We start from the raw sequence: 121,896 nt of genomic DNA on the forward strand, positions 1-121,896 counted from the left end.
ACAGACTAATCTACGTAAATTTTTCACATTTGTTGGAATGCTTGCAATCACTTTGCTCTCCTCTAATAATCCCCTAATCGTTAAATCTTTCATTTTTTTTGTTTTTGTCCATTGAAGTGTAGCCTTGTATTCTCCTAAATCTAGACCGAGTTCTCTCCCTTGCACTGCATTTGTTTTGAGAGAAGGCGAAGTTAAATCGGGAACATCTGGGATGGTTCTGAATTCATTTAGTTTGGATTTGTAGAAATTAACTTTGGACACTTCGTTAGACTTCAGGATATCTTTGTTTTCTTGAACAGTCTGGATCATACGAAAACTCTGACCTCTAAGCTTAGACTGGTATGAGTTTAGAGTGGCAATGTCCTCATCCCGGTTTGACTGGATCAGAGATTCTAGAGCGTCAAAGATGTGGTCTACTTGCAGGTGCCATTGCTTTCTTTCATTCTTAGCTTGTTGGTCTAAATCAGAAGTACAGGATACAGATTTGTTGATTTTCTTTTCAGCAACTTCATCATATGCCTTGCTCTGAAGAATAATGTCTTCAATTTCTTTCGTTTCTCTTTTAATGGTTTCTTTCTTTTGGACAATACTGTCTGCCATGTCCACGATATCGTGACCTTTGTGATTAGGACCCATGACACATTTCATGCAGACCGGGACATCACACTGCTGACAGTGACCCTCGCATCTCTGGTGAAAATGAGATGTACACTGAGGGAACACCGGCTGTACTGTGCGCTTTGTGAAAGGAGCGATATCATGTTTCAGGGACTTCAGATTTTTTACGTGTTTGTTAATGCAGTCTTCACAAAGACTGACTTGACAACTGTTACAGAATTGTTGAACGGCCTTGACACAAAGGTCACAAGTGATTAGCTCCTGTGCCTGGATTAAAGTTGTAGCGCTAGCCATTTCTTTTTCTACATTTTGGACTTGACTGTGAAAAGAAGAATTCATATGTTTACAGTCTTGAAAATTAAGTTTATGAAATTATTAGTCCCATACCGTCGAAGTGTACTTTAGGTTTGCATTCCATCCGTCCGTCAGTCCGGTAAATCAGGTGTTTTTGTTTTTGTTTTTTGTTTGTTTGTTTTTTTGCATTTTTCTCTGTTCTTGTAGATACTTGTTTCATATTTGGTACATTACTTTGTCTTTTAAAACAGGTTATAGATCAAGTTCTAATTTCATCTCGATCTGTTGATTTTTCACAAAGTTGTGTCCCTTTATGGAGCGCCAAATTAACATAAACTCAAATAATTGACGATATCTTCAATTATTTGAAGATATCATCAATTCATTTGATGCGCGCAACAATTGAATTAAAGATCTCTTCAAATAATTAATGATATCTTCAATTCTGAATTATTGCGCGCATTAATTGAATTGATGATAGCATTAATTCTTCAACTGAATTGATGCGCACTTCAACTGAATTAATGATCTCTTCAAATGAATTAATGATATCAACAATTGAATTGATGCGCGCTACAATTCAATTGAAGAGAGCAATAATTGATATAATGCGCGCATTAAATCAATTGATGAGAGCAATAATTGAATTGATGCGTGCATTAATTCATTTGATGAGAGCAATAATTGATTTAATGCGCGCATTAATTCAATTATTGCTCTCTTCAATTGAATGAATGATATCTTTAATTCATTTGAAGAGAGCAATAATTCTTTTAGAGAGAGCAACTATATAATTAAAGATATCTTCAATTCAACATATCCATAATTGAATTAATGATATCTTTAATTGAATTGTTGCTCTCTTTAAAAGAATTAAAATGAATTGAAGAGAGCAATAATTGAATTAATGCGCGCATCAAATCTATTATTGCTCTCATTAATTGAATTAATGCGCGCATCAATTGAATTGAAGAGAGCAATAATTGAATTAATGCGCGCATTAAATCAATTATTGCTCTCATTAATTCAATTGATGTGCGCATTAATTCAATTGATGAGAGCAATAATTGAATTGAAGCACGCATTAATTCATTTGATGAGAGCAATAATTGATTTAATGCGCGCATTAATTCAATTAAAGAGAGCAACAATTGAATTGATGATATCTTCAAATAATTAAAGATATCTTCAATTATTTGAGTTTATGTTAATTTGGCGCTCCATATCCCTTAAGCTTAGAAAATTAGCATGCATTATCAATTTTCCAGATTTTTTGTGCTTGCAGATACTTATTTACAGATCAAGTTTGAATTTTGTTTCGATCCGTTGATTATTATTATTGATATTCAGTTGATTTTTCACTAAGTTATTGCCCTTGGACTTAGAAAAATAGCGTGATTTCCGGACTTTTTTTTGGTTGTGCTTACAGGTATTCACTTGCTTGTCGTAAAAGACGACTGAATGAGGAGGTCCTTCGGATGACACAAAAAAAAAAAAAAAAAAAAAAACAACAAAAATCCCCCAACAAAAACCCACACAACGAGGTCCCGTGTCACAGCAGGTGTGGCACTATAAAGATCCCTCCCTGCTCAATGATCATAGGCGCCGAGCATAGGCCTAAACATTGCAGCCCTTCACCAGCAGTGGTGATGTCTTCATATGAGTGAAATATTCTTGAGAGGGACGTTAAACAATATACAATCAATCAATCAATCATTTGATATTTGGTATATTGCTTTGCCATACATGTAACAAGTTACTGATTAAATTTGAATTTTTTTGTTTTCGGTTCTAGAAAGATATTGAGAATTGTCAGATTTTAAAAATTAATGGAATATGTTTAACTTCTTGATAACTTCTATTCCGATTCTTTCAAAGTATGAAGCATCATTGGGACAAAGGGAACATAAATTGTAAATTTCAGGACTCCTGAGGGGCGGAGCAAAAACTGTCAATTATGGACCAGTTTTCAAAAAATTCATGTCTACAACCACACCTGGTTATTGATTGATTGATGTTTTCTGCCACACTCAACAATTTTTCAGTTATCTGGTGGCGCCCAGTTTTTATTGGTGGAAGAGAGAACCCAGATACAATGTACCTGGGATGAGACCACCAACCTTCCGAAAGTAAACTGGGAAACTTTCTCACTTACCGGCGCTAGCGGGATTCGAACCCACGCCGACAGAGGTGAGATACCGTGTGATTTTGAGCGCGATCGGCCACGGAGGCCCCGCTACACCTGTGTAAGAAAAAAAAAAAAGAATAGTAATGTAGACCAGGAAGACTTCTACCAAAGTTATAAATTTCATGATCCCCGGGGGTAGAGCTTCTGACTCCAGGAAGGGGCCAAACTTGGTATTTACAGTGTATATGTGTATAACATCTAGATGATACATTTTTAATGCCAGTGATACTAAACTGATATTGGATATTTAGAAGGAGAAGGTCAACCTTTACCAAAATTGTAAATTTCATGATCCCAGGGGGAAAGGGTTGAGCAAAAATTATTTTAATGATTATATTTTCTTTATCATTTGAAATTCTTCTCGAAGTTTGCTGATATGGTATTATAGAAACTAAATGCATATTTAGGAAAAGCAGAACAGATGTACCAAAGATGTGTATTTTGCAACCCCAGGGTATTGATTCAAGCATGGGTCCAACTTAGTCAAATTGCGTTAATATATATAATATTATATAAAGCATTCCATCATTATTGGCACTTTCGAAGGCATTTAAGGTGGGTCCTTAGTCCTGGATTTTGGGGGTTTAGGTAGCATTTTTTGTTTGGAATCAATAAATTAACATTCAGTGTAATGAAAAAATACAAATTAGTTAAGAATTTCCATATTAATTTTCATTACAGACACTATATTCACGTCAGGAAATGTTTTTCTAGATTTCTTGTGACTAGTGATATTTATAACTAATACTCAGGTGACCGATAAGGCCTGTGGGACTAGTGATATTTATAACTAATACTCAGGTGACCGATAAGACCTGTGGGACTAGTGATACTTATAACTAATACTCAGGTGACCGATAAGACCTGTGGGACTAGTGATACTTATAACTAATACTCAGGTGACCGATAAGGCCTGTGGGACTAGTGATATTTATAACTAATACTCAGGTGACCGATAAGACCTGTGGGACTAGTGATACTTATAACTAATACTCAGGTGACCGATAAGGCCTGTCGCCCTGTTGTCTTGTGTTTACAAATGTTCATTTCATATTTGGTACATTGCTCTGCCATACATGTATATATAACATGTTGCAAACTGTAGTTGATTTCCGACCATTCCAATTCTGGTTCCCCAATTCCCCCCTTTACCACAACCTACATAATGAACTTTGAATATTGTTGCGGTCCAATAATTTTGCGACCGGTAGGAGACTATGTATTGCTTACGGAATGCGTTTTAGAATTACACTTGGATGTATTTATATATAATTTCTTTCTCTCTGCTTGCAAGTGATGTATACAGTTTGATACACTAGACACTCGGGTTCGTAATTTCCATTGACATTGCTTACAACTGACAGTGTAACCTGATGTTGTCCAAGGTTATGTGGACAAATTGTCAGTGGCACGGTCGTCGTTGAGACGGTAAAGAACCATTACTACTACTGCCTTGACCGTACATTTAGTATCAATCGTGCTTTGAAAAAAGTCATTATAAAATCACTTACCATCAACATACAAAACTGTACATATGTATTCTGCATTTTTGATTGTCTTCTGTATTCCATAGAATCTCCTCCCTCGTCACATAATGCACATGAAAAATTTCCAGATGATGTTTATTCGTAATGGATGTCCATTGTGATGAAGCGCTCAGGTGTTTGAATTTTTAAAATTCAGCTGTGTACCCATGGTATGCCCTAAAATGGTGTATGATATTTCACACTTCAATGAAAGCCAGCAATGTGATATCGTATTGTAGAAAGCTGTCATTAAACTTGCAACTTAGTACGAGTAGCTGTCGTAGAGTGAATTTAAAATAAATTTTATTACAATACCAACTCAAATAAAAAATGTAATGTTAATCAACAAATACCTTTATCAAAAGTTATTTCAAAGCTGACACTGTTACGTCGACTCAGCCTAGAAGAGCTAGTGTATATCATTACTGACATCCACACGACTTCAGCACTTCGTTTGAAAACTGAGAAATTAAGTTGTTTTAATGTAGCAAACGTATTTCCTATTTTCCTATTGCAATTGGTTGTCGTTCGTCGTGCGTTAACAATTGAACAATTTTAACTTCTTGATAACTCAAATTCTTTTTAAATTTGGTATGAAACATCTTTGGGACAAGGGGGACATAAACTGTAATTTGAGGACTCCTGCACCCCTGGGGCATTGGGGCGGGGCAAAAACTACCTAATATTGACTAATTTTTAAAAATCCTCTCATTAACCACACATATGTAAGAAAAACTAAATGCATAGTATGAAGAGCAGGAAGGCCTCTACCAAAATTGTAACTTTCATGATCCCCGGGGTAGAGGTTCTGAGCCCAGGACGGGGCTAAACTTGGTATATAGTGTTTATGTGTAAAACATTTAAATAACGTCTTCTTTAGTGCTATTGATACTAACTTGAAACTAAATGGATATTTAGAAAGAGCAGGTAGTCCCTTACCAAAATTGTAAATTTGATGATCCCGGGGATAGTGGTTTTGGTATCAGGATAGGGCTAAAATGGTCAGTTATGAAATGTGTGAACAATAGAATTTTTAACTTCTTGATAACTACCAAGTAAATTTCAGGATTCCTACACCTTTGGTACGATTGTATACATGAAAAGGCCCAAAAAAATTCTCTCTATAAAATGTCTCTGGAATTAACCTTAATCAGCGTTTTAAGAAAGTAAAATATATGCCAGGTATACTATGTCAACAAAATCATTATGGTATTCCTAATTGGATGGCATTATGACATCATGAATAAGACATTTCCCGCCTTTTTTTTCAAAATAAGCCTGAAAACTGCCAAATATCATACATATTATTGCTCAGGAAAAGATGTGCGCATTTGTCGAGCAAAATGAAAATGATATATATTGTGTATTATTTTAAGATTAAAAACATACTTGAATATGAATTTGCTCGACGCATGCGCTGTATGTTTTCTGAAAGGAAAACCCCCTGAATTTGTGGCTATTTTCATTGAAAATGGCATTTCTGCAATTTTATGCCAACTTCTAGCTCTCGTCATATGACACAGATCATTTTGCTGATCAAACTGAGCGGATTTTGGGTTTGCTAATCTATTCCTTATTTCAATGTCAGGTTTTAAGCTCCAAGTGAAATCATCGATATTTTGGGCCAAATGACTTTAGAAACTGTACCTACTCCTTTATGAAAATCTTTTCTACATCAGTCTGACTATTTTATAAAGCCAGCCCCTACTAATTCACGAAGTTCTCTACACCTGCATGTCCTTAAAAAATCTAAATACATAGTGATATAGAGCAGGAAGGCCTCTACCAAAATTGTAACTTTCAGGATCTTCGAGGTAGAGGTTCTAACTCCAGAGTGTGACCAAACTTGGTATATACAGTGTATATGTGCAAAAATACAAATGATATATGCTCTAATGCTACTGATATTAAATTGAAACTAAATGGATAGTTAGATGGAGTAGATTATCCTTTACCAAACTTGTAAATTTCATGATTCTAGGATGTAAAGGTTTGTTTTAAATTAATGCCAAAGTTATCTTAATGACTGTTGTCCTGATGAATTGAAGGGACTTCTTTAAGTTTGCTTATACAGTATAAAACCTAAATGCATATTTAGGAATAGCAGAAAAGGAATCGCAACTCCAGGGATATGACTCTAGGATGGGTCCAAATTAGTCATATCGTTTAATGTTTATGTATATTATATTATGTAAAGCAGTATCTGCACTTTTGAGGGCATTGAAGTTTTAAGAACACATTTTGTTTTATATTGTTGCTGAATATTAGAATTTAGCTTAGATATTCAGAACAGGAAATTGTTTCTGGATGTCATAGCCCTTGAGACTAGTGATACTTTTAATTAGTACTCAGGTGACCGATAAGCCCTGTGGACCTCTTGTTAAATAATTCGAAATTTCTCAAAAATAAATTGACGTTTAAAATAATGGAAGCTTGCCGCAATAATAGAAATGAAATATCACATAGTGGAGACGATTGTTAAAATGACGAATGGGGATCCGACTTTGCTCTCGAAAGAAGATCGACCGGCAGAGCGAGAAAATACCCAGGCAAACACTCTACCATGGAGTAATTTTCATGAATAAGTTCGATAGAAGTACAAATTGAAGGAATGAATGAGTTACAGTACAGTGATTCCAAAACTTTAAAAAAAAAACTGTTACGAAATGAGATACATTGCTGGGTTCAATCAAGCCCTATCTTTGCTCCTTGGAAAATATCAACTGCTTCGAAGGAGAGACTTCTGACGTATTGTAACATAACATATAGGAGAGGGGATGTAAAGTATTCTGAAACTTGGTCGGCGCGGGTTCGAATCCCACTCGCGCTGGTAAGTGATAAAGTTTCCCAGTTTACTTTCGGAAGGTCGGTGGTCTCTTCCCAGGTACATTGTATCCGTGTTCTCTCTTCTATGAATAAAAACTGGGCGCCACCAGGAAACAGTAAAATTGTTGTGTGTGGCGGAAAACAGCAAAACAATAAATCAATCTGACACTTTCAAATAACTTGAAATTCGAAAACACGAAACTTTTTCCAAATTAACATAACACTTCACACATACTTTCCTCACGATGATTAAGATTATGGTTAGTGACATCAAAGACGGCTGCTTTTTCAATAAAGAGGGTTTTTTCTTAGGCGCCACAAGTAGTGACTTCGATTCTGACTGTAATGGTCGACTTGGCTTGTATTCATTTAAAAGACTTGCGATGTTTGATGGCGCAGATCCATGGAAGGAACAATATGTATAGGTCGAAATCTTGAATTGGGGATCGGTAATGGATGGGAAGCCAGCGGAGTTCCGCCAAAATCGGAAATATGAGTTCCCGTTTCGGCGACCTCGTAACTAGAGGAGCAGCAATATTTTGCATCCGTTGCAGCTGGTCCAATGTTTTGTTTGTTTGTTTTTTGGGGGGAAACTAGCTGCAATAATGTAGCCCTCTCTGATTTTTTTTTTTTAGGGAGAGGGCTACAACTCCTTAGGATCTCCGTAATGGTGCAAATGCGGGAGTGATTCACTCCCGCAACATTTGCGCTCATTCTAAACATTTCCTGACTTTCTTTACGTAAATAAAATGATATTCTATGTTTCTTAGTCAATATATAAATTTACAACCTGCAACTTAAGATTTGTGAGGCTCTATTCTACCGTTTTCAACAATTTCGATAAATTTCAATTTCTCGATTCATACTTGTGTGCCATGTTTGATGTACTGAAGTTTCAACTTCCGATTGTCAAGTCATTTGCATATGCCATATAAGGTAGTATTTACATCAATGGACAAGTATGGAGGCGAAAGCTATTTCGTCGGTATTGAAAAGGTTTGAATTTAATATCAAGTTAAAAACCGAACAGCAGAGTGTAAATTCTTTCTGCAACAATATGATTTTCCTTTCTTTGTCGAAATGGCTCGAGTAACTACATTTTCGCGCTGATTGTCAATGTTTAGGTTTTTCATTAGATCCACCTACGAGATCTCGTGATAACAAGCATGGCGGAGCAGACGAAGAATTTTGCATGCTGTACATTGTATTTAATGAAAAACACCTTTATTAGACATACCCGAGCACAAAGTTGGTACTCCTTTTGGTGTTAACAACATTTGGGACTAATACACAGAGTTTATTATCGGTTATTCATAAAATTATTTTCCACCATTACGGAGATCCTATGGAATTGTAGCCCTATCCCGAAAATGTCAGAATTAAAAAAAAATTGGATAGGGCTACATTATTGCAGCTAGGAAAAACTAACTCCAAAAAGTAGAGATTTAGATGTTCCAAAGGCGTTTACCAAGAGTCTTATAAGCTTCATTGTTAAGTAGTATTTTATCCGGTGGATGTTAAAAATCTGATAGTGACATGATTTGTTATTCTTTGTTTTTCTATTGTAAGATGTTGATCGAAAAATACGTTTAACTTTTTCTCGCATGCTGTACTCTTGATAACATGGCCCCCGCCTTGTATCGTCCGCGTAGCAATGATACGTCATGCCATATTGTTTCTATGGGTGTTGCGAAAGACAGTATGTGTATAATCTGGGTCCCAAAACAGATCCCTAGTGAACACCAAAAGGTAACTGACGGGTATCTGACCTAATAGGTCCAATGGTAACACACTGGTGTCTATCTTGTAAACAGGATCTGATCCATTCTAGGGCATCATCATTAACTCTACAGGATACAGAAGGTATTGTATGTCATGGTCGATGACATCGAAGGCTTCTAACAAGTCAAGAAGGACAAGGACTGTCGTTGAGTGTTGATCAAGCGCCGACATGATGCCGCTATGTACTTTAACTAGGGGTCTTTCCGTAGAATGTCGAGCACGGTAGGCTGATTGGAGTGGACCTCGTAAAGACTATGAGTCAAGGTGACTGTCCATTCTACTAGCCACAACTTTCTCCAGAATTTTGGAAATAAAAGAAATATCTTGCTGTGGGCTTCAATTCGACATTTAGATATATTGACGACGTATTATCCATTAACAATAATAATGTTCATTCATATGTCGATTCGATATATCCCAGTGAACTCGAAATAAAAGACACCAAAGAATCGTCCACTTCTGCTTCACACTTAGATATTTTATTGAAAGTAGATATTAACGGCAAACTAACGGCTCAACTTTATGACAAACGGGATGATTTCAGCTTCTCCGTCGTCAACTTCCCATATTTATGTAGCAATATTCCATTATCACCTGCATATGGTGTTTCTAAATATCTCTCGACTGATTCGATACGCAAGAGCTTGTTCTGTGTATGGTCAGTTTATATATCGAAGCAGGCTACTGACAATCAAGCTGATGGTGCAGAGGTTCCTACAGTCTCGTTTAAAATCAGCATTTTGCAAATTCTAAGATCGCTTTAATGATCTAGTTTGTGAATACAACCTATCATTGGGTCAAATACTGTCTGACATGTTTCATACCGATTGTTAGGCCGTTCTTGGCACACTGAATTTGACTACGAATAACTCCGTTTACCTGATCAAGATATAAGGCTCACGGCGGGTGTGACCGGTCGATAGGGGATGGCATTCCTTCTCGGCACCTGAACCCACCTCTGGTATAGCCAGGGGTCTGTGTTTGCCCAACTCTCTGTTTTGTATTGCTTATAGGAGATATGAGATTGATCACTGCTTGTTATCTTCAGCTTTCATTGGAGACTGGACGATAATTTTTCGAACCCCTTTGTCAATTCCATGTTTCTTTCGAAGAGGTCGAAGAAGCGCCTCCTTAAATGAAGAAGGAAATACTTTCTGGTCGATAGAGGAGTTGATTATCCTGGTGATCAAGGGAAGCAATGGTTCAATAAACTTCTTGAGAAGAGACGTGGGAATATGGGAATAGAACTCAAATCTATCAGTATGACAACTCCCAGTAAATCACGTGAACTCGACCCTATTCCCACGTCTCTTCTCAAGAAGACATCGCCGTTACGAATCTTTAAGTTTTGTATTTTGTTTTTATTTATCTATTTTTTTTTTCTGGGTGAAATCATTAGGGCGGCGACCGCGGCCCCTGCATTTGAACCGGTTGCGGAGTGCGTAGTGTTATATTTTGCTATTTATATCATAGGTGGTGATCACAGAATCATCATTTTAAATTGCGTAAGAAAATGAAAAAATCATTAACAATTCTTGAAAATAAACCTTGTTTCTGCTGTGAATTTTTAAGTTAAGATGAAACAAAGGAAATTCATAAAATACTGTACATATAGAGCTTAAACAACCGTTCAAAGAATAAAAAAACCGAAGTAACAGAAAAAGATGTAGTCCTCTTCCCATGCAGGAGCTTAAAAATGCCATGATAATGTCTAACGAAAAAAGAAAACTGACAATAATTAAGGAATCTATTCAAATTATGCACGTCCAGACTTTTTATTGGCTTTCGGGGGGGGTGGGTAATTTTGGACTTTTGAGGCTGGTTTCTTTCTTCTGATGAGTTTGGCATGAGCTTTTTATACTATGGACTGTTTTTAATAACTGACAAATGTGTTGATGCCACAGGGGTTTCAACAGTCTCGTTTAAAGTCAGCATTTCGCAAATTCTATGGTCGTTATAACGAACTAGTTATAGTAAGTACTATATTATAGTTAAGGTAAGTTACATGTACGATGAAGCACCTTTGCTCCCCTGACATAGAGAATGTACGCTATATTATTACTTTTATTTTTGGAAAACACATAGTGGTTTACAGAGTACCAGTATAAAGTAAAACAAGCAAATTGCAAATTAGATCACATTTGATTCACTTTTGCCTTACGTCAGCAGACTATTAGGTCCACATCATATTCGTACAAAACTTTACTCTGTTCCGTTGAGAGTTTTACACACGTTATTTGAAGAAGTTGCAGCTAGTCTATACTTGGATTTTTCAACACCTGAATATAGACTGAACTCTATGATTATGGATGTTGCCCATCACAGGCTCTTTAAACCAGCACGGGTCATGGATGATATTCCTTCCAAATCACGCCGCCGGTTCCTTAAGCCCCAATTTACAAACAAAGGAATCGATGCCGTCAACATTAGCAACATTCTTCGTCAAAAAAGGGTTCAGTCGTGTATTCCAACTTATTTCAAGTTTCAAGTCTACACCCTGTTTTTCCTACAGCTATACTTCTACTATTGCATCCAAACTTTTTAATTATAAACAAACTTTGCAGTGCCTAGATATAGACCATCTTATACGTAATCCACCAACGTATTCTTGTTCTTCATCTTCTTTCAACTGTAGTCCAGCTGTACATGTCATTACTGGTATAGTTGGTATAGTTGAAAATGAGGATCTCACATCACTTAACCTCGGTCTTTTAATTGGCAACAGAACTTCATCTCTATTATGAATTGTGTCGAAGATTATGCCAGACGATGGGCTAAATATGAAAAAGAACTTGATACATTGTCAGAATGGGTTAAAAACATAAGAGGAATATTAAAATCCCGCATTAGACATATGAAAACAAAAGTACGTACCATCTATCCTTCTGTGTTTAGTAAACCAGAAGTGATAAAAAAAATAATAGATAGGTTATATGAGGAATATGCTTTGGTTCCAGCTGACAAAGCTAGTAACAACATTGTCGTTGTTTGTAAGGCTCATTATTACAACAGTATTTTCAACGAACTTGGCATTAATTCCACTTTTGGTAATCGTACTTATACTCCAACTGCCCTTTCAAAACAGAAAATCCTTCAAAACCTTGCTTCAGTTTTAGACACACTTAATATCTCAGTGAATGGGTCGAATGAATATGAGTTACCGTACCTATACTGGATTCCTAAACTACATAAGAAAGTTCAAACCTACTGTGCGACTACATATGCCAGAAGTGGTGCTAATCAAATGACAAAGTCGTAAGTCTTAAATTCTATTACACAGTTATTACTTTGAATGAATGAAGTAAAACTTTTCTAAGGCTTAATTTTCAACATTTTTGTTTTAAAAAAATTGCATTTGAAGTGAATGATCTTACAATAAACTGGTATATTCCAGTATGTAAAGTTGGTCGTAAGTCGTAAGTTCTTTTGTAAAACGCGGTTTGGTGAACTAGAATTGTATTTGAATCGGGATCGGAGTTCGGGAAAGGTATGTCAATAAACACATCTGCCGAGAACCATAATAATAATTTATGCAATGAGCTGAGAGGATTGTTTGTGGAATGTAGTTAATCATCCCTGTTGTGCGTTGCTTGTTATTTTATTCATTGATTGATTGATACAATTTAGGAAACTCAACGGAGGTAATTCAATATATCGTCAAAATACGGAATGTGAAAATGTCAATGTGCATCCTTGGGTATCGTATTTATAAACACATGGTAATTTTTCTACTGTAGGGTATTTATTGTTTACACACCATGCATCCAGGAGCTCATGCATTGAAAATAACACTATATTATACAGCAAAACATTTCTTTCTGTGTTCGTTAAAAAATTAGCGTCTTGTTTTTTCGACCCAGAATATCGGACACGAAATAAGAGGTAGTCCAACCTGTGATTTGTGTATTGAAATCATTCATCATTACAAACTGATTATGTGTTATACAAACAACTTGTGAATATTTTCTAAAACTTCAAAACTGTACCAATATTCATGCAAATGCATATATTTCCTATAGACCTGTACCAATATATATGGAAAATGCGAAAACAAAAATTCGTGTAAACACAGAATCAAACATGAAATGATAACAAAATACCTATAAAATAAATATCTTAAATTTTGTAAATATACCAATATTTTATGATAATAGATTCCTTTAAGTGTTAAACAATCAACGATTTGATATTCAATTAACATAGCCCTTATAAAATATCAAACCCAGGGGAAAACAGAGTAAAACCTCTTGGGGAAAATTTCTGAAACTGGGCGAGATAATTTATATATGCAAAATATAAATTATATTTTGAAGTTTCAACATGTGTTCGTCTTGGATGACGGCTAGAGAATGACCACGTTCGATACTACCCATCGAATTATTCATGCATAATGATTAATGAACTGATTGGCTCGTTCATTCCAGCTTGACAAACATATAGAAAATATTGACACGGTTCTGTTAATACAATATTTTTCCGCTTTACTATCGAACCGCAGAAAAAAAAATTATTTGAAGATATCATCAATTCATGTGATGCGCGCAACAATTTAATTTTTTTTTTTTTTTTTACAACACTACCAATTTTCCGCTCGCATTGCTTGAGGAAATCTTTCATAATATGTCTTGTTATGGACTAGTTGTAAATGGAGATCATACAATTAAAGCAATATGACTTCTCTCGCTAAGCCATGGTAATTGTTAGGTCACTTAAGCCATTGAGATGTACAGGAACAAAAGTAATATTTAATAAAGGATTTAAATTTGTGAAAACAATATGTAATCATCGTCACATTGTGTAAATTCAAGTTTGCTTACATCAGGACCCTATGGTCAGGATGGAGCCACAGTAAGGAAGTTTACACTGAATCTATTTTGGTCTTGGACCAGCCATGTGGCACACGAGTCTTCTGTTATATATCACGTGAAAAGCCAGTACTAACTTATTTTGCCAAAACGTTTACCTAACGTATATTATATAATCACTCGAGTTTGTATCGATAAAGGGGCCATATCACTAAGATACACGGCTCATTTTGTTTGACATTACGTTGATAAAGTATAATGAGTCAAAAAATGCCTAACAAAATCAAATGACATACATTTAACATGTACCTGATGCTACAAAGTACAATAAAAGGCGAAGATAACGAACAGTGATCAATCTCATAACTCCTATAAGCAGTGCAAAATTAAGTTGGGCAAACACGGACCCCTGGATATAAGCCTTTTAACACCCAGGTCTCTGATAGATATTCCCTCTATCAAACCGTTTCCTGTATCACTGTGAACACCATTTAAATATTCCTTATTCAAAGATCGGAATTGTTTCATCCTTTTGTTAACTTCTAAATGTTCTTTTTTTTCAGATGGCAGGTGTGAGTGAAAGTGTTTGCTCTATTCACAAGATGCGTCTCGATCGAGAATGCGCGACACACAAGATGCAAATTTGTTCAGGGTGCGATATTGTGGATCACAAGAATTGTCAGATACTAGGGCCCCAGATTCCACTTCAGAGTTTCCTTCTGTCTATTTCCACAGTGAGTGAGTTGATAGAATGTCAATTGTACATGTTAGGAAAAGATAAAGAGAAAGCTAGCGACACTGTGAAAGAGAGATGTCGTCTCTACAAAGACTTCATAGAAAAACTGGAACGGCGTTCTTTACAAGATATCGAAAACGGTTTCCACAAGCAGGCAACTCAGTTGTGCGAGTTGAAAAGTAAGTTTGCAAGTTCTTTGAAAATGAAATCAGATGTAGAAGAGACTAAAAATACCACAAACGATGTTTTAAAATCGTGTTTGATATCGAAGTTGACCGCCATAGAAAAAGAACCACAGATAGCATTGCTCAGTGAAATGGCAGCCAATTTTCTGAAGAGAGAGACGCCATCTTACCTCCTGAAATTTGAAGTTTCCGAAACCTTTGAAAAGGCCATCTCCGAGAACGAAAGTCTTGGAGAGGTCTCATTACCTGATTTGATTGGAAATACTCACGTATCAGAGAAACGACTCTTGCGGGACAGCGATTATAAAGGTAATCTACCCATGAACCCCACAGCGCCACTGAATTTCGATCTGCCTTCATACGAGGAAATAATTGAAGGTCAAGACACAAAGGAAGAAATTGGAGTAAATCCCCATTATAATGTCTCTACCCACGTCTTGCATGACACTGTCAATCCAACAACTGTAGCCACTGGATACAGTGTGCCCCAGCCTTCCGTGCCAGCTCCGTATCAGAGCATCGGTGTATCTGGCAAATACATGGCATTTCATCCACAGACACACAACCAACCATATACAGATCTTCCCATGGGTTGTCAAGAATATGTTCATCCATTTCATGAAAGTGCTGCAAAACAAAGCACAACCCCAAACGTCTTATCATCCTTTGAATCGGCTCCAAGTACGCCACCAAAGCAACTCAAATTTCTCTCAAACATTCATCCTAGATATATTGACGAAAGCGAAGGAGCTGAAATATCTGGAGTAACTTTTCTGGCCAATGAGCATATTGTTATTTCTGATAAAGCGAACCAATCAATAAAAATGTATGACGATATGAATATTCTGCTCGTACACAGAAAACTTGAACATAAACCTTATGACGTCACACAAAGCCCAAGGGGCGATATAGCTGTTGCAGTCCCAAAAGATCACAGGGTGATATTTTTGAGATCACATGACCTGTCAACGGTTCCAAATCAGTGGATCAATAATCCGAAAGCCAAATGCTACGGGTTGGCATCAAGTGATTGCTACATTTTTGTCATTTGGAAAGAAAATGACGCATCGGACAGTATACGCATTTACAATGAAAATCACTCCGAGATAAGAAAAATCGGATTATCAGTGGAACGATATTTGGTGGTAAACCCAACAACTCAAGATCTTTTCTATCGGGTTCTCAATTTTGGTAACGACCAAATCAAGTGTACCAATGCCTTCAGCGACAAAAAGACGAAATGGAAAGTTAAAGTCCCAGCACCAACAATAGAAGGGCTTGCACTTCTAAAATCAGGCATAATTGTGTCGTCACAAGTTTGGGTACAGTTCGTAGATTGGAGTGATCAACATTTCACGCCTCTTTTGGATCTGAGAAATGGAAAACATATAACGGTTAACAGAAGCAGGTCCAAAATAGCACTGGTTGTTAACGAGGCGAATCCATTTGATGATAAGGACGATGTCGTTCAAATTTATGATATCATTTACTGACTGGGAAGAATAGTATTTGCATTTTTGTGTATTACCCTTGGGGGGGGGGGGGGCACTATTGTATATTTCTCTTCATACTGTAAGGCTTTGTCATAATATATCCATATCAACATCGCGTTGAGTATTCTAAAGGACATCATTTTCACAGACGATTACAGTTGTGGGTGATATGTTCGTTGTTTTTTTTGGGGGGGGTGTTGTTTTTTTCATGCTTTATTTTTAGACATTTACGTAGATGATCTCACACACAAAATCACACACATGCATACAATATCTTCCATAGTCTGGCGCATGCCTGACCCAATTTCCGCTACGCTAATGTAGCGTAGCGGAAATTGGGTCAGGCATGCGCCAGACTATATCTTCCACACAAAAACTTATGTTAGTAATATATATATATATATATATATATATATATATATATATATATATATATATATATATATAATTCATTATTGTTGATCTGTGTATATTTCAATTACTGAAGATTTTCGAGTGTTCACACATCAAGGAAATCACCAAAATAAGCTTCTAAATGTTATACTCATTCTTCGAATAGAACACACACACTAACAGTATGGTTTCCAAGATTGCATAATTATGCAAAATCATCAGGTTAATACGTGAACATCTTATAAATTCCACAGTGACATCTCTTTGCTTGTGATTCTGACGAACAGCTCATGAAGTTTCGGTTTGTGGAGACTATATCACCAGTAGTGCCCCGCACTAAACTTCTCAAAACCTGAAAATAAGGCAAAGTTAGATTAACGAGCAGATAATCCCCAACAGTAATCCGCACTAGAATTATCAAAATCTAGAAATAAGGCAAGGTTAGATTAACGAGCAGATAATCCCCAACAGTAATCCGCACTAGAATTATCAAAATCTAGAAATAAGGCAAGGTTAGATTAACGAGCAGATAATCCCCAACAATAACCCGCACTAGAATTATCAAAATCTAGAAATAAGGCAAGGTTAGATTAACGAGCAGATAATCCCCAACAATAATCCGCACTAGAATTATCAAAATTAGAAATAAGGCAAGTTAGATTTAATAAACAGATAATCTCCAATAGTACCCAGGGGGCGCAAGTTTATGAGGCTGGGGGCCACCTTGAGGTGGGGGTTCAGTTATCTGGGCTGTTTTTCATTACGGGTACAGATATTGTCCTGCTATTTAGTCGAAGGCTTCCTCTTGGAGGAAGACAAGTGTAGTTAACATTTCAGGAGGATTGTCGCACTATGACCTACAGCACTTTAGGGGTTGAAGTAGGTCAAACAAGGTTGTATGGAGCATTAGTGAATGTTATTTTAATTACATGTTATTTGCCAAGTTTGTTCCTGCCTTCTCTTCCCAGGGGATTATGAAAGTGACAATTTTGGTAGATACCTTCCTGCTCTATATGACTATGCATTTAGTTTTTCTTGCATTTGCACGGCTGTACATAAGAATTTTGAAAATTTGTTAATTTTTGGCACTTCTAACCCCATGCACCCTTAAGGTCTAGGGGTGCAGGAATCTTGAAAATAAAGTTTGTCCACCTTGTCTCAAAGATGCTTCATACCAAGTTTGAAAAGTATTAATGGAAGGGTAGTTATGAAGAAATGTAAAAAAAAAAAAAAAAAAAAAAATGTAATTGTAGGAATAGAGATAACATGTTGTACAGCATGTGCCAGGAAATCCCTACTATTAATAGTTTAATACAAATAAACGAAGTGTTTTACACTGGGTATGTGTTACGCGAGAAAGAAATTTCATATTTGTAAATACATGAGAGTATCAACTGCAATGCTTCACACTGCCATACTACCATGAAGCACGTTTTATTCATATATTTACATTCTACGTTAAATTATTACTGTTTGAATTCCCAGCCGTTAAAATAGATATATTTATCAATTAAAATTCTTATGTACATTGTTTATAACTGCAATTTGTAAACAGCAACATGTCAGGTTGGCATACTTTTCATGAAGTGGGATCAAGTGCCTAGGGGGAGTAAGCATCCCCTGTCGACCGGTCACACCCGCTGTGAGCCTTATATCTTGATAAATAGTTTTCCGTAGTCAAAATATGTGTGCCAAGAACGGCCTAATAATCGACATGAAACACGTCAAACAACATTTGACTCAATGATAGATTGTATTGGCAAACTAGATTGTTAAAACGACCGTTGAATTTGCGAGATGCTGACGTATCGTTCAATGTCTGATTACTTACTGTATCAGTAAGTGATCAGAAATTTTTCCAAAAAGTTGAATTTTATCATTTTTAAGCATGTTTTGAAGTGCCTATTTTTGTAATAAACAACAGTTATTTTACATCATTCATAACCTGTACCGCTGTTATGGAAGCAATGAAGATGTGGAAGTGATCGGACATTCTTTGAAAAATTTACATCTATATGATATACATGTAGTTGAATTTAGTCATTTTTAAGCATGGTACCTATTTTGTATAACCAACTCCTCTCACAGCTTTTACTTGACATTTTTCAGACCTTATACATTATAGATGTTATAAAAACATTGAAGATATACATGAGAAATTTCAGAAATGCTTTTAAAAAAATATTCTAATTTGATGTCTTTTTTCCAGTATGTTCTGTAGTGCAGTGTCTCTGTGATAAATAACATAGTTTAAAGCAACTCGGTCATTTCCGTTCTTCAACCGATTTTTTATGTAAATACAGGTTACCAAAATTGCTTTTTAAAAACTCAATATTTCTGGCTCACCAACTTAATTATAAATGCTGTAGCCTTGATCATGATGGTGTGGATTATTTGAATATTATTCCACTGATGTTTCATTGAAGGATTGTCGTTTAGAATTGTATTAATTAAATGTGTGGTTTCAATCAAGTACACTACTAATATATGCATGTACATAACAACTGTTATTCAGGTTCATAAAACTTCAGGCGTCTTGCAATATAAATGTACTCAGTATAGAGAAAACTAACCACAGTCTCCCAAATAGGGTATTTTCATATACATAATGTACATGTATCCAGATTGTGCAATGATATAGACATCCCATTGGACAATAGTAAATAATTGAGCCCAACCTGTTTAACTGTTTAACACAACACACGCGAGAGGAATTGTAAATAAAATGTGGATTGTAAAACATTTCAAAGAACTTTAGTAAATTTGAAATCACTAACCTTTTCCCAAATTAACATCAAAACGTAAAGCCCCGTGTACACGCTCTGCTTTTGCAGCTGCTTTGAAGCAGAGCTGCAAAAGCAGACCGTGTAAACTAGGGATATGCACTGCAGGCCTGCAAGCAGACGGAATAGAACTTGCTCTATTTCAGTCTGCTTTGCAGACGTAACTTACCAATCACTGACCAATAAGCACCATTGATAAATTAGATATGAGGTAAGGTGTATATACACATGGTAAACAAAAACAAAGAAAATGGTGGGTAAAAAGAGAATAGAAGAATTAAAATTAACATCAGTTCAACAAGAAGCCATGGTCTTGTCCAGCATGTCCTTCTTTTACTTCTATTTCTTAAATGTTGTCTATATACAGCAGCCATAATGATAATTAGAAGAGGAGGCAAAATATCAAAATCTTCCATTGTGTATACACGTGTTTATGTGACTAATGGCGGGAAATGACATGCTAATAAACTGAAAGCAGACATGGTAAAGCAGAACGTGTAAACTCTCTGTCTGCTTTGCAGAGTAAAATACAGACCTAAAAGCAGAGCGTGTAAACGGGGCTTAACACTTCACACGACCATTCCTCACGATAATTGAGGTTGTGCTTTTTGATATCAAAGACAGCTACATCTTCCATATAAATGGAACACGGAGACGTTGGTATCATCTGCTCAGTTATTCAAAAATTATTTTGTTAAATACCACTCTAATTCTACGCACAAATACTCTAAAGTTGATATTAAAGGGACTGATTCACGACCCCCCCCCCCCCCACCACCAATTTTGTTTTTCACTTTAAATGGTCAAAATCTACAGTCTAATATGTTTAGAAGGTTTCACCAAAAAAATTAAGGTTATTCATCATGACAGAAGCTCATTTTAGAAAGTTTATTATTTGTTTTGAAAACAAAGATTGAGGTGTGTTATTGTTTACGAAGTTTTCAAAATAAATGGATATTGATCCAAGTTTATTATATATATCACATCTCAAGTATACTTTAGGTAAATGTGTCATTTAAAAGTTAGAATTTGTGATTGTACAAAATGAAGATGCTTTAAATTACAAAATTAACGTTTCACTGGTTTGCTTGTTTACATAAAAAGACTCGAGTCTTTGTTTACATAACACAGAATAACAGTTAAAATATTGCTTCTACCCTTGCATTCAGAAGGTCCAAATTTTGGCTGTCAACATTAAATGAGTAATATTTTTAATTTTAGCATAAAAAATGAAAAATATTCTTTCGAAAAACCTCATTGACAATATGTACGTGGTCTTTAGTGATCACATTTTTCAACAGTCTGTTGGAATTTCCACGGACACGATTTTGTTCTTTTATTAGTCGACCTGTTTATATACTCTTGTGAGGCGGAATTTATTCAAAAGCTTCTACATGAGAAGACACGATTTCTTGCTATGCAATGTAGCTCTCAACACAACATTAAAATGAAAAGGCAAAGATAACGAACAGTGATTAATCGCATAAATCCTACAAGGAAAACAAAGTGAAGAGTTTGGTAAACACGGACCCCTGGATATACCAGAGGTAGGATCATATGCCTAGGAGTAGTAAGCATTCCCTTTCGATCAGTCACACCCGCTGTGACCCCTATATCTTGATCAGGTAAACAGAGTAATCCGTACTCAAAATCAGTGTAACAATTGGTATGAAACACGTCGGACATCATCTATCGACGACGTTTTATCTGTAAACAATACTCATTTTCATTCACATGTCGATTCGATATATCCCTGTGAACTCGAAATAAAAGACACCACCGAATCTTCAGCATCTGCTTCATATTTGTATATTTTATTTGACATAGATGTTAACGACAAACTGACAACTCAACATTATAACAAAGGAGATGATTTCATACTGTTTTCATTGATTGATAAGAATAAAAAGTGAACATAACATAGATTAATCTCATGATTCCTATAAAGAGAACGCATTGACATAACATATATTAATCAATTGTATGCAAATTTTGAGTGTTTATAGGGGACTACAATCTATTGCGGAAGGATTGTTTAATGCATGTAATATCGAGGTCGATCTATCTGTGGTTGTGTTAGAAATTAAGTGCGCATGGAGAAATGAGAAATAATTTTTTTTTTTTTATCTTTTCGTTAAAATAATTATGAAATTATGTAGACGAATTTCTTGATTACTGTAATCAATACGTTTCATTTTTATTCATCATTACATAAATGTTATGAATCTACGATTCTATACGAAGTTTTTACAATAAGTACTCCCCTGAATGGCAGTGTATAAAATATAGAAAGTTCTAGAAGTACGAAGATGGAAGTACCTTTTGAAAAAAAAAAAATTTGCACAACCTATAACAATTTCTTTATATTCAGATTGCTTTAAACACACACACATACAACTGATTTATATTCCATAATGTAACAATCTTGATTAATATTCATGCGATAATTTTGATTATATTTTTGAATACACATGCAATGTTCTTATCGTTTTGCAACATTTCACAAGAGATCAGAACTCTGGAATTGTCACATACAGATAACCAGATTATATAGTATCAATTAATATTTTCACATGTAATTGGCAATATTCTTGAATGAAAATCAAGATTGGTATACATATATGTACACTTTATACTCTTAACTTGGGAAATGGCCAACATATGCATCGATTATATTCATGAAACTGGCAGTTATTGTATTGTATTACTTATTATCATGGGTTGTACAGGTCAAATGTTAGAATAATAAACATAAAGTATTGAATAGTTTGGAAGTATTTTATTGTTTATTACCATAAACCATACAGCTCAGGTTTAAAGTTTTTACAAAGAATTAATAAACATACGATATACATAACGCATAGGAAATGCAGTTTAGGGGAAAATAAAATTTCCACGCACAATTTCAATCCGATGTGAGGGTAAACGATATATACTGATATATTGTACATATATAGAGGATATCTATATTGTGTGTTTTGATATTTGGTTTATCCAACGAGTTGATATTGTGTATTTATTCGCGGGCTTGCCGAGCGAATAAATACACCATATCAACGAGTTGGATAAACCAAATATCAAAATACGCAATTATAGATGTTCTATTTATCTCATACGTCTTCTTTTCACTTTTGAGAAGATCCCCAGTATGGTAGAAACAGCTGATTGACTTTGTTTTGAATCCGTGGCTCGGACGTCGTGCTTAATCTGTCTTCCTTACGCGGGAAAATATAGTGCGCTTATAATCCATTCATATACAATACAAAAGGACATTTTTGTAAAAGAAACCATGGATGAAAATTGTTTTATGAGGCATTATAATTTATAATTAATAATGGCTTTGTCATTCCAACAAAATATAACAACTATAGCCGTGTTTCGAGTTCCTCCGGAACACGGTTTTTATTCTGTGTTTAGTCACGCCGCTTCAAAAATGTTCAGCAGGGTTACTTCCGGTTTCTCGTTGTTTACCAACACTTCGCGTATTAAATGTATTAGTTTGGGATGTATGGGGGTACGTATTTGTTTGTCAACGTTTGATAAGCTACCATTGGTCAAATTCAACGGAAGACTTAGAGAAGACGACGATGTTGTAGTGTAACTTGCAGAAGGCCTAACTGTCTAGGAACCCTAGGCCCTATCTAGTACGGTACTAAAAGAACGTATTAGACTCGGTGAAACCTACCAGATAGGTAAATCAAAATAGTTACTACTTTTTTGTAGAACGTTATATATGATTAAACAAGACACAATGTCTTAAAGTGATTCATAAAGCCGACATCGTGCCCAGTACTGACTTCTGTGGAAATGAGGGGGTTAGGCTATTTATACAATGTATTCGTTCATTCCTAGTGCGGGTGTAAAGTCTCGCAAATATTTCGCTGCATGTTTTTTAGTGCAAAACTAGACTTGGACAGCTTTTTGTTTTTTCTATAAACAAATTCAACAATGTCATAATTTGTGGAAAGCCTTTTGAATTTTACTGATTTTCTAACAATTCTATAAAAAAAATAATTTGTTTTCATATATGATGTAAAAGAAACCAAATATAAATAACCCCTCGTTTCCCCAGATATTACACTATGTAAACTCAGATTGCCTAATATCCATTATTTTGTTGATCCTCATTCATAATTAAATCAATTCATGCTGATTTGAGAAACTCTTTCTAAGGTGCAGTGAGACATTTTTGAAAAGTAACATTTGTGAATCAAAATTATATTTCTGAGGAATGTGGTTTACAATATATTATTTTTGAAAAATTTCGCAAGTACAACATGTACATTGGTGGAATTTTATCATTCACTGAAATTGGATTTTTACACTTTTCAAAGTTAATTTCATAAAAGATTTGAAATAGCTAAATCAAGCTCTATAGCTTAATATAGAGATTGTACTGGAGCTGTTCATGTACCTAAAGATATCACAAAATAAGTGAAGCAATTTTGACCTTAAAATATTTTGTTCGATACATGCATGCTTGTAAAACCAGATATATATCTTGCAGGTGCTGTGATGGTGTACATATATGACCTGCTTTGGTCTGAATGGTTTGCTATTAAACTATGGACAGGACAGTGGTATCATTTGTGAATGACTGACCATGCTGATTATGTCAAAGCTGTGGAATATTTCTACATAAATGATCTTCGTACTAATCAAAGACACAACAGAATGCGATATATGCTACCAAAAATGACCAAGACAAAACAAAAATGTTATATGGGTGAGAATAATTTGATATCATATCTACTAAGTTATAAATGATATCCTCCCTAATTTAAACATCGATATTTGAAAATTATTATTTATCAACTAATACTTGCGTCACAAGTCTTTCATTTATAAGTGACTCATTTAATAAGAAGAATTTTTAGTATGAAAGTGACTCTAGTAGATACATGCATTTCAATGACTTTTCATAATTCCAATGTCATGAGTATTTGTGATCATTGGCGGCATTGCTCATATTGTTATCATTGAACAAAATATATATGCTCATGATTAAGGTATATTCCTCTTAGTGACATCATTTCCATTCTGTGCACATAGATGTAGCAGTACAGAGAAAATCCATTATATGCATCAAAAGTTTGAGAAAAGTTAATTGACTTGTATATATTAACAAAATTGAAAAAAAAAGAATTAATGCTGTTTAATGCCATATATTGCAGAGGAAACGAAAGAGTATCTAAGACCGTTTGTGTTCATTCAAATATTATGTTGGTTGATCTTGTTTGAGTCTGCTTTATACATGACACATGCTTAGTGCCCAGGAGGGCTCTTGTGATGAAATATGCACATTTTCGGATTCATGTCAGAACATTGAATGCAAGCAAACTCCCATGAGTACAATGTATTAGGGAAATTAGATACATGTAAAATAAATATAGTAAACTTTATTGATAAAAGTTATGAAAATTCATAGATTCAGTTTTAATATGAATGACTACATTTGATGTATTCCTGAATAAGGTCAAGAAATATATATGCAGTTAATGATATTTTTCTAACAAATACATTAGATATTATTTTTGCATTTTCACAACTTTGCTTCTTGAATTGACAATAATTTATCGTCAATATTGTGGTATCCTTCCTCTTTTTTACAGGGATATAGGAAGTGGATCATCCATTTTCCTTGCCTTTCCCTCGAGGTCTTCAGACAGTGTCTCTATACATCATTAACCATGTTGGTTAGCTCTCATGATGTCATGCCATTACTGCCAGATTACCTATAATACTGCCAGACTACCTATAATAATACCAAAATATCAGAATTAAAATTTCAAATACACTAGATTTGAAGCAGCAAAAGAAAAGAATTGCAGATGTATAATACACAAAAGGATATTGATTCTTACCCGGCTGAAATGAATTAATAGTTGAACTTTCCCTCAGCTGTTTTACTGCATACCAGTCAATAATTCCAGTCAACATAAGGAGTACAGTCATTGTTATCAACCTGTGTAAATATGTTGAATAGAATATGAAGAAAGAAAATCATTCTCATTTTTCTTACTAAATGGGAGAGCACATAAATATGAGTGGAAGTGTACATACATGTAATTTCTGATGTATACAAAGCACACTGCTTGGTCAAATTGGAGCAAAGATAAATGAGAGTTCTTTGATATGAATTGAAATTTATTTGGAAGTAAATGAACTATCTGTATGGAGTTTGGATGAATGATTATTGCAAATCCTAATCTGTAAGAATAGATCCCCCAATATTATAATTATATGCCCCCCCCCCGCCCGAAATTGCCTATGAGCCTAAACCATGAGTTCGAAGTGTAAATTCTCTGATATATGATAATCTACTATCAATTTAGTGCCACATGATCACCATTGTAAAATGCATACATTGCTCAAATCTATGTGGATGAGGGTACATGTATCAACTAGGCCTATTTGTAAAGGGCAGTACATACCTCTTGGCTTTCTTAAAACTTGGATCACTGTTTGTTATCTTCACCTTTCATATGGTGAAATGGCTAGAACAGGGATGCTTCTGTGTTCGTTCAGTTTTTACGGAATGTAATAATCGCTCTAATTTTCTGCACTGTTCTGCTGCTCGTGGTTTTCTAAACAAATGACGCCATCGTTTCCTCTGCGTGGACATTTTTTTCCAGGGTTGGGAAAGGGTGAACTTTAACATCATCCATACACCCCTTTCTTTCCATTATCTGAATTGCGACCTTTCGTGCCACAAAATGCATATTTTGCTAAAGACAGTTTTATTACCAGAGTAAACAATATCAACCGGAAGTACTCCTGCTGAACATTTTGTTCAAGTCACGTGATCGGCGTGGCTAAATGCGAAAAATCACGGGTGTTCCGGATGAACTCGAAACGTGCCTATTGACCGAGTATTTATTTTTGACGTAGGCCTGACCTAGTGATAGAAGTTCGATGTCGCCGTCTTTTTTTAAATAAACATGATGCAAGTAATATTTTAATGCCGAATATTAGAAAGTTGAACAGTTTACAATGGAAAGTAGAAGTGTTTGTGTATTTGGATTTATAATCGTGGTTTCTTTGGATCTGTGGGCGAGAAGAATTCCTGTGAGGCACTTTGGTACGTAAATATGTTTAAATTTGTTACATTTAATACGGCTCCAGAGAAAAGAGACTGTGCTTGTTGAATGCTGGGAGCCGCAGCAGGTCGAGGTACTGTAGACGAGGCCTGTCCAGTAGACTGCTGATTCTTTGTCGTTGATAATAATGTGGACATCTCTTTTTGTTTTCTGATTGTAATTTCTGAGTAATTATTGATGGAATTGACATTCTTGTGGCCGGCGACTTGCATTATGTTAGTGGGGGGTGTGTTGGTGTCTCATCACAGGGTAGTGAAATGCGTCTAGTGTGGCGGGGATCAAAATTGTAGATCTACTGCTGCCGCTGGCTAGCTTACTTGTAGGTGAAATGGTGAGTCGAGTGCGTAAATCTTGCCTTGCCAGTACAAAGCCTCTACACTACCAAGACTCCTTTCAATGCCTCCCCGTGGCAATGCACGTCAACTGGAATCTAGTATCTCAGGCTAAATTGATAGGGGATCTCGGAGCAGCAAGGGCCCCAGAGATGCAGTGTGTAGGCCCACCGGCGTGTGGATATGCCCTAGCACTCATCAGCCTTGTCCCAGCTATGGGTCAAATAGCTCTGCTGCCTTGTGGATACCCATTTATGAGAAAGGTTAAGGGAGAAGTAACCCTAACAGAAACCCTAAGTGCTGAAGTCGGAGGTGATTGGGCCATAACTGGCGCACTTTAACAGACCACAACACCACGCATTTAGAGCCATTATGACACGTGGAATCGCAACTAATCGATATGGTGCTCGCCCTGTGATATCCCACCGGGCAGGTGCAGTGCCGGGCTCCCTACCTCGAAGGAGCCCAACCAATGCTACTGGAGGTACCTTGATTTCGTCTCGTGGAGCCAGGGGACGGTCAAGGAAAGCTACTGGCCAAAAGAACAACCCAAAACAGAAAGAACAACCAGTAATTAACATCATACACTGGAATGCAGAAGGAGTATCTAACAAAAGACAAGAACTGCAGCTTTTTCTTCATGAAAACAACGTCAACATATGTTGTATCCAAGAGACACACTTACAGGAAAGTAAACATTTAAAAATTAGAGGATACCTAGTTTTCAGAAGTGATAGAAAAGAAAGAAAGAAAGGGGGTGTGATGACACTGATAAGAAACAATATAAACGCCAGAGAGACCAGTCGTTATATGAAGGAAGCTGAATATCTCGAAGTGAAAGTTACCATCAAGGATCGCACCATCAACATTATTAACTACTATTGTCCAAATGATAAGAAGCTCTCATTAGATACCATACATACATCTGACAGCAATTTTATTATTGGAGGAGACTTTAACAGCCAATCTCAGAGTTGGGGGTACAACACATTAGATAAACGAGGAGAAGACATAGAAGATTGGCAAGATAAACACCACCTTATTCTCATCAATGATCCAACTGATACTCCTACCTTCTACTCACGTCGATGGCAAACAACAACTACACCAGATCTGGCTTTTTGCTCAGGTGACGTGCATAGGAATATCAGCAGAAAAGTATGTGATCAGTTAGGAGGCAGTGACCATCGACCTGTTATACTATCCATCAAAGAAACAGGAATACCTTTGCATGCTCCCCCACCTCGATGGAATTATAAGAAAGCAAACTGGAAGAAATTCGAAACATGTACTGATCAACTCACAAAAGACATAGAAATAGAAGGCAAGAACATCAACAATGTTGTCAAGATATTCAATGCAAGCATAGTGAAAGCAGCAAAAGAGAGTATACCAAGGGTTGTGAGAAAAGACTACAAGCCATACTGGTGCAATGAAATCCAACAAACACATGATGCACTCACAACAGCAAGAGAACAGGCCGAGGCAAATCCAAGTCAAGAAAATAACATCAAGCTCCAACAAAGGAAAGCAAACCACCTAAGAACTAAGCTTCAATGCCAGAGACGTGGATGGAGAGAAAAGACAGAATCTCTCAATATGGAAAAAGATTCAAAAAAGCTATGGAATTTGACAAAAGCTCTTAATGATGAAGGAAATAGAGGCCATACCATCACGCTAGAACATCAAGGACAAACAACCACTGGCAAAACTGCAGCAAATGCTTTTGCAAAAGGTTACCAGACTGAGAGTGATACGAACATTCCTTCATCTCTTAAAAAAGAAGTAAGACAAGAAGAAAGAGAGAGATCAAAACAAGCTACACATGACATAATGCAGAGAGAGATCACAATTGATGAATTGAAAAGATCTTTTAAAAAGTTGAAAAAGAAAAAGTCTCCAGGTCCCGAGAACATCACCAATGAGATGTTACAATACCTTGGTAACTCAGCACTGAAAACACTGCTTGATATCTTCAATCTAAGTTGGATTCAAGGACAAGTACCACAATGTTGGAAAGATGCTATAATGATGACAATACTAAAGAGAGGAAAGAACAAGTCAAAAACTTCCAGCTACCGCCCTATAAGCCTAACAAGCAGTTGCTGTAAACTGATAGAACGTATAATCAACAAGCGCATGCAAGTCTATTTAGAATCAGAGAAGATCATTGGACATGAACAAGCAGGCTTTAGACAATACAAAAATACAGAAGACCAGACAACACATCTAGCACAGGTTATTGAAGATGCCTTCCAAGCCAAAAAAGTAACACTTGCTGTATTCATAGATCTACAAAAAGCCTTTGATAAAGTATGGAAAGATGGACTACTAGTAAAATTGCTCAGATCTGGAATCGGTGGTAGAATGTACAAATGGATCAAATCATATTTGAACAACAGAAAAGCCAGAGTTTTTGTTGATGGACAGTGTGGAAAAAAGTCCTTCTACGACAAGGGGTTCCACAGGGAGGAGTACTCCCGCCGACCCTTTTTATCCTCTATATGAACGATCTTGTTCAACAGCTACCAAAAGGTGTACGCACAGCCCTTTATGCAGACGATCTTGTTCTCTGGTGCTCAGAGGAATATACAACCACAGCAAAATACAGAATACAAACTGCTTTAGACAGGGTAGTGACATGGGCTGAGCAATGGTGTGTTACAATCAAAAGAGAAAAAACAACTGGAACTCTGTTCTCACTCTCCCAGAAAAACCAATCTGTACAGCTTAATCTGGGCAGCACATCACTAGAGATTGAAGACCAACAAACATATCTTGGAGTAACCTTTGATAAAAGAATGACATGGAAGCAGCATATAACATCAGCTGAAGCAAAAGCAAGAAGAAAACTAAGCATCATGAGGAAATTGGCAGGAACAAATTGGGGTACCAATGAAAAAATATTAAAATCAGTTTACCAGGGGAATGTTCGTCCACATCTCGAATATGGATCTACCTCATGGATGACAGCAGCAAAAACCCACCTACAGACCTTAGACAAAGTACAGAACCAGGCACTACGAATCATCACAGGTGCCATGAAGTCAACCCCAATACATAGTATGGAGGAGATAACAAACATAACTCCGCTAAGTAAGAGAAGGGAGTGCAATGCAATGTTACAAGCCGCAAAATACTGCTGTACTGAAGATCACCCAATGAATAATAGACTAACGCAACTCTCATCAGGCAGACTGAAAAGATCAAGTTTTGTATTAGAGACAAGAGCTTTACAAAGAGAACATCATGAATCGCTACCAAAGCAAGTCAAACCTATAGCCTTTTCTGTAAATGACTACCCTACTGAAGATAAACTGAGAAATGTCAGCATTCAGACATCAGTACCAAACATCACATCCAAAGATGAACAATCTGATATTGTAAAGAACACTCACACTATGACCATGCTAGAAGAACAGTACCCCTCTGAATTTTGGATAAGAGTATTCACGGACGGATCAGCCACAAATGCAATAAAAAACGGAGGGGCTGGTATATACATCCAATATCCAAATGGAGAGCGACAATCTGAAGCAATACCAACAGGCTTGCATTGTTCCAACTATAAAGCTGAAGAAAAAGCCATCAGTCATGCTGCACATACCATCACAGACAAAGTCAATATCACAACTCCAATTGTTTTCCTTACAGATGCTCTGTCTGTATTACAGGGATTGACAAACAACAAGCTACCATCACTAGAACAGGCGCTATTTAACATTCAAAGTCGCATAACAGTGCTACAATGGATCCCTTCGCACTGTGGAGTCTATGGTAATGAACAAGCTGACATTCTCGCAAAACAAGGTGCTGGACAACAACAGGAGGAAAACCCAGTCTGCCTTGCAGAGATGAAAACCATAATAAAATCTCTGTACAGAAAATCCAACCATCAAGACAGTTACCACCATCTGTCGAGACCTGAACAAACTGTCATATTCAGACTGAGGACAGGACACAATAGACTAAACAAACATCTGAACAGAGTGATGAAAGTGGTACCATCCCCAATGTGTCCCTGTGGTGAGGCAGAACAAGATACAACACATATTCTACAGACATGCAAGAACCATCAGGCATTGAGACAAAGGATATGGCCATTACCAACAACTATCCAGGAAAAGCTATTTGGAACAGTGGAGGACTTACAGAAGACCACCAGATTCGTAGAGGAAGCAGAAATCCAAGTGTAGAGGCGAACGACAAGAAGAAGAAGATGTTAGTGGGGGCAATATCATTTTCTCTCAGTTTCTGCACACAATATTTTCTGGTACTAGGATTTGTTAAGAGTTTTCCAGATTCAGCTATCTGTGGACATTTTTCTCTCGTTTTTCTCATCATTTTCTCAATAGTGTTGACACCAAGTCTTTGTTTGATGAACCATTTTTCGCTCTTTTCATTTGATAATGGAATTGTGCGGTGTGCAATGTAAAATGGGTCAGTCGGATTAGAAAAACCCTCTGGTCTCAAACTTGCATGTTTTGTAAACGTGAATGGGGTCATTTTCATTTAATGCGGGGTTCGAAAATATTTTTTCGAGAACTTTTCTGGTATCCCGGGCATCCGCGCCAGTGCGAGTTTTCGTTTGCCGTTCAAAATGCTGCAAATATTCGATACCTCCCGGTGTTTTTTGAAGGGAAATATCCCCCCAACAAAGATTTTAATGTTCCTGGTGTCCCCGGAGCCCCAGGAGAAGTGCATTGTTTAACCAGACCGTGTTGAGAAGTGCATGGGGGGAAGTAACTCCTAAAACTCCACAGTCGTATAACATGTTTACATCGTCATCCGACAACGGGTCAGCTTTTTGTGGTCTGTTCCCCATTCCTTTTTGTTTAAGATCTTTTTGTTTCGCTTTAAGTGCCTGTTTTTTGGCATTGAAGATATCATTTGAAGATTGCATAATGCTTACTTCGTAATTATGACGCCTTAGAGCCCGATCGATGCTGGAAACAATACTACGGAGGGATGTTGGTTCAAATTCTTCACCCCCCCCCCTTTTCCGGACGCTCAGAATAAAATTTGCAGGATATCGGGTTCAGTGGGTGGAATTATGTGAAATTCACGCGTTTCATTTTTAGATTGCAGGAATGTTTTCAACAAGTTAACATCATATAGAGTTTTTCTCAAAGTGTTTTTGTTTTCTTTGTCCTGGATGAATTTTTCAACTTCGTAATTTTCATAACATACAAATCTTGAATTGATTGGTTCTGCACTTATTTCTTCCAATTGATCACTTGCCTTTTCGTCAGGTTTTTCTACATTAATAATATTTGCCTCTTCTATTTCTTGAAAATTTACAAAAAACTTTCCAAATTTTCTATCACCTAACTCCATGATTTTCCAGCGATATGCAGACGATATATCAAAATAAATACGCACATAATTTATGAAAATAAAAAATTCATTGTTTTTTTATGAGCATTTTGATTTTGCTATAAAAGAAAGAATAAATAAATACAGAATAACAAGTTATATGCTTTATTTCATGCAACGATATGCATCAACACAGGAAATAGGTCATCCAAGCGGGGACAGTGTCAAAAGTAGTTCGGACCGGAAGTGCTTTATCAAACGGGGGTGTGATAAAGCGAATGCTTTATCTCACTTGCAATATACACCATTGACCACACGTATGAGATAAATGTTTGATATATGTACTGTAAGATACAGTTCTAGTTTGAAACTCTCATTTAAATACAATGCAATGTATGTTAAATAAATGGACACGTACATGTTTATGAAAAAGTATCTGGTATGGAATATATAGTGAATACAAAATTGAGGATAACCTCAGCATTTCTGTATTCTTGAACATCTATACAATGTATTTATAAACATTCTCCTGATTTTACCAGAGCGATTTCACTGGAGGGCTTTGTAGCAGACTTTGAAGCTGCACTGTGGTAAGCTATTAAGGAGAGGTTTCCACGCACGCCAATCCAGGGCCGTGCATTCCACTGGATACAAGCCGTGTTCAGGAAAGGTCCAGGAGCATGAACTGCAGGTATAACAAATTACATCAAGGAAATTATCATTGAAACTATAATTTCTGTAAATATCTATTGTGCCAAGGAGGGGGGCTGCTGTTAGCAATCGCGTTCATTCATATTTTGATGGCCTTGATTTACTCTAAAGTTAATTTTTAAATGAATCTTAAATATATTTTTGTACCATACTTCGTTTATATATCGATGACTCAAATTTCCCCTGTTCGATTATAGATCTAGTCTATAAAGGGGGGGGGGGGTCATAGAATTATAAGATCATTGATGATTGTATCACTAAGGATATATAAAATTTCATCATAAAACATTAATGCAGAATATTACAATCTACAGAGCAAATGTTTGAACCACCGTAAAGTCTCTCTAAATTATGTGGGAAATTAGAAAATGACTTAAATGTTTATCTAAGATTTTTACTGTATGCAGATGATACAATATTATTGTCAAAAACACCAACAGAACTTCAGTATCAATTAGATGTGTTTTATAAATATTGTGAAATATGACACTTAATAATATTAGCTCTAAATATGAAAATCCAAAATCATAGATAAAATTAAAACTAAGTTTAAGATTTTATCATAATAATGATTTAGTTCCATTGAATATATACACTGTAGCATTATAAAGAACTCATTTTTACACGAGAAGACAACGATGTAATTTTGTTTCATTCATAGTAATAACTAAAGTTTATAAACCTTATCCTTTTCTGTCATTGAAATGTTAAAAATCACAATTTTACAACAAAACTATCCGATACCAAAATGGCCGCTAGTATTGCTTTAAATATCAACAGTGATAAATCTAAAATTGTTAGTTTTGGTAAACGTACCAACACTGTTTTTAATTAAATATAACAATGGAATTCTTAAAATGGTTTATAGTTTCATATATATGGGTGTTACTTTTAGTAAAAATGTTAAATATCAAAGAATTAATTGACAATGCCAATGGAGCTATATAAGGTGTACATGTTATTAGAAAATGCAGAAAACACAACCTATCCATTGATTGTAAACTTTATATGTCAGATAAAATGTGAAACCATTATTTTATTTGAATGCGAAGTACAATGTATGGGGTTTTAATCAATCAGCTTTGCCAGAGAGACTTATTAAAAATGCAAACATATATTGCATCTTAAACCTTCTACAACCAAGTCCATGGTATATGTATATGGCTAACTAGGAAGGTATCCCATTGCAATTAATGTAAAGGTACAGTTCTTTTTGGGCTAAATTACAAAATTCAGAGGGGACAAAAATTTCTTCAAAACTAATTAATGTTTGGTAACACTTTCACGCGTGTTTGCTTTACTTTTATAATATCCGTATTAAGAGTTTGTTTTACGTCTTTGTATTGCAATAAAATAAAATATTGATTGATTGATCACAACATGTACTCATAGGTACTGATAATGATCATATCACTTCATTACTACCCATTTCTCTTATATCTATATGGTTTCCATCTCTGTTACACCTTCATAATTAATAACGTCGATCATTGTACGTCGGATTAATTGCAGGAGATACTGCTTCATTTTGAATCATAATGTCTCTACACAGCAGTGTGCAAAACAACTTTATAAACAGCCCATCTTTGCACCGACTGAAATTCAGTTTTGCACTGATTGCATATATGTGGTGGTTACTGAAGTAAACTTCTATTTGATATTTCATTTTCAGAAATACACAAGGTTATGAACTACAACACTTCACGCCGTCACACTTTTCATGAAGCGCGTTAATGACATTTATCGAGCTATATTTATAGTACATCTGTCGGAATTTCGTTAAATTAGACGAAATGTAATTGTCATTGAATAATGCGCATATGAATCTTGATAAATATCATATTTATTAAGATCATACGCGCATTGTTCACAATTGCAGTGCATTCATAAGAAAGTGGCTATTACTACATTTAGGAAGATATCAAAGGCAAAAATACTGAAAATGTAGATATACAAATATGAGAAAAGGGGAAAACTGCAGCTTAACATCGCCTGAACTAGGAGCCCAAGAATATAGTTTACGTTACAGAGACTTAAATTGTTTTGTTAAACACCACTCTGATTCCACGCACAAGTACTCTGATGTTGAGATTAAAAATATGCTGGGGTTCCTTATTGATAATATCTTGGTAATCTTTGGTGATCAGGCCTTCCAACAGTCTGTTGGAATTTCCATGGTTATGAATTGTGCCCCTTTGTTAACTGAGTTGTTTTTATATTCTTATGAAGCAGAATTTATTTTAAAACACCTTCTCTACGTGAGAAGAAATAATCTCTTGCTGTGGCCTTCAATGCGAAATTTAGACATATCAACGACGTTTTATCTATTAACAATTATAATTTTCATCCGTATGTCGATTCGATATATCCCTGAGAATTCGAAATAAATGACATAATAGAGTCGTCCACATTTAGATAGAGATATCAACGGCAAACTAACAATTCAACTTTATTATAAACTCGGGATGATTTCAGCGACTTCATCGTCAATTTCCCATATTTATGTAGCAATATTCCATTATCATCTGCATATGGTGTTTATATCTATCAACTAAATCGATATGCAAGAGTTTGTTCTGCGTGTGATCAGTTGAATTTTTAAATCGTGGCAGAATACTAGTAGACTAACAAGTTGATTAAGCAGGCGTTTCAACAGTCTTGCTTAAAGTCGGCATTTCGCAAATTCTGTGGTCATTATAATGATCTAGTTTGCCAATACAACCTATTTTTTGGGTCAATTGCTGTCTGACGTGTTTCATACAGATTGTTGGGCCGTTCTTGGCACACTGATTTTACTACGGATAACTCCATTTACCTGCTCACGATATATGGCTCACGGTAGATGTGACCGGTCGATAGGGCATGCTTACTCCTAGGCAACTGATCCCACCTCTAGTATATCCAGGGGACCGTGTTTGCCCAACTCTCTATTTTGTATTGCTTAGGAGTTATGAGATGGGTCACAGTGCGTTATATTCACCTTTTGTTTGTGTTTTGAGTTGTTTTCTATTTGAAACAGTTTTGTAGTCACATAAAGCTAAGAATAAAATAAAATATACCGGTATGTTATGATATGATATGTGGCCAAACTATTGCAGTATTTTCCGATTTTTATCCATGTTCTTTTCTAACAGTTGTGCTACTTGTACGAAAAGTTGAGCAATCAAACCTGTTTGTTTTGTTTCATCACTAGTCTTAAAAAATAATGTTTTATTAAAGACACTGAACATCTCCTTTTCTTTGTTTTGATATAGAGGCTTTAATCAGTGTTAATAAGGGAACAATGGTTTTTAATTAGTACAAATACCATTCATATTCAAGGTCATACTTGTGAAGGAAATCGTATACAATGGGACACGGGGTACTGCTTTTGTAAGGGTATCTATTTCAGCACATTTCAATATTGAAAACAAAGAAATAATTCAGGTTCACTCTTCAAAGTTTTTGCTAAAGACGACAAGCTGTATTTCTTTTCAAATTAACTTTGCTGTCATCATAATCAATGGATACATGTTTGTTGCAAACTACCACTTGTCCGCGTAATCATTACCAAATATGGAGCGTCGTCAAGGTCAAAGGGTGCATTGACTATTTTGTTTAAAGTAACTGATATTTTAGTACTTAAATCTGGTTTATATTGTTAAAAAATCCATATGTCACCTTGAAATGCCTTATATTGATGTTTTGGCATAATCATGTTATTCGCTCCGTGCAGTGAATTAGTTTGAAATGTTTGGTTTATAAGTGTTATACTATTGGCATTTTACAATCATGCTATTTATTCCGTTTATAAAAGCAAAAATCATTCATTCACATTTACGGAATAAATGCTATAGTACGTAGAATACATGCTCATTCGCTCCGCGGAGCCAATAACATGATTATGCCCAATATAAACTATAAAATGTCTTTTGGGGGTTTTCTCGGGTGATGAAAGTAACAATCATCGCAGAAGAATTTGCATAACTATAGTTACACGTTAGTAGTATATTTTATTAATCGATGTATTGTTAGTAAGTTTGAATTGCATAATATCATACACAAAGACAAGCAATTCACAGTTAATTGAACTCGGTCAAACTCTACGCGTTCTTGTGTCGGCAAGACAACAATACATACTTTGATTAGCACGTGCACGAAACACACAAATACCTTCAGGTATTGCATTGTATTGTTTATTGACCAAGAACCATACAGTTCATAGATACAAAGTATATATAACAACACATTATACAATGAAATAGTAACAGAACATAATATATCATACTGATGTACATGGACAGGATAGATACTGAGGATAGTCTTATAATAACTGAGATCTAATGGATGAACATTTATATAGGTATTTACCAAGTTTACATAATTCGGTAATATTTCCAGTTGATAATAGTTGGATAAGCTTGAAAGTGGAGGGGTGTTTATAATAATATTTATTTAAATACTGTTTTCTATACAATCATTATAAAAAAGACACATTAATATAAAATGATATTCGTCTTCAATACTATCTGAACATAATTTACATTTTCTTTCGTTTCTTGGAATATTGCTAAATCTACCTTGTTCAATTTCTAATCTATGTGAGGATAATCGGTATTTACTAATATTTTGAACATACATACTTGGAACAGATTTTGTAAGATACAATTGTAATTTAAAACCTTCATTGACATACTGTATTTATATAAGTTACATTTTGGTGACGTCTCAAAACACTATAAATTTCTTGTATAAACACATCTTGTAGTCTTTGTTTTACTTCAGATAAAAATTTGTTTTCATTTATATCATAAGTACAATTCCATACATATCCAAATCCTAACGAATGTAATAAATTTCTTACATATGTCAACCAACAAGTATTAAGAATTAAGTAAGAGTAACTCCGATATTGAATATTCTTTACCACATATCGTAAAAGGGATAACTAAGCTTCTTAACGATGCGCACAACTGAGCAGTACAGTTACTGTTGGCTGAAAAACGCAAAAGCAAAGCACAATTATCTTATCCTCAAAGTTCTGCAGATCGCCCCCTAACGGTTACGACCATTCGAAAAGATTGTCGTATAGTCCCGACAACTGCATGATGATGAAACGTTGACAGGTGTGGTGATGGTCTGTAGAGGGCACAAAACCCGTTTAGTCATCACTTAGGGCAATTTGATAGCTCAAGGGTATGTAATATTCCGGAAATTTATCCATCGACCATCTAGGTTCTACATTGTAGTTTTCAATGTAAACATCCGTAATTTAGTCACATGACCTAACACTATAAATACAGCGCGAAACAGTTGTCGTCAGTCAGCTATTGTCGAAGCCCAGAGCGAGAAGACGTGGTGGACAAGATTAAGAGTAAGTTGCAAGCAATAAAGTGATTTACTGAGAAAGCCAGTGTTTGATTCTGTACGTTGTAACGGTGTCAGAGTGGAGGCATTGAGACTGTCCTTTTAATAGGCTGACCTTAGTAGTAAGAGGCCTGCCACTGTTGAGGTCGACCAGATAAAGGCTAGCCACATAATTCGTCTGTCCTGTGTACTGGACTTGACTGACGACCAGGCTGTTGTTCACAGTGTCTGCCTGAATAAGGCTCTACAGTGTGTGCAGCGGTAGAAGGGCTGTCACTTGTACTGTGTGTCCTGAATAAGGCTGCAGTACAAGCGTTAGTCCGAGGTCAGCCAGTCGTTGGCTGAGGGTGGTCATACCCATTGTTAAATCATTTTGATATTATAAATCATTTGGTGAACCCCTGATCTTTGTATGTTGATTGACTTTCTTTGATTTCATAGTAATTATTAACCTGGGTAGGGTTAGGCCATATTTGTATATATCTGCAGGCCCAATTTCTAATAACATTCCCAATCTTATTTTATCAATGAAAGTTGCTATCCTAATTACACCTCGAACCCTTGAATTGACAAGGCACGGACTTTGATAGCCTTCTTGCGTATAAGGAAATACGTTACAGGTACATTGATTACTGTTTTGTAGTCCGCTGTTGTGTCGTTTTGTCTACCAGCACGACTAACTTGAGACAATGGCCGGTGTCATAAGGCGTCAGTGTACTATCTTCACCAAAACAATGTCGACATGTACATACATTAGCTCCTATACAGTCCCAATCTCTCGTCAATAGAACTTGTGTGGGGTATGTTCGATCGAGGCATTTGAATACACCGAAATCCACCAGAGGATCTACAAGCTGTGTATCAGGCACTTCTGGACGATCCTCATGGCACAAAGAAACCGTGATACGAATTCTATTGATCTCAGAACCCCAGCATCAGCATTTACTAAAGGGGGTTTTGTTATTGAAGTAGGAAATTTTCAACCTTGATATTTTTGGCAAATTAATGATTGCTAGTTCTAAATAATTGCGTTATCCAACGGAATACATGTCCATCTTCTATTAGTTGTAAAAATTAAAAGATATAGCTGAATGAGGTATAAAAAATATTTACGACATTTGGAGATGGCGATCCCTTTACATGTCAGTATAACATTGTTATTCATAAACTAAAGTCTTCAACTAAGTCAAGCCAAATAAGCTTTTAACAAGGTCAAGGAAGGCTTTAAGACTGTCGAGAAAAAACTCAATGAAGAAAGCTTTTACCCACGTCAAGGAGCTTTCAAACAAGTTAATTTGGTCGTGAGTCTTAGACTCCTACAGAAAGTCCAAAAGGCCTTAAACTAAATCAAAAGAACTTACAAATTAGTTCATCGTCCAATACCCACGGCTGATCTCGTCTTCTACTGAGTAATTAAGAGAACCTTAAAATGTAATAATAAACTAAGTTAAGACAATCTCGAAATAAAACCGAGGCTACTTTAGAGCGGGACTTGTTGTCCATTTATTGCTTGAACATGGGTGGGGGTGGGGGTTGGGGGGGGGGACATACCCCGATTCTAAAAGTACTGTGGCATTATGAATACCAATACGGATCATTATTCAAACTCAGCGTACATGTATGTATAAATAGATAGTGATGTCCTCAACTGATGTACATGTATTTGAATGTAATTTGAAATAAACAATTTGCATATGATTTACTTCACTTCATTTGATTTTTAATAAATCCATGCCTATTATGGTTCAGGACTGCATATTTCAGTGAGAGTAGAATTGAAATCAAAACGTTACTTCTCTGAAAATGATGAAAGATGATGCCAGCTTCATTTATTTTTCAACATCGGATATATTGAAAATAAGCAGCTGGTCCTCTGATCTTCACCTCATCCGGAGTAGACTGATATTCTTTCGATAAAATTTTCACAATTCAGACTTCGTATGTACCGGGTCATTCCTGCACGTAGATAGCGTAGAAGCTAATGTGAAGTTTGCCGGTGAAATATTTAGTGAAGAGGTTTATTAATGGCGCATTTTTGGGATCAATAAAATGGATGTTTGTGACCATTAAACCGCCATTAACAAACAGTATTTGATTTTAATGTGGAGAATTTCATTTCTATTCTCTGGATTAATACTTTTCCCGTTCTTATTTCTTTTTTGCCTCGTGATATTTATTTTGAAATTTTGCCAGCACATATACATGTATGCCATATTCACAAAGTTTGAGAACCACTGTCGGGGAGCCTGGGAATATTGTAATTACTACATTCCTATCCATTTGTTCAAAGAAAGCACATATTGAAAGCTGAAATAATATTCATTCGTTCAAAGAAAGCACACATTGTACATGTAAGCTGAAATAATATCTGTTATCAAAATAGTAAATCATGGTACCAGCTATTTCTATACACAGTATATTACATTGTGTATACATGGAACAAAAATTAACATAGATATTTTTCATGGAGGTATCCAATCCCCATCTCAGAATCCATACATTTTCAGAATTCTTATCCTGGGGATGTTATCTTAAAAACAAGCTGTAACTGACGATATTTTATCCACCCAAGTATGCACCAATTAACAGCTATCGATATAACTAATATAATCCTACAAGATGAAAGGTGAAGATAACTAACTGTGATCAATCTCAAAATTTGTATAAGGAATACATAATGGAGAGTTGGGAAAACACGGACCCCTGGATATACCAAAGGTGGGATCAGGTGCCTAAGAGGAGTAAGCATCCACTTTAGACCGGTCACCCTCGCTGTGAACCCTACATCTTGATCAGGTAAACGGAGTAATCCATAGTAAAACTCTGTGTGCGGCCTAACAATCGGTATGAAACACGTCAGACAGCATTTGAACCAATGATAGGTTGTCTTGGCAAACTAGATCATTTATAAGGACCATAGAATTTGCGAAATGCCGACTTTAAACGAGACTGTTGAATCCCCTGTAACATCATGTTGACTTGTTTGTCACTAGACTGATCATACGCAGAACAAGCTCTTGCATATCGATTCAGTTGAGCGATATAAAGACCATATGCAGGCGATAATGGAATATTGCTACATGAAAGGTGAAGATAACGAACAGTGATCAATCTCATAACTCCTATAAACAATACAAAATAGTTAGTTGGGCAAACACGGCCACACCAGAGGTGGGATCAGGTGCCTAGGAGGAGTAAGCATCCCCTGTCGACATACATACATGTAAATATGGGAAGTTGACGATGGAGAAGATGAAATCATCCCATTTGTCATAAAGGTGAGTTGTTAGTTTGCCGTTAATATTTATTTTCAATCTGATGAAAAAATTCAGTAAAATAAACCAAGAAATATTGCCAAAGAGCATACCTTCTAGGAGTGTTTCATATAAACCGCCATAGTCTCGGACATACACCGTCGTCGTATTCTCGGACACGGGGACGATTGCCAAACATAATCGAGTTGCTGAGATCGAAGTCATATGAAGGTGGAAACTGACGCGAGTAGATACATACATTTCGTTTGTTTTAAAATATGACATCCTGTCATGAATTACGTTCACGTATTATAAATAAAATTTTGCTAATGAATTTTCAATAAAATTGGCATGTTGGATGAATTCAATACCAAGAGAAGGTCTCATGAGAATCTCCTCTAAATCTGCATTAGTTCCATCGGTTAAAATGATTTTTAATTCATTCCATCGATCAATGTGATCGCCGATGTAGATTCTGTTTTTGTTTGAAATTGAATTTATGTCTCGGCATGTTTACAAATATGACACTAGCGCAATGCTTCTCGTCCGCATTTTCCGAACTGTTGACCTCAGGTCAATTAATGCACACCCGAAATTACGAGGAGGAATTATTGTCAGAAGACAACAATTCATGAATCGATATTTTCTGCTTATTTGACGATTTTATTGCTTCAGATCCACTTTGATTTATTCTACATTGTATTTGTTATTTCATTTTTCGATAGATAGCTTGTATTGCTTTACAGTGTACATGAGTAGAAGTTTCAATATGGGTATATATGAATAATATATACATGTATATACTCATTAGAACATACAGAAAACAATTTAAAAGCAATTACAGAATCCGATCATTTAGCAGCGCGATCGTTGGTTTTTAGATCACATGAGAGGCTATATCTATGGAGCGCTAACGCTGCAAGAAATATAGGCCGATGTGAAGAGGCTCAGGGTATATCATCTCTAAAAGGCAGCTCTTATTTTCATAATTTAGATGTAATAAATCTAATATTTTGCTTTTTAATAATAAACTGATAGTTTATGTCAAGTGTATTTATACGCAGTGATTAGCCCATTTGATTAATCATGACTCCGTGATAGACTAGAATTAAACTAGACATCAAATCTATCAAGACTGTCCAACGGTACAATTGTGTACATAAAAAAAGTCCCCAAAATTTCTTAGTCTCTTTCAATCAGACACTCGGCTGTCTCCGCAAATATCCGACGAGCAGAGAGTCGGGTACCTGTAAAGTGCGAAACGAAATCTAAACGAAACGAAATCTACCGAAACGAAACGAAACCCACCGAAACGAAACGAAACCTACCGAAACGAAACGAAACAGATTGTATAACCGAACTCTTTTAATTATAATAATTAAAAATGGCATCTTAGGCCCCTGTGAAAGTTACCACATATAAATAAAATTCGCCTCCCCTTTGATGTAGGCTTTCGGCTTGACTGTTACAAAGTTTTAAAAGTTGGAAAGGGGGGGAGTAAGCACAAAGTACATATCCGTAGTTGATTAAATGCCATGTACAATGAGTTTCGGATCCATACATTTCAGAACCGAGGGTTACAGTCTCAGAGATCTGGGGAAACACACTATACGAGAGGTGGGGTCGCCGATGTTGGATCCGCCTTTGGGCATAGATACATTGTTTGAAGAAGCTGGTGTCTGAGAAAATTGAAAGCAGGAAGAGCTCTTAACCTCTTATTTTATCTCTAACTGCTGAGGTGCGAGTACTTTCAATAATGGAAAAACTCTATACATCTGGGATGTTGCTAAGACGGGGAATTGAAAACGGGACGGAAAACGGATTTTTTTTTTTAATGCAATAATATTAGGAGGAGGTCGGCATTTTGTAAACTGAAAAGGCTTATGAACAAGGGGATTTTAAGCAGAAATCACAAAGAGAACGGGAGGACATATTCAGAATCCACCGTTTGATATACTACATACAAATACACAATATCCACATGTATACATATATTTGCCTTTAGAGCAAAAAATACTGAAACATGTATTTATGCCCAAAATCGGATTCAACGCCGAGGACCCCATCCCTCGTTTAGTGTGTTTCCCCAGACCTGTGAGACTGTAACCTTCCGTTCTGAAATTTATGGATCCGAAGCTAAATGCACATGATATTTATGTACTTTGTGCTTACTCCCCCCCCCCCCCCCCCCCCCCCCCCCCCCCCGTTTCCAACTCTTAAAACTTTGTATCAGTCAAGCCGAAAGCCTAAATCAAAGGGGAGGCGAATTTTATTTATATGTGTAAACTTTGACAGGGGCCTAAGATACCATTTTCAATTATTATAATTAAAGAGTTCGATCATACACTCTGTTTCGTTTCGTTTCGGTGGGTTTCGTTTCGTTTCGGTAGATTTCGTTTCGTTTCGTTTCACACTTTACAGGTACCCTAGAGAGTCTGGGAAAGACACGCGGTAATAACTATTACCGCTAAGGAGCGCTAATCCAGTTTCGGTTTGATTCTCTCTGACATAAACAGTCAATTACGAGATTTGATGCTAATTAGTTGATCCTTCGTTAGTGATACCAATGGGAAAATCATTACTACATGTACAATAGGAAAAAGAATACAGTCTTTGTCAGTTGGAAATTGTATTTTCACGTTTGCTTCCTAAAGTAATTTTGATAAAACGGTTTTACAATTTCCTGTGGGTAGAACAGCAAATAAATCTTTTCCTTTTACGAAAGTTTTATAAACACTCTAGTTGTAAATCCTTAAGCTTAAACGGCAAATTCAGTCTATTAAAACTTTCTTCGATAGTCGTTATTTTGGAGGTGTGTTGAATCAACCAATCAAATTAAATACCAATATTTTGATAAACCTCGTTCTGATGTTACAAACGTTATCGCGTGTCTTTACCAGACCTCGTCGGAGATTTACAGAGAAAATTAAGCGTCTATTTGCACGAGACTAAAAAGAGGGTGTTGCACCGAAGCGGGAATTTTCCCTAATCGGAGCTCCGTACAAGCACTCGTGACGTAGAACTGACCTTCATTCATATTTATACTCATTGCGTATTTGCCATTTAAATACCTGAAGGATACCCCCAGTACTAGGGACAAGCCTAATACATTTTATGGGTAATACATTACTTGTAGTCTAAAGATAATTTTTGAAATTGTGAAAATTAAATTGTCTTCTTTTTTCTGAGTATGAAATACAATGTATACGGTTACATGTTACGAGTCTATCAAATATTTAATATTCTATACTACTACAGTCCAGAAGCTCTTATACTCGTGTGTATTATTTTCTACAACCAACAACTGGCAACTGTACATGACTCTGACCACAAAACAAGATCTGGGAAGTTTAATACGCATTTATAAAGTTCAACATTATTCGAAGTACATTCGTACATGCACTTGTAAAAATTGATTCAACATAGCAGTTTGCTACTGGAATACATATAAACTCAAACTGTTTAACAGTTATTTACCTTCTTTTGGGTTAAAGTTTTCCTTCCAAAGCGTTGCATAGTTCACAACGGATTCTCGTAAAAGGCACCATGCCTTTCATTCAGAAAAAACATACACTTTCTCGTTAGCAGCCTTGCCTATTAAAACACAGGCATTGCATGCTGTATTCGGCGTGATTTTGAGAGTTCTATTCACAAACTAAACAGTGTCCAGGTTGGAAGGTTATTTCAAATTCGGAACATGGTAATAAACAGAGATTTGACATGAAACATTTATAAAAACTAGAAGCGTGTTTCAATTAAGAAAAAAAAATGTAGATGGAAAACTTAACATGAAAAAAAAAATGTGTTCGTGAGGGAGTCGAACCCGGTCGTTTTAAAAAAAGAAAACATCTTTACATATAAGAGTCGACGACCTTACCCACTGAACCACGCAGTAGACCACAAATTAAGAAGGAAAATTAACGTACAGGTGATGTTGAAAATAATACCAGTGAAGTTGTTTCGATTTTTTTTAATTTACAAAAAATGTCCTCGTGAAACAAAATTTCAAAGCGACAGTTTTTAGAGGAAAACTTGAAGAGCATGTTTATGCTAAATCTATTTTGTTTGACGGAGGCAGTTTTTTTTAAATTCGGGGATACCCCTCCATTTTAACGCCAAAAATCATATAAATCGCTTATTGCTTGATTTAAACTCGAAATATTTTGGCTAATTTTGTCAATACACGTCTTTTAAACTTACTTAAAAAAATATTGAATCAAGACATACGTTCCAACTGGTTTTATCATATATTTGAATAACTTAATTTTTTCGATCTTTCATGCAACACCTTTAGGGAAATTAACATGAGATGTGCAACACCTTCATTCTCCGTTTTAAATGGGTCTTGTATAAAGCTTGATCTGTGTTTTAAGGATTGATTGATTGAGGTTTTACACCGTTTTGGCAATATTTTAGCCATGTTTTAAGTACATGTAAATTAAATATATGCCAAGTACTAGTATACTATCTGAAGTTAATCAAAGCTGTTGCTTATTTAATAGCATTATTACGTCATAAATAAGACTTCCCCCCGCCTTTTTTCGAAAAGAGCTTGATAACTGTTTTAAAAATTTCATCCAGATTATTGCTTAGGAAAAGGTGTGCCCATCTGTCGAGCAAAATGAAATTAATATATATTGTGTGTCAATAGAAGATGAAAAATGTGTTTGAATATGAATTTGCTCGACGCATGGGCTCCATGTTCTCTGAAAGGAAAACCCCCTGAATTTATTGATTTTTTCATTGATTTTGGCATTTTATGCCAACTTCACGCTTCTGTCGTGTAACACAATGCAATTTTGGATCAAATTAAACGTAGATTAGGTTTTCTTATATATTTCTTATTTGAATGCCAGATTTTGGGACTCCTACTGAAATCATCCATTTTCTTGGCCAGAGGACCATGGAAACTGTACCTGCTTCTTACACAAGCTTGAGAGGAACCCAATCCTTACAAATGACGTTCAAATCTACGGTGTTTTGCATCTACCCAGTTTGGATGCGTTCCACATCAGTATCAGTCTCGTTAGGATAGCTCTATAGTTTGTTCAACTCAATAGTCATTGAATGTAACCTTGCGGATGAGGCAAGGTGTGCAAAAATCCCAATAATTAATGTCAGCAATCCTCCTATGTCCTGAACATTGTATGACCTTTCACCGTGGCTAACCCATCCAGTGTGTTAAGACAGCTTTTCATTAAAATCCTATAAAAGTCTCTAGTGAACATGCAGTGTCAATATAAATCCATCTAGATATTATCTTGATTTTACTAAGTGGGATTGCTGTAGGGGTATTTTAAGATTTGTTGTTGATCGATGACAATTGTATAAAGGTGCTCTCGCTCGTGTTACTGAATAATGGTCACTCCCGGGTACATATCCAGACTTTGAACAAATTGTTATTTCAAAATAGGGTTTATACACTTTAATTCATACATGCAAGGTGAAGATAACGAACATGTAGTATGATAATATATAATTGACATTTATAAAAGCAATCTGTCGCAGCTGATCCTTCAAAATCCATATACTGTTTAGTTTTTGTTCCACATTTCAATAATGTACATGAATTGATTTGGTTAACAAACATTCGCCAAAAACAAAGAAAACGAAATGTATAAAAAATAAAAACCCACTTATGTTCCTAATAAAATGAAAACAAATTTGAAATAATCTGTCTTATGATACAATGTCTCTGCAGATTGTGTTTTCATTCGTTGGACACCATCATTTTATGGTTTTGTAATTGATAATGACATGAAATTAAGTTATAAGATAGCAAATAATAAAGAGAAGATGTATCCGAATATTTGTTCAAGTTGCAGGAAATGGGCATATGCGTTGATCACGAAATTATTCATGAAACTACCCCCAGTAAATGTGTGATTCTTCGGCTGTGACCACTTTACGGGTGTTTTTATATCAAATTCATGACAAAGATTATGATTGCGGCCATTTCTAAAAGCAACATTACCCAGAAACAAAAGAAATCAAACGCAGATGATACGTCATTCCAGTTAACATCATCGAAATAAGCATCTTGTTCGAAAGATTGTCTGTTGCTTTTTCTCTGATGGGAAGGTTTCAAGCATATTTTACACCTCAGGAATCTCTCCATAGTAACAATTCCTCTGTAAAACTTGCCCACCTTTCTTTCGGACTTTCTATAGTGGATCCTGAGTTGAAAGGAGGACAAAATTATGGTACCCACCCCAAGCGTCATTTGAAAGATGAGATATACTCCCAACATTGATGTTTTTTCTGAATTAACCGGAAGTTGCATGCTGATTATGGATAAAAACACAGCGAACGCCAGAAAAACAGTCACCGCAAACGACATCTTCTCTCCGGCATCTGCGGGTATTACAAATACCAGGAGACTTATCACTCCTAAAAGAACGACTGGTAGGATCAAATTCATGACGTAATACTGTGGTTTACGGCGCAGAGTCAGGGTGAATGTAACCTTAGCATCCGCTTCATATTCAGGAGAAGTTGAATGCACGATGTCCCATACCGAGTTTTGCACATAGTCATAGTAATCTATTGGTGCATTCTCCTCATATAAAGTAATATTCAGTTCACTTTTCAGGAAGCTCCAGCTGACGAAGATAAAATTGCAGATCTGAGTGTCGAAAGGAAAGTAGGTTATGTCGATATCACACTTGCTCTCGAATATCTGGTAGGGATACCAGTAAACCGTTCCGTCCGGTACAACCTCCACATAGTAGAAATCCCCGCCCAATTCCTCGAACTCTTTGACGCCATTCATAAGTACCACGTCAGGAGTCCAGATATCTTTCTATTCATATATACAATAATATTATGTTAAAAATAATGACGTAATTTACTTCATGGGAAATTATACGTTTGTTTGCATAGTGATGATGACTATTGAATTTTGAATTTTGAGTTTATAATATGATAAGGCGTTTTTATACATGATTTTAATTCCTCTGTAACATTAGTAGAGATGTAATATATTACTTTGACAAAACCATATTCGGCATAAGGTTCTCAATTTGTAAACATAAAAAGCTTGGTAGGGGTGAATAATAAGTTTTTGTGTATTCATCTATCATACATTGCTACATACAGCATCTTAGAATTTTTCCCATGGGGATAGGTCCTCAGTATGCATTGCTCGTCGTAAAAGATGACTAAATGGAACGGTCCTTCGGATGTGACACGTCTTCATATGAGTGAAAAATTCTCGAAAGGGACGTTAAACAGTATATAATCTATCGGATGAGACCGCAAAAACTGAGGTCCCGTGTCAAACTAAAGACCCCTCCCTGCTCAAAGGCCGTAAACGCCGAGCATAGCCCCAGCTTTTGCAGCCTTTCACCGATAATGGTGACATCTCCATATGAATAAAGGATTCTCGAGAAGAACGTTAAACAATATACACATTGTACAATCAATCTTAGAATTCAATGTCACTCACATGCAATACACACTTTGGCAAAATAATTCCAATAGTTTCGAGGGAATAGAGTTTTTCAAGCGAATAGAATATAAGTAGCACTTTGAATTATACAAACTTAAGACCATTTCTTAAAAGGTGAAGAACAATTATTATGGCCTTAATCGTATGAGAGAGAAAATTCGTAAGAGATATACCCCACCTGTTTGAAATACAGCCTTTCAACTCCTGTACTACTTTCATCCCACTGAAGGAGCTCGTCTGTCCAAATAATGCCAAGGTGCGCGGTGGTCACTAGTCGCTGCTGGACAGCGTCAACTTCAACAATACTGGACAAATAGAACGTTGTGAAAATGTAAATTGTTTCATCTTGGTCATAAACAGGGCGGATCTTGTTGGAATAGTCAGCCATCAGTGATTTCTGGAGCTGCTTATAGTCGTCTATGGAACTTCCACTCAGTAAGATTAAATCACAGAGTGAGAGTAAAATCACACGAAGCACCAGCATCGTAAAGTTCTATGGGCTGGATATGCTGGCTGCAGACGGTATATTGCTACATGTAGAAACTATTTGGCTGAAACAGACAGCACGCAGTTTATGAACGCGAAGGCGATCCACTGACCTGTGTCCATCTAAAAGATAACTTGCATGAAAACTTGAATTCTAACCCTTGAGTAAATTAAAACGTGTGTGTTTGTTTGCGTGTGAGTATATGTGCTTAATCAATTGATAAACATTTTCAATGTTACATGTCTCATCTTTGATACCCGTAATTAGTTTGACTTTAAAAGGTAAATTCAGCAAAATTCTTTTAAACGATTATATATATATATATATATATATATATATATATATATTGTAAGCTACCCAAGGATAGGGGTTTGCTTGTATATTTCTGAATCCTCGGCAGATCCACTCATGTCAGGATAATTCCAAAGATCATTTAACTTCAATAAACAATATCTCGGTCACACTTCTCTTCCATTTTTGGTGAAGAATACTAGAAACTTTTCAGTCTTAATCTGTATTTATTATGATGAATAAACAAAACAAGGCACAAATAAAATCTCTTCATGTGGTGAACTCTGTATACTACGACAGGCTTTATACAAGTGCTGAATTTTCAGAAATACAAGTTTTGGTTGTCCAGTGTGGTAGGAGATTTCTAACTAAGTTTTTACTATGATTATTACATTATGAGTAGTCTCACCTTAATTTTCTTCCAAGAGATTTGAATGTTACCGCCGCTCAACTTGTAGAAATCTGCCGTAGTAACGTAGCGAGCTTACTTATATAACCTTCGGTCCTAGACCACATGACTACAGTTAACCAATCAAAATATGCCGTACAGGCCTCTAACCAATCAGCGACTTGTACGGTGGCATCGGCTCCCACACAATTTCCCACACAGAACTACTTTTTCCCGTACAGGCTACCGTACAAGCGCGAAAGGAATATCAATAAGTACCAATAATTAAAACTGAGTAGCATACATTAAGAAGCTCAATTTGCTAATCTAAACAAGTAAATAAATATCACAATATCTCATGCATGTGGGTTAAACATACTCTGTCTTGTGTGCGCATGAATACAGTTACTATCAACGATACCGTAAACAAATATAGTTCCTTAAGATATGACTGGTTACATGTAGTATGTAATAAATAACAACGAATTCTCAACCTCAAATTGTTAAAGAACATTAATTCATATGTCTGAATGATTCACATAGTAAATACTATCTCACAACCATCGTAAATATCTTCGTCACCAAACCGGAAGTGACGAGTGATACTGCACTCGTAAAAAGATGATGACAGCCAAAAACATGATATGTAAATATCCACCCGACATTCCCCAATATTATTACTACTACTACCCCTCGTGAAACTAAAACTGGTAATTACAACAGGAATTATTCAAGGGAAGACACGTAAGTACATGAAATGACTCGAGATTGCTCTAAACTCGTAAATGAATAACTTAACTATCGGAACACGTGTAAACATGAGACATGTCAAAATATACGGGACCATTTCTGAAGGAATACATCGTAATGCACAATACAATGTCACTAATTATTATTGATCCAAACATGTTAAAAGTAGAAAATCAAGTAACAGGTTACACTATATATATAGCTTCTCCATCGTCAACTTCCCATATTTGTGTAACAATATTCCATTATCACCTGCATATGGTTTTTATATATCTCAACTGATTCGATATGCAAGAGCTTGTTCTGGGTATACTCAGTTTTTAAATCGAGGTAAGCTACTGACAAACAAGTGGATGGTACAGAGATTTCAACAGTCTCGATTGAAGTCAGCATTTCGCAAATTCTATGGTCGTTATAACGATCTAGTTCGTCAATACAACCTCGCATTGGGTCAAATGCTGTCTGACGTGTTTCATACCGATTGTTAAGCCGTTCTTGGCACAGTGATTTTGACTGCGGATAACTCCGTTTACCTGATCAGGATATGGGGCTCACGGCGGGTGTGACCGGTCAACAGGGGATGCTTACTCCTCCTAGGCACCTGATCCCACCTCTGGTGTGTCCAGGGGTCCGTGTTTGCCCAACTATCTATTTTGTATTGCTTGTAGGAGTTATGAGATTGATCACTGTTCGTTATCCTCACCTTGCATATATATATATAACCTTGCATATATATATATATATATATATATATATATATATAACAATATATAACAATATATATATACCTGTGCCTGATTAACAACATCCGCGACTGTACCTCTCCTGTATACACAACATATTCTACATCCATGACTGTACCTGTGTCTGATTAACAATATCCACGACTGTACTTGTGTCTGATTAACAACATCCATGACTGTACCTCTCCTGAATACACAAGATATTCTACATCCATGACTGTACCTGTGTCTGATTAACAACATCCACGACTGTACATGTCCTGTATACACGAGATATTCTACATCCATGAATGTACCTGTGTCTGATTAACAACATCCATGACTGTATCTGTCCTGTATCTACACGTTATTCTACATCCATGGCTATACTAAACTAGGTTTATATCCATGTACGATATAATATGATTTAGATATTTTAACATTTAATCAGATGATTGCAATGGTATGGTGGCAATTTGAGATAGTATTGCAGAAAATATGCAAATGATATACTGCCTACCTGAACCTAAAGGACTGTATGAATAGTAAATGTATAATGTAACAATGTTATCAAAGAGAAATTCACAGTAGCATTCCTATAATGAAAGAACCTCATTCAGAATAGTTGAATAGATGTCATTTTTCGGTCACACATCAAGCTCAAACTTGCTATGTAGCTTCTTTGTGAATCACTCTAGATCATGTTACACTTTTAATCCATTTTTACCTCTTGCAGGAGTTGTGCCCCTTTATTTAAAAATTATTGTTATATGGAGGGTACATAATTTGTCAGGCAAACACCTCCTTCAATTTTCAAGTGAGGACCATCTTATTTTACAGTGTTTGTATCGATATTGAAGATGTGCATGTGGCAAGGATTTTGATTTTCCTCTTTGAGAAAATTACAGGTTGAACGTTGTCAGTTTTGAGGAATTATTGAATAGAGTACATGATTAGTCTGTTTTTCCTTCCAGTTTTCAAGCGAGGACCTTCTTATTTTACAGAGTATTTGTATGAGTATGGAAGATGTGTATGGCAAGGATTCTGATTTCTTCAATCTGTCTTGTCTGTTATCACCTTGTGGATCTAATAAAAACAATACTTACATGTATAAGGCTAGGATCATTAAACTTGGCCCACTGTGTCACATTTCCAATGATTAAAGGAAGAATCCTATTGTTTTGCAAGTCAAACTTGCATATATGGGTAATTAATACTAATAAGGCTAGCTTGGACAATCCACTTTCATACACAATCATATTCAACCATCAGATGGGATGTACAATAGTATGGCACAGTGTTACTGTGCATGTCTGTTCATCCATCAGCACCTTGGATGGGAGGAGGAAGAGTACCAATGAGGCTACATATGCCAGAAGTGGTGTTAATCAAATGTGGATTCTTAGAAGAGCTTTTAGTAAACTTGAAATCACAGAATTTTCCCCAAATCAATAGCATTAAAACCTATGACTTTTCAACACTATACACGACCATTCCTCACGATAAATTAAAGACTAGACTTTTTGACATCATAGACAGTTGCTTCTTCAACAAAAACGGAAAACGGAAATATTCATATCTAGTGATCAGTCATTCAAAAACTTACTTTGTTAAACACCACTCTGATTCCACGCACAAGTACTCTGAAGTTGAAATAAAAAATATGCTAGAGTTCCTCATTGACAATATCGTCGTGGTCTTTGGTGATCAGGTCTTCCAACAGTCTGTTGGAATTCCCATGGGCACAAATTGTGCTCCTTTGTTAGCTGACCTGTTTTTATATTCATATGAAGCAGAATTTATTCAAAAACTTCTACGTGAGAAGAAAAAAATCTCTCGCTGTGACCTTCAATTCGACTTTTAGATATATCGATGACGTTTTGTCTATTAACAATGATAGCTTTCATTCATATGTCGATTTGATATATCCCTGTGAGCTCGAAATAAAGGACACCACAGAGTCGTCCACTTCTGCTTCATACTTAGATATTTTATTGAAAGTAGACATTAACGGCAAACTAACAACTCAACTGTATGACAAACGGGATGATTTCAGCTTCTCCATCGTCAACTTCCCACATTTATGTAGCAATATTCCATTATCACCTGCATATGGTGTTTATATATCTCAACTGATTCGATATGCAAGAGCTTGTTCTGGGTATACTCAGTTTTTAAATCGAGGTAAGCTACTGACAAACAAGTGGATGGTACAGGGATTTCAACAGTCTCGATTGAAGTCAGCATTTCGCAAATTCTATGGTCGTTATAACGATCTAGTTCGTCAATACAACCTCGCATTGGGTCAAATGCTGTCTGACGTGTTTCATACCGATTGTTAAGCCGTTCTTGGCACAGTGATTTTGACTGCGGATAACTCCGTTTACCTGATCAGGATATGGGGCTCACGGCGGGTGTGACCGGTCAACAGGGGATGCTTACTCCTCCTAGGCACCTGATCCCACCTCTGGTGTGTCCAGGGGTCCGTGTTTGCCCAACTATCTATTTTGTATTGCTTGTAGGAGTTATGAGATTGATCACTGTTCGTTATCTTCACCTTGCATAAGCAAACCTGGTGCACATGTTTCTTATGATGAGAGGAAGATGTCTGTTATTTCTTAAGGTCATACTTCCATGAATAATTAGGAAAACTGTAATAATAAGGACTTGATATTAAATTGTTCCCAATGTGTTTATGCCAAGTACATGTATATTTTAATAAGTACATAAATGTAGATCAACTTTTTGAAGTTGTATATTATTAGAGCAAAGTGAAAACTAGTAAATTATCAAATAAAATGTATAGGTCATCACTCTTTTGAAGATATAAGACATACATAAACAGAATCATATATCAACTTCAGAAAATTACAATTTTCCTTAAACAGTATCATCAAAGTTTCACAAAAACTGGTTATATAATAATGTACATAACAATATATAACAATCAGAACTTACCTTTCGATTCATTGCGATTAAACCGGAAGTAAGACAGTCCAGCGAAATTCTTAGGCACTTGGAGGTGTAAAAACATCTTTTTCTTCGAATGAACGGCATTGGAACGAAAAGAAACCGTACATATATTGAACGTAAGGTATATGTGAACGATTCATCGCCTCAGGCCGTTTGAAAAACGCCCACAATAACCCAAACCCGAATTTGCCTCAAAAAGAGTGTCCTACCCTTCCTTTTTTATACATGCACATACTATATATTTACATTAACTTCCAGTGCCCGTGATTTAACTCGTCAAAGTTAAATCGGTTTATCTAAGCTAAATATCAATTTTAATCTGTATCACCGGGGTAATTTCCCGCTCCAAGCTATTCTCTTTTCTATGGAGGGTAATCGTGTTCAAAAATCCAAGCATGTAACCTTGTTAATCGATACATGCAACCGTGTTAATTTCTCAGTTTCAACTATGTATGTTTGTAACTCAGGGGGTGTACGTTATGTTTCTCAGAAATGTATACCTCGGTGTTGTACTCTTCATTTGTGTCATCGTTTGATTTCTGATTTTACATTTCTCTTTATAAAAATGCATCATTGTTTCTTAAATTATACGTCGTCATCCCTACAGTATTTCCGTTTGTAGACTTAGTAATTACATAGCTGTACCTTACAACATCGCATCTTACACCTTTCAAGTCAACAAATGTCAAGTTTACATGTTTGTCGAATTTCGATATGACCATATATGGAAAGACAACGGAAATCCACGATTATTACCGAGAAACGAAAGAATTCCCCATTTGTAGGACTAATCTATTGCGCATGCGCCAAAATTAACAACGGATTTGCATCTCGAATTTGCTAAGTTTTTATATCAAAAGACAAATCGACATGTGTCACAGTCTCAAGTTCTCGACGTTACGCATTACACACAGAAAATGATCTATAAGGTTACGAAGAATGGATTTACACCAACGCCTAATAATAAACATATACTTTCTTGATGTGCATATGCACAGACATGTAACGTTTATGTATGGATAAAACTATCCAACATGCTAGTACACATATTTTGCACCGGTTAAGATAGCTCATTACACTAAAATTTTATTTAAGGTGGGTCCTTAGTCCTGAATTTTTGGGGTTAAGGTAGCATTTTTTCGTTTGGAATCAATAGATTAACATTCAGAGTAATGAAAAAAGGCAAACTAGTTAAGGACTTCCATATTAATTTTCATTACAGTCACTACTGAAGTCATGTACCCCTATGTAGATTTTTATGAAATTCATTGGAAACAGTTATCTGTTGTTATTTTAAAATGAAAAAAAAAAAAAATAATAATTTAAATTGCATTTATTTATCAGGAAACAGTCAATAACTAAAACACATGTCATTTTCAATATGTTCATCAAGTTTTAGTATAATAAATGCAAAATTATTGAATTAGCCTTATTCTCCAAAATGTAAAAAACAAACTAATATGGACACAGTTTCCTTATAGCATGGTTTACATATCATTTTTTCTGTTTATATTAGTAGATGTACATCTGTTATAGTTATTTATGAAAAAAAATCCATACCTTTCCTTAATAATTTCAAATCTATAGCTTCCAGAGTATGTATACCCCCATAAAAAACCTAAGTCTGGCACCATACAGCTGAGCTATTCAAAACCACTGATGGATTAAAATTTTATGTAATTACATGAAAAGACAGATAAAAATTCCTTATCACCTTGGTAAAATGTTTGTGAAAAATATAAGAAATCTATTGCATAATGGACTTGATAAATAATTTAATGAAAACAGAGTTATTGTCCTTGGATTCAATATTTTGAAACACATTATTGACTATTGAAATATAACTAAGACTTTTGAAATATTTTATGGTTAACAAGATTTTTTACAATAACTATTGAAAAAGACTCCAACAAAATTTATGTTTCAGTCATTAAATTATTGACTTTGGAAAATCTTATGACGTCACAGGAGTGTGGAACTACGTTAATGTCTTGTTAAAACACCTCTTATGAAGAGTGATTTCACCATCGAAAGAGTGAAACAAGCTCTCAATTATTTTATATGATTTTTAGTGATTCGTCCCTGAATGATCAAACAAAAATGTTTTCCTTGCAAATAAAGGATTCTAGAGTTCAAATTTCGCTGGGATTTGGTGCATGATGTGATATCTAATCAAACATGCCTACAAGATTCAGATATAAACGTTCTTTTTTAGTATAAAATATTTATGAAAATTGAAAACGTTATTTGTTAATATACAATTATGGGCTGTTTATAGCAGGAAGACATCGGAAATTATCCCATCTTAGTAGGGGTATCACCCGAGGGCGCCTATGCGTATGTGTATGTAATATCAAAAGTGCAGAGGTCATGTGGTACTGTACGTCACAGGGCCAGTCAAAAGGCTGAAAGAATGATGTGGTAGAAAGAGTTTTTTCCATAATCAATGAAGGGCATCCCGTCTCTGTTAAAGTGTTCCTCTTTATAAATTTTGTGGGAGATAAAGTCTCAAAGAAGTTGTTTGAGTGGATGATCACATTTGGTATCCCTGATTTCGTCCATCTTATACTCAGGCACGTTAAAATTGATTTTCCATTATTTTTACGTGCAAAGTTATTTTCACATAGAAAGTAAGGTATATTGGATGACCCCCCCCCCCCCCCCCCAACTGCATGTACATTGTAATGAATTGAAGGACTAAGCCCCTCCCCCTCCCTTAGGCTGTTAGTTTGGAATAGACAACATATTTTATGGAGTTCTTGGGGGGGGGGGGGGGGGGGTCCCCTTTTTTTTGCTAGATTGTCAAGAATTTTAGACGACTTCTCCTCTGCCCCCAATTCCACCCCCTTTTCAGAAAAGCCACGTGATGTGGCCGATACTCGTTGTCATTCTTTGTGCAACAAAACTTAAGTTGAGTTAAATTTCTGACTACTATTTCCTTACATATTGCTACATATTATAATGAAAAAATATATACGTATTTTAATTTATTTTAGCCCTAGATATGATTGAAGAAAAAAATAGCCTACCAAACTAACATGTAATTTCAGTCCAGTTGTACCTCGTAAAATTCGTTATGTAATTAGATATGTAGTTTAGATCTAATAGATATGATTTTATTATGATTAATTTTTTGAATTTTAAAAAATACGTTAACATATATTCCGGAAATATATTGTTCATTGGTGACGTTTCACCCAAGTACGTACAATTTAGCGAGAATACCGCTTGTGTTCTGCCCGTGTAGCACATTGATTTTCTTTCGGTTCTCGGTAGAAATCGTGGATTTCCGTTGTCTTTCCATATATGGTCATATCGAAATTCGACAAACATGTTAACTTGACATTTGTTGACTTGTAAGGTGTAAGATGTGATGTTGTAAGGTACAGCTATGTAAATACAAAGTCTACCAACGGAAATACTGAAGGGATGACCGCGTATAACTTAGGAAACAATGATGCATTTTTATAAAGAGAAATGTAAAATCAGAAATCAAACGATGACACAAATGAAGAGTACAACACCGAGGTATACATTTCTGAGAAACATAACTTACACCCCCTGAGTTGCAAACATACATAGTTGAAACAGAAATTAACACAGTTGCATGTTTCAATTAACAAGTTTACATGCTTGGATTTTTGAACACGATTACCCTCCATACTTTTCGGGTATTAGTGAGGTCATAAATTACGTCATGACCACCGTGCAATATTTCCCAGCAGTTCACCCACCCAGCCCTCCACGTAAACTGAAATTGTACATTTCTTAATTTGTTGTCGGCGATTTGGCTTTGTTTTTGTATTTTTCAGGCAAGAACCTATTATGGAGAGCCACTCCTCCCAATCTCTCACCAGAGGGCGTTATGCAACGCTCCACAACGTTATTTCAATCAATCTAATTAAAATCAGATGTTGGATCCGCTCGCATACTCGTAGCGAGTATGCGAGCGGATCCAACATCTGATTTTAATTGGATTGTATTTCAATAGAACAGAACGATAACACGTATTGGCAGTCTTTGTCATGGCTTTACTTAATAAAAACGTATTTCCAATTCAACGACAATGTTCATATCAATACAAACCATCAGTATGTATATCATATACACTCTGTAATGAAATGCATGATCTACAACGACTTTTGGATAGTAATGTTGTAGCATCAATAGTCCATGCATGTTTGATCCAATCAATCAATAATTCACTCAATATTTTCAATCAATCAATCAATATTTCAATCCACCAATATGTCAATCAATCAATATATCAATCAAAAATTCACTCAATATTTCCAATCAATCAATCAATATTTCAATCCACCAATGTGTCAATCAATCAATATTTTCAATCAATCAATGTTTCAATCCACCAATGTGTCAATCAATCAATAATTCACTCAATATTTTAATCAATCAATCAATATTTCAATCCACCAATGTGTCAATCAATCAATAATTCACTCAATATTTCAATCAATCAATCAATCAATCAATCAATATTTCAATCCACCAATGTGTCAATCAATCAATATTTTCAATCAATCAATGTTTCAATCCACCAATGTGTCAATCTATCAATATATCAATCAATAATTCACTCAATATTTTAATCAATCAATCAATCAATATTTCAATCCACCAATGTGTCAATCAATCAACAATTCACTCAATATTTTCAATCAATCAATATTTCAATCCACTAATGTGTCAATCAATCAATATATCAATCAATTATTCAATGTCAATAAGCCCAATTATTGGCCACGGACGTGGACTGAAACAAAATCTGTGGCAGGCTTAACAAAATTCGGCGATTGTCTATTATTGACCACTGACAACTCGTAAATTCGTAGAGCCATGACGCATCGTGAATGTGGAGAGTCGAGTCACGTCGACTAAATGGATCTGAAAATACACAAAGAGAAACAGCAAAAACGCAGCAAGAATGGTATGCATATATGCTTGTAAAAAAGGGGGAGTGGCGGGAGGGTTTGGATTTTCGTTGACATGCAACTCGAAAAGGACCGGCAATTAGCGCTTGCGCACTATATATACCCAGGGATTAGAAAGAGGGAAAGTGTCATAATAGGTATTTGGGGGGATAGTGTCAAAACCGCGTAATTCACGCCAGTTTCGAGATACGAACTCTTCTGTATAGGAGGTGCATTTAGTGGAACTTTGAATGCCTAAGTGGGACAGAGTGGATATACAGCCAACAAGGAAGACGATGAAATGTATTAAAAGCGGCTTCTTTTTAAATGTGTAAATGTGGGAAATACTAAATACTATCGAAAGAAATGTTTTACCGAAGTGGAAACATACAAAAAATGTCATATTTGCAAGAAATATCTTGGATATGGTACCTATGACCAGCAAAATAACGTGATAGGATATGAATTCTATGTATTTAATTACTTCCTAAATACTTATCACTTACTTAGTTTGTGTATCAGTCGAATTCGGGTTATTAAACAGCGTATGAGAAACTTACTGGGGACATGCACTTACGCTGTGATGAATATCTATCCCACCCCCGCGTGTAAACAAATTCTTTCACGCCTTACTATGTACGAGAGTTCTACAAAGGGAAATAAATCGGACGTATCTCGAAACCGGCGTAATGCCTGAACAAATACTTGTTCTGTTCATTTCAATAACAGGACTTAACTCATAGTGAGTTAAACACAAAACATAATTTCATAGTACATGTATGTTTGTGTTTTTGATAATTTGGATTACATTTATCATCTTATAAATGTGGATTTAAAATGCACAAGGGGGTATATATAGTAAATTTATCATTACTACAGTAACTTGATCCGAAGCGTTGGATCACGTCTGGTTGACAGGCGCAGATCATCAGATCAAACTCAACGCTTCGCGTCTCGTGTGATCTGATGATCCGCGCCTGTCAAGACATCTTATAAGTTTATGAGCTGTCTTAAAAAAAAAAGAAAAAAAGAAAGATATATCACGTGAAATTGTTCTTATAAGATATCTTATATCTTTTATAAGATAGCTAAATATCTTTTATAAGATATCTAATAAACTTTTTGCTGCAGAACTGTAGCTCTCTGAAAAAATATTTTGACGGAACAGAGAATATTTTTTCAGAGAGCTACTGGATGTTTTTCAGTATGTTCATGAAATTAGCAGTAGATCTACCAGATTAAGTAATTCATTATATATCCAGAGAGCAAAGACACGGTATTTTAGAAGATCTTTTACAATTTACGGTTCGCAGTTATGGAATTATATGCCAGAATTTTCAAAATATTACCCAACATTGGAAACTTTTAAATCCGCTTATCTCAGAATTTTTTTTCATTCCGAAAATTAAAACCATATAGATTTGTTTTTGATTATTTTCAGTTTTATTTTTTTTTAATTTATTTTATTTTCAGTTTTAAGTATGTAAATAGCGTACATGTATGTATACAACATACCTTCATATACAATTTTATATTGTATCTGTATAATACTGCTGTCTATATATATATATATGTTTTCAGGACCACAATGTAAACTAGTTTTAAACCACAGGCACTCGACGTTTTAAATATCTAGATCTATAATAAAAAAAAATTGTCTTCCATATTTCAGAAGCAGTAGACGATGTTTGACGGTTGATTATAGCCGATAAATGGACTTTATTTCCAGTTCACCATGACGATGCGAGAGGCAAGACCTTGACAGAGTTGCTTCTAAACGGTAGAGGTCTAATTATCATATTATATCAAACTTTTCAAGCGATGCAGCTGGTAAAAAAGAAAACCAAGATGGTCGCGTGATATACCTTGTGAATATTATGTTTACAGGAAGACGATTCTTTTATTATAGATATTTAAAACGTCAAGTGCCTGTGTTTTAAACTAATTGTGCTATCCTGTTTAAATAAAGGACATTATTATTATTACAGTTCTGCAGCTAATAAACTTTACAAGATATCTCAAAAATGAATTTTTGTATTAAAGTTATCTCAAAAACTTTATGATAAGATATAAATAAAAAATTGCTTATTCGGTATATACATACATAAATACCAAGGATAACCCATGAAAGCTCGAAAGCTTATTTCCAATGGGTTCCTTTGATGCACGGATGTTTGTGCTTGGGGATCATGTATGTCTTATATTGACTTTTATAATATATCTTATAAAAGAAAGTTTAATATATCTCATTCAATTTATTTCTCATATAATTTACTGTTTATAAGATATCTCATAAAATATACAAGATATCTCATAAACTACTTTAAATAAGATATCTCATAAACCTTATAATATATCTTGTATATCAAACACAATATCTCATAAAGTTTATGAGATATCTTATAAAATGTTGCAGCTTCTGTATATGCAGAAGGTTAGCGTTTAGGGCGCTGATTCAATTCTTCATCTCATCGTGGAGTCAAACATAAGGTGTTGAGTCTGGATGGGAACTTCCCTTTCCACGGTAGGTGTAACGAAAACTTCATACTGTACACATACATGTATATGAAAACATTTTACAAAACTCCATTACAGGGCCAAAATCGCACCACTTTGGAGAGAATAAAGGTCTTTTGATTATATAATGCAAAAGAATTTCGTCTATCTACCACATACATCAAATCCATAGAAATATATTCACAAATGTTGAATTTTTCTACTAATTGATAAAAAAGACAACATGAAATAATAATTTATTTTTTTCGTTCATTAACACTGGAGGTGATGGTCTGTAGTTTGGTTTCCATGGTGCCAACCAATTCCTGGAGGTTTTCAGACAGTGAGTCGGTTACTGGGTCTGTGTGTGCCAGCTGTTAAAAAAGAAATCAGCATTGTATATCAAAGTCATCACGTGATTAGTACTTGCATGTATCATAATTTTAATATTGATAATAATAAGTTGTGTCTGTTAATTGGTAGTATAGAGAGCTAACTGATGTTAGATTCCATTCTTGTGACTGCAGATCTGTCCAAAATTGGTGTTTTTTTTCTTAACACTTTATTTGTTTTACAATGATTAACAATTTTAACAACAGCTATGAATGCTTGTCCTAGCCTTGTATCTTGACACAAAGAGGTCATTGGTTTGTACCTGGAGAAAACCCACTTGTTCAAGTGAGCTATCATAATACTTGCTTCGACTGAAAGAAGAATGGACACGGGTCGCAGCAGTGAGAAACGAGTGTGTCGGCCACCATAGTAACTGGACAGTGGTCAGTGACGTAGCTACACTGTATGCACGTGCTTACAAATATTTTCGTTAAATTTTTATTACATATTACGAAAAATGTCCACAGCTTCTGAGGGGCTGCTGCCCCCCAGACCCCCTGCTTACAAATATTTCAAACCTAGCTATGCCACTGGTGGTGGACACCCAACACACCTTTGTCTGAAGTTCTATTCTAATTTGTTATTTCGTACATTTTAGGAGAGCCTAAATCTAAATATGTAAATACACCAGTAGACTACATGCCATCCCACCTTGATTTTGGCCAGGACGCCTTTAAGCATCATTTTAGCTGACTGCAGTAAAGGAAGGGCATCATCTGACACTGGGCTCTTCTCACTGATCTCAGTATACACTGGAATAGAAAAGTTATACACTGCAGAGCAAAGTAACATCTACAGTTTTCTCATAATATAATAAATTTCCCATGTTTTCCAGTGGCAAATCTAGAGATCGGAGTTCTAATTAGCTCCTCTTTGGTTGAACATTTTTAAGAAGAAAAAGGTATTTTTTCCATTTTGGGGTCTTCACCCCCACCCCAACCCCCTTGTGCTGAAAAAGTAAAAACTTGGTTGCACCCCTTCCCCCTTTGAAAGTTCTGGATTGGCCCATTTTCTATGTAAATCTATTGTGATATGAAATGTACATGTACATTTATATCATAAGACTACTATTTTGTAGAAATATCATTTCGCAATGCACAAATGCCATATTACAAACATAAGTTAAATTTTATAATTGAGTACCTTGGAACACGTTTTATATTAGATGTAACCTTTTCATAAATAAATCACGCTTTGCACAATTTTCACATGTACTGTTTCCATCTATAAGGGTTTTCCATTTGGTAAAGTTATGAGATCATATTCAATATCTTAATAAATTCACTCATATACATTGATAGCATTTCAAGTACCACGAATCTAGAAATTTTTGAAACAATTAATTTTTGTGAATTTTGATCAAATTGGTATGAAGATTTTTGCACCTCTAATTTTTCCTATTTATAATGTAGTTAGTTGCTACAATTAAAATCACTTGTTTTAAAAAACACTCTATATACCCGGTACATGTACTCAAGGTAAATTTTGTACTAAACAGTATCTGTTCTTTCCTGAAAAATATTTATGTGCATCCACTACATGCACAAAAATCAAAAATAAAACTACAATAAGAATTTTCAGGTATAAGGTACATGTATGAGGTCAAAATGAATGCAACATACAATCAGCCAGTTCTAATGAATGCTCCCCAACACTTCTACATTTGTCCAATGACTTCTCCCAGTCTACTTCCTGTGTCAGACATCTCTGTGACTTCTGGAGATACTGTAAGACCTAAAGAATAGAAATCGATGAGCTTCACATCACAGCAACATTATCAACAAGCATCTTATCACAGCAACATTAGCAACAAGCATCTTATCACAGCAACATTAGCAACAAGCTTCATATCACAGCAACATTAGCAACAAGAATCATATCACAGCAACAAGGTTAACATCAACATTACTAGCAACAAATTTCATATCACAGCAACATTAGCAACAAGCCTCATACTACAGCAACAAGCTTAACATCAGCTTTATTACATGTACCAACAAACTTCACATCACAGCAACATAAGCAACAAGCCTAATATCACAGCAACAAACTTAACATCAGCATTACTACATGCAGCAACAAGCTTCACATCATAGCAACAAACCTGATATCACATCCACAAGCTTAACGTCAACATTACTAGCAACAAGGTTCATATCACAGCAACACTAGCTATGAATTTCACATTGCAGCAACACTAGCAACAAGCCTCATATCACAGCAACAAGCTTAATATCTCAACAACACTAGCAACAAGCTGTATATCACTGCAATACTAGCAATGAACCTCATAGCAACACTAGTACTGAGCTTAAGGTGGCTCATTTCACCATATTTAATGGCTCATTTAAGCACCTCGTATGAAGCAGGATTTCACCTTTGAAAGACTAATAAAAGCTCTTAATTATTTTACATGATTTTTTTCCAGATTGATAAAAGAGTCTGTATCACTCTTTTGATGGTAAAAATCATGCTTCATATGAGGTGCTCAAACGAGCCATTAAATAAAATTTGAGTGTAATGAGCCACTTTACATCACAACACAAGCAACAAGGCTCATATCATAACAACACTAGCAACAAGTTTCACATCGGAGCAACATTAGCAACAAGTTTCACATCAGAGCGACATTAGCAACAAGTTTCACATCAGAGCGACATTAGCAACAAGTTTCACATCAGAGCAACATTAGCAACAAGTTTCACATCGGAGCAACATTAGCAACAAGTTTCACATCAGAGCGACATTAGCAACAAGTTTCACATCAGAGCAACATTAGCAACAAGTTTCACATCGGAGCAACATTAGCAACAAGTTTCACATCAGAGCAACATTAGCAACAAGTTTCACATCTGAACAACATTAGCAACAAGCTTTATATCACATCAACACTAGCAAAAAAGCTACAGCAACACTAGGCAGCAAGTTTTAAATGTGAACAGTTTTCTCAATATCTGAATTGAGTCTCGGTAAATTAAATACAAACGGATGGTGTAGAACCTTTTGCTGTGTCTCAGGCTTTTGTCCTTCCAAGCTGTTCGTGAGCTCAGCGTACAATTTCCATATTTTCCCCTCACTTGACACCTGTCAAAACATTCACAAAATCATGTACAACTCGACAAAACATTCACAAAATCATGTACAACTCGACAAAACATTCACAAATATATATGCAACCTGTCAAAAAATTCACAAAAATATATACAACCTCACAAAATTCACAAATAAGTATATACAACTTGACAAACTATTCACAAAAAAATAAACAACTGGATTTTTGTCTTTCACAAAAGTACAGTTAAACTTCAGTATCTTGAACATCGTATCTCGAATACCATGGATATGACAAAGTGAGTTGGAAATCGTAATAACATTTTCTTTATGTATCTTAACATCAATATCTTCCACCCTTGTATTTCTCCAAAAAAAATTCTTGGCCCCATTGAGATCAAGATAATAGGTTTCAATGTATCTAATTTGAATGATTAATGTCATACTCAGTATTGGAATAGAATACACACACACATTAAAAGTATGGTGTCCATGAGAACATCTTATAAATTCCCACAGTAATGTCCCTTACTTTTGCTGTGATTCTGCCAAACAGCTCCAGAAGTTTCGGTTGGTGGAGACTGCTGGGATTCCCCTGGGCGTCCTGATAATCTCCTGTAGTGCCCCGCACTAGAATTCTCAAAACCTGAAAATAAGGCATGGTTAGATTAATATTTCAATAATCCCCAGATGTAACCTGATATTTTTGAAAAAGTGACCGGTGTTCCAGTTTTCAGGGGTGGCCGGTTTTGTGAGAATTTATTTGTAAACAAATGTTAGGATTTCGGCCATGACTTTAAAAATCAGCTGATATTTAGGAATGTACAGAAGTTTCACTGTTCAGCTTTAATCTGTACTATATCAGAGTATGGGGGTTGCAACCCCACTTTGTTTGAATATTTTTAACAAAATTGGATTCTAATTTTTTGTCATTTTGGGCATTTCCAACCCCTTTTTTGAATAGATAACATACGAACTTGGGTCGCACCCCCACTCCTCCCCTTTGAAAAGTCTCTGGATCCGCCCCAGTGATTTTCAAGATAAAGTTAGTTTCTGACAGTCAGAGAAATCGAGGAATGTTTAAATTTGAGGGCCAGAAAAGCCTAATTCTGTACCTAGTCCTTTAAATCATATATGTTGTTCAAACTATGAAAATTCAAATACTAATTCATTTGAAATCTTTACAATGGTCACACCTCTATGTCAGTCCACTTTTCCTTAAGGTCAATCAGCCGGTGATAGGCATGCATGGCTTCCGTAAACTCACCACAGTCAGTGGCCACCTGCAACCAAAGTGGAAAGCAACTCTGAATTTTTCTGCATTTTAGAAATCAACATCACTACATGTGTACTTGGCAAGCTATTTCAAGTCTAACTGACCCCACTACTCAAAGATTATCCAATCAAGTCTAACTGACCCCACTACTCAAGATTATCCAATCAAGTCTAACTGACCCCACTACTCAAAGATTATCCAATCAAGTCTAACTGACCCCACAACTCAAAGATTATCCAATCAAGTCTAACTGACCCCAATACTCAAAGATTATCCAATCAAGTCTAACAGACCCCACTACTCGAAGATTATCCAATCAAGTCTAACTGACCCCACTACTCAAGATTATCCAATCAAGTCTAACTGACCCCACTACTCAAAGATTATCCAATCATACTGACCACCATTAAGTTTTCCCAGATTCTCCAGTTGTCATAGTTACATTTTAAGGATTCCTTCAATGTTATAAAAGCTTTTTTCCTGGAAAAAAATTTATACATTATATTGAGTGAATATGTACTGACCCCACTGAAATACATGTATACACTGCTGCCATATTCTTGTTGCAAGTAGATTTTTGATCATTTCGCTGTAGATACATGTACACCAATAAACTTGGCATTACATTTATATATATACACTGTACATGTAGAATAGATATCAAAATCAGACTTTTAAAGGGACTGGTTCACGATTTTTGATAAAAATATTTTTCACTTTTGATGTTAAACATTAAAAATATAACTCATTTAATGTTGACAGCCAAAATTTTGACCTTCTGAATGCAAGAATAAAAGTAATATTTTAGCCTTGAATATGTGTTATGTAAACAAAGACTCGAGTCTTTTTATGTATACAAACAAACAAGTGAAATATTAATTTTGTAATATACAGCATCTTAATTTTGTGTAGTCACAAATTTTAACTTTTAGATGACACATTTTACCCCAAAAATACTTGAAATGTGAAAGATATAATAAACTTTGATCGATATCCATTTCTGTTGAAAATTTCGTAAACAATAACATACCGCAATCTTTGTTTACAAAACAAATAATCAACTCTCTAAAATGAGCTTCTGTGATAATGTATAACCTTAATTTTTATGTGAAATCTTTTAAACACATTAGATAGTAGATTTTGATCATTAGAAGTGAAAAAGAAAATCTTGGGGGAAATCGTGAATTAGTCTCTTTAAAAGAGACCCTTGTACAAGTTAAACAATGAACATAAGCTGATAATTTTCACTTACTTGTCTTTGAGTTGAACATAAGCTGATAATTTTCACTTACTTGTCTTTGAGTTGAACATAAGCTGATAATTTTCACTTACTTGTCTTTGAGCTGAACATAAGCTGATAATTTTCACTTGTCTGAACTGAACATAAGCTGACAATAATTTTCACTTACTTGTCTTTGAGCTGAACATAAGCTGATGCCATGTTATTCCAGGCCTCAAAATTCTGAAAATCATGTAATTTTAAAATGTATTTAAAAATGTGGTGTTTATTTCTATTTCATGATTAAGCTCTCACTTAAACATGAAAAAGAGTGTCATTAAGGACATATGCGACATTTTTCAATAATATATAATTTTTTGTGACATTCTCAGTACAATGCACCATCCTATCTTGTTTCTATCAAACATTGGGGTATACTGCCAGGTTAAATGTTCTACAAAACATTGGGGTATACTGCCAGGTTAAATGTTTTAGAGTTCACATATTTTGATAGTTCCTGTATCTGTTTGGGGTATATTGCCAGGTTAAATGTTTTAGAGTTCACATATTTTGATAGTTCCTGTATCTATTTGGGGTATACTGTCAAGTTAAATGTTTTAGAGTTCACATATTTTGATAGTTCATGTATCTGTTTGGGGTATATTGCCAGGTTTGTTTTATATTTTGCACATTTTGTTTGTTCCTTATTGTGGCAAGTAAAAATGTAAAGTCAGCTCTGATGTATTGCAAAAGTTGTAAACTATATATGGACATTACACTAGCAAAGAAGGAGAGAAAATCTTTGGATCAATTGGGGATCAAAACCGGTACCCTTGCATCTAGATAGGTGATCTAACCACTGAACTACCCAGGCTGACATACAAAGTATAGCAATGTTACTACACTATAAATCAAAACCTATTTCAGAAATCATACAAGAACTCCTCATATGAATGAGATGAAAATATAATAATATTCTGGGAAAAAATGTCAGAAACGTCATTGACATGTATATGAGTAGATCATTGGAAAGTGTTCCTTCACATCACCAAGGGTGAGTAAAATTTCATTGAGTCCCTTGATATTCAACAAGAATGTCACCCAGGTGGTGAACAGAATCAAAGACGGAGCTAAGCTATTCATAATTGAAAGCAAATGGCAATCCATATTGCTTCATATACATGTATTTTATAACTCTGCTCTGCTTGAATACTGAATTAGAAAAACTTCAGTTATTCTATTGACTATGATATACATGTACAGACTGTCTGTTGACTGTGATATACAGTGTGTCTGTTGACTGTGTGATATACAGTGTGTCTGTTGACTGTGTGATATACAGTGTGTCTGTTGACTGTGATATACAGTGTGTCTGTTGACTGTGTGATATACAGTGTGTCTGTTGACTGTGTGATATACAGTGTGTCTGTTGACTGTGTGATATACAGTGTGTCTGTTGACTGTGTGATATACAGTGTGTCTGTTGACTGTGTGATATACAGTGTGTCTGTTGACTGTGTGATATACAGTGTGTCTGTTGACTGTGTGATATACAGACTGTCTGTTGACTGTGTGATATACAGTGTGTCTGTTGACTGTGTGATATACAGTGTGTCTGTTGACTGTGTGATATACAGTGTGTCTGTTGACTGTGTGATATACAGTGTGTCTGTTGACTGTGTGATATACAGACTGTCTGTTTGACTGTGTGATATACAGTGTGTCTGTTGACTGTGTGATATACAGACTGTCTGTTGACTGTGTGATATACAGTGTGTCTGTTGACTGTGTGATATACAGTGTGTCTGTTGACTGTGTGATATACAGTGTGTCTGTTGACTGTGTGATATACAGTGTGTCTGTTGACTGTGTGATATACAGTGTGTCTGTTGGCTGTGTGATATACAATGTGTCTGTTGACTGTGTGATATACAGTGTGTCTGTTGACTGTGTGATATACAGTGTGTCTGTTGACTGTGTGATATACAGTGTGTCTGTTGACTGTGTGATATACAGTGTGTCTGTTGACTGTGTGATATACAGTGTGTCTGTTGGCTGTGTGATATACAGTGTGTCTGTTGACTGTGTGATATACAGTGTGTCTGTTGACTGTGTGATATACAGTGTGTCTGTTGACTGTGTGATATACAGACTGTCTGTTGACTGTGTGATATACAGTGTGTCTGTTGACTGTGTGATATACAGTGTGTCTGTTGACTGTGTGATATACAGTGTGTCTGTTGACTGTGTGATATACAGTGTGTCTGTTGACTGTGTGATATACAGTGTGTCTGTTGACTGTGTGATATACAGTGTGTCTGTTGACTGTGTGATATACAGTGTGTCTGTTGGCTGTGTGATATACAGTGTGTCTGTTGACTGTGTGATATACAGTGTGTCTGTTGACTGTGTGATATACAGACTGTCTGTTGACTGTGTGATATACAGTGTGTCTGTTGACTGTGTGATATACAGTGTGTCTGTTGACTGTGTGATATACAGTGTGTCTGTTGACTGTGTGATATACAGTGTGTCTGTTGACTGTGTGATATACAGTGTGTCTGTTGACTGTGTGATATACAGTGTGTCTGTTGACTGTGTGATATACAGTGTGTCTGTTGACTGTGTGATATACAGTGTGTCTGTTGACTGTGTGATATACAGACTGTCTGTTGACTGTGTGATATACAGTGTGTCTGTTGACTGTGTGATATACAGACTGTCTGTTGACTGTGTGATATACAGTGTGTCTGTTGACTGTGTGATATACAGTGTGTCTGTTGACTGTGTGATATACAGTCTGTCTGTTGACTATAACTTACGTCCGTATCAATGTTGACACATCGTTTGAAACCTTTAACTGCCTCCTCGAACTTCCTCGCTGCCATACAAGCACATCCATAGGTAAACCAAACAGGAACCTTGGGAAATATATTGGACAAGTCATAATCATATCAAGCGATACCTTGTAAATATATTAGACAAGTCATAATTATGTGAGGCAATATTTTGTAAATATATTGGACAAGTCATAATTATAAGAGGCGATATCTTGTAAATATATTGGACAAATCATAATGATTTGAGGCCATATCTTGTAAATGACATTAAATACATCAGAGAGAATTGTTCATGCATGAAAGAATACACATATGCACATACATGTACAGTAAAACACATTTACAGCGAACCCATTTATAATGAATTCACACTTCCAGCGAAGTGATTTTCATTCCCGGTAGTTTTAAAACATGTTATGAACGTATTGGATATAAAAAATTACATTTGTAACATAAGAGTTGTTCACCCCCAGCAGTTTGCTATCAGCACATTTTACTGTACAAGTATACAAAAGAGTCATTAAAAAGATATGTAACCGTAAAAGGACAATGTACACTGTAAACTAACTATTATACATGTCATATTTTAATTAAGAATGGCAAATAGAAAACCAGTCTGTGATCATTAATTTCTGCAATCGTGTAGTCATACTTTACTTATTCTGCAAGTGTGTTTAATAACTGTTTAGAACAATAGATCCCCTCCAATATTACGTATAATGCTATCATGGGTAGTTCTTACACATCACTCATTATACATGTATTTCGAATCCATTTGTGTCCCTGGCAGACCATCTACTGACCTGCTGGTCATTCCAAATTGTCATTTAAAGTTAAGTTTTGAAAGCAAGTTTTCCGAATCGATAAAAAAATCAATCTCAAAGATTCTAATTTAACCTATATATACACAATTTCAGTAGTTTAAATCAAGTCACCATAAAATTATAAAGATTGGAAATTTGGGATCAGGATTGAAAAAGGTAGATCACTTTGATTTACTTATAAAGAGACCCAGTTTGATTTGCGGTGACAGTACAAATCATTATACAGTAGGTTGAAAAATAATTTGAAAAGTAAATTCACATCTATCTTGAAACCTTGGTTTACACTGTATATAAAACTGGGAATTGTATTCACAATGCAAATAGTAATTTTTGTGTTTTAATATGTCTAGTTATATTTGTGGCAGTCAGACTGATTAATCACCAGCGTCTGATAGCTCAGTTGGTAGAGCACCTGACTAGACATTCAGGGAGCCTGAGTTCAAATCCCAGTCTAGGCCTTTGCATTTTCATCATTCTTGTTACAATTTTAAATACATTGCTGCAAACTTAGATTGAGAAAAATGAATGAGAGGTCCACCATGACGAATATCTGCAACTCAAAGTTGCTCGCAAATCTCAGAGAAATTTCTCACATATAAAGTTGATTTATAGCATATTGTTGATAACTATATTTCCATTTGTGTTTCTATAGGATGTCAGCCATTTTGATAATGTGTTCGTCTTATTTAATTAATATATGCCATTTCAAAGAATTTTCATAAACATTTGGGAAATGGACTCAATACATTTGAAAGCTAACATATTTAACATGATGTCATAAAATTGCCTGTGGACCTCCCATAAGTATGAATTACTACACTAGTTACAAGAAATATGTAGAACAACGATATCAATATAAGATTTTGGCCCTTCAGAGTGGGAAAAAAGCTTTGGAAACTTTAATTTCCATTGTTTGAACACTGACCTGGAGCGAGTTGATTTTGAGAGATTTCTGGAAACATTCGATACACATCTCGTACTGTAAAGAACAAAGTGAAATGTCAACATCAAAAACAAAAAATTTGTCTGAGTTCATCTCTTTTTTTCTTGTACTACCAGACAATACAAAATGAATCAAGCATGGGTCTACCTATAATGATATATCAAATAATGTATTCTTTTCATGTCTGTCCAATCAAAGGAGGTATACTTCTAAATCTAAAAATGGACAAAGTAAGCTGACTGCACCTTGGCCCTTGCCCAGTCTGATTAGCACCACATGTTTGATGCTGGCAAACAGATGGCCTTGTTTTGTTTACTTGTTTATACAGGGAAAGGCTCTATACTCTTATCAACTAAATTCCTGTAGAATCATTTCCTGTGAAATTGACACTTCCTGATCAGATATCTACAGATGTAGTTTGTACATTTCTGGAAAAACCCCTACCTGTTCCTGGGCCATGTATAGGTACCCCATACACCTCTGTGACCTAGCGTGTCGATGTCCCGACATTTCCCATGCCTTTATGTAATGATTGATATCTCGCGTCACGTCTCCAAGGAAACACCACAGATTTGGTGTCTCTTGTATTGCCAGTTGGTCGCGGATTATCATCTCAGCCTGAAGAGGAAGAATATTTCTCTAGAAATGACGGCCATTTCTATAATGTTCTGATTTATTTTACAGACACAAGTTCAGACCAGTGTGTTGGGAATAGGAATAATGCAGAGAATTATCACTCCAACACATTCACAATTAATATCAATACAGTCATCACAATACCTATCACATATTGTCTACAACATACATTTTCTATGTAAAATAAAACATGTTACAAAGCTTTCATAAAGCTGAGTACACATTCTCTGTTTAAGCACATGCACTACACTGTTATGTTAATTTTCAAAATGCCCTAAACTAAAAAAAATTGTCAACCAGAGCAGATCCCTTTTCTGAATATTAACAGGTTGTGTTTGTGAAACACAAATGCCCCAGATAATGGCCAATTCCAAAGATGGCCGAGGTCACAAGGACAAATATTTTGGTACCAGTAGAAAGATTTTGTCACAAGAAATGCTCATGAGCAATATGAAAGCTCTAATATTTACCATTTAGAAGTTATGATCAATGTCAATTTTTTAAAAAGTAGGTCAAACTCCAAGGTCAACAATTTTGGTACCCACGGAAAGGTCTTGTCACAAGGAATACTCATGTGAAAAATCAAAGCTCTAGGACATACTGTTCAAAAGTTATTAGCAAGGTTAAAGTTTCAGACAGAATTACAGAATGACTGACAGGACAAAAACAATATGCCCCCGATCTTCGATCTAAGGGGCATTAAAAAAGAACTCAGTTTTTCCATTTTGCTGAATATTTTACAGAACTCAGCTTTTCCATTTTGCTGAGCTTTTTACAGAACTCACCTTTTCCATTTTTTGAGCTTTTCACAGAACTCACCATTTCCATTTTTTGAGCTTTTTACAGAACTCACCTTTTCCATTTTGCCGAGCCTTTTGTATCCAGTAATGACATCCTCCCACAGCTGTAATCTCTCAAACACTTCTACAGCACCACCGATAATCCCAATACTCAGCAGCAACTCGGCTAACTGTCTCTGTAAAATTAATAATCACTATCTATAATCCCAATACTCAGCAACAACTCGGCTAACTGTCTCTGTAAAATCAATAATCACTATCTATAATCCCAATACTCAGCAGCAACTCAGCTAACTGTCTCTGTAAATTCAATAATTACTATAATCCCAATACTCAGCAGCAACTCAGCTAACTGTCTCTGTTAAACTTGGCAACAACAGATAGGCTGTCTGTTTAGATCAATGAAGAAGTGAAGATAACAAGCAGTGATCAATCTCATAAATCCTATAAAGAATACAAAAATTAAGAGTAGGGCAAACACAGACCCCTGGATATACCAGAGGTGGGATCACGTGTCTAGGAGTAAGCATCCCCTGTTGACAGGTCACACCCACCGTGAGCCCTATATCTTGACCAGGTAAGCAGAGTAATCCATAGTCAAAATCAGTATGTAAATAATGGCCTAACAATTGGTATGAAACACATCAGACAGCGTTCAACCCTGTGATAACGTGTATTTCCAAATTAGATCATTATAACGACCATAGAATTTGTGAAATATTGAATTTAAAATACTACGACCAAACTTTTCTGCTAGGACTGGTGCCCTATAACATACTAAAAATAGAGCCATGATATTGCTTTTTTAAAAAAACATAATTTTATCATTCACTAAGATTTCTACATTTCCATTTTAAATTGATGAATAGTAGTCTTATCCTAGAGAGAGAAAAAGTTTTAAAGATATGTTTATTTACATTTCTTGTCCATTTTTAATCCTTGCTGTGGTGTTACTGGAGACAGATTTGAGTTCAGAATCAAACTTATTGTGCCATAGATCTCATACTGAATTAAAACCCTCTCCTACCTCTAATCTCCATGCTGGGGGGATCTTAACGGAGTAAAACAGATACAGTCTTTCTGACGCTGGAGGGTCAAGAGTTTTCATCTGCTTCACAATTTCCTAAAAAAGAGAAGCCCAATTCTAATCAAATAAATCAGATAATCATGTGTGCATCCGTTGAATAACACTTTCACGTAGTTCAAAGATTAATTTTCCGCTTCTTTTAATATGAATAAGAAAAAAGAGAAGAGAAATCTCGTCAATTTGCTTTGAAACTCAACACATATGCTTGTCCTGTAGTTTTCAAAGCTGCCTGCTCTTGCAATGGGACTCATACTGTACGTGTGGTTTTGATTCAGACAATCTACTGAACCAAATAACACAGTTTTTCAAAATAAATCACTGGTCATGAACCTACCTCAATTTGCATCATGGATCGCTCCACTCGTCGACGACCTCCTTTCTCAAGACATGACCTTCTGTAAAGACTGGCCAAGGTCACACTCCAGCACTTGGCTTGAGACAAGATGCACTGAAACAAACACATAGCAGTACACTTACACCATGAGCACTGAAAAACTCTCTACCACACAAACATTTCAGAATAAAACTACAGAAATTTAAAAACAACTCTCAATACTTGAACTCTGCCCAGTCAAGGACACTAAATAAACTTGACCCCTGACCTCTATGTAGGCTCCTGCCTCTTCCTCTGTCAGTTTCTCCTGATTGGCATGTGTCCTCAAATGATCCTCCCTAACAAAATAAGCATAGAGGTAAAATCATATGACCCTCCCTCACTGAATAACCATACAGGTAAAACCTAACGATCCTCCCCAACAAAATAAGCATACAGGTAAAACCTAACGATCCTCCCCAACAAAATAACCATGTACTAGGTAAAATCCTCCCTAATAAAAAACTGTAGACATATTTAATTTTGTGTTGGATTAAATATCCGTATTTTCATGTCTAAGAGAAAACGAAATTAAATCTGACACAAATTTTTATTTCAGGAAATGTTTATTTTTAGTTAAAGTCAGAAATATCGGTGTCTATTTATAGGTAACATATTTCGCCAGTACCTGTATATGTACCTGAACTTTCAACTCATTACGGAAATGCACAGGTGTAAATAAAAAAGTTTAATATAATTAAGAATAATTACTATCAAAACAGAACAGCTCATTTTCAGATAATAAGTATCGATATTAATACAACAAAGTGTAGGTAGATCTACGGATTTCAGCTAACCGCTCATGCAGACAGCACGTCTGGTATGTCACTGAAACGAAACCCAACTGTGTGTCACATTTAATGCTATTTCTGAGACACCTTTCGATCCACCTGCACTATGTCAGTATCCACGCCCTTCATAAAGTTCCTCAGATGATCTGACACCTGTCCCGTATACCATACCATGAATTTGTTTGTACCGTCACATGGATGACGTTCTTCCGTACAGCTGGGGGTTGTTTTGGGGGTTAAATATTGTTTGAATATGGATACTTTGTAGCAGGTTGGGGAAATTCTTGTCCTGGTGTGCCCTATATATGCACATCAAGCAGGGCAAGAAAACGCGCCTTGTAGTTTACTGGTATGTCCGATTTATATACGAATTTCATTGACAAACGGAATACAATATAAACGCTTTCAACATTCTAATGGCTTGAGTACAACAATTTAATGACCTAAGCTTACATGGATTAACTACTAACTAGAGGATTTGTTTGTACTAAATGAGTCTTAACGACAGCATGCTTCGTCGAGCAAATGGTTTATATATGTATATGTTGTACGTGGGTATTGTACCGTTATTTAACTGTTTAAGCAAGTTAGAATTGCAGATAAGCAACATTTTTAACACTTTGTATGCATAATATGTAGTTTTTGAGTGATCACAAACAATGAAAATTAATCCACATGAAATCATATTCACGACGAATTTCAACAAATTTTTTCCCCATCAAAATTAATACGTTTACAGTAATCACACAGGTAAATTCCCAAACTACTGTACAAACATATGTACAGTATAGACTGCCTTAACGACCCCTTTTAAACAATTCTGTGTCTTATGGTACCCTATTTCATCCCTCCCAAAACAATTTCCTACATGTATATAAATTGACTGTATTTAATGACTCCTTGCTTTACATGACAAGTAACTGTACTTTTCGGCCCTAAAACAATAGTTAGATTGCTTTAATGACTTTGAGATGACCCTTCACATACTGGGTACTAAATAACATGTTTACTCTCACATCTTGCGTGATGTCAGTGAGAAAAAAATGGTGTCTCAAGCCAAAATTTTACTAGACAAAAAATTTGAAGTGATAGAAGACCTAGATCCGGGACAGCGGATACTTGTAATAGTCAGTCACTATTTGGTTCTGACATGAGTTAATAATATCACTAAAGAGCTATATTAAATGTAATTTGATGATTCTGACACTGATTGTCAATCACTGCAGTAATAACTGCACATCAATACATTTACAATGCACTGATGAACAATACTGTACATGTAGGGGACATGTAAATCAAACACATACCACTTTATATATTTTACAATAATCTGAATTGTTCTGTCCTTGACTTACATGGTTGCTATAACAACAGTTTGTTCTGCGGCTGACATGTTGACGGCAATCTCCGTGTTTGGCTCTGTCAGATTGATGGCATCCAACACGGTATCATCATCTAAATTCAAAATCTGAAGAGACACAATCACAAAATTAACTAATAATAAACAATCACAAAATTAACTAATAACACGAAAAATCACAAAATTAACTAATAACATTAAGGATTTGAAGAGACACAATCATGCAGTGTATATTAAAAGGTCTTCTCTCTTTCTGCCTTCTAACACATTCTCATAACAAGAGTATTCAGTCACATTATATCACTTATAAGTCTTATCTCCCTTTATCTTCAACTCGATATATTAAATCAGTGAAACTTCTTCAAACTGGTCCATCAGAAAACCATTCCTCCCTAAATATCTCTATTCCCAACAGTCACATTAGCTCACCTATACGTATTATCTCCCTTTGTCTTCAACTCAACATATTAATGCTTTGAACAACTCGTGTAGAGATGAATGGATTAAAGGATAAAAATTTTAATTAGATTGCCTAAAACTGTGTAAACAGTGGCTTATCCACAGAATACTTCCAAAACTGTGTAAACAGTGGCTTATCCACAGAGTACTTCCAAAACTGTAAACAGTGGCTTATCCACAGAGTACTTCCAAAACTGTAAACAGTGGCTTATCCAGAGTACTTCCAAAACTGTGTAAACAGTGGCTTATCCACAGAATACTTCCAAAACTGTGTAAACAGTGGCTTATCCACAGAGTACTTCCAAAACTGTGTAAACAGTGGCTTATCCACAGAGTACTTCCAAAACTGTAAACAGTGGCTTATCCACAGAGTACTTCCAAAACTGTAAACAGTGGCTTATCCACAGAGTACTTCCAAAACTGTGTAAACAGTGGCTTATCCACAGAGTACTTCCAAAACTGTGTAAACAGTGGCTTATCCACAGAATACTTCCAAAATTTATCCAACTATAGCATGGTTCAGTCATTAAACCTTCGTTTGTGAAATTTTAAAATACAAGCTGGAGTGTCTATGTAGTCTTAAGCTTGTCCATGAACACACACTCACACACACATGCACAAAAGCACACACACACATATCCACATAGACACGTAGGCTCACACCAAACACATAACCCAGTTGTCAGAAGCAATGAAATTCAGTCATTGTTGACCTGACAAAGTTTACCTTTGGAAGTCTCGTTTTGATGGAGTTCTCCTGCGTGGTGCCCTCTTCACCCCTGGTGACCCCAAGAATGAGCTGGGCCTTGTCTTCAGACTGAAACTTAGTTCTCTTTCCCATCACACCTTCACAAGAAAACAAAGATTACTATTTAGTACAAGATTTTGGATTTTCTTTAATTCTGTGGTACATACATGTACAAACTTTAAATCAAAAACAGGGAATACTCCCAGGATGACCTCTCTACAGCTAGAGAATGAAGGCCCCAAGTACATAATAACAGTCAAACACAGTTATAGCAAACAGGCTTATAATAAAGTGATTTTCATTTCCTGTAGTTTTAAAACATGTGAACTTATCAGATAAATATAGAATCTTCCATGGTTTGTAGTTGGGTATGATTATTATAAAACGAGTTGTGTGGTTTTTATAACCAAGCCTTGGCGATGGGATAGAAAACACACAAGTTAGATAATAATCATATCCAACCACAAACCATGTGAGATTCTTTTTATCACATATTTTATCCCAACAGACCATTGAATTTGCATTTACCAAATATCCTATTTTGTTTACCTCAACCCGAACTACCTTCATAATGTAACATCATGCCACTACAAATAGCTCATTGGGAAATATTTGTTGTAAGCCTACATAGTGCGAATGTTGATGATGAATTTCCACCTTGCATATCACCATTCAGAGAATTTCTGTTTCCTGTGACGTGGAGGGTCGTGGAGTTTTCATTGTTAGAGTGTTTACATCTGTACTTGTGATGGAATCGTTTTGTGTGCAGTTGAATGTCATGTATCCCGGGTTCATTTGGTGCATGGAGTTGGGAAGTTGATACCCACTAGATAAGGGGGTAAATATGTGATAAAAAATCTTAGTGTGTCCACATCCGAATGTGAACTATCGGGTTTTCCAACACTTAGTAATATTTACACAGTAAGACATGATGAGTTATGATGGGGAAGGGGGTCAATAAAACAGTTTTCATTTTGAGTTTTAAGAAAAATGATTTCAGTTCATGTCACCTAATGTGTTTTTTTTTTCTTTCCATGTATTTTTGTTACCTTGATCATTGAGAATATTTTACAATCAATGCAAAACATGATCAGGGGTTGAATGCAATGCCGAGCTGCAGGCTGTTTCACTTTTTGAGACAATAATTTGGCTAGATAAAGAACAGGTCTGTTCCCTCGATCGTAACTAATTACTTCAAATATAAATTCATTATTTTCAAAGTTTGAAGAATTTAACAACACCTGTGCTAGTTATCATCAATTTTTACAATTTTTGGGAATTCTATCATCCTAATCCAGTTCTTATGCGCATTACGTCATGCGGTGTAGGAATACCTACTCTGGAATACGAAAAATTTATTGTATGAGTGATATCCACTGCAAGAAGGAGTAAATATGTGATAAAACGAATTACCTTCATAACGAATCAAAATTTTTCGTAGAGGACTTTGCTATATGTAATATTTACTCAAACTATGACAACTGGACATAATGAAAATGAGTAATTCTAAATCACGCAAGACTCACCAGTTAATTTGATCTGTAGCCCTGTGCAGCTCTTGGCAGCCATTAAATGCTCATGAGCTAATTTGTAATCAAAGAAAGTGTGACCTATATAACCAGCCTCTATATGAAATTGTGTCAGCAAATCCCTTAAAGCAAAAAACAAGGTTCTCATAAACATTAAGTTTGAGATGATCTATTGAACATACCTATGTACACTTTATATAGGCAAACAATAATTTCTGTCCTTGTTCTAGTCTAGAACATTTCAGATACAAGATTTCCATTTATCTCTAGAGTTGATGAGCTGGTACATGTACCACTCTGATAAAGCAATAGTACAGCTTGACAAAGCATATTGCCTTATCAGACTGTGATATTGTTTTATCAGACTGTGATATTACTTTATCAGACTGTGATATTACTTTATCAGACTGTGATATTACTTTATCAGACTGTGATATTGTTTTATCAGACTGTGATATTGTTTTATCAGACTGTGATATTACTTTATCAGACTGTGATATTACTTTATCAGACTGTGATATTGTTTTATCAGACTGTGATATTGTTTTATCAGACTGTGATTTTAATTTATCAGACTGTGATATTACTTTATCAGACTGTGATATTGTTTTATCAGACTGTGATATTACTTTATCAGACTGTGATATTGTTTGATCAGATTGTGATATTGTTTTATCAGACTGTGATATTACTTTATCAGACTGTGATATTACTTTATCAGACTGTGATATTACTTTATCAGACTGTGATATTACTTTATCAGACTGTGATATTACTTTATCAGACTGTGATATTACTTTATCAGACTGTGATATTTCTTTTATAAGATTGTAATATTGCTCTCTACCTGCTTCTCTCATCAGTCTTCCAGGGCTCTGTCTTAGTAACTAAAAAAGAAAAGAAAAATGTTGGAACATGATATACTTAAAACAGCTCAACATCAGAAAAACATTAAATAGAAAGCTTGAACTGTCCATTTCATATATATCAAAATTACTAAAATTATAGCTATACAGAAAATAAAATGATATGTGTAATGAATAGTAGACACTAACTTGATTAAAAGTAAAGATAACATTGATTATGCTGAAACTTACAGATCATTCACAAATTTTCAGATTTATTTTTCATGACCTATTGACCTTGTTTCTTACTTGTGCCAATCAAACTGAGCACCTGTTCCCTGAGGGAGGCACACTTATCGCCTAGGACCTGTTGATATACATACACACTCCTCATGGTCCACCACTCCACTGTCTGTTAAAAATAAACATATTGTATCATATTGGCACATCTTTTGTCTTGCACCTATTTGTATCAAATTTGTCCATATTTGGTAAATGCCATCAAATCACTTGCTTATATCAGGGATCGAAATTAACTTTTTTCCAACTAGCAAAATTGAGCTTTTACTAGCATTTTTCAATTGATTACTGTTTTACATGAATTTAAGAAAACAAGCATGTCTTTTTATCAAAATTTTGGGAAAATTTTTAAAAATCTCCTTTAAAGTGCAATAATAAAAATAAGATTGCGAATTCTTTCATTTAAAATTCAATGAATTATCAGACAACATACATGGTGAGGGTCATAGGGTACACTTGTGTGGCGTACTCGCTGTCCAGAGATCTACCACCTATTTACAACATCATGTGGATTGAAATCTTGAAGACTGTTTGCGCCAATTCAAACTATATGTTCAAAACTTTTGGAAATTTCATCTAAAAAAATTCTAGTTGAAAAGAAAACCCTGCGAACTCGAAGTGTTTGACTATAGAGTACAGAAGGACACCGCGTGAAACGGTGACACACTGTCATGTGTTGTTTTATGTAGACATGGACGAGATCAATATGCTTGCTATTTAAATCAGACATCTCTGAGACGTCCGAAGTGTGTATGAAGTAGGCCATCTTCGACATCACTGACTGATGAGATGACTTTGGTCTTAGTTATTTATTCGATCCACGTTTACTTTTTCAATACTTGTATATTCATTCTGTAAAGCGTTTCTATGCACAAGACAAAATTATTGTAAACTTCAAAGTACAGCCAATAAACCGAGGAAATCCGGGGAAAAGATCGGGGTTTTTTCACTCGCAAAAAGTTGCGATCACTTGTGATTTTTTACTCGCAAATTCAATTTTGAACTCGCATTTAGCGAGTATTTCCCCTTAATTTCGTTGCCTGTATATAAGACTATCAGGGCATACATGTATATCAATATCTTCTAGATAATTGCTGTGAAAGAATGTGTTCTGTGAGTCTGTTTCCTGTCATTTCTGTGTGTGTCTGTTACCTGTAATTTTTGTGTATGTTACCTGTTACTTTTGTATGTCTGTTACCTGTAAGTTCTGTCTGTGTGTGTTACCTGTAAGTTCTGTGTTTGAGTCTGGCATGCATTAAGGACACACTGAGCCACAAACAGGAACTCAATTCCCCGGCACAGGTTATAAACGTCCTCTCCATCACATGACATCTCTTGTAAAATCTCTCTACAGCACACCAGCACCTGTTCATCACAAATGCTACTAATTCTTACACAAGAATTATCTCAATAAATATAATACTTTTACTGAATTAACTAAAATAAATCAAAAAAATAAAATAAATAAATCACTTTGGTAGAACTCAGTTTTTTCCACATACCATAACAGACTTTATAAAATTTCTAATATATACAGTATAGATCCATTTCAATTCATGGGATCTAATTTTCATTGCTTGTCGATGTTCTAGTATTTCTTCAAAGTGCTCTTTCATGGGATATGGTTTCCTTACATTGTAAGTTTTAAATGATGCATAAATTAAACTTTTTCTTGAGGTCTAAAAATTTGTGGATAGGTGAACCCAAGAAATCCATTAAAATTGATTCCAATGTATATTTAAACAAATCACGATAAAAACAAATTGAAGACACTTTCTTCATTTGGTGTATTATATAAAACGTACATCAGTGGAACCTGCTAAGATAGTGATCAGTTCCTCAGAGAAACCAGACAATGGCCCCAGCCAATTCTGACACACAAATGTCTGCAGGCAAGCAATCGCAACACACAGAATCTCCAACTCACTGAAAATATATGGAGGGAAGGGTTAAATGGTGATTAGGAAAACAGAATATGAGAATTTCCCTCGATGTAAAGGAAACATTCTCACTATTACCTTAGTTTAGTTTTACAATTAAGCATTTAATCCTACTTGTTGCTACAGAACAGGAACATAAGATCAGGAATACATGTGCAATCTGACACAAAGATAATCCAAACAAATAAGAGTACTCATGATACACATTAGTCCGAAATATCTGATGTTTTCCTGGTTTTTTATGATTTTGATATTTACCGTGCCAGGAAAATACGGTAAATATCAAAATCATAAAAAAGCCAGAAAAACGTCAGATATTTCAGACTAGATACACTTGGGAGTACAATCTGCATCACAGCCTTTAAGCCATCAGTGGATTCAAGTTAAAAGGAGTCCTTGACATTGCAAATTCAGGCAATTTGAAGAAAAATATTATCTATCCATCAACATAGAATATAGGATACCATTCTGCTGTCTTCTGTTTGTCTGTCTGAGTTAGGAGTCTTTTAACGTTCTGATTAATAGCGTCTTTCACATCAGAAATGGACTTTCCTTCTCTCTGCAGTAAATCCTTGACAAGTGAAAACTGGAATACCCGGGCATAATCTCCATGTAGTACGCAGTTTATAAGCTCACTTTGTTCTGAAAAGAAAGTGTGTACAGTGTATGATTTTTTTTTCACATTTCAATTTATATCTACTATTCAGATGCTGTTATATTACAGAGGTCAACAAAAAATTCATTATCAACTTACTGCACCAAGCAAAATCAAGCAGACTCAACAGACATCTTCTCCAGATCATACCCCTGAGGATGTCTAAGACATAACTACCATAATTCTGGTTTCCAGATTTACTCTATTTCAAATCTAGAGTTCACACAAAGATTTCTATCATCACAAATTATGTACAAGTGTACACTCTTGGTTCTGCTTATGAGTTACGTTGAGTCTATTTGGTTATGCAGGTATTGAAATTCTCATCCGAAGTACATTTCACGTTCAATTCCTCATCCAATGAGAAAAACATTTTCTAAAATGGATTTGTTTGGGGTAAGAAATGAAACATCATGAGTCAACTGGTTACTCTGAGATATAATAATAATAATAATAATAATAATGATTGGTTTTAAAATAGCGCCTTATCCAGTGTATGCTGCTCAAAGCGCTTTACAATAATCAATGTATATTATTACCCCGGCAGACCTTATATCAATCTAGAACTTACTCAGCCTCCTAGGAAGCATACAGTGCAAGCTGCCGTTACAGGCGCTAGAGCACCAACATTCTAACAATATCTTTCACTGTTTACAGCCAGGTACCCCTTTTACACTTGGGTGGAGTGAGGAAATTCATGTAAAGTGCCTTTCCCAAGGACACAACATCAGTCCTGCCGCGGCCAGGACTCGAACCCACGACCTTTCGGTCGAGAGTCTGACGGCCTAACCACTAGGCCACCGACGCCACATCTAATTCATAATTCATTTAACATACAGATATCTGACTATCAGAATTTCAATGAAATTTTTAGCAGCTTCAACAACTAGGAAATGAAAATTTCACACAAATCTATGGACCAAGAGTTTCAATCTCTCCATGTGTCGAAAGTTAATTCAGATACCAGGTTCTCTGTTTGAATTTTTATATTCTAATTTAAAGTTTTGCCGTCGACAACCCACTATTGAATACAGTTTAGCTCAAAGTTGACAAAATTGGCAATTTCCCCGGAAATATGTAGTCTTTTGTTGATTTCAGCACTTAGTGTACTATTACCAACATCCAGTTATGTTAAAGCCCCCCCCCCCCCCCCCCCCCCACCTCCCCATCATTGAATGATATCTGCCCTATAAAAAAGAAATTTATGAACACTCTGATTTACTACAAATCAGTGTTTATTTTTTTCACATTTGCTAGGCCATAAACAGCCAATATGCTGGGTCAAATCCTTTAAAGCTATGCTTAGCACCCAGAGCCATTTTTGATGATTCTTTAACATGCCAATGCCATCAGTGACACAGGAACTCCATTTAAGGTCATGTTTAAAAAACAAAATCATTAACACTCGCTCCTAAATACTGGGTGTTTGGGCAAGGAGCAATCACGACAGGTCAATGTTTAAATTATAGGTTTGACATGGCCATGGCACGAACAGGATTCATACTACTAACCTCCCTGATTATGAAGCAAATGCTTTAACCACTGAGCTACTGTGACAGGTATACAGAGTTCTTAAAATTTCTTTTGAAGTGTCAGACATTTGGTCCGATACTGTTAGAAATAGTGTCAGCCCAAACAAAATTTTGTCAGTCCAGAAATAAAATGCATTGCTTTTGAGGTTTTTTTAAAAATTTCATTTATAATCTACTACATGTGTAATTGTATTCAATCTCCATCTCAGCTATACGTTGATAAATTCTCCTTTCATACCCTTTCGCATCTTCCTCACACTCTGAATCTTCCTCAATTCACTGAGTCACTTTTTTGCTCCACTTCTCTCTCACCCTCCACTTCTCTCTCACCCTCTACTTCTCTCTCTCCCTCCACTTTTCTCTCTATCCTGTCTATTCCTCTCAACTTCTTTCTCATCTTCCTCTCCAATCGTTTAAATTACTCTCTCTCACTTTGGCCCGGGTGTAGTTGGTCTCGCGACTTTGAGCAGATGCTGTCAATCTGACTAAAGTACAGACCTATATTATAATAATATAGGTCTGTACTTTAGTCAGATTGAGATGCTGTCACCTAGCAATAGGTAAAACCACATCAAACAAAAGCCATTGTCTCCCAGATTCCCGGTTTCTTTTCTCCTCGTAGTTCTCACAACAGATTCCTCACATTTATGTTTCAATGTCTTGCCGGATTTAGCATTGGTTTGAAAATTTATAGGCCACATGGCCGCCATTTTTCCCGGTAAAAAACGGACTTCGATCCCAATCTTTTATCGGCCATCAGGACTGACAATTAAGTAACTTGTGTTGGACATTTTAAATTACTACTTTTATCGGATAATCCGACATTACCGACACTTTTCAAGAACTCTGGGTATAGAGGATATATTGAAGATTTGACATTTTGACTAGTCCTGGACTGAGTTTTTTTTTAAAAGGCTAAGTCATTGGAAATTGAATTTAAAACATCAAGATTAAAGTCAAGCAGTTTAATGATGGTTAATGATCATATTAATTATGTAAAACTACATTGCAATGAACTTACACTATTCAAAATTACTAGTAGGATGTGAAATATATTTTTAAATTTACAAATACAAATAACTGTATAGAGCTTTTTATAGAATTTGAATTTATAGAAAATATCATGGAGTTATTATACTACATTTATTATTAGTAGTTTCAATGTAATATGCTGTATTGCATCATTCAAGCCCTCCCCAGATTGGTATTTACAGTTAGTATGGTCTTGATTGTTGGAAATGCTTAAAAAAAACTAGTTTGGTCCCCTATGCTCATGTAGCAGAGATGGGGACAGGACCAGATTAATGAAAGCCGCGTAGCCGCGAGATTACCTATTTGAATAATTATTATTTATCGAAACTGGGATGATTTATTATTTAAGACATTTAACTAAATTATTTGTGGGGATATTAGTTCACATCTAGATGTTATTGTGCAAGTATGGAAATGAACCGGGATTTGAATTGACTGGCTATCTAACATGGCTAGGTCAACAAAGAAATCCTTTGAAGCTATGAGTTTTCAGATTACATGGGGCTTTAATGAATTTGGACACAAGTATTGTAGGGATATAGGTTAAGAATTTTTTATTTAAATTTATGAGATGGTCATGCAATGCAAGAATTCAATGATATAAAGCCTAAACTGAGCACATTCTTTTTATTACCGTAAGTCGAGGTTTATATAAGGGGTGAATCTGAAGCTCTTTGATCTGTCCCAATATTTTCTCAGAGAGCTACAGTTCTGTAGCTACTACAACTGGTAAAGTCTCAAAAATTCTCAAATGGACGTAAAACACTCTACTGCATCACAAAAAATCATTACAAGGCAAGTGATTTTTTTTTTTAATTTACTTCCCATTTATCAATTCTATATTTACTCTGAAAGTTCTGGTACACTAATCTATTTGTGTCCATGGTCATATACCTATATCTCAAACCTTCTTGGCTTCTAACAGGTTGGGAACACGTCCCCTACAGCAAGATATTCTCGCGAAAACGCGATTATCCCTCTCTAGTGAGAGTAAAAATATCCCGTACAACCGAGAAAAACACTCGTGGAGTACATCTCTTCATGTTTCACGTGAAAAAAAAAGAAAAGGTGCTAAAATGTCTGATACTTCTGCAAATATGTTGATAAAAAAAAAAAAAACTCACGATGTGTATTGGATTTCAGACTGCTTCCCTCTTACGCAGCAACATTGACACACAATTTCTCGATTGTGTTGTCAATTTTATAGAGACAATTCGCGTTATGTTGAGTGTGTGTCGCACTTATTCAGCATTGCACGGAATTTGCCATTATTTTCGATAAAGACACCAAAACACCTGTTTATGGTAATGTTTACTTTTCGATAAAGAGGGACAATCGCGTTTTAGCGAGAAGATCTCGCTATAGGGGAAGTGTTCCCAACCTGTTTAAACTTTTTAATATAGAAACCGAAATGAACATTTCATTAACATACCATTTTCAATTGTTTCTTTACAAGGTATACCACTCAAAATCCATGTTTCGATTTCTCTTATTTGCTTGCTACCACTATCCATTTCAATGATTTGACCAAAATTTGACAATGTTTACAAAATTCACGTGTAATATCCAATGGAGGCAGCCATCTTGAAATGTAACAGCGTTGATTGATTAACTCGTACTATTTCTGATTCGTGAGATCATCTTGTATATTACTTTCATCCTAAAATTACTGGTATTTAGAACGACAGAAAATTATCAAATCAGCGCTTAATACACAATTTTCTCTCTTTTTTCTTTCTTTTTGATATGAACGAAATCAAAATAAAGTTATAAATAAAGAGAGAGAGAGAGAGAGAGAGAGAGAGAGAGAGAGAGAGAGAGAGAGAGAGAGGTGGTGGTAATTCTGATATAGCATCATGAACACGTTGGAAATGATTGATATTCTATAAATTATAATAAGAATACATATTCTAGAGAATATGTGTAAATACTGAATTCCTATGAACACGCAGTAGATTGACAACATTTTCCGCCTGAGGCAGAGCCCGGAGGTCATACATCATCATGTAATATAGTAAAGTGTCAGAGGTAACACACAAATTTCTTAACGACCCCCGGAGAGACACGTGGACCACAGGAAGGTCTTTGGCGGCCATTTATTTACAAACTTAACATACACACAGGTAAGTCTGTTAAGAAATTAATTCATTATATCGTTAAATTAATTTTTACCCTGTTTTGAACCTGTTCTAATTTTACCAGAAATGTGAATTAAGCATGTTGTTTACAAACAGCGTTCATGATGCTTCAGCCAGGTTGAAAACATATTTCATGAACTTTGGCTGTACATAATGCATATGTTATTATTTGCCGGTTAATGAAGCTGCCAGCTTAAGTTTTATTTCAATCTAGAATTTGTTTCCATAATTGCTAGGCTCTTAAAGTATGTACTTTGAAATCTATATTAATTTTCATCGACGTACAGACCTTCCATATTGTTCTGTACATGTTTAGCATATTGAATGGAAAGCAATGTTTCTCTCTTGTCTCATGACAAACGCAGTCTACATGATTCAACGCACCAATGTCGATGTACGTAAATCATAAAATGTTTACAGGGTGAAGTTTATCGAAAGTTTTATTTTTGGACGAGTTTGATATTAGAATATTATGTAATGAAATTAACTGTCGCTGTAAAGCACAGAGAGAGAGAGAGAGAGAGAGAGAGAGAGAGAGAGAGAGAGAGAGAGAGAGAGAGAGAGGGGGGGGGGCTATATATAACCATTTCAAAACTGAATTAGAAGAAAAAATGTATGCATTTGTACCTGCTTTTAAACATATTATTGGTCTCAGATAATCTTCTAATCACTAACGTATATTATTTAAATTACATCACATTTATTTTGATTTACAGTCGCCATGCAACGTCTGTTCCTCCTTCTTTCATTAGTTGTCTGGTGTTGCCATGGACACGGTGACCATGGGCACCAAGGAGGAACCCCTGTTCAACACGTTCCCGCGGACCAGTTTAACATCCATGACCCTAAAATCACCCAGGACCAGGCGTGAGCTAATTACTGATATCAGAGTTCCCTTTTTGACAGAGGTTTACATTTTGTAGGATATATACCCGAGATACTCACCGAAATCTTCTATGTACACATGTTTACACATGAACGTTCGATCACTTTTATTTTTTTAATCGGGAGGGGATCCAGCATATTCTAAGGATATTTTACAACTGAAATGCATTAAAGTAGGTAAACATCTATATTATTGACGCATCATTTCATAAGGACCTCCCCACTTTCAGCACCCCTCTTTTCAAAGAATTTTTTTTATCTATTACACTTTTTGGTAAATATTAAACACTGATGTATCTCCAGTAAGTTTCCTTTTCCCCTGGGATATTGGAATATAATGGTAGAAAACAATACAAAGTTTGAAATGGTCACCCTTAGCCTGAAAACCACAGAATTACTACCCGAGGTTAATACAGGTAAATGAGGTAGAAAGAAAACGTAAATTCTGTAGATCTTTATTGTACATGTATTTATTTTTATGAATTTCATCACCAACAACACAAATTGTCTAATCTTGCCTTTTGAATATAATTTTCTTTATTTCAAAAATGACTTATCAGTTATGATAGAAAAGAGAAATCTGGACAACCATGCATGTGCTCGGTATAAACAAAGAATTTAAAAAACGGTCATTCTATAGAGATTTAACCCCCCCACCCCCCCCCCACCCCCCAAAAAAAGACAAACGCGATTTCAAGACATGCCGTCTTTTAATGTTAACGAACTTTTCAGTAAAATAAAATGCCAAACCTCCAAGTTTGGGTATTAATGAACATCTTGGGACACTGTATATTACACAATTCAAACTTTGATGGGTTTTCTAAATCATCGGGGGTCGTATGTCACAGCTAAAGTGGGGAGGTCCTTTGAAGGTATAACATATATGACCAACTTTCTCAATTTCTTGTTTCATATAGCCATTTTAACATCGACACATTTTCGATTATCTCATTCCGTCGTCAGACATCTTTTTTATACAATGTATCTAAAGATTGCCCACTCTTCGACGGGTGGATTTTAGCAGAAAAAATAAATGCTTGAAAGTCAATCTAATCAAAATCAGATCTTCTCTAACCGTTACACTGGAGAGGGGTCTGATCAGATGTTCATGTTATTGACCCCAGTCTCATGAATAATGCAATAAATATTCCACCAATAACAATTTTTGTTTGACAAAGAATCAAGGACTAATCAGGAATCGTTTTACTGAAGCGAATTCGGATTATAGGCGTTGATTCATGAAAAGTTTAAACGAATTCCAAATATCAGCGCTAAAGGATCTTAGATACTATACATCCATTATCGTTAAAATATATTTCCTGTGGTGTTCTAACATTGCTCATGGCCGCCTCCATCTTCTTCGATTATTCTCCCGTGCTTCGGCCTTCACAGCAAAATTTTCATGTTAGCAAAAGCCGTCATTTGATTGGTCAAGTGTGAAGGTGAAATAGCATTACCTCAAACGCAACGCTGTCGGAAATTTCTCTTGTACAACGATTTTGAAGATCTGGTTTTAATTTGATTGGCTTGAAAGTATAACTTTTATCTGTGTCTTTCACAAGCACTTGACTGCAACTTATCCGTGTTTTGACAGACTTTGCGTGAATGTAACTTATCTGTGTTTTGACAGTCGCTTGAATTTAACTTATCAACGTCATTAACAGTCCCTTGATATAGTTACAATATTTGTCTTTGGACAATCACTTGAACTTAACTTAACTGAGTTTATTCAGAATCCCCTGAATGTAACTTAACTGTTTTTGACAGTTACTTGAAGGTACACTGTAACTTAACTGTGTTTTTGACAGTCACTTGAATGTAACTTAATTGTGTCTTTGAAATCACTTGAATGTAACTTATCTGTGTCTTTTACAGTCACTTAAAGGAGCACTTAAAGGATCAGATTGACACAAACCGACAGATGTCACCAGAAGAAATGGAGTTCCACTACTTCAGGTACAATTATGTACATGCATATAATGAAACACCAAGGAGAGGGGGGGGGGGGGTGATGATGTATTGTTACGTTCAAAATTTTCTGTTTGTTAGAGACTTTAAATTTTCACAGTAAACTGTACTTCATTGTATATTAGTATACTTGCAAGTACAAGTATAATTTGCATTTCGTCCATGTCCAGTTTACCACATACATGTATCTGGATAGACTGCATGTTGGCGCGAATCAAATGTGACGTCTTCACTACGTTTTCTCTCGGACTTCAATGACGCTCCGTCATGCATGAATAAAACATGTAACGCGATTGCCATGCAAAATATTCATCCAAGTAAGGGGAAATAAAATTCACCCCCGTTACTCCCCTCTAGATCCGCCACTGTTAAGTATGTATACGGTTTCCTTTACACAGACTGTATAAGATTAAATCATTAGTTCGAAAAACAAACAAATGATTATTTGAGCTGTACATAGATGCTTTCTACTTCCATTACAGACTCCACGACACAAACAACGACACAAAACTCGACGGACTAGAAATCATGGCGGCTCTGAACCATATGGCGGGTATGTTCAAAGTCCAGCCCCACGAGGCTGTCGGGAAAACACCGCAACAAATTGCTGACCTTGAGGAGGAGAGACAGAAGGGGGCGCTTCAGTACTTCACAGGTAATGACATCACGTCAATATAGCTGCTTACATACATGTACATGCAACTTACAGGGGCTAAACCCGTTTTGGGCCCAAACTCTGGGATACCATAAATATAGATCTATTTATGGTATCACAGAGTTGGGGCCCAAAACGGGCTTAGTCCCTGTACTACAGCTCACTGAGAAAAACTTGGATTGAGAAGAGAGCTACAGTTCAGAAGCCAGGCCAATATTATTATGAACATTGATAATACTATATTATAGTGAAACATTTAAGCTCGGAATTGGAGTAAACTTTGATAATAGCAGTTCAGTCAAATCTTCTACATTTACATTTGAGTATATATGTGGAAAAAATGTAGTAATTATTAATAACTTAATTATATAGAATTTCACAAAAGAATCATATGGGTGCTCGATTAATATTTCTCTTCACGACTTATGATACTTTACATGCACATATATCTTAGGACATATTAAAATGACGTTGAATCATGAGTTTGTCATTAAATTTTTCAGACATCATTGATCGCGTGCTCGTGACGGATGACATCAATGGAGACGGATACATTTCTTACCCAGAGTACATGAGAGCCCGGAAGCGGGACTTTGCCCAGTATCAGCAACAAATGGCGATGCAACAGCAACAACAACAGCAACAGATGATGGCAATGCAACAACAACAACAATTCCAGCAATTTCAGCAATTCCAACAGTATCAGCAACAGCAAGCGGCACAACAGCATCAACAAAATGCCCCCAAACAACCGCAACAAATTCAGCAACCTAACGCACAACAGTTCCAGCAACAACCGCCTGTCGGTGCAACCAAATCTTCATAAGATTCACCAGAGGGATCTTGTTGTTTAAAATGAAATATCCTGGTCTTATTTAGTTTTATCATCATTTGTCTATATTTCAAATGCATTAATTTGCACCCCAAAAAAGCTGGAAAATAAGATATTTGATTTTACTGATTGGGACCCGGATGTTAGTGTTTGGTGTTTGGTTTTGACGTGTGTAACATGTAAAGCTGTGCATGTGTATGTAGCCTTCCATTTATTGTATTAAATACAGGCGGATGTGTTGAAGAATATGAGAGAGAGAGAGAGAGAGAGAGAGAGATGGGAGCGTTTGCTAAGTAATGCATCACAGAGACGCATTTATTTTGATAATAAATTTACCATTTCCTTAAGTTTTTTCTTTCTTTTTGTTTCTCTTTGCATGCACAGAGCTGGTCTATCTTGCTAACTTCTGTTAAAGACTGCTAACTTATATATAGAAATGCATACCTACCATAGAAAAAGTAGTCATAATTCTACGATGCGCTCAATCTGTTTCATTTATGAAATTTTACATATTCATGAGGGTATGAAATGCGACGTTTGCAGAGTATGCCAGTGAGGCGTGTCGCAGTTCATACACTGGTGTATTTTCAAAAATGAAATTTACCTTTTATATTTACATTCTGTTTTCATTTGTTCACATTCATAAAGAAATAGCCATCATTTCAGTTGGTAAGGATGTCGAAGGCAAAAACATTGGAAATGCGAATATTTATTTGTGGAGTTTTTATAGAGAGTTTTGGATATGCGTGCACACATTACCGGTCAACAGCTCAATAGAGTCTGCCTTTTCTTGTTCTTACCATGCCGAGTTGAAATAAAAATGAAATATGATCTTATTATAACTAAATCAAATCAGACCGGGTATCCAAGTGTCTTGAAAAATTGTCTCCTAAGAAGACATTTTTGAATAGTTTGGAAGTTTGCAATTAGATCGGAGCCAGTTTAAAAGCAAACTTCCAACTACTATTCAAAAATGTCTCTTGGGTTATTTCTATAGAAAATAACATTTAAAAGCATACCATTTATATGTTTATTGCTGCATACATATAGTAAAACGAGTAATTAAACGAAATCTATTACATTTATTCCATAATTATTATTTTTGTAAACAAAAGAGAGGGGTGACATAGTCCTGTCCAAGTACCTGCATGTGACTGGACTTTGGCGAATCTAGTTTTTTCTTTTTTTTTTTTCCTGAAGGTGTTCCAATCGTGACAATTTTTTCCAAGATGAGGTCAAACTATATTCTAGAGGCCTGACATCTAGTAATCTAACAATTGAAATTGAATAGAATCACTGGATCTACCGATCTTGCTGACTGCAAAATACGGGTTGAGGATGAATTATGTGTAGTACGAATTGTCAAGCCTCTTCACCCCGAAAAATTTTCCCCGCAAAACTTGAAACACAAAACAAAATAGGCCTATTCTTTATTCGTATTGACCGCTTGGTAATTTATGAACATGGGCGAGGAGATGAATATTACAGAGGACGAGGCGGCGTTATACGACAGACAGATTCGGCTCTGGGGATTAGACGCACAACGAAGGTAAAACCATTCTTCTGCATTGAGTTCGCGACAAAGCGGGGTTACCGAATTTTCTCTACAACGAGGAAATAACTCACTAGAATTTACAATCAAATCTTTAATATCTTTGTCATGTTGACACAATTGTTTTCAGATGAAGTGTCAATTGATGTTTTTTTTTAATTTAGATTTTGTATTAATGTATCATTAAAGAAAAACTATTACACGTTCCTTGGAACAGATTGGGAACACTTCCTAAAACGGGATTATCCCTCTTTAGCGAGAAAGTAAACATTACCATATGATAAACAGGTGTTTTGGTGTCTTTATGGAAAATGATGGCAAATTATATGCAATGCTGAATAAGTACGACACAAACTCAGCCAATCTAATTAAAATTAGATCCTATGATCCGCTATTAGATCCTATGATCCGCTCATCTAATGTAGCGATAGTAGATGAGCAGATCATAGGATCTAATTTTAATTAGATTGCAAACTCAGCATGGTACAAAATTGTCTCAACAAAATTTACAGCACAACAAAAAATTTCATATCAATGTTGCTGCGTAAGAGGAAAGGAGGCTGAAATCCAATACACATCGTGAGTGTTTTTGTTTTGATTAATATATTGGCAGAAGCATCAGACATTTTAGCACTTTTTTTTTTTTCATGTGAAACACAAACAGATGTACTCCACGGGTGTTTTTCTCAATTGTATGGGATATATTTACTCTTGCTAGAGAGGGATAATCACGTTTTTGCGAGAATTAGGGCTGAAACGATATACCCCCTTCACGATAGGATACACTTTGCAATACTTATGCCATGATTCAATACAATACAATTTACAGAAGAAACCAATAATAACATTGAAGAAAAATTTAATTACCAAGATTTACATTCATAATTTTAAAAGCAAAATGTTTCCAATTTGCCAAACGGCAAGATGCATGTTGGCTCTGTAGTTTAAACTGATAAATTTCATTATTATTTTCTTAAAACTCGAGGCAAATAACAGTCTGAAAGTTAGTGGATGCTATTTTGTCTCTTGTGCAGGTTAAAAATAATTATTACAGGCCAAACCTGATGAATTTTACTGAACCAGTTTGTAATAAATGTATCGAACCGAATACAGGGTTCGAAATTAACTTTTTCAAGCACTAGTCCATACGGACTAGTCACTGTTGATGTTCACTAGTCTGCAAAACATTTCACTAGTCCGTCCAGTATATCATATTAAATGATCTTCATTTTATTCAACAGTATTTAATGAAACCAAACACATCACAGTTGCAATCACTTTAATTTCTGACACGTACAGAAGAAAGAGACCACCATATTTTATTTCGCATTCAAGATCTTCAGAAGCATACAATATTAACCTCCGAGTTAATCCTTTTATAAACATCCATAAGTGCGTTCGAGATTGACATTCCTGTTATTTTGGTGCTCAGATCTTGGAGCCACAGGAGTTCGAAATTTTATCAATAAAGTCAATAAAATTCACTCGATTGACCAAGTCATGAGCTATAGTGTTATGAACTACTGTGTTAGAGTCGCGAATGACGAGAACATGTGCGCACAAACGTGCATGTTCTCAGACCACACTACTTGCAATTCTTGCACCTAGAATACGTTCTTGTGATGTGTACTCGGCGTTCGGAATCGGCAGGAATTTGACAATTTGTGCACGTTCGAAGAACAGCGGTCTTGAATGCACTCCATTAGCCTAGGTCATGCAAGCCGTTTGTCTCGTAGAACACTGCATTGACAAACGTGTAGGTGACCTAGACTAACACTCCATGTGTTTGGAAGCTCAGGATGTCATAGTCACGCAAACACTTAACCATGCAGGTAATTAATCGAGCATAAGTTCAAACATCTAAGAGACTCGGACAAATCTTGCTAAAAATCTTTACCATATTCAAGATTGATTTCTGGATTTTCACTAGTCCGTATGGACTAGTGCTCTAAAGAGTTCACTAGTCCGACACATTTTTTACTAGTCTCGGACTTACGGACATGAGTTAATTTCGAACCCTGGAATATTGAGGCAATGAATCAAGCATTGAATCAATTACGGGTTTATATTGAATCGATATTTCGGTGAATCGGTGAATATCTTGCTATAGGGGAAGTGTTTTCAACCTGTGGAACAGCAACTAGCTGTAATCATGGCGAGGTTCATAGCCTCTTTTCAAGAGGCGTCAATCCAAATATCCAGCCTTGACGAACCTTGCTGAGATTACAGCTAGCTTTGCTAGCACTAGCATCATCAGAAACCACGACTGATCTTCTACTCATGAGTAGAAGACGAAATCAGCTGTGGGTATCCGACAATGGGCACAAGCAGCTTAGCCCAAATTGCTGTTTCTGCTAACTCAACCAACGCTGAATTATTCCTATCCTACAACATTGTTTTTTAATGAATTGTGCAAGGCCATATTTAAAAATGTTTGTTTCCCCTCTCCCGACCCTAGATATCAGAGGATGGTTGGTAGGTAGGTAAAAAGTTTTTTTTTTAGCCAGCAGAATTTTATTTAGTATGAAATTCCCATGACCATTGATAAAGCCCAATACCAAAACGTCATGAAGCAAATCCTTCCATGTTTCCTCGTCAAACTCGTTAAATCGGTTCTTTCATAAAGTTCCGCTTTGATTGTCACGTTTAGCAGTTAGGGGAAGATGTTCATTACCTAACCACTGATCATAGACATATTGTACATGTGTAACGGTTAATTCCACAAACACTTGGGTTTCATCAGGTTTTTTTCTGCTATTTATGCCACATATTAATAGTAACACTTCAATAAAGTCAACTACAGACAGTGGTGTTATTTTCTACGGACAGTGGTGTTATTTTGGACATGTGGTGTTATAACTTCGGACAGTTATTAAATCTTATTGCTGCCTCTTATTTTGTGGTTATTTCATGTTTTTGTTTTTGCACATTATGTTAATTAATCTGTGGTAGTGATTTTGATTTCATTTGTAATCTTTTAATCATATCAGACAGTAGATCAAATCTTGTTTAAACTTTTTCTGGTAAATAATAAATGACTTTGCCAGAATGATGGAATGAAAACTTTTGGGTTGATATGACTTTCTCAGACTCGGTCAGGCGAGGGGAAACAAACAATGTTTTTATTTTGGCTCAAGGGACTATGAAATATATTTGTATTGTTTTAGAGTTGTAATTATTGTAGAGGTATTTCATAATCATCAAGTTTAATCAGGCCTAGTTTTGAAAAGTGAGCCCCTCATGCTCAATATGTTAGTAAACTTATGAGGGGGTAGTGATTGAATGTTTCTTTGTGTTACTTTGAAAAATTTCTTTCCCACCTACTCTAATTTAACTTGGTTGTTAGTGGAAACACAACAATTGTTATTTTAGGCTGAAGTTTAATGGGGGGGAAAAAAAGGACCGAAGCTAAAAAAGAACATGATAACATTACCATTAATTCATATACCAGGTTGATTCCTATTTCTTTGTCAGGTTACGTGCAGCCAAAGTCCTTTTAATTGGACTGAGGGGACTTGGGGCAGAGATTGCTAAAAACATAGTGCTGGCTGGAATAAAATCAATTACGCTGATGGACCACACAGACGTAAGTACAGTAGTGAGACATATACATATACTTGTTCAAGCTCTGATCGATATGGTATATTTGGTTTGACTACATAATCTCCGAACGACTTAATAGTATATTCCATTTCACTACACATGCTCCGATCAACTCAGTATATTCGGTTTCACTACACAAGCTGTGATCAACTCGGCACTTAGCACTCACCAAATGTGAGTAAAATTTTGTGTGGGTGCCTAAATTCGCTGTCTTGTTTGCCCACATGGCGATTGATTTCTGTGAACAGGAATCAGTCAAAATTGTATCGAGTTCAGTATTCAGTATATCTTTAGCGACCAAACAAATTCCGAGAGTTATTTACAAGCATAATTTAAAACATTTTGGAGACTTCTTCTAAAATGAAAGTAATCCATGCACGATTTACAAGATCACTGATGTCAAAACAGCTGAATGTTTTAAAGCTTGTTGAAAAGAGAGCATGTTTGTAGTCTTAATGATGATTATGACAATAGGGATATGAAAAACTAGAAAGCTACTGTTAGTACAAAGAAAGCGAAAAAAGTATGGAAACCTATTTTCTACCTCTCTAAATATTACAATGAAAGGTGAAGATAACGAACAGTGATCAATCTCCTAACTCCTATAAGCAATACAAAATAGATAGTTGGGCAAACACAGACCCCTGAACACACCAGTGGTGGGATCAGGTGCCTAGGAGGAGTAGCATCCCCCGTCGACTGGTCACACTGGCCGTGAGCCCTAGATCTTGATCAGATAAACGGAGTTATCTGTAGTCAAAATCAGTGTGCCAAGAACGGTCTAACAATCGGTGTGAAACATGTCAGACAGCATTTGACCAATGATAGGTTGTATTGGTATACTAGAGAGTTATCATGACCATAGAATTTGCAAAATGCTGACTTTAAATGAGACTGTTGGAACCCCTGTAACATCAACTTGTTTGTCAGTAGCTTGCCTTGATTTAAAAACTGATCATATGCAGAACAAGCTCTTGCACATTGAATCAGTTGAGAGATATAAACACCATATATGTAGATGATAATGGAATATAGCTACATCACTATTTGACGATGGAGAAGCAGAAATCATCCCGTTTGTAATAAAGTTGAGTTGTTAGTTTGCCATTAATATCTACTTTCAATGAAATATCTAAGTATGAAGCAGAAGTGGAGGACTCTGTGGTGTCTTTTATTTCGAGTTCACAGGGATATATCGAATTGACATATGAATGAGTTATTGTTAATAGATAAAACATTGATATATTTTAATGTTGAATTGAAGGCCCCAGCAAGAGATTTTTTTCTTCTCAAGTTGAAGTTTTTGAGTAAATTCTGCTACATATTAATATAATCCTTTTTAATTTCAACTTCAGAAAACTTGTGCATAGAATCAGAGTAGTGTTTAACAAAATAATTTTTTTGGATGACTGATCACTAGATATGAATATTTGCATTTTCCATTTTTGTTGAACTTGAAATAAGTTGGAATACATGACTGGAGTCTTTTATGACAAAGAATGTTTTTTATGTTGACTGCATCTATTCCTTAATTGTTTGTAAATTTGAGCTTAAGGAACTGGTGGCATGATTTGGAAGGAATATCATCCATGACCCGTGGTGGTTTAAAGAGCCTGTGATTGGCAACATCCATAATCATAGAGTTCAGTCTATATTTAGGTGTTGAAAAATCCCAAGGATAGACTAAGTGTGGCTTCTTCAAATAATGTATGTAAAATTCTCAATGGAACAGAGTAAAGTTTTGTGCGAATATGATATGGACCTAATTGTCTGTTGACGTAAGGTAAAAGTGAATCAAACGTGACATCATTTATACTTGGTCTTTTATATGAACGATGTCCATGACTGCATTTCCGTCTTTGAGTATTGGGAAAGAGTCCCACCACATTCACATTATTTCCTTGTGGACTAGTCAAATTTCCCACATCATATATGCATTATCATTGCATCCATATGGAAATGCAGTACCTAGGGTCCTGATCCAGTAATCTTCTCATCTACGAAAAGGGGTACTTAATGTTGGACTATTTGTGTGATGGTAAATTTTTTCCAAAATCCTTACCTTCATGGACAAGATGGAGTGGTCCTGTGAATTGAAATGCTTTTAAAGAAGTTGGTTACCACCATTATTTATTTGAAATCTGTGCCCCGATATTCTTTTATTAAGTGAACCCTTGGTTTCTCCCACATACATTAAGCCACACAGGATACACTCAATAGCGTAGACAAAGTTAGAAGATTTAAAAGTCAAATTATCAAACGTTTTGGTACAGAAACTAGTCCGGTGAGATAACTACTATTAAATGAATTTCTAGTGATCAGTATATCACAAGTCATCAAAAGTTTTGGTACAGAAACTAGTCTGATGAGATTACTACTAAACAAATTTCTCTTGATCAGTATATCACAAGTTTTATAATGTTTTACAGAACATTTGGAGATCGAGCACATGGGATCTGAAAAGGAATCATCAAAAATATCTCTTAAAGGAACATAACTATCTAACTATGCATTTAAACGGTATAGTGAAACAAACGCACACAAAATATATGATCCATTAACATGTCTCATGGATTCCTTGCATTTTATTCATCAGATGTGGGCAAGCATGTTTTGTTGTGGGCTCCCAGAATAAACATTTTATCAGATGTGGGCTAGCATGTTTTGTTGTGGGCTCCCAGTAATAACTTTTCAGAAGCCTTCATGGCTCCTGGAAATTTTAGTGACATTTCAACCCAAGGTATACTCTGTTTCACTACACAAGCTTCGATCAACTCAGTATATTCTATTTTGCTACAATTCCTGATACTGTAGCTGTCTGACTGATTCAGAAGAAAATGGTCGGATTAGATGGATGACAGGATTACTGAAAATTAAAAACTACTGATGAGTTATGTCCCTTTTCCAGAATTGATATTGTTCATCATGTTCCTTAATCTCTGGAATTTGGGAACATGTTTGGTATTAAAAACAATGATATAGCTGATCTCTGCAACAAAAATCGCTTTACTGACAAAGAATAATTAACTTGTACCAAATTATTTGTGTATTGTAATAAAATTTATGTCAGATGACTGAAACTTGTGGGAGATCTTACCCCTTCCCCCAAACTATTTGATTAAGATTTTTATTTGACATCGCAATATTGATCTTACCTTGTAAGAGTATGTTGTTGATTTTCTCTACACACAATTTGAATTGCCTAGATTTTTGCTGTTGTGAGTAGATGGTATGCATTCAAATATTAATTAATGACTTAAAACAATTTAGACAATGAAATATATGTTATGAAATTGATTTTGAATCTTATTTTATATGTTAAAGTCAACAGAAGAAGACGGATGTTCACAATTCCTTATTTCCCGAAGTGACGTGGGTAAAAATGTAAGCTTTATGTCAGTCACCATGTTTAGATAGATGCGATATTAGACTTAAAACGAGTACCGGTATATGAATGTATTTAAAGTACCTGCTTAACACTCAGATTTCACACAAGTTGAGGATCTTTTGGAATTTGAAAGATATATATTAATAAACAGTCAGTTGCTATAGTTCCAGTTTTTTTGCGTCTAGAGAGCGGAGGCATCTCAAGAGAACACGCAACGTTTGAACCCCATGGTGGAAGTGGTGGCAGACACGCAGAGTGCGGACGAGAAAACCGACGATTTCTTCACAAAGTTTGATGTGGTGTGTGCCACTTGCTGCAAGCAGACCACGCTCCTCAGAATCAACAAAATCTGTTCAGACCATAATATCAAGTTCTTTGGGGGAGATGTCTTTGGTTTCTATGGTTTCATGTTTGCTGATTTAGGAGAGCATGAATATGCAGAGTAGGTACACTCTATTTTTTTATCCTCAGTATGGAATGATATAGCTCATCCTTCTGTCTGTCAGTAAACTCTTAAACTGGCCAATATCCACAAGCTCCTTGTCCTCTATCTGTCAGTGAACTCTTAACCTGGCCAATATCCACAAGCTTCCTGTTGTTAAGGATATTTTTCATGTGACAGTATATTTCAGTCAATATCAAAATGAAGTGATACCCCCACACATAAAATTCTCAAACCTCATTCTTTTTGAAATTGTGCAACACGTTCAAGTTGATTTTCTGAGTTGAGTATGTTCAGAACAACTACGACCACAGCAAGTTTTCTATATCTTCAAATTAATAGAGGAAACAAAGTAAAGAAATCAAGTAAAGATAAACACCATGTAGTATGACTTTCTGATCTGATAATATTGTACTTCTTTTTAAAAGTAAAGTTTTAACATTTATATAGTGCTTCAAGTGTGTATCATTTAGCATGCTACAATGTTAAGGTTATCAGTTGAAGTGAAAAGATTCCCTCTGCTTCTACAGAGAGGTCCCAAAGCCCAAACCAAAAGATGAGGGAGGGGAACCAGCTGCCAAGAAAGCCAAAACAGAGGAAGTGGAGATGGTAACAGTAAAAAAGGTAAGCCGGATGAAAGGTAAAAACTGACAGTAGGGAAGCAAGTAGTAACAATATAAAGGTGAAACCTGGTGAATATAGGGAAGTAAGTAGTGATAACAGTAAAAAGGTTAGAAGTGGCGACATAAAAAAGGTTAGAAGTGGTGACATAAAAAGTTTAGAAGTGGCAACATAAAAAGGTTAGAAGTGGTGACATAAAAAAGGTTAGAAGTGGTGACATAAAAAGGTTAGAAGTGGCAACATAAAAAAGGTTAGAAGTGGCAACATAAAAAGGTTAAAAGTGGTGACATAAAAAGGTTAGAAGTGGTGACATAAAAAGGTTAGAAGTGGCAACATAAAAAGGTTAGAAGTGGCAACAAAAAAGGTTAAAAGTAGCAACATAAATAGGTTAGAAGTGGTGACATAAAAGGGTTAGAAGTGGTGACATAAAAAGGTTAGAAGTGGCAACATAAAAAAGGTTAGAAGTGGTGACATGAAAAAGGTTAGAAGTGGTGACATGAAAAAGGTTAGAAGTGGCAACATAAAAAAGGTTAAAAGTGGTGACATAAAAAAGGTTAGAAGTGGCGACATAAAAAAGGTTAGAAGTGGTGACATAAAAAGGTTAGAAGTGGTGACATAAAAAAGGTTAGAAGTGGTGACATAAAAAGGTTAGAAGTGGTGACATAAAAAAGGTTAGAAGTGGTGACATAAAAAAGGTTAGAAGTGGCAACATAAAAAAGGTTAGAAGTGGCAACATAAAAAAGGTTAAAAGTGGCAACATAAAAAGGTTAGAAGTGTTGACATGAAAAAGGTTAGAAGTGGTGACATAAAAAAGGTTAGAAGTGGTGACATAAAAAAGGTTAAAAGTGGTGACATATAAGACATACATGTACTGTGGAATCATTTAAACTCGGGGCGATTTCCATGGATTGCCAAGATTTTACCGTTTTGTTGGGATGTAATTTTATGGATTGAAACATTATATACATGTAAATTGTCATTTCGTTATGGAAAAAATTTGTGGGGTAGGGTTACCCATTAAAAACGAGTCCACATCAGATTGAAAGATTCCACAGTATTACGTCCATCACAAGTTTATGTAGGGTGTTTCTCTTCATCCATCACAAGTTTATGTAGGGTGTTTCTCTTCATCCATCACAAGTTTATGTAGGGTGTTTCTCTTCATCCATCACAAGTTTATGTAGGGTGTTTCTCTTCATCCATCACAAGTTTATGTAGGGATTTTTTCTTCATCCATCACAAGTTTATGTAGGGTGTTTCTCTTCATCCATCACAAGTTTATGTAGGGTGTTTCTCTTCATCCATCACAAGTTTATGTAGGGTGTTTCTCTTCATCCATCACAAGTTTATGTAGGGTGTTTCTCTTCATCCATCACAAGTTTATGTAGGGTGTTTCTCTTCATCCATCACAAGTTTCTGTAGGGTGTTTCTCTTCATCCATCACAAGTTTATGTAGGGTGTTTCTCTTCATCCATCACAAGTTTTATATGTAAGGTGTTTTTCTTCATCCATCACAAGTTAATGTAGGGTGTTTCTCTTCATCCATCACAAGTTAATGTAGGGTGTTTCTCTTCATCCATCACAAGTTTTATATGTAAGGTGTTTTTCTTCATCCATCACAAGTTAATGTAGGGTGTTTTTCTTCATCCATCACAAGTTAATGTAGGGTGTTTTTCTTCATCCATCACAAGTTTATGTAGGGTGTTTCTCTTCATCCATCACAAGTTTATGTAGGGATTTTTTCTTCATCCATCACAAGTTTATGTAGGGATTTTTTCTTCATCCATCACAAGTTTATGTAGGATGTTTCTCTTCATCCATCACAAGTTAATGTAGGATGTTTCTCTTCATCCATCACAAGTTTATGTAGGGTGTTTTTCTTCATCCATCACAAGTTAATGTTGTGTGTTCATAAGGCCAAAAAAAAAATTTATGTTGGTTTCCACTTTCCCGAATGACCCTAAAAATTTCTGCCAACCCTAACACATTTTTTTCTATTCTCACAGATTTTGCGAATGTCATCATTACAGCAAGAGTATATTATTGACTTATTTATTATACAGTTTTTGTTTACAGTACGGTGGAAGAAATGTTTTGATTTATCATATAACTTTTATTTGATTACTAGATAATCACTATATTTTATGCATAGTACAGAGCTTCAAATAATTTTTTACCACAAAGAGTATTTACTCCCTGATTTTCAAATCAATGAGTATTTTGCTTTTCAGAAAAATTCAAAAGGGTATTTTGTTAATTTACTGATTATCTTTGCTCTTTTGCACAGAAGATGTCACCAGATAAACAATACTTCTTCCGTTAAACTTTAAACTTAAAGTTTATACTAAAAGGCTGCTCCAGCTATTTACGGGGAAAATCCTTTGCAGTTCTTTTTATTAAAACTATTCATTGTCATTGGGAATTTGATACTTATCATTGATGCATTAAATTTGAATATGTCAGACACTCAGTCACATGATTATGATCCAATTCTGTATATCATTCGTCCACGATTGATAATACAAGTTGGGTTTTTTTTTCTGTGCTTTCGACCGAACACTAACTCTTTAAGAAAGAAAGTATAACAAGTAGGCCTATATAATAGTGTTTTAAGTTAACTCTTCCAATTTTTCAAAATTGTGATTGTCATCAAAACGTATTTCATAGCGCTAAATATCATGTATGATCAAGCCCTGGGCTAACCTCAATTCATATGAATAGATAATTCATATCTATATCATACTACATGTATCACAAATACGCAGACTAATACACATTACTTTGGGAGTGTAAAGCGTATTTACATTCGCTAATGCGTAATTGTACGCATGATTTTCAACTTAAATGTGTATTTAGTAAAATTTAATGAGTATTTACGCTGATACGCACCTTATCTGGAGCTCTGATAGTAGAATACTAAATCGTCAAAAACAATAATTCAACGTATAAAATCAACAACAACAAAAACACAAAAAAAAACCCCACCTACTTACGACCCTTAATTTTTTTTTAGATGAAAGTGGAAACCAACATATATTTTTTTTTGGCCTAAGCCCTGAGTTGTATAACTTTACAGAAGGTAAAATATCAGCCATCATCAAACTGTGATATACTTTCCCAAATTGTTCAGAATCAAAATCTTTATAATGTACACATCTTCATTTTTTTTTTTTTTTTTTTTTTTTGATAGAAAGGCCTTAGTTTGAAAACTGAGATGAATTAAATGGACAAACCATGTACTCTCTATGTAATATTTCTTCAACAACCTGTAGTTTTCTCAGAAATTGAAGAAAATCAAAATCCTTGCCATGTGCCCATCTTCAATACCTGATTAGACACTCTGTAAAATGAAAAGGTCCTCAACTGAAACTGTGGGAGAATTAGACGGACAAATCATTGTAGCTGACAGTATAAGAGGGAACTTATACTGCCTCGCTAGTGAGCTAGCTTTTCTAGTAATGTGGTAGAGTCTCTCTCATGATCACACAAGTTAAGCAACAGTGAGCATGATCAGCACTTGGCTAGGTGACCCCTATACGTTACATCATGTACTCTTTATGCAATATTTACTCAAATCTGACTAAGCTCAGCAACCTGTAATTTTTTCAAGAATTGGAAGAAAATCAAAATCTTTGCCACATGCACATCCTCAATGCCCATACAAACACTGTAAAATAAGAAGGTCCTCACTTGAAAACTGTGGAAGGAGTTAGATGGACAAATCATGAACCCTCCATATGACATTAAACAAACATGACCCACAATGGAAGTATACAAGTTTCAGCTTGATATGTATGTAACAGAGAAATGAAAATAGAAACGAAAAACCCTATATGGAAGGACAGGCATACAGCTGTACCATAATACATCCTATCTATAGACAGACATACAGACATTGCTGTACCATAATACCTCCTGTCTATAGACAGACATTGTTGTACCATAATACATCCCGTCTATAGACAGACATACAGACATAATACGTCCTGTCTATAGACAGACATAATATGTCCTGTCTATAGACAGACATACAGACATCGCTGTACCATAATACGTCCCATCTATAGACAGACATACAGACATTGTTGTACCATAATACGTCCTGTCTATAGACAGACATACAGACATAATACGTCCCATCTATAGACCGACATACAGACATAATATGTCCCGTCTTTAGACAGACATACAGACATAATATGTCCTGTCTATAGACAGACATACAGACATAATACGTCCTGTCTATAGACAGACATACAGACATAATACGTCCTGTCTATAGACAGACATACAGACATAATACGTCCTGTCTATAGACAGACATAATACATCCCGTCTATAGACAGACATACAGACATAATACGTCCCGTCTATAGACAGACATACAGACATAATACGTCCCGTCTATAGACAGACATATAGACATAATACGTCCCGTCTATAGACAGACATACAGACATAATACGTCCCGTCTATAGACAGACATAATACGTCCCGTCTATAGACAGACATACAGACATAATACGTCCCGTCTATAGACAGACATACAGACATAATACGTCCCGTCTATAGACAGACATACAGACATAATACGTCCCGTCTATAGACAGACATACAGACATAATACGTCCTGTCTATAGACAGACATAATACATCCTGTCTATAGACAGACATACAGACATAATACATCCCGTCTATAGACAGACATACAGACATAATACGTCCCGTCTATAGACAGACATACAGACATAATACGTCCCGTCTATAGACAGACATACAGACATAATACGTCCCATCTATAGACAGACATACAGACATAATACGACCCATCTATAGACAGACATACAGACATAATATGTCCCGTCTATAGACAGACATACAGACATAATACGTCCCGTCTATAGACAGACATACAGACATAATACGTCCCGTCTATAGACAGACATACAGACATAATACGTCCCGTCTATAGACAGACATACAGACATAATACGTCCCATCTATAGACAGACATACAGACATAATACATCCCGTCTATAGACAGACATATAGACACAATACGTCCCGTCTATAGACAGACATACAGACATAATACGTCCCGTCTATAGACAGACATACAGACATAATACGTCCCGTCTATAGACAGACATACGGACATAATACGTCCCGTCTATAGACAGACATACAGACATAATACGTCCCGTCTATAGACAGACATACAGACATAATACGTCCCATCTATAGACAGACATAATACGTCCTGTCTATAGACAGACATACAGACACAATACGTCCCGTCTATAGACAGGTGTTTTAGAAGTGGTAACATTGTAAAGGTAAGTAGTGGTGAAAGTGTAAATGTTTATTGTCATGGAATGGTCCTGTTCACATTTATTGTAATAAGAGGTTTGTGTTTACAGTTACATTTGTTTTAATGGGAAGTTCCTCTTTACAGGTACATTTTTTGTAATAAGAAGTTCATCTTTCATTTATTGAAATGGGACGATCATGTGGCATGTAAATTTGTCTTGTAGAGTGTTGACTTTAGTCGCCTTCAAACAGCTTTACAGATTGACTGGTCCTCAGAATCGGCCCAAAGAAAACTCAAAAGAACTCCCAATACTTACTTCATTATGCAAGGTAAGCTCCACAGATTGTACTGCAGAACTAGCTTTACAGGCCCAGAGAAAACTCCCAATACTTCAACATGCTAGGTAAGCTCAACAGGTAGCTGCAGAAGAAAATTTTTACAATATTATCACACATTTTAGTCCCCCCCAAAATTAATTACTTGGTGTTCTCAGGCCAGTTTTGTCAAAAATATATGTGGGAGGGCGGGTCCCCCCCCCCCCCCCCCCCTTATAATCTAATAAAAAACAGATGAGGGATTTTTTGTAAATTGAAAACGCACTGTCTTTAATAAAATTAAACAGTTCCAGCATAGAGCAAGAATCAGAAAACTTCTCACAATGTGTCAAGGCAGAATAACGAAGTGTATTTTCGTATCTGTACAGATATTAATGACATTGCACATCCAAATATTTGGAACTATATATTCTCATCAGCCATTTGCAAAATTTAACTGTTTACGCAATAGGGCTAGATCAATATATCGATTGTTGATATAAGTTGGTGTTTTTGAGTGATATGATAACCAATACAGCGAGTCTCCGTATCATTTAATGTATTATGAGCTGTTTTTAATGTATCTAACAGGAAGATTTCGTGAATGAGCAAACAAATGAATTGAAAATATACGATTGAACTATATCATGTACATATGAACATTTGCTGTGTGACTGCATACCGACGAAACATGTCGAAAGATTGCTGTGGTCTCAGTTTTAAAAGATTAGCTTGAAAAAACTAAAGTGTATTTTTTATGGAACTGAGTTTTCAAGCTCTGGTGGTACAACTAATTTAGCAACACATCTGCAATGATACCATTAAGCTAACTATCAAAGAGATGGCGTAAATCTTTTGATATTGATGAATGGTATATGTAGTGATCAAAGTCTAGCGTTAACATGATCAGCATTGAAGATTATCGTACAAATAAATCTGATGAAATATATGAACAAATATTTGTTTGTGATTATTCATCCTGAAAAAAAAATGATTTTTTCTACTGACTCAGATAGGGCTGAAACAATATGCACCCTTCATGATACAATACTTATGCCATAATTCAATACTTTCATTATGATGTAATCTACAGAAAAAACCAATAATAATATTGAAGAAAAATTTAAATTACCAAGATTCATTATTATAATTTAAAAGCAAAATGTTTCCAAACTGCTGAACTGTAAAATGCCTGTTGGCTCGATAGTTTAAACCGATAGTATTATTTCGGTCATCGAACATTGAATTGAGCATTTGTATTGAAATTTACAGATTTTCATTACAACAAGAAATAATATATCAGCAACTAGAGTTTGTCTAATGCTAGAGCAAGTGGATGCCCTTGTTTTCGTGAAGAAAAAAATGTGTTAACAATATTGATAAAAGCAAATAAATAACAAACACATGCACAGTTGTCTTTTGTGATAAATCAATCCAAGCTAACAATATGATATGCAAATGAAATAAAATGCGAAGCTTTATTTTTGTTATTATTTAATTATTTTAATCCTCAAAATTAAGTGTAAATGTAACAAGATATGATTATAATCTACCGATAATAAAGTCTCCAAAACAAAGTACTGGCTGTATAAATGTGGCTTTATCTGAGTACTACTACTTTCTTCCCTTGATAAAATTCATGCCAATTTTAATTTCATTTAAAAATATAGATCATGAAGACTTTGATTTTGAAATTTTTCAAAAACTTCCCTTTTTTCCTTCAGTGAAACATGTCACTTGACCTTGATCCTAGTTTGTAAGTCCCAACATCCTCTCATCATTTTTTATGATCCCATGTCTCTATCAGTCCCAGTTATTAAGTTTTACAAGTTTTTATAATCAAGGTCACTGGAGATAATTATTTGTAGGTCACTAAATCCTTATATCATTTCTGAAGATTCCATGATGGTATCAGTCCCAGTTCTAAAGTTATATCAGATTATGTTCAAGGTCAAGGTCACTATAGTCACTTGACCTTGATACCAAGTTGTAGATCTCATCATCCTTTTATTATTTCTGAAGATCCCATCTCTTTATCAGACCTAGTTCTTAAGTAATACTAAGTTTATGATCAGAGGTGAAGGTCACTGGACTCACTTGACTTTGATACTAATTTGTAGATCTTTTCATCCTCTTATCATTTCTGAAGATCCAATATCTCTATCAATTCCAGTTCTATAATCATTTTAGCTTGTATGTTCAAGGTCAAGGTTACTGGATTCATTTGACCTTGGTACTAATTTGTAGATCTCATCATCCTTTCATCATTGCTGAAGACACCATGTTTTTTTCAGATCTGGTTCTTAATACCAATTTTATGTTCTAAGGTCAAGGTCATTGGACTCATTTGACCTTGATACTAGTTTGTAGATTTTACTATCCTCTTATCATTTTCCATGTCTATCAATTCCAGTTCTAAAGTTATATGAATTTATATATTCAAGGTCAGAGATCAGGTCACTGGAGTCACTTGACTTTGATACTCATTTGTAGATCCCATCATCCTTTCTAAAGACCCCACGACTCTATCAGACCTGGTTCTTAAGTAACACCAATTTTATGTTCTAAGGTCAAGGTCACTGGAGTCACTTCACCTTGATACTCGTTTGTAGGTCCTGTCATCATCAAGCCATTTCTGAAGATCCCATGTCGCTCTTAGTCCCAGTTTAAAAGTTATACCAGTTTTTATGTTCATGGTTAAGAAGTCAATGTCACTTGAGTCACTTGACCTTGATATTAATTTGTAGCTCCTGCCATTCCCTTTTTCATTTCCGAAGACCCCAGGACTCTATCATATTTGTCAAGTTCTATCAGTTGAATTTTGGAATTAATTTTTTCACCATAGAGTTCTTTGTTAACCCCCCCCCCCCCCCCCCAAATGTACCCTAACCCCCTTCAATCTGAAAACAAACATATATGTACATCTAGATATATTGGCCTATCATATCCTTGAATATCTATTACTTTCATCAACTGGTTACGGAGAATGGTGTCAGACAGCTTTAGGTGTGAGATAGAAGTGGAAGAAGAAGCAGAGGAATGATAAAAACTGAGCAAAAACATTAAATCTTCACATTTCGTTTGGGAGGCTTTTAAAATTATATTGTTTCATCAATTTGTATTGCATATCATTTCTCTGTAGTGCAGTTATATTTACGTATCATATCAAACTTCGGGATGATTTGGATTTAGTCAGACGTTTTACTGACAGAAATGTGGTTGGGCATTCTGGGTTTTATATTGTTCATTTACAGATAAAAATGATTAATTAATACACATTGTTTAGAAAGATGATGGCAGACCTGAGAATCAAGTAACTAATTATACCCCATGCAACAAAGTTGTGGAGGGTATAATGTTTTTGATCCGTCTGCCAGTCCCTTTCTTATCAGCACAACTCCTCTGAGACTGCTCAACAGAATTTCATGAAACTTTGTAGTTAATAAGGACACACTGTGTAGATGTGCATATTCCCAGTTTTTCTGGGAGTTATGCCACTTTTGATCTTAGAATTTCAAGCTCGTCTATCCTTTTCTTGTCAGCGCAACTCCTCTGAGACCGCTCAACAGAATTTTGTGAAACTTTGTAGTTAATAAGGACACACTGTGTAGATCTGCATATTCCCAGGAAATTCTGATTCAATAATTTTTCTGGGAGTTATGCCACTTTTGAACTTAGAATTTCGAGCTCATCTATCCTGTTCTTGCAGTAATGCAAAGCATTGCCATTCATTATGTGAGGCATTGTCAAGCAATGTTGGAGTGTGTGGTATGTGAGCTTGCTTTCATTTTTTTAGTTCTAAATGCATAATGCACTGTTTTTGTACTCTAGCCATTAAGAAAATGTTTGAAGATGATGATATACAAATGTTTTTATATTTTATGTATTGTTATTCATTTTGTTTTGTAGTGTTCAAAGCACTGTTATTTTGTTTTGTAGTGTTGCAGTGTTATTTTGTTTTGTAGTGTTGCATGACTTTATGGAGAAGCACAGTAGATCTCCTGATGCCAAACAAAAAGAGAATGATATCAAGTTATTAATAGAACAGAAAACCAAGACTCTGGAAAAACTGAATCTCAGTCCTACTCTCATCTCGGACGATTTTGCCAGGTATGAACTACATTAAATGTGTATATTTTATCTCACATTCTTCAAAAACAACCGGAATTAAGGTAAGGTTTGCAACAACAGGGAGATCATTCTTAATATACCTCAGTGCACTTCACGCTTTATGACGTCACAATGAGAAAATGTGTCACGACATAGTTGTATTGTGGGAAAATGTCATAATATTTACTTGTTATCCACTACCGCTGTCAAGCGGCGTACATGTATTTGTAAATCTCCATAACAAAATAATAATAATGTTTCTCAGATGATCATTTATAAAAAAAAATTCTTTGATATTATAAGTCTACAATTTTTTATATATACATGTAGTATGTGCTACGGTAATTTCTATTTTATGTTGTGACCTTGAAATCGCCCCTAATGGGCATCGGCATGTGGAATACATGGAGAAAGTCATTTGTTTGTAAACAACGGCATGGCTTTGGTAAAAGATGATGATCGGTACAGGTTGCTGATATTTTGTGTGAAATCATGAGATGATCACATCTAATCTCTGCGAATCTTACTAGGGAAAGTAGGATTTATTTTGACGCTGTTATAATCAATCAATGTTTGTGAATAGTATCCTCAAATTTGACAAGGTTCGACATTAACGAAGCTAGGAATTTTTATTACATTTCCAGGCATTTTTTAAAAATAAACCTGACCATGCTTTACCTCTCTAATTACATGCACTTTATATTTCAATGCTATGACACCTACTTGTGTCGATCGAGCGATTTATCGCATGAACTTTGAAATGTAGAAAACGCGACTGATATGATCATGTAAGAATGGAAGAGGAGTATTCTCTAGTATATCTTAAAATAGTCTTAATTTTGTCTATTAAAGGAACATCTGCATAACGGCATGGATCCTGTTGACATGAAAACAGATTTGTTAAGTGTCATTTTTACTAACTACGCTAATTCCCCCCCCCCCCCCCCCTTCTAGATCCGCCACTGACCGAGCTTTATATTGTTGCAAAGTTCAACTATGTAAACAAACATCAAGCTATGGAACAAGAAGAGGGGATTTATTTCAAAGATGTAGTATATAAGATAGGTTCGGGCTAATAAAACGCAGAATTTATGACGAAGCGGGACCGTGGGAAACCTACCGGGAAATTGAAGATATAGATATTGCATTGTATTGAATTCTGAAAAAAAAACCAACATCTTGATTTCTAATAAATGTGATACTACAATACTTGACAAATAAATATAAACATCATTTATCATTTTTGGGCTGGAATTGTATTTTGTTCATGAAAATGCTCAATGCACTCTTCAAAAGTTGTACAATTATAAAACAAAGTGACAAATCGCATAAATGAAATAATTCTTTGTATTTCTGTTACCATGGAAACAAAGCCCGGTGGGTAGTAATTTCAGATGCTTTCTTAAATGTTTATGGTCCAAATATTATGTTTAAAGTGAAATTTTTCTGACGTAGACCTTGTACAGCTGCTCAATATGCATTTTTTGTTGCCATGGCAACCAATTTAAATTTTATTCAAGATATAAAAAGTGCTATTTTTTGAGTTTTAAAATAAAATTTCTTTTCCAATTAGTATAATCTGATAGATGATACTCTTTTAAAAAATTCTACCAGCTTTTTACCCCATAAGTTTGCCTCGTGTAATTTTTATACCACTAGTATTCCCTTTTGTACAAAGATCCTGAAAATGTAAAACATCACAAAAATAAGCCCATCTGGTCAAAAAACGACACAGCAATTTTTTTTAAGGGTCAATTTTTAAAAGATAAATTCCTACTGAACATACTGATATGCAACATTACTTTGTTTGCTACATGTCAAAATGTTGCAAACCTAACCTTAAAACAGATTTGAATCTATGAAAAGTGCTTGTTGTGTGATTCATAATTAATTGTTCATTCATTATCCTTGAAAAGCTATCAGAAATATTGGTACTGTACTATATCGTTTCATGTAACATACTAGCTGTGTTGGACTTTAGGAGAATAAGGTGACAGGAGCATCAGATGAATTTCCAAATTATTGATTCTGAAGTTTCAGTATTCTACATATTTACACTCACTATGTATATTTACACTCACTGTGTATATTTACACTCACTATGTATATTTACACTTGCTATGTATATTTACACTCACTATGTATATTTACACTTGCTATGTATATTTACACTCACTATGTATATTTACACTCACTATGTATATTTACACTCACTATGTATATTTACACTCACTATGTATATTTACACTCACTATATATATTTACACTATGTATATTTACACTCGCTATGTATATTTACACTCACTGTGTATATTTACACTCACTATGTATATTTACACTCACTATGTATATTTACACTCACTATGTATGTTTACACTATGTATATTTACACTATGTATATTTACACTCGCTGTATATTTACACTCGCTATGTATATTTACACTCACTATGTATATTTACACTCACTATGTATATTTACACTCACTATATATATTTACACTATGTATATTTACACTCACTATATATATTTACACTATGTATATTTACACTCACTGTGTATATTTACACTCACTGTATATTCACACTCACTATGTATATTTACACTCACTATGTATATTTACACTCACTGTGTATTAGCTGCAATAATGTAGCCCTCTCTGATTTTTTTTTTTTTTTTTTTTTTTTTTTAGGGAGAGGGCTACAACTCCTTAGGATCTCTGTAATGGTGCAAATGCGGGAGTGATTCACTCCCGCAACATTTGCGCTCATTCTAAACATTTCCTGACTTTCTTTACGTAAATAAAATGATATTCTAAGTTTCTTAGTCAATATATAAATTTACAACCTGCAACTTTAGATTTGTGAGGCTCTATTCTACCGTTTTCAGCAATTTCGATAAATTCCAATTTCTCGATTCATATTTGTGCGCCATGTTTGATGTACTGAAGTTTCAACTTCCGGTTGTCAAGTCATTTGCATATGCCATATAAGGTAGTATTTACATCAATGGACAAGTATGGAGGCGAAAACTATTTCGTCGGTATTGAAAAGGTTTGAATTTAATATCAAGTTAAAAGCCGAACAGCAGAGTGTAAATTCTTTCTGCAACAATATCATTTTCCTTTCTTTGTCGAAGTGGCTCGAGTAACTACATTTTCGCGCTGATTGTCAATGTTTAGGCTTTTCATTAGATCCACCTACGAGATCTCGCGATAACAAGCATGGCGGAGCAGACGAAGAATTTTGCATGCTGTACATTATATTTAATGAAAAACACCTTTATTAGACATGCCCGAGCACAAAGTTTGTACTCCTTTTGGTGTAAACAACATTTGGGACTAATACACAGAGTTTATTATCGGTTATCATTAAAATTATTTTGCACCATTACGGAGATCCTATGGAATTGTAGCCCTATCCCGAAAACGTCAGAATAAAAAAAAAATTGGATAGGGCTACATTATTGCAGCTAACTGTGTATATTCACACTCACTATGTATATCTACACTCACTATGTATATCTACACTCACTATGTATATTTACACTCACTATGTATATTTACACTCATTATGTATATTTACACTCACTGTATATTTACACTCACTATATATATTTACACTCACTATGTATATTTACACTCACTATGTATATTTACACTCACTATGTATATTTACACTCACTGTATATTTACACTCACTGTGTATATTCACACTCACTATGTATATTTACACTCACTATGTATATTTACACTCGCTGTGTATATTTACACTCACTGTATATTTACACTCACTGTGTATATTTACTCACTATATATATTTACACTCACTATGTATATTTACACTCACTATGTATATTTACACTCACTGTATATTTTCACTCACTATGTATATTTACGCTCACTATGTATATTTACACTCACTCTATATTTACGCTCACTATATATATTTACACTCACTGTATATCTACACTCACTATGTATATTTACACTCACTATGTATATTTACACTCACTATGTATATTTACACTCACTGTATATCTACACTCACTATGTATATTTACACTCACTGTATATCTACACTCACTATGTATATTTACACTCACTATATATATTCACACTCACTGTATATTTACACTCACTGTGTATATTTACACTCACTATGTATATTTACACTCACTATGTATATTTACACTCACTATGTATATTTACACTCACTATGTATATTTACACTATGTATATTTACACTCACTATGTATATTTACACTCACTATGTATATTTACACTATGTATATTTACACTCACTATGTATATTTACACTATGTATATTTACACTATGTATATTTTCACTATGTATATTTACACTATGTATATTTACACTCACTATGTATATTTACACTTACTATGTATATTTACACTCGCTATGTATATTTACACTCACTGTATATTTACACTTACTATGTATATTTACACTCACTATGTATATTTACACTCACTGTATATCTACACTCGCTATGTATATTTACACTCACTATGTATATTTACACTCACTATGTATATTTACACTCACTATGTATATTTACACTCGCTATGTATATTTACACTCACTGTATATTTACACTTACTATGTATATTTACACTCACTATGTATGTTTACACTCACTGTGTATATTTACACTCACTATGTATGTTTACACTCACTATGTATATTTACACTCACTGTATATTTACACTTACTATGTATATTTACACTCACTGTATATTTACACTCACTGTATATTTACACTCACTATGTATGTTTACAGTTTCTGTTTTGCTGAGTTGAGTCCTGTGTGTGCTATTGTGGGAGGAGTGGTAGGACAAGAAATCATCAAGGTAGGGAGATATCCATGCTAAAAGTACAAGTTTGCAGTGGGGCCCCAGAATTTTTACAATTCAAGTCTGTTTCATTTTGTTTTGAATCACTTGTGATAGAATTGTGAATCACCATATGTTAGCATTATATTTGCAGTGCATAGTAATCTCATTCTCATATCGGTTATACCATATGCACAGTGTTCACAGCCAAAACTGCACAAATAATTTTCATTTGCTCTCTCAGAGTTGTCTCTCTTTGTCTTTAATTTCATTTCAACAGGTTACTTCGTTAGTGGTGAGATGAAAAGTTCAATGTCTGACAAAAAACTAAATCCACATAGTTTTCACCAAGGACACCCCCACCCACACCCTTAAAACTAAATATGATAATTGTTAAAACTAATTGATTAACAAGTAAAAATATACAATTATAAATAACACTCTGTATACTTTTTCTACTGTTTATTCACAAATGAAATGAAAGTGAAATCTGACATAATGCAGATTCAACCACTGGGACAGAAAAGCTGAAATTTACATGAAAGCTTCCTGACATAGTGCAGATTCAAGTTTGTTCAAATCATGGCCCCCGGGGGTTGGATGGGGCCACAATAGGGGATCAAAGTTTTACATACTAATATATAGGAAAAATCTTTAAAAATCTTCTTCTCAAGAACCACTGAGCCAGAAAAGCTGATATTTACATGAAAGCTTTCTGACATATTTCAGATTTCAATTTGTTAAAATCATGGCCCCCAGGGGAGGATATTGGTGACAAGGGGAGATCAAAGTTTTGCATACAAATATGTAGGAAAAATCTTTAGATATGAGCCAAGGTGACTCAGGTGAGCAATGTGGGCCTCTTGTTTCTTTTTCCACTAAAGTGTAATCGATGTCGAATGACAGAAACTTAAGGTGGGTCGATCCTCATGTGACTTATCAATATTAATGGTTAAAAGTGCAAAATCTGTATTAATTTCCATTCAATATAGTTAAATTTAATCAATAACCAAAGAAAATGTGTATGTTGCCACATTTTTAAAGATGTCAGACATAACAAAACGGAAGTATATGTTAACATCAGAAAATAACACATTTTCGTTATACAGAATAATTGAAATAGATAAAAACTTGTTGAAATCACAAATTTTAAATGTCAACAGTTAAAAAAAAAAAAGTAAATTCATAGATATGTATAAATCAATTATGGATATTTGGGAAATCATATATAATACACATACAGTAGAAGAAATACCAGCATAGGAGTTATTGCCCTTGACAACATTTTTTTAATTACAAAGAATTGATTATCTATGGAAAATATAAACTTTTTCAAACTCAATAGTTTACCAATTTTTAGCCGAGTTGCAACGAAGTTGAACTCGGCTAGTGGTTTGGTAATGTGGGCGGGCGGTTGGGTGTCAACAATTGGTTTCCGGATGATAACTCGAAAAGTTTACAATCTAATCAAATGAAACTTTGATATATTGTTGGGTACCAGGTAAGGAAGACCCCTATTGATTTTGGAGAAAAAAGGTCAAGGTCACAGTGACCGAATATAAAATGAAAATTTCAGAAAAATTTGGTTTCCGGATGATAACTCCGAAAGTTTAAATCCGAATCAAATGAAACTTTGATATATTGTTGGGTACCAGGTAAGGAAGACCCCTATTGATTTTGGAGAAAAAAGGTCAAGGTCACAGTGACCGAATATAGAATGAAAATTTCAGAAATATTTGGTTTCCAGAGGATAACTCAGAAAGTTCAAATCCGAATCAAATGATACTTTAAGATATTGTTGTGTACCAGGTAAGGAAGACCCCTATTGATTTTGGAGCAAATAGGTCAAAGGTCAAGGTAACAGTGACCGAAAATAGATTTAAAATTCCAAAAAAATTTGGTTTCCAGAGGATAACTCGAATTTTTTTAATTTGAATCAAATGAAACTTGGATATATTGTTGGATACCAGCAAAGCAAGGCCCCTATTGATTTTGGAGAGCAAAGGTCAAAGTCACAGTGACCGAATATAGATTGAAAACTTCATACAAATATGGTTTCTGGACAGTAACTCGAAAAGTTTAAAACTGAAATTAGTTCTTCACAATTATAAATGCCACATCATTCCTGGCTTTACAATGTATCCCATGCAACTCGGCTCATGCACCCCTGGGTGCATATACTGATTTTTTTATTTTATGCAGTGAATAAAATTCCTCTGAAAGATATATTTCTATCATGCGCAAAGTTTAATTTGATAAAAAAAAATTGCAAAAACCTATGACATCACATGAGGATCAATTAACCTTAAGGGATTTTTAACCACTTGAATTTAGATAATTTTTATCCGCTATCAATCTTTTGATCTCGCTCCTTAATTTAATCTCATTTTGACAGTGATTACGCCTCTCTTCAGTACATTTGAATAGTTTTTTCCTTAGATATAAATTTTAGCACACTCAAACACAGACAGCTACACATGTTTACCGAGATCAAAAACTATTTTGATGTACAAATTATTTGTACCCAGAGTTATCCCTCTTGTCACTCTCAAATGGAAATAGAAATTGTATAATGGAAAAAATACAGCATTCTAGAAGTAATACGATTCATGAAAGCAAAGTTACAAGTATGAAAATAAAAGTCTGTTCAAATACAGGGGGTCTCATCAATATATAGTTAACCAATCCTACGAATATCAAACAAACAAGTATGAACGCTGATTGTGAAAAATAAGTCTGTTCAAATGTCTCATCAATTTTCATGGACATTAAATTTCGTGAAGTAGTGAATATATTTCTCCTATATAAGAAATTTCTTGGAGAGTAAATCAATTTTCTTTATTTTCCTTTGTTAATCACTTGATTTTGTGGTGTGAAACAGTCACAAAAACAACTAAATTTGGTACTCATTGAAAGGGAAACCATGGCACCTTGACAGTTGTACATTAGAGTGGTTTAGTATTCATGGGAACTACTTTATTGTGATTGCAGGCAGTATCATTAAAAGACCAGCCCCATGACAATTTCTTCTTCTACAACGGGATAGAGGGCAGTGGCTTGGTGGACAGAATCACTTCCTCCTGACCTCTGACCCTGAAGTTCATTACGTGATGTCTACACATATCTCATTTGTCATTTAAATATAGATTTTTTTCTCGTGTTTACCGATACATATTTGATGACTTCTTAAAATAAAATGACATTGTCTATAACCGCTTCGACAGAAAAAGATGAAATTTACAGCAGAAATAGATTGTGTAGTATACAGACAGTGCAATGAAATATATTCCATGTTGTTCAGCTGTGAGTACTGGTACATGTATTAAATACCTTACGCATGGTAAATCTTATAAACCTTGTTGTACATTATACAATTATTGCTGTTTTTGAGGTCAATACGATGATTTAGACAGGTGTCTAAATCATCGTATTGACCTCAAAAACAGCAATAATTGTTTTATTATATGATTAAAAAACCCTTCAAGATTGTTCTTTGCTCTAATTGTAAGTTTCAACGACCTATTTTTTGCTCCTATGTGGAAAAAATAATTCCTTATGTTCACCTGGAAGGTCACGTGCAGGTATGATTTTTACATTGTTGGATCTCAGCCAATTAGAGAGCTAGGAAATATTCAATCATATAATAAAACAAATTATTATCTTGTATACTGTTCTTGTGTATTAGCAACATTTTCGGGATAAAATGTTTCATGATTTTTCTAGTCAGCAAGTTGTATGATACTTTTTTTTACCTCGCCTATTCATGCAGGTCACTTCTGGCTAACATTAAAAAGACAACTCCAGAATATAAACATAAATTGTCCAAATAAAACGATCAGAAAATAAGCTGCGGATTGGAAAACTATTTACATAATATATTGATTAAATGACAAATTCTACTTTACATAGCAAATTTTTTTTAGTTTCATACTTTTTAGACTTGTTTTTAAAGTTTAAAATTAATTTAAAAACTTTGGTAGAAAATGATTTCCTAATTACTCCTGGTAGGAAACACAACATCCTTAGAAATCTTCAAAGATTGCTAATATTTCAAACTTATATCTAATTCATGATGAAGTAAGGGCCCGTAATACAGCAAAATATAAAAATACAGTTTGTCCGATTGAATTATTTCTGTCTGTTCGAGATTTTGATGGAGTCTCACATTGATAGGACTACAGGCGAAATGTAGACTGCTGACCTAGAAACTTACCACAGAAAGCCCAGTCATCATTGACCGGCGAATAGAATGCATCTTGTTGCAGCAATTCTGTGGATACTAATAAAAATGAAATGACATACCACGATACACAAAGGATGAATTCCGATTTATTGACTGCGATGAGTCTGAAGATAATTCCGATTTATTGACTGCGATGAGTCTGGAGATTTGACCATTAGTTTGAGGAACGAAG

General features: G+C 35.3%; 7 protein-coding genes and 2 long non-coding RNA genes across 9 annotated transcripts in view; 5 read left to right on the forward strand and 4 right to left on the reverse strand.

The window, feature by feature from the left end:
- LOC125649730 (E3 ubiquitin-protein ligase TRIM71-like) overlaps window positions 1-4,742 on the reverse strand; it is a 6,128-nt gene extending 1,386 nt beyond the window's left edge. Inside the window, exons 1-2 of the mRNA XM_048877444.2 lie at window positions 4,612-4,742; window positions 1-937 (exon numbers count right to left, since the gene is read on the reverse strand). The exon at window positions 1-937 is cut by the window's left edge and continues 1,386 nt beyond it. Coding sequence (XP_048733401.2) covers window positions 1-912 — 912 coding nt within the window. The 5' untranslated portion in view covers window positions 913-937; window positions 4,612-4,742. The remainder of the gene's footprint in view (window positions 938-4,611) is intronic.
- A 7,968-nt stretch (window positions 4,743-12,710) lies between these two features.
- LOC125652073 (uncharacterized) lies at window positions 12,711-16,623 on the forward strand. Its single transcript, XM_048880997.2, has 2 exons — window positions 12,711-12,875; window positions 14,603-16,623. Exon 2 carries the CDS (start codon window positions 14,603-14,605, stop codon window positions 16,451-16,453), a length of 1,851 nt encoding a protein of 616 aa, XP_048736954.1. The 5' UTR covers window positions 12,711-12,875; the 3' UTR covers window positions 16,454-16,623.
- Window positions 16,624-23,005: 6,382 nt separating this feature from the next.
- LOC125652847 (uncharacterized) lies at window positions 23,006-25,451 on the forward strand. The gene is made up of 3 exons (XR_007361729.2): window positions 23,006-23,321; window positions 24,137-24,355; window positions 25,242-25,451. It is a non-coding gene; the product is annotated as an uncharacterized LOC125652847 (long non-coding RNA).
- On the reverse strand, window positions 25,009-26,283 carry LOC130055078 (uncharacterized). The gene is made up of 3 exons (XR_008803306.1): window positions 26,064-26,283; window positions 25,494-25,594; window positions 25,009-25,384 (listed from the first exon to the last, which is right to left on the reverse strand). It is a non-coding gene; the product is annotated as an uncharacterized LOC130055078 (long non-coding RNA).
- Window positions 26,284-29,565: 3,282 nt separating this feature from the next.
- LOC125682098 (uncharacterized) lies at window positions 29,566-31,257 on the forward strand. The gene has a single exon (XM_048922862.2). It carries the CDS (start codon window positions 29,566-29,568, stop codon window positions 31,255-31,257), a length of 1,692 nt encoding a protein of 563 aa, XP_048778819.2.
- A 15,845-nt stretch (window positions 31,258-47,102) lies between these two features.
- On the reverse strand, window positions 47,103-49,671 carry LOC125652260 (acetylcholine receptor subunit delta-like). Its single transcript, XM_048881311.2, has 2 exons — window positions 49,317-49,671; window positions 47,103-48,490 (listed from the first exon to the last, which is right to left on the reverse strand). Exons 1-2 carry the CDS (start codon window positions 49,620-49,622, stop codon window positions 47,606-47,608), a joined length of 1,191 nt encoding a protein of 396 aa, XP_048737268.2. The 5' UTR covers window positions 49,623-49,671; the 3' UTR covers window positions 47,103-47,605.
- A 12,746-nt stretch (window positions 49,672-62,417) lies between these two features.
- On the reverse strand, window positions 62,418-88,415 carry LOC125652279 (tetratricopeptide repeat protein 27-like). Its single transcript, XM_048881336.2, has 24 exons — window positions 88,242-88,415; window positions 84,055-84,232; window positions 83,456-83,576; window positions 82,875-83,015; window positions 81,660-81,762; window positions 81,353-81,392; window positions 80,503-80,627; window positions 78,956-79,074; window positions 77,765-77,877; window positions 75,848-75,917; window positions 75,580-75,693; window positions 75,186-75,281; window positions 74,212-74,334; window positions 73,167-73,340; window positions 72,705-72,758; window positions 70,938-71,036; window positions 68,306-68,358; window positions 67,298-67,376; window positions 66,817-66,903; window positions 66,153-66,266; window positions 65,570-65,653; window positions 64,192-64,303; window positions 63,221-63,321; window positions 62,418-62,550 (listed from the first exon to the last, which is right to left on the reverse strand). The coding sequence occupies exons 1-24, from the start codon at window positions 88,321-88,323 to the stop codon at window positions 62,434-62,436; spliced, it is 2,499 nt and encodes an 832-aa protein (XP_048737293.2). The 5' UTR covers window positions 88,324-88,415; the 3' UTR covers window positions 62,418-62,433.
- A 324-nt stretch (window positions 88,416-88,739) lies between these two features.
- Window positions 88,740-93,634, forward strand: LOC125650598 (multiple coagulation factor deficiency protein 2 homolog). Its single transcript, XM_048879029.2, has 5 exons — window positions 88,740-88,932; window positions 89,664-89,814; window positions 91,708-91,788; window positions 92,283-92,455; window positions 92,959-93,634. The coding sequence occupies exons 2-5, from the start codon at window positions 89,669-89,671 to the stop codon at window positions 93,279-93,281; spliced, it is 723 nt and encodes a 240-aa protein (XP_048734986.1). The 5' UTR covers window positions 88,740-88,932; window positions 89,664-89,668; the 3' UTR covers window positions 93,282-93,634.
- Window positions 93,635-94,646: 1,012 nt separating this feature from the next.
- LOC125650597 (SUMO-activating enzyme subunit 1-like) lies at window positions 94,647-120,826 on the forward strand. The gene is made up of 9 exons (XM_048879028.2): window positions 94,647-94,836; window positions 98,314-98,425; window positions 101,767-101,826; window positions 102,016-102,272; window positions 102,803-102,896; window positions 108,428-108,533; window positions 112,484-112,628; window positions 117,430-117,499; window positions 120,473-120,826. Exons 1-9 carry the CDS (start codon window positions 94,745-94,747, stop codon window positions 120,563-120,565), a joined length of 1,029 nt encoding a protein of 342 aa, XP_048734985.2. The 5' UTR covers window positions 94,647-94,744; the 3' UTR covers window positions 120,566-120,826.
- Window positions 120,827-121,896: the final 1,070 nt, after the last annotated feature.

Source organism: Ostrea edulis, chromosome 5 (genome assembly GCF_947568905.1).
Source record: "Ostrea edulis chromosome 5, xbOstEdul1.1, whole genome shotgun sequence".
Taxonomy (NCBI): Eukaryota; Metazoa; Mollusca; class Bivalvia; order Ostreida; family Ostreidae; genus Ostrea; species Ostrea edulis.

Excerpts from the sequence above, each read along its gene's own strand:
- LOC125652260 (XM_048881311.2), bottom strand. The coding sequence starts at position 49,622 with ATGCTGGTGCTTCGTGTGATTTTACTCTCACTCTGTGATTTAATCTTA. Across the intron at positions 48,491-49,316 it reads AAAGGCTGTATTTCAAACAG|AAAGATATCTGGACTCCTGA; the intron begins GTGGGGTATATC and ends ATATATGAATAG.
- LOC125682098 (XM_048922862.2), top strand. The coding sequence starts at position 29,566 with ATGAACGATCTTGTTCAACAGCTACCAAAAGGTGTACGCACAGCCCTT.
- LOC125652279 (XM_048881336.2), bottom strand. The coding sequence starts at position 88,323 with ATGGATAGTGGTAGCAAGCAAATAAGAGAAATCGAAACATGGATTTTG. Across the intron at positions 65,654-66,152 it reads TTGGCAGAATCACAGCAAAA|GTGTCAAGTGAGGGGAAAAT; the intron begins GTAAGGGACATT and ends ATGTTTTGACAG. Across the intron at positions 63,322-64,191 it reads TTCATTAGAACTGGCTGATT|TGTATACTGAGATCAGTGAG; the intron begins GTATGTTGCATT and ends TTTCTATTCCAG.
- LOC125652073 (XM_048880997.2), top strand. The coding sequence starts at position 14,603 with ATGGCAGGTGTGAGTGAAAGTGTTTGCTCTATTCACAAGATGCGTCTC.
- LOC125650598 (XM_048879029.2), top strand. The coding sequence starts at position 89,669 with ATGCAACGTCTGTTCCTCCTTCTTTCATTAGTTGTCTGGTGTTGCCAT. Across the intron at positions 91,789-92,282 it reads ATGGAGTTCCACTACTTCAG|ACTCCACGACACAAACAACG; the intron begins GTACAATTATGT and ends CTTCCATTACAG. Across the intron at positions 92,456-92,958 it reads GGCGCTTCAGTACTTCACAG|ACATCATTGATCGCGTGCTC; the intron begins GTAATGACATCA and ends TAAATTTTTCAG.
- LOC125650597 (XM_048879028.2), top strand. The coding sequence starts at position 94,745 with ATGAACATGGGCGAGGAGATGAATATTACAGAGGACGAGGCGGCGTTA. Across the intron at positions 98,426-101,766 it reads CGCTGATGGACCACACAGAC|TCAACAGAAGAAGACGGATG; the intron begins GTAAGTACAGTA and ends TATATGTTAAAG. Across the intron at positions 101,827-102,015 it reads GAAGTGACGTGGGTAAAAAT|AGAGCGGAGGCATCTCAAGA; the intron begins GTAAGCTTTATG and ends TTTTGCGTCTAG.